The 114,386-nt window shown below is 38.1% G+C and overlaps 4 protein-coding genes across 6 annotated transcripts in view; 3 read left to right on the top strand and 1 right to left on the bottom strand.

Annotated features, from left to right (window-relative positions):
• klf13 (Kruppel-like factor 13) overlaps positions 1 to 11,239 on the top strand; it is a 20,993-nt gene extending 9,754 nt beyond the window's left edge. Inside the window, exon 2 of the mRNA XM_027172974.2 lies at positions 3,355 to 11,239. Coding sequence (XP_027028775.1) covers positions 3,355 to 3,683 — 329 coding nt within the window. The 3' untranslated portion in view covers positions 3,684 to 11,239. The remainder of the gene's footprint in view (positions 1 to 3,354) is intronic.
• Positions 11,240 to 18,842: 7,603 nt separating this feature from the next.
• On the bottom strand, positions 18,843 to 79,548 carry otud7a (OTU deubiquitinase 7A). 2 transcript variants are annotated; one of them, XM_027173433.2, is made up of 13 exons: positions 79,396 to 79,548; positions 50,151 to 50,399; positions 45,289 to 45,443; positions 37,677 to 37,859; positions 37,159 to 37,377; positions 35,521 to 35,622; positions 35,256 to 35,383; positions 34,461 to 34,573; positions 31,280 to 31,407; positions 31,015 to 31,164; positions 23,950 to 24,064; positions 23,041 to 23,125; positions 18,843 to 22,932 (listed from the first exon to the last, which is right to left on the bottom strand). In XM_027173433.2, exons 3-13 carry the CDS (start codon positions 45,371 to 45,373, stop codon positions 21,418 to 21,420), a joined length of 2,823 nt encoding a protein of 940 aa, XP_027029234.2. In that variant the 5' UTR covers positions 45,374 to 45,443; positions 50,151 to 50,399; positions 79,396 to 79,548; the 3' UTR covers positions 18,843 to 21,417. The 2 variants fall into 2 exon arrangements, with proteins under 2 accessions (XP_027029234.2, XP_047675721.1); XM_047819765.1 differs by lacking the exons at positions 45,289 to 45,443; positions 50,151 to 50,399; positions 79,396 to 79,548 and adding an exon at positions 38,083 to 38,186.
• A 4,079-nt stretch (positions 79,549 to 83,627) lies between these two features.
• On the top strand, positions 83,628 to 111,063 carry LOC113659866 (proprotein convertase subtilisin/kexin type 5). 2 transcript variants are annotated; one of them, XM_027172908.2, is made up of 16 exons: positions 83,628 to 83,966; positions 88,349 to 88,552; positions 89,455 to 89,523; positions 89,705 to 89,747; positions 91,300 to 91,445; positions 92,094 to 92,288; positions 93,470 to 93,556; positions 93,802 to 94,000; positions 95,884 to 96,107; positions 99,643 to 99,885; positions 102,756 to 103,001; positions 103,517 to 103,715; positions 105,187 to 105,392; positions 106,826 to 106,926; positions 107,729 to 107,900; positions 110,126 to 111,063. In XM_027172908.2, the coding sequence occupies exons 1-16, from the start codon at positions 83,747 to 83,749 to the stop codon at positions 110,530 to 110,532; spliced, it is 2,961 nt and encodes a 986-aa protein (XP_027028709.2). In that variant the 5' UTR covers positions 83,628 to 83,746; the 3' UTR covers positions 110,533 to 111,063. The 2 variants fall into 2 exon arrangements, with proteins under 2 accessions (XP_027028709.2, XP_027028710.2); XM_027172909.2 differs by lacking the exon at positions 83,628 to 83,966 and adding an exon at positions 85,582 to 85,610.
• Positions 111,064 to 111,591: 528 nt separating this feature from the next.
• On the top strand, positions 111,592 to 113,925 carry gcnt3 (glucosaminyl (N-acetyl) transferase 3, mucin type). The gene has a single exon (XM_027173009.2). The coding sequence runs from the start codon at positions 111,661 to 111,663 to the stop codon at positions 112,960 to 112,962; it is 1,302 nt and encodes a 433-aa protein (XP_027028810.1). The 5' UTR covers positions 111,592 to 111,660; the 3' UTR covers positions 112,963 to 113,925.
• Positions 113,926 to 114,386: the final 461 nt, after the last annotated feature.

Below are 114,386 nucleotides of genomic sequence, written 5' to 3'. Positions count from 1 at the left end.
ATGTAATAAAGCGATGCTTTGCAACACCTACGCATCCTCCTGAAATCTTGTAAAAATTATAGCAGTGAATGAAAAGGATGAGAGATGTGCTTTATGCAAATACATCAAAGAGTGGGTGGAGCAGATCACATTTTTGTGATTGTGACCTCTAATATTTTTCCACAGAAACAAAAGGGGATCTTTCAAAAGACCCCTGACGGTAATTCGCTTTATCCTAGGATTTGTGCAACAGCCTGGTATCAGTGTTGTCTTTACAAATAAGTATGTAGATCAGGTAAATAACAAGTAAACCAGCCTTTGTTTCTGCTAATGTTATCCTGGGTCTTTATGGTCACAGATGGACACACAGTCAGAAAGGTCTGAGCTCAGCAGTTCTTCTGAATGGACAGATTGCTCTTGTTTCACATGTGTGGTGACGCCGCATGACACCTTTGTCTGGATGTTTTACCTGACTGTACACACACAAGCTGCCTCATCACTCAGCAGTGTTCTGGACAATAACCATCAACAGTAGCACAAAGGATAGCAGCTAAGGTGCGCTCCAGTGTGAATTTGATCCAGAATTATCAGGAATTTAATCAGCAGTTAAATCGCTACTGCTACTGCTGGTGTGGCACGTTTTCACACACCCACACTCTCTTGTTGGTTTCATTTCCTCTTCTTTTTATGCCTTTTTTCTCTCCTTTTTTTCTAAACGCAAGTTTGTCTATTCTACACATTCAGGTTCAGCTTTCTATGTGCATTGTACTCTTAAGCAGGAGTTTCCGGTCCTGATCATCTTTCTCATGGCCAGTGAAATATTTATGTTGTTGGATCTGTTTTCTTTTCCCCTGGGACATTTGAAGATACATAGAAACTGTTTGAGATGTTTTCTTAACCACGTATCCTTATATGAATAACCGTGTGCAACCACACTGTTTTGTTAATCAATAATCCTGCAGATCATAGGTTACTCGTGTCTGTACTGAATAAAGCATGTTCCTGTTTCCTGCAAGAACAAGATTAATCTTAGATTCAAATTATTAAGCTTATGTTTATATTACATGGTAGGTACATGCAGTTTGTTTAAATGAGTTCAAACAAGAGAGACCCTTAATAATTAGCTCACCAGTATATAAGGTATGAGTTAAGGGAGATTAATATAGCCTGTGAATGGATGTTCATGTATTTGTATAGACGTATTGTAAATGAGGATTCACTGGTGCATTGACTGTACAAGAACAAGACCTTAGGGTCTTTGCTTGCATTTTTTCCGCCATGTGGGTCAGTCTATTTATGTTGGTGTGTAGGAGCTGTTATGGCCTTGGTTATTTGTGAGTTTGATAAACTACTATGGGGGAAGTATGGATAGTGGAAGCACATATTCTGGTATTTTTCACTTCTTCAGTGAAAAAAGTCAGCATACTGAGTGACTAAGAAACTTGAGTAGCTAAACAGTGTTGTTTATGTGTTTCTATGCGTGTGTATGTCTGTGTGTGAGTATACTCAAGGTCTGTGATCAGAAGGGAAAGGGGAACTCCACTCAGTCTGTCTGCATGAGAATGGCAGGACATGAACCCAGACTAAGCCAGTTTAGGCCTGTCGCTTTACAGACATTCTATGGGGGAAGGGACCCCAATGGCTCACACCATCATAGTGAATGCATGTTTGAAGTAGCACAGTCATTTTCCACTGGGACTTATAGGGAAACCACAAAACAAAGACAGTTGCACTGGCCTGTCTGACCCTCTCCATGCATTTCCTGCTTTGTCCAACTTCCTTGTTCAATGCCTGTGAGGTCTGATTTCTTTCTATTCCTCTAGGGCTCTAAAGATGAACCTCCACATATTGCAAAACATCACTGCATTTAAGCTTTCACATGGGTCACAGGCACAGCTGAGGGAATTACAACAGTAGCTCCTGTGCTTGCAGGGCAGAAAAGCAGTGACATGGAAGTAAAATGGACACTGTAAGGTTTATTTGGCAATTCAATGCAAGATGCTTTGTTTGGAGGACGTACACTCTTGCAATATGGAAATATACCACAATATAGGATGTAGAGGCCTATCTGGCATCATATACTGTGTAGATTTGTGATAAACTCTCCTTTTATTGTTTGAATTGAGGGGGAAAGGGTATAATTACCGTATGTGTGGACTCACTAATAGTTCCACATTGTCAGGGACAGGGTAGCACTTTAAACATCTTCAGTATCTGAATCCTGTTTAATTAGTGCCTGTCTGAAGATGCATTACTTTGCTAACGTGTATTTGGTATCAAGCCTAAAACCCTTTTTTTCCCACCTGACGTTTGTGCATTTAACACTCCTGATATTCAGCTCAGCATAATCTTACATAGTTTATTTATTTATTTTACTTTTTTATTTTTTTAACTAACTCTTCTTCAATTAGTATGATGCAGTGCTTTTGGCACATATGTCTCATTTCTAATGCCTGCATTCCTGACTTAATGTTTAGAGGCTTTTCACCCAATTTAATGACTGTAAAAACTTTTCACAGGCTATTCTGCAGCTGGAGGACTAATGAGAGAGTCATGCATACTCTACACTACCTCATAAAATGCTGAAAAGCATGAGAGCCTTTATGTCTGCATGCAAGGTGTTCATTTGTAATCTAAATGCTGAATGAGAAGGTTAAACCCTGGAGTGACCCACATGAGAACGGGTCCTGGCCACTGTGTTAATTCTCGGCTATGATCCATCAAGCCCTATAGTTGGAGCTAGACAGCTTCACTTTGGGCTGAGAGGAAACTGAACTTCACAAAATGGCTGCATATATCTGGCCCAAAACACTTCATCTAATAGCCAGTTCTGAACTTAAACCACTGTAACAGAAACAGTGGCCACTTCTGTTAGATGCTTGTATGGATTCAGGTAGTGAAAAATGAACTTGACACAAATAGGCAAGTTTTACTAAAACAGGATGTCTGCAGTAGTTTAATGGGGGCCATACGGGATACAAAGGGGCATAGCTGGATTTGGATGTTTCTAAAAGAACCCTTTGTCTACATAAGGGTAGGAAAAACTGCTAGGGTAACATCAGCTGGCACAGATTTCCCTGCTGTTAGTAGTGTATGTGTTGATGACTTGTAGCCTCCTTAGAACCCTTGTATTGGATTCAGAAAACTGTCAAAAGAAAATCAGGCCCAAATTGGTTCAAATCACTTTTCATCATAAACCTGTTTGTTTTTCTGTTTCTATCTAACATTTGTTTCTCTTTCTGAATAAAATTTTGTTGTGAATACTTTGGTATTTAATCTATATATTATTATTAGTGTTTTGCAAATACACTAGTTATAGTTCTCTGTTGGTGTTGAGTAAATACTGACAGCTGCGTGTGTTTGTGTGTGATGCAGGAGAACGACCCTTCCCGTGCACCTGGCCCGACTGCAGTAAGAAATTTGCTCGCTCGGATGAGTTGGCACGCCATTACCGCACACATACAGGAGAAAAGAAGTTCGGCTGCCCACTGTGTGACAAGCGCTTCATGCGGAGCGACCACCTGATGAAGCATGCTCGCCGCCACTCCGACTTTCAGCCAGCCATGCTGAAGAGGCAGCAAGGAGGCAGCGGCCCGTTGAACGTAGCGAGCAGCACACGGCCCGGATCGCTGAGCGACTACAGCCGCTCGGATGCCTCCAGCCCCACACTCAGCCCCACACTCAGCCCAGCCAACTCGCCTTAAACCCACCTGCACTTTCTGCCCTCTGCCCCCTGCAGCTCATTGCTGTTTTTTTAACTCAACTTTTTTCTGTCAAAAGTAGTGATGTTGCACACTTGTTAGCCACCACCTCTCTTTGCTAACCCTTTTGCTTGCTGTGGTGTACTCTACTGTACATAACTGCTTCCTGTAGTGCAATTGTTTTCTCACCAACTTCATAAAAGAGAAAAGTAGAAAACAGAGAAGAAAAATGCCTTTTCCAGATGGCAATATTTACATGATGTAACATATGTCTGTATTTTTTATAGCCTCTGGCCACAGCCAGTTTCCATTGTATTTTTGTTGCTCCCCTTTTGATCAAATCTGTTCAAGTGAACAAAAATTTAGACACAATTAACAGGTTTAATTTTTTTGTTCTCTCTTTTTATTTATGACGGGTTGGGGGAGTGGCGCACACACACACCTCAGGACTCTAGACAGTTGTTTTTCTTTCTCTCTCTCTCCTTTAATATTCACACTGACTGCACAATACAAGCATCACTTTACTCTGAAATTCAACAAGGGTTGAATTTTTTGCCCTGCTCAGGGATGGCCTTGTTAGCTTGAAAGAATGAACATGAAGAGAAAACATACAAAAAACAGCCTTACACACAACACAAAAAAATGCACTCTTCCTTTTGTCTTTTTTTTATTGGTTTTCACATCATTTGAAACTAGTACTAGATTTAACAGTCATAAAATCTCAATATCTGATCTGGCTGTAAGACGTGGTACCCCAGCTTTGGGTCTACAATGGAGTAGAAGTCATTGTGTATTTTGACTGGAAGTAATTCTTTTTGTTTTTAACATTGCTATCTCTAAGACTCTTTTTCCCACAAAACAGAGGGTTTTTCTGGATAGGTCCTCATCATACAGGCAATGTTATATGTTGTAGTGGCATAAATCCCATTTTCTTGGTCTAGATCTGACTTGTTCAAATCTGCATGAAGAGGAAAAATTATTTTAAATCAGATTTAAGCCACTATTGTATGTAATCCATGTGTGTGTGCATGTGTGTATGTGTGTGTGGTCAAACAACAGTGAGTCAGATTCTAATCTTTTTTATTTTATTTTATTTATTAATTTTTTTTACATCACACTTTACTGCACATGCATATATACCTTTGTGGCTCAATTATGGTGGATTGTCCTCATGATGTTATTGATTTCATAATTATGTGCATGTGCCACATTTCAGGGCAGAGCTTTGTTCACACAGTATGGACAGACGTAGCTCTCTTATAAACAAGGTGAAAAATCAAGATTTAAAGCATTAAGCTTGTAGTGTGAACAGAGCTCATGAAAATCTCTACATTGAGTCAATGTAGGTGATAAAACTGTCATTACATGCACCACCTTCCCAATGAGGAGACTAAATCCCACTGCTCTCCTTACAGGACTGAACCAAATCCCCAAAATGTGGAGGATAAAGTTTCAAAGCAGCAGCACTGCATCATAAAGACTGCACATGCATCAGCTTCAGGTTTTTCCACAATAGTACAGGTTTAACACACAAAGCAAGGGACCTGGATTCCTTTTTTTTTGTATGTTTGTTTGTTTTGTCTTTTTTTTTTGTTGATTTTTTTTAAGGAAAAGAGAGTAAAAAGAAAAGCACACAAGAATAAACCACCAAAGACTAGAAGGTGTAAAGGTGAGAATAGGAAAGCTTTTCTGCCAGTGATATCCAGAGCTGGGGGAAGGGAGATACATTGGCAGTCTCAGGTAACAACAGATGCCTCGGCTGCGTGACCTTACCCACCTCACTCACTGCCACCTGCCGCTTAGGAAACGGCTATGTTCAAAAGTAGGCTGTTCATAGCATGTGGGAGAGTCACTGCAATGGCAATATCTTCAGCATGCCTCTCTCACTCCTCCTAGAACAAGGCAGACAGTGAGAGGATGGATGAAGTGCTGAAGGGTTTCCCCAGGGTCTTTACTCTGGCAGACTAAATGTAGCCTAGAAGCCTGCAGGTCTGTAGAGAGGAGTAAGCTGGAAACTGGGCTGGGTTGCTGGGGCAGTAATGGGAGATTGAAGCTTGCCTAAAGAACAAAAGCAGCACTCTGGACAAGGCAGGAAAGAAAAGTGCTGACCCCAAGGGAGCCAGATAAAGACATGGGCTTTATCATAAGCTGAACAGTTCAGCAGAAGAGACAGCCAGTCAGCTTTCCCCTCTGCCTCCCCTCTGGAACGCAGACCTCCACTCCCATGCATGCTGCCTCTCTTCCTGCCCACCCGCTAAGCGCTAATGGAAGAAGGAGCATCCCATCATCTATCAGTGTTTTGCAAATGGCGCAGGGTTGTGGATCTCATTTGATTGGATGCCATCAAAATTTCAGGACACTGGATTTAAGAAGAAAGCAAGTAGTTAAGGCATTGTGAACAGAGAGAATGCTTATGGTAACAATTAAAATTTCAAGCATATCCTGTTCTGATCTGGAGTTCTATATCCTTGGAGAAGAAAAGAATGATAAATTTACTGTTTTTTCCAATACTAAGACCTTCCAGACTTTACTCAGACACATCTTTCTCTTTTCTTTGAAAGGCTGCCTTAAAGACAGTTGTATAGATCAGAATAAACTGATAAGACAAGACAGCACAGCTGTAAGACTCTACAGACTTTTTTAAGTTCCGGACCTCTACACAGACTTCTTTACTGTCGCAGAGACACTGATCGAAACAATCAGTGTTGCTGCTAAACACATTACCTCAATATACCATTACAGCAGCTGCTTTCAAACTTGATCCTCATTGAACAGGGGGCATTAGACTCATGAAATACTGTTGCTACCAAATCCATGCAGTAACAAATACATATCATTTAAGCAAACAGCAGTTTACCGTCCTTTGCTTGCTGAAGCTTGGGAAGATGAAGTACCTATGTGAGAAAGCGGACTTATGTTTCTAAAAGCCATTCCTCACAGTTATGCCTCATCAGCTCAGGCCAGAAGCTTACAAAACCTGCCATGCATAGAGGCACCACTGTCTAAACTATTTTGGCACTTGCCTCTCTCTCTCTCTCTCTCTCTCTCTCTCTCTCTCTCTCTCTCTCTCTCTCTCTCTCTCTCTCTCACACACACACACACACCTTCACTTACACACGGATGCATATACTCTCGCTTCACACTTTCACATACTCTGTTATCCTTGTCTTACTTATCATGCACATGCTTATTCCCATTGACTCTTATCACCTCACAGAGGGAGATGCGACTAGGGCACTATGGCTCTTCCCAGCTGGGGATGTGGTTTCCCTGGACTGCAGGAGCAGGTGAAGGCCTGTGAATACCAGGCCTTGTCCCCCTCTTCACATTCCCTCTGCTGTCTTTCTCCTCCCTTCCCTTCCCTTCCCCTCCCTTCCTTCCCTTCCCCCAGGGCCTCGCAGCCAGAGTCTTTCAAAACAGCACACATAATCAAAGCGCGCTCTCTCTCTCTCTCTCTCTCTCTCTCTCTCTCTCTCTCTCTCTCTCTCTCTCTCTCTCTCTCTCTCAAGAAAATACTCGTAACAAAATGCAACAGCATCACGCATACATTACTTCTGCAGTGAGACCACACATTATGAATTCTCACTATTAGATCATTTTAAACAGATTCAAGAGGTGTTTGAGTCAAAATGTCAACCAATTCCACTGTTATAGCTAACACTGGAGCACTAATTTAGTAAGTACTAATTAGCTTAATGCCCTCTAGGCTCACCTGTCATCAAGCAACCCCAAAGAGCAGATAACAACACCTTTCCTTTCATATTGCGTACATATGCTGACCATAAGCTTCTACTCATACCACCACAGAGCTGTTTGTTGCAGTGTATTGGAAGTGCTGAAGGTCATTTCTGTGTTCTCTTCACTGTTAGTCTGAGAACACGGTGACTTCTCCTCTGTCTCTAAACTCTCCTCTGTCTGATTCCAGTAGCATGTTCAAATATGTATGAATCCATGGCTGTGACTGGTCTTTAAATTGGTCTCACTATCTTGGGTACTGGTGAGATCTAACAAAATGAGAAAATGTTTCCAGTCTCTGGCATCCGCTTTAGCCGTCTGTAACAGGTCAATATGAGACATTGAAAAACATGCTTTTTTTTTCTCCATATATTCACTGTACTGAAATGACTTGAATCGGAAACAAGACCATTGAAAATAGATTGTGGCATGTCTAGGGTAAAACTGTACTTGCTCTGTCTTTAGCTTACAATTCAACTTTACGTGTGATTATAGCTCATAGATGTATTCACCTGGCTTTGTTTATTTGTAATCTACATTTCTGTGTTTGTATTATTATTATTATTATTATTATTATTATTATTATTATTATTATTATTATTATTATTATTATTATTATTTCCACTTTCTGAATGAAAACATATTCAGTTTTTTTTTTTGTTTTTGTTTTATGTTGTAATGTCAGTTTTTATAAGCCTTGAGCAAGACAAACCCCCAGATTTCCCTCTTTATGCAGAGACACTGAATTTTTTTCCCTATAAATGTTGTGGAAAGAAGTGGGATAAAGGGGTGAAAATAACTTTTCTAAGGCTAATCTTTCCTTCTTTAATGCCTTGCACACGATTGATATAATTAGCTTCATTTACAAATAATACATAACCATAGAGACCATAGCATTGTGAATAGGTAGTGTAGTCCCATGCTATTATTATTGTTGTTACATTTTATTATTCTCTCCTTGGTTATAGTCTTACTCAAACTTGTACTTTACAAAGCAACTCAGAAGGTTATGAAGTATGAAGTATTTTGTTATTAGAATGGTATAACTAAAATAATAATGGGCCAACTATCATGTCAACATTACCTAATTTATTAATACTCCTTCATTCAGACGATAAAGTTGAAAAAAATAAACGTTTTATTAATTTCTTTAATGTTAATCATGAATCATATTTAAATATACAAATTCCCCCAAATAAGCATAATTTATTTTCTATCTGTTGCCAGAATTATACTAATCAATTTTAGTAGATTTTGATTTTAAGAAACTAATATTTTTAAATAGCACATTAGCTTTGATAATAAGTGCCAAAGGCATTAAAGTAGCAATTCCAGGAGAAACCCTTAGAAAATTAATGTGTATTCCATAATCGGTGACATTAACTAAATAACCTTGTACAGTTTTCTATGAGTGATGTGTTTTTAAGTATGTGTACAGGACTGAATGATGTGCATTAGATACCCAAGTATTTTTAAGTTTAGATCTTTTTTCCTTTTGGTGTGACATTAATGTAGCTTTATGTTGTTTTTTGTCTGATTATATTGCTTTCTTAATTTGTCTTATGCTGTACAACTTATAACCTACATGGTTAAATATCCTAAACTCTTGGATGTGATTATTGTTATATTAATCAGAAGAGAAAACCCAACCATTCCAAAGGATTGCAATTTCATTTGCTGTAAATGTGATGCTTATATCAAACCAATGCATAGAATCTACATTACTTTTATGTATTTATTTTATGTTCTGTTTCGGACTGTGATGTATTTTACTGAATTACATTTGTGACTAGTTAATTTGGGTACTTTTCTTAACATTGCATACTTTTTTCTGCTGTTTTGACAATGCGCTTGTACTACGTATATTTGATGGTGCCTACTGGACAAAATAGACATACAACCATTCATGTTGGGACAGGATAAGCAGTAAAGCCTGAGTCTCTCATAAAAGGGATTTTGCAAGCCTGCTTGCTTGTGTAAATGCAGGTGTGCATATTATTTTGTAGCCATTCCCACGATAGGTGAAAGACAGACATGCAAATCAGGGGTTAGGCCCATGGAACTGTTGCATGGAACATGGGCCAAAGTGGTACAAAGCACCTGCCACTTGAGCCATCAAGCAAATGAACCCACACTGTACAATTAATTGAAGTTCAGCACTGGGTTCCTGTAATTAGAGCCTCACTGGGTTGTCACCAAAGACTTCTATAGTGGATGAATGTGGAGATGTTTGCATTTGCGTTAGCTGGAATTCAGGCTTCCATTTCACAAAGCACATTAGAGCTTTTTCAGCTGAAAGGAAAAAAATATTTATCCTTCGATTCATATGACTCTGGGTTATTCCCAAATGTGTCTGCCAGGAACTTCAGGAAACAAAATAGACCCTTTGAGTAATGAACAAAGCCATGGTAAAACGAATGGCTCGTGTTAATTGTCCTGGTAACATGTTTGTGAAGACTTGTGTAGACTGTTGTTTGCCCATTATTATTGCTTATGGGTTCTTCAATCAGACTAACCCTTACAATGAAGTGTGTCCATAAGTACAATAGAATTGCACTGTTCTTGTGCAGGTTAGTTTTTCTCCAAAGAACCTGTGATTGGCGGCGTAAATGCCATTGAGTAATTGTGTGGCTTGGAAGAAGAGAAACCCCTCTGACATCAATGACACAAGTGTGAGCACAGTTTATAAATTACTGGAAACATCCTCCACATAAAATGTTTACTAGGGGAAAAACATTAATGCCTCAAAATATTTTAAATATGGGGAAATTAACTGTCTATTTTCATTGTATATGAAGGCTTGTACAATACAGTCATGCTCTTATTCTTGGTCACTTGTATTGACTGATGATTTTAAAGCATGTGGTCATTTGTTTCAGTTTGATCTTCTGTTAATCTGCATGTTTAGACTCAAACACACAGCTAGTCTTTTAGTTGCTTGCAACATCCAGTGGTGTCAGCAAGGACAAGGCTGCTGTTGTAGCAGCTGTAAATGAGCACACATGACTGGATCAAATTTGAGGCTCAAACTCTGAACCGGCCGTCCCTTCTTCCACTTTTTCATGATGTGCACTCCGCAAACTTCTATGAGCCCCAATACCTGACACATTTCTTCATGGCTTCTCATCTTATTCTCTCTATGTGAGAGGATTTATTAGCAAGGGATACCCGAAATTTATAGATATTAGTGATGTTGATTAATGATATTCAATGGCCCCAACTAATTAGTTATTTTACATACCAATGATGCACATTAATTTGTACTGCCCATAAAGCTCAAATCATTAAATGAACAAAAGAAGATGTATAAAGATTTTCTGGGAAGTGATAGATGCTTCAACCTTTCCTCTAGGCTTTATGTGTATACTTGGCTTGCCTTCCTGATATATGCATTAGTCTTTATTTTCTATCACCATGCAATGCCTGTTCCTGTGACTACAGCGCAGCTATAAAGCGCTTTGTACAAAATAACTCATATTTCAACTATGGCCAGTTCCTCCCTTCATGACCTCACTCAAAACCTGCCATTCATCACCATTTGTTTCTTTTTCTTCTTTTTTGTTTCCTAATCAACCAAATCACTACAGTGAAGTATTACAGTTGTACAGTTCCACGGATTATACCAACTCTTAATGTTGCTGGTCATGGTTGCTCTGCTGTATCTTTTTATGACATTATTTTTTACATTCTAGACAATATATTGTGACTCTGTCCTATGCAAATATGAGAATTAACAAGAATTTGTCAAATGATGTATGTGTCAACTTGTATGCATGAAATAGTGAAGTTACATTTGAAAATAAATGCCGAAATAATCAGCTTTATCGTGGTGAAAAGTGTGAGTTATTTATTATCATGAATTCTTGTTTTTTTCTCAACAGATGGTGTCTAGAATGATGATATTATTAATTCTTACTGTCATTTGTGCAACACACAATTAAAAACACTATGGCCTTGTAAAAATCTTCCAAATGAACACAGTATCACCATTTTAATCACCTAAACTAACGGTGCCTTCTGGTGGGTTCACATTTACTTTCTTTGCTCTTCTTATTTTTCTTCAGTTTTACTTCAGTTAATGAATTCAGAGCATCAGTGAAAGCGGAAAATAAGTGAACACCTCTAGTGATGTCAGTTGTGGGAAAGTCTGGGCCCTGCTGACTGGGGTTGCATGCATACAGGAAGTGCACCTTGTTCCTGTGTGACTGCACCCATGCAAATATTAACTGTAAGTGATGTGAAAACGTTTTCTCAATAAATCATTTGCTGAACTGAGTATAGCAACCTGGACACAACTCACTGAGCTGACTGTGCTTTTGCATTGAGTCGCATGTGTGGGTTATAACATTATGTGTGCAAGTTGAAAAATTTCCCTTGAAGTATAAAACTTGAGATAGAATAAAGCAGCCATCTTAGTAATATCCTATATCATGGTTATATAAGAAAAACAGCACCAAAGACACACACACACACACACACACACACACACACACACACACACACACACACACACACACACACACACACACACACAGCCACCCACCAACTGTTTCATCCTTGTTCTGTTAGTCTTCATCACTTTGGAGATGAACAGGAAGGGAGAACGTGCTAAAAATATTCAGAGAGAAGGTTGGTGTGTTCTCTGCTCAGTCTGCCCACCTCCTGTCTCTCTGTCTGTCCATGCCATGGTCCTGCCAGAGAGCTGGGTGTGTGTGGTTGGGGAAGGAGAGGTGGGGGTGGTGGGCTGGATTTTTGGTAGATGGTGTCTGTGGAATCATGTGCATATGTGTGTGTGTGTGTGTGTGTGTGTGTGTGTGTGTGTGTGTGTGTGTGTGTGTGTGTGTGTGTGTTTCGGTGTTAATGCTACATCAGTTAATATCTTCCTCGCACTTAAGCCTAATTACAAAGCAGGAGCTGTGTGTGGCAGGCGAACCCAGCTCAGATTACAGCTTGTGAATTTCTTTTACTGTCTTTCCACCTCTGACACTGTTATTATGATGCGTACACTGGAAGCCTCGGGTTCCTCACCCCCTTCTCTCTGAAAAACTATATGCCGCCAGCCTGCAATCAACAATTTATTGCATAATTATGGTAAGACAAAGTCTTGTTGCTGTATAAAAGGTGTTCAAGGGAAGACATAAAAGCTTGAGGTTAATAGCTATTACTATTTATAATTGATGGCAATTTGGATGGCAATTTTTAAACAGTGGACTAAGAAAAATTATATAGAAACATTTGCAACATATTGGTTAACATTTTATTATCAATCTTATCAGCATATATTTGTACATAATTGAACTGTTTTCACTAGGATGCACACAATGCACTTTATATGGCTAGGACTAAGCCCTTAGCTCTGTGTTGTTTTATGTAGCTCTATGTTGTTCTGTGTAGCACCATGGGCTTTTTTATTTTACTATGTTCAGCGTCAGCTATATATATGGTTGAAATGGCAATAAAAGCTTCTTGACTTGGCTTTGCTGCAATACTCAAGATTATTTACAACTATTGCCTTTTTTTTGCATTTATTTAACACCCTTACTTATTAGTTTCATCCACTTGATATCTTACTGAGCTCCTAAAGCAGTAAAGCATTTTTGTCAGTTGAGTCAGAGTTGTAAGGTCTCTTGAAGCTCACTCTGTGGAGCCAATCATTAGGAAATACATTAGGTAAACTATTTATATTTTAGAATTGTTTTCCAATCCTGATTAAAGCATACTTGAATGTGCCTATTCATTGGTTTGGGCTCCTTTTTTCACTTGCTTACATATTTAACATTGGTAGTGTTAATGATTGTACAATATCATGTTGTACATGATGTTATGATCATTTCAATATTTAACAGCAACACATTGTGACCCTAGACTTTGGAGTGGTGATGGCCAGCAATAATCATAGCTTCAAACCAAATTATCCCAAAATTAGGCCATGAGACTTTTACACTAGGCTACTATGTAATCACCTAATTTGCAGTTGAGAAACAAAAACATGCAGTCTAGAGGTTGATTTGAGTTGTATTAGACATACAGTTCTGCAATTAGACTTATTAAAGATTTATTTATTCAAATTAATTCTTATTATTTACTATAAACAAGAATTCTGCAACCGTTGAGTTGTTTTTACTGTTCCCAATTTGGCTAAAAACAACAACAACAACAACAACAAAACCACCAGCATCCCTTTAATCCAGTTTGCAGCTTCCTCATCCACAAAACAATAAATCTGTTCATATAGTGAGAATGGGGCAGAGTGGTGTCTGGCCCAATGGGGCTCTGTTAGTGATTAATCCCATCTTTAACCACTTGCCTTAATTTATAGAGCTAAATGGGGCAGTGGAGCTATATGGCCTATGCGGCCTCATGATTCTTCAACATCTGGAAAGGTGAACAAATGAAAGGATCATCAGTGTATATATTTTTCAAATAACACCATTTTAAACTCACTAATTACTTTCACTAGATAATTCTACACACCCCTGAATTTGTTGGGGCCATGTCCCTAATATTCATTCATTCATTTTCTACCGCTTATCCGAACTACTCGGGTCACGGGGAGCCTGTGCCTATCTCAAGTGTCATCGGGCATCGAGGCAGGATACACCCTGGACGGAGTGCCAACCCATCGCAGGGCACACATACTCTCAAACACTCATGCAGTCACACACTACGGACAATTTTCCAGAGATGCCAATCAACCTACCATGCATGTCTTTGGACCAGGGGAAAAACCCGGAGTACCCGGAGGAAACGCCCAAGGCACGGGGAGAACATGCAAACTCCACACACACAAGGTGGAAGCGGGAATCGAACCCCGACCCTGGAGGTGTGAACCGAAAGTGCTAACCACTAAGCCACCATGCCCCCCCTTGTCCCTAATATTTCTATCCAAATTTACATGATCGATGTAGTATTTAATTGGTTAGTATGTGGTAATTATAAAGTAATTCATACTAAGTAACTACTTTGTACCTTGTTTTACTAACAATCTGTGGTTTTATGAATTCACTGTTGCTCCATATAAGTTAATAATCAGCTAATATTATATCAGTAACAGCAACTAAGTACTAGTTATGTACTCCCTAGTAAAATAAAATGCTCGCATTAGTGATAATGATATTGTTTGACCTTGTGCTTCATAGAATGCAAAATTCTGGCAAAAAAAAACAGCAGACTGTTGATTATATCAGAACACAAACCGTGAACTCTCACGCTCTGCAATATCTCTTCTACTGTGAATGAGTACACACCAGCAGGAGGGGCCATGTGAGGACAGCTTTATAAACCCAGAACATGGTGTTCCTTTACTAAGCACAACTAAGTGGGTGGAGGGATGTGTGTATATGTGTGCGTTTGTTTTTGGGTAAGGAGATAAGGACAATTTTCCTGCTTTATTCCTTCTTATTGTACCACATCCTGTAAATGGTATGAACTGATGAACTGCAGCTAATTAGCACAAAATGGATAACAAATAGACATATAAATGTTTTATTCATCTTCAGGGTTGTCTGGCATATCTGGTGTCATGGCTAAGAGAGGCCTCTGTCAGTACTGATGAATTTATAGCCTGTGAGATGAAATAAAGAGGAAAGAGTGGGCAGTCTGGGAGTGTGGAAGTGCATGTGTGTGTATCAGAGAGTGAGAGATAGAGCAATTGAGAGACATAGAGTGGGTGGTGGTAGGCTGGTGGTGCCCAGAGCACTGAGAGGCAACCAGGCAGACAGACTTTGAGTTCAGACTGTGTGTGGGTGTCCTGCAGTGGGTGTTGCTGTAGTGTGACCTCTCTGTGCTTCCTCCCTCTCTCTCTCTCGATCTGTGTGGGCGCGACACCGGCTGGCATTGGCGCACACACACACACACACACACACACACACACACACACACACACACACACACACACACACACACACACACACACACACACACACACACTTCCACATACTGGAAATGATGAGAGAGCAAGAAAGACGTCTTTATGAAATTCAAAAAGCCTCATTAAAATTTCTCATTCCATTCCATTTCTTTCTTTCTTTCTTTCTTTCTTTCTTTCTTTCTTTCTTTCTTTCTTTCTTTCTTTCTTTTCACTTCCTTGTTCTCTCTATGGGTCCACATACCAAGAATTATAACTTCCAAATATCTTACAATGCACTGCTTTTTCAAAAAAAATTAAGAAATAAATTGAAGAAATTTAAAAAGAAGTTTTCAAAACTTCTATAAGAGCAGATCACAATTTTAACGCAGACTTTGAAAAGCTTTCAAAAACCCAGTAAGAAAGCAAGAGAAAGATGATGTATGTTGAAACATGCTGCACTGAATTCCATTTGAAATAACACCAAGGACTCATGTTTCATTCTGTAAGCTTTAAAGAAGAGCTGGGCGCCAGATAAGCATCAATATTTATCAGAGGTATTTAAATTCCTCCTTTTTTGTCTTGTTACGTGAGAGCGGAGACAGATGTGCCTGCAACTGACATGAAAGCAAAGATGATAATTAGTGTTTTTGATAAGCACTCATAGAGAAATTATTCCAGTACAAGTGGCAAGAGATCTCGCACTGTGCTTCATTGTCATTCCTATCAAGTGTGTGTTATGTGTTGTGTCTACTGCTAGTGTCTCTGTCTCTCATAAATTTGAAAAAATACAAAGGGAGGGTATGCATGAAAACTCCCTCCTTCCATCCTTCCTCTCTCCCTCACACAAAAACACACATAAACCACACACACGCCAGCAGAAAGTGTTTAGCTGTTTCCACTGTGTCTCTTCTCTCTTCTTCCACGTGGCCTCTTCAGTGTCAGCAGGTTCACTCACACAGTCTGTTTTTGCAGCTCATTTGATCTCTCACAGTTTAGCCAATACTGATTTCAAAAGTTAACTTCTTTTCAAATTTGAGTCAACTTTTATACCCACCCATACAACACCCGTAAACAAATGTTAAATGAGGGCTTTATGTTAAAACGTTATGTGAAAACAGTGTGTCAGAAACACACTAGTTCCTCAATGAACAGAGACTTTTGTTTTTTGTAGTGGAAAGCGTGACCTGACTCTATCCCCCTGACCCAGCTCAGTGTGGTATGAGCTGTGTACAATGGAGCTCAATCTGTGCAGTGCACAAACCAGCACAGCTCATTAAAGCCACAACCCAGTCACGAGATCTGGCAATAACGTTCACACTACGCACACATTGGTAGCATGCCTCCCCCAGACTGTCTCCCACTCTCTGTTTCTTTCTCTAACAATGCACTAGAGACATACTCACTCCTATAACACTGGCCACTTTACCCAAGGAGACACGCACACTCTCTCACAAACACAAAGGGTCTTATGGCATGCAAATGATGACCTTATCCTTCCCTGATTTCTTTCATTCCCATTCAATTCACATTTATATGAACTTAGTCATGGCCTAATGTCAAACAAAATTTATACTGATATTGTCATGAGCCAAAGCATATAGCAGACAGATGTGAGAAAGAAAGTGCCACATGAAATTAAAGTAGATTTTTTGTCAGTTTTAAACTTCATGCTATATACAAGGCAAATTGTAATTGCATTGAAAACACTGACCCCACCCCACCTGTTAAAGTTTTACCTGATGTTAACTCAGAGTCAGAAAATTTTGAACTGAAGCCAGAAATAAAATTTTGAATTTTATATTGCAAATCACTATTTTGTTCCTGTCTCTTAAATTATATAATTATTCCATGTTTTATTGTTTGTATTGTTTAATTTAAACATTTCAAACTGCACTATTAAGGGTGACTGTATTGGGAACTCCATGTCAACTCATAGGGCACACAAGAGGTAGGCTGTATATAAGGTGCCATGAAAATAATAGTTCCATTCCCACAACTTTAAACCTTACCTAGAACCGAAATGCTAAAATAAAAATGTCGAATCAAATGTCTGATAAAGATACAAAGGGAGATTAAAATAAGTCACTATTCTAATTAGCCAATGCATTAGCACTAATAAAAAAAGTCTTTGCAGGTATATATTAAATGTATAATGCAATGTCTGTATCTGTTTGTATTTTTTTTTTGGTTGGTTGGTTATTTAGTTTTTTGTTGTTCCTGGCTATGATATGAAATTATATTTTCTCCCAGTTTTTTTGGCTTTCCCAAAATAAATCCAGTACCCTGTTTACCAAAACCCTGATCAGGTAGTTACTAAGGATGAATAAATGAGCACCATAAACTGTAACTGTAAAAACATAATTAATGTTACTGAATGTGCTTTCTTTTCCCCCACATGCTTAATTTCACTGCTAAATCAACCCTACAAGTTTTCATACACCCAGATCGCACACCTCTATTCTCAAACAGATAACATAGTGCACTGCCTATTTGTATCTGTATCTGTATCAGTTTAGAACATAATTTCAAGTAGTGGTTACATACTATCAAGTCTTTAGTGCTTAAGTCATGATCACTCTTTCAAGCACACACTCGAGGTAGCCTCCATCTCTCATCATAGGTGTCTTCACTGCTGTAGAAACCCGGGTCGTGTCTATACGGGTGGAAGTATGGGTGAAGACCGGCCACTTAAAACCCTTACAAAACTCTTAATGAGTAAGAGGTGAAGAGGTCGTTCAGTCTTAAGCCGATTATGTCAATAATGGCTGAGAATTTTTCTGTATCTCTTGAACCTTAAGGTAAAACACTGTAGTAGCATTTCCATGAAACCACAAGCAATGATTAATGTTTCTGTGTCTGTACAGTCAGATGTGGGCATTGTATTTTTTAACATTATGAAACACTATTTTATGTAAAGACACCAAAATATCTTTGCTCATAAACAAATGTTTGAGTTTGGAAACATGAGTGAAATAAGATCCTGTTATTCTGGTTCTTCTACTAAATTCTGAGTTAGAATATTAGCATATGTAACAAGCAATAAAACCCAAGTTTCCAAGGGAAGGCCCTCATGCAAACAGCAAGGGTGCATTTCAGAACAAAGATACTATACTGTAATGTACAATGCAGCTTTGGGTCTTAAATTCCAAACCATCCACGTCTTCTATATTCATGTATGAAATGTGGGTTTATGTGCACAGAGTAACATGGAGAAAAGAGTTTATTGTCAGCCGCTGAGCCACAGGGCAGTTGTTAGACAGGTGACCTGTAAGACAGCTGCTGAGAATCATTTTCTATCTGTAGCTGTCATACTTGAACTGAAAGACTGCAGAATTATGGGTCAAAATGCATAGGGTGTATACTGCTATGGTCTATTTTAGCACCATGTGATCAATTATGTGAGCAAGCAGACAGTCTAATCCGGGCTCTTATATTGACTGAAACCACAGCTCGTCATAGCTCAAATTACAGGACACAGAGGATAATGACACGCACATTCACATAGGAAAACATACACATCAACACCCACACATTCTGCCATACTTGCATACAATAAAAAGAAGGCACAGACAACAGTGTTAACAACAAACTAATCTTGTTTTGTTCTTTTCTTGTTTCTTCCTACTATTTACATCAGTACCTAATGTGCAAATTAATAATTTAGTGTAAAACTGTCAAATGAATATAAAATCATATTTTACAATTATAAGACGGTGCAAGTCCATGAATCGGTCACACAGAAAGGAAGAAGAGGAGGACGCATAGAAGGAAGGAGCAAGAAAACAGACACACCAAGCGTTAGACTGTGCAGGGTTATTCAGTATCGGAACACACACCAGACCAGAAAGCAGTGAGTAATGCTCTCACATTTGTCCCTCTCCTGAAAGCAGAGAAGCACTAGCGGAGGACTTTGCTTTGCCCATGCTCACACAGGGGTTAGCAATAACAATACTGTCAGGCCTTCTGGTGTTTTAAATGGCAGAGGAATCAAGGCCTTCCTAGTATGCAAAGCTAGTTTTAGAATTACGAGATATCTGCTATGGTGTGGCTATTTGCCATAACATATAACGTACATAACACCTTTGCTATTATGTCTTGTTAAGAGTAGCAGCTCATCCATAGGGGCAAGTGGAGCAGAGCCCAGCCAAATCTATCTGTTGCAACTGATGTTAATCTTGCATTATTAATGACCTGTTTAGAGTGACCAACGATTTTAAAGGAAAAAAAAAGGTTTTTTGACAGATAAACGCTAATATTCCATTAAATTACTTGCCTTTTTTAAATATGATGGGAATTTGAAGCAGTGTGTTCAGTGCTCCATTTTGATCCATAGAGTTATTATTGCATACAGCGGTGAGCTGGTGCAAACTGAGACCCACTGGGGCAGCAATCACTCTGCCCCATGCTTGATCTATGAATGCATTGTTTATGACTGAAAAATCAGCAGACAGGACAGATCCGTGTTTTTCTCACACTGTGAAAATGGAGACAGAGACTACACAAATTGTTTCAAACTGAATTAAATAAATAAATAAAAACATTTGAACATAGGTTATTAAAATGAACACTGCTATCTTATAGTCCTTTCTCTGATCAATGAATGGATTAGAAAATTATTCTACAGTTTGTTTGTTTTTTCAGTTTCAGGCTACCTATATAATATAGAACTAGCTAGACTTTTAATCTGTATTTGAGAACAATTAATAGCAAACAGTAAACTCCAGACTGAGTTTGTTCAAGCTTGTTCATGTCTTGTCAGCTCTTGACTATCTATGGGTTATTTTGAAACATCTCTAGTTAGCAGTTTTTAGGCAAATTTAGTTTGAAATTGTTAAGATGTAGTAATTAATGTTGTCCTGCCCCAACAATATCTATGGTCACGAGCCAACCCTACTTGTTGATTACATTTTAAATCAAACTTTATTCGGAAAGTGCTGAAAGTGATTTTTCAGTTTTGAATTTAGTGATTCGATTTGGGGATTATACTACTAAACACATTTAACACAATACCTGAGAATTTCAAATATAGGAGAAGGTTTTTGGCACAGAGTTTTAGGACAAACGCAGGTGGGTCTGTTGATAGACTGGTGTGTGTGTGTGTGTGTGTGTGTGCTTGTGGTATGCAGAACAAACGATGAGAAACAGCCATTACCTACAACACACCAAGGTGTAACCAACATTGACAGACATCACAGAGTTCCATTTGATTTCATGTTTAGTCCACTACATTATTAAGGTGTATAAAGGTTTGTATTCCATTATTTTTTTTCTCTTGCATTGTATAAATTTGCCATGAGTAGTAGTTTATTTTACAGAAGCCATTTGCTATCAAGAATGTGATATATTGCAAAACAAAGATAGGAATAAATGGCGCTGTGCTGCATCAGATGGTATCAAGGAGAGTTTCAATGGAATGCAAACCAATGTACACAAGGTCCAGTCATGTGCTGCACAATCAAAAGCATGTTACAGACCATGCAGCACACTTTGATTTGCCACAAATGAAATTTCAGTACAATCGTCTTACATCCAGGCAGATAAAATCACACTCATTTCTACACAAAGACAATACACTATGGCTGACATTAAGAATGCATAGATAAAAAGGGAGGGACTGCGCTCATTACCAAACTTATTGCTTTTTAAAAAACTTCCTTCTGCTTATCAGTGGTTCCTCCCCTCCCATTTGAATTATTTCCAAAGCAGAAAGATGTTACTTGCTATTGAGATATTTGATTGAAGTATTGCATTCAAATGAGTTACCCAGTAGCTTTTGGAGAGCTCAGAGGACACTGACATATGCTTTTACATCTCTTTTAGCTAGTGCTAGAAATTTTATATTACAGACTGAGCAAAATGCACAGACATGAGCTTTTACTCTAGAACAAGTAAAAGAATGTAAATTTGGACAAAAGACAAACTGACAAATAAAATGACAGCACAATCTCTGGCCAAAGCTGTAAACTGCAGTGTCATTTTGCTATTGAAAGAAAAGTAACAAGATTACAAGGAAATCATTCTTAAATAGATTAGAAAACTGTATGCCAGTATTTGTCTATTACTCGCATAGTGCAGAGGGTGATGATGTTGCTGCTGTCTTTATAATCGCACACACACATCAGTGTTACACTCTATGTGTGTGTATGAGCGGGGCTATCCAGGTCGGTGTCCTTTGCCCTCCCTTTCCCTGCGTTTCATCTCCTCTCTGTAGCAGTAGGAGCAGTAGTTCTCTGTCTCTGGCCTGCCGTAAAAGGAGCAATTCTCCCTCTTGCAGCGCTTCTGCTGAAAGCAGTACATGGGGCAGGTTCCACTGCGGATCTTGGATTTATCATGGTTGAACCAGGAGTGGGGAGCAAGTTCCTCGTCTGCAAACTCCAGACTGTCCCGGATATGGCTTGCATTAAAGCCATTGGTGTAGGTGTGGGATTTGTGCTCACCGGCCATGCTATATGGCATAGAATCTCCACCATGGATGGCGCGAATCCCAGACATGCGTGCTGGACTATAGCTCTGAGAGGACAGTGAGCGGTTCTGTTGTGGATACGTGGCACAGGTCTTCAGTGTCCCCACTGGAATTTTATAGGGCTCGTCCTGGTAGCTGGAGGACTGCGTGTTGCTATCTCTCAGGTGGATGACACTGTGCCTCTGAATGGGTGGCGTATGGCTATAGTGGGCGGATACAGGGATAGGTTCCTGTCGCTTAGCACCTAGAGTGGGAGAGGAGAAGGGGACGGGTGACATGGATGAGCAAGGGAGTGAAGGCGGGTTGGCATTAGGGATGGTAATTGGGGAAGCAGCAAGGGTAGGGCTATTCCTCCCCTGCCCCTTTAGTGTGTGGATATGGCTGGGATGCAGAACAGGTGAGCAACTCTCAGGGGGAGGGCTGTCCGAGCGCTCTCTCTGGAATGTGCTCTCCTGTTCAGGCTTTTTGAGCGTGCCATTGGTCTGGGGCTTTTTCTCAGCCTCACCTTTCCGCTTTTGTTCCTGCTCAGTGCTGAAGCGCTCCTGAGCACTGCTCAGGTAGTAGCTTATCATCTCTTCATGGAACTGATGCCGATGGCTGGTCAGCAACAGACCAGCAAAAATGAACTTGCGTTCACCCTGCATGGCTGCACGAAGGATGTTCAGGCTCAGCTTGACATCTGTGCTGTACTTCCAGTTGTCCAGAGTCCGCTCATCTGGGATTTTGGCAGAACTGGCCTGCCTTTCTCCAGACGAGGTACCTGATGCTCTGTCAGTAGGAGATGGACTGGTTGCTTTCTCAGAGGATGATGTACTAGTAGATTGGCCAGACTCCTCTTTGCTCCCTTTGCGCATCTTGGAGTCCTTCTTCTTGGGCTTCTGTTCACTGCTCTCCACAGCACGTCCATTTGTTATGGTGGACCTGCTGATTTTGCCGTGTACCAGACCTCCCAGGCCACCCATGTTCTTCTTCAACTTGATGCCTAGAGTCTTGCTAAAGCTGCCCAGCTTGTTGGCTACTGAGTCAGCACGAGCTTTCTCTTTCTCTTTGTGCTGCTTGTCCTTGTCTTTCTCTTTGCTAGTCTTGCCATTGTTGAGGTTGGAATTGCTGCAGACTGACTCACGGTCCGAGTCCATGGATTCGGCCAGAGATTGCACATCTTCTCCTGCTGATGCGGTGGGTGACTCAGGTTGTGCAAGGGGAGCCTACAATATCAGGCAGAGAAGTGAATCAAAACACAATTTATTAACTCAATGTATCAACCCTAGAAATAGATTAGGTCAGTGATCATTAAAGATTAATTTCTTACGCACTCTGGTCTCTGATGGTATTCGAATCCACGTTACATTCATATAACTGTGCAGGAGGTTTAGCTTAGCTTCCAATGAGAGGATAAGACTAAAACAGAAAAAAGAGAAAGAGTAGTGAAAATGTATCACACTTTCACACATATTACTGAAGAATGCTTTCGTTCTGAAAGGGGAGCTTCAAGGCAATATATACAGTTCAGAAAAACCTAAAGAATTGCTTGAGTTAAGCCATTTATTTAGATTATACAGAAGTTAGTGTTAATTCATTAGTCTCTTTAATGCGTTTAAGGTGTTGGGCTACTGATCGGAGGGTCATGGGTTCGAACCACAGGTCCACCAAGCTACCACTGCTGGGCCCCTGAGCAAGGCCCTTAACCCTCAGTTGCTCAGTTGCTCGTCACTCTGGATAAGGGTGACTGCTCAATGCCGTAAATGTAAAATGTAAATGTAATGCTAAAAGAACAATTGGTTCAAAATTATCCCAGTTCGAAGTAATGCAATTCTAACCCATACAACCAAAAGATATGCCGAATAATTAAGCTTATGAAGCTCTTAGTATGGGAAAAGTATAGGAAATGATGACGTACATAGTTAGTATACTGCTTTCATTTCAGAACAAATGTTTACTTTAAATATTTGTACAACATTAATGTAGTGAAAAAAATCACCACTGGCTTATACAAATACATAACAATCTCTCAAATGCTGCTTTTTCCAGAATCATAGGGATTTTAGCTATGTACCTGTTTCTCTACTGGAATTCCAGATTTCACCTAGCAAAATCTCGTACATGAGGGGATAGCACAAACAGAGTTTTCCCTCTTTAAGCACTGGGTGACAAAGTATGCCAGCCTGCAGAGCCCTCATGGCAAGGCACAGGTCTGATAGAAAGAAGGAATTGAAAGATCTTACTTGGCCAGTTTGGTGTTGTCGTTGTCGTCCCTCCCCCAATCCCAGTCTCTTCCTGGGTCCACTGCAAAGTGTAGGGCTAAAAGCTTGTGCTCGGAGTCTGTCAGTGGGATGACGGCTGTGACAGAGAGAAGAGAGGAACTGCGGTTAGTCAGAAGTACCTAGTAATGAAACAGACAAAGCATGCAGCTTTGGGACTGGATGTATTGTATTGAATGCACACTTTTGTATTGTGTGTCACCTCCACACTACATAGAAGCACTCTAGCACTGTATTTCTATTTCAGTCGATTTAAAAACTCTGGCTATCCTGCCACCTAACTCACTCATTTTCTTTATTTGCATCCCTGGAGCATTTCCCAACAAGCCCAGTAGATACATTCAAATGAGAAGAGAAAATCTGTGAAATTGGGTTTATGGGGTGAAAAAGATCAGAATTAGAAAATGAAGCACTGAGTTGATTTAATAGCAATCCAGAGAGACAGAAAACCGAGACTGGTGAGAAATACAGAATATTCAAGCACAGGAGATTCCAGTCCCTGTTTTCACACACACACACACACACACACACACACACACACACACACACACACACACACACACACACACACACAAACACTTTTTGGTAGAACATACAGTCTTCTCTCACAGTAGCTCTGACATTTGCCAAATGAGTGCTTGGCTGGTTTCATAGTGTACCAGTAATGAGTGAACACACTGCCTCACTCTGAGTCATCTAAACAACACTATGGGTGTAATTTTTCCTTTGGTGAAAGATACATGAAAGACATAATGTACACACATGCGAGACAGAGAGAGACAAATAGATAAGACTTTGGTGTGTCAAGGGTGAGGGTTGAACTAAAAGAAAGTCAAATACAGCTGCAAAAAACAAAAAAACAAATCGAATTCACTCTTATTGAACTCATAATCTCACTAGAGCAATAGCAAGTACTGATCCAGTATGACATGCAATTGTTAAGATTTCAAGGTATCATGCAAACTACAGATCAGTATATAAAGGTTACAGCAATGATAAGAGTTTCATTATTAACAGTATGGACCATAAATACGCAATAATTCAGTCTGTTTACAGTAACTGTGATAACACAAGCGATCACAGCATTAATGAAACAAAATCTAGTTTCACACTTCAGCCTGGCTGACAGATACAGATACATTTGATACGCACAATCTCTGACGTGTTTGGGTTGTACTGCAGGGTCAAAATAAACATTTTGTGTCCGTGGCTCTGTAGTACCACTCCAAGTGGCAGCCATCCAGGATGTTAGAGCAAGCCAAAGCAGACTGCAGAAGGGATAGCACACGCTGTATAAAACAACACACACGCATACACAAATAATGCACACATACAAACAGGAATGTCTGCAAATATGCTCACAAGCTCTCACACAAAGATGTTTTTTCAAAGCACACACCCACTTTCAACACACTTTCCACTAGAACAGGGTAAGACAGCGGACATGGGGTCATGGCCCCCCACGTAGCAGCCTCAGCCTGCACTGTTTCCATTTGATCCTGCTCCAGAAGCAAACACCAGTCCTGCCAGTTCTGCAGCAGGGGACCCCAGTGTTACATACTGTATTCACTGGACCTGCTGGTAGCTGTAGTGAACTATCCTCGACTGACCTCGCCTGACTGCATATGAACCCTTATGTTACTGAGCTGCTGTTAAACTAAAAGGACTTTTCTGTAATATACCCAACCATTAGACTGCAAAGACAAAGTGACATAAAATGGAAAAAAGGAATGAGAAATTAAAGCAGCTTTAATTCTGTGATGACTGACCAGGATCAGTGAGCTTCCGATACAGTGGAAGCGATGAGAGGTGGATGGATTATACAAACAGAAGTTGCTGACAGATGACATGCTTACGGTATTTGGCACCCCATATTATACAGTATTCCTGTGGTTCCCTGGTACAGAATGACGTATGATGCTTGTGTCTCGTTGCGCAGTGTGGTGCTGCATGTGGAAAATTTTGGGAGTGTTTATGAAGATTTGGAGTGCAGATTTGTCATGAGAAATATGTGTAATATAATCCCACTGGAAACAACCCAAAGCTCAAAGCCATTATTTTTAAATACACTCCCTCTAGTGGATTATATTAATCACTGCAAATGTGCACAGTTTCATTTCATCTGTCTTTGGTCTGTACTGTGTTTGACTGATAGAATGATAAAATTGCGATTACACAGATGTGGAATTCATAGCTGTGAATTTGTTTTATCTTGCACACAGATATTACACCATGTAAATCCACAGTGTCACACAAGATGCTTTTTTTCCCATTCACACTCACACACTGTACACAAAATACATGTTGTCAAGCATTAGCCTCGTTGCTCAGTTAAAGCAACCTAGATGTGTTAAACAGGAAGTGTCATAAAAGTGTGCGCCAAAATGCTCCCCTTTATAGGAGGATCAGTTTAAGGGCCAATCTTCCATGCCAAGGAAAGCCTGCAGGTCTTTTAAAAATGGGTCTCGAAATAGCACTGAGGTTTGGTGTGGGTGGACTCCACTCGCTCAGAGTCTACTGCACTGGCTACCGCACACGACACTGGCAGATTAAAGCAGGACTGGGGCAGGTTTACACAGGGACACCATTCAGCTCTAGGAATATGGAGGAAGGGTGTGTGTATTACAGCCGGATACACCTGAAAGTATAAACACCCATCAGGAAGATGAAGACCCAAAATGAGTGTAGGTGTAAAAACAAGAAGAGCAAGATTAACATTCCACTGAGCTGGTGCAGCCACGGCCGTGTAAATGGAATGCGTGTGAATGTGCAGGGGAAGACATGGGGGTTGGGGTGGGGGCTATCACACACGCTCCAAGATGAACGGACTCTCAGTTTTCTTGGGGAAGCTGCTGGCACCTGAACACACAGTGGAGGGACAGATGCTGCCTGGCATGGCTGAGCGGAAGAAACAGGATGGAGGGAGTGAAGAAAAGATCATCAGGCCAGGCCAAAATGAAAGACACAATGTGCTTCCACACAAGAGGAGAGAAAAAAAAGAGCAGGCTATAGTTGATGTGCTCTAATTAGCAATGGAATATAAGTTCTGAATGAGAGACAACAAGTAAAAAAGCAAGGATAAATATGGGAAAAATGAGTCAGAGGAGTCAGTGGAAGAAGCTCAGGTTCCATGTGTGTGCTTAAGTGTGTGTGGATTCTGGGTGTGTGGGGCCTCATGGCTCTGTCTGCACTGTTACAGCTACAGATGACCTCATTCAACTCAGAGAATAGAGGCCTCTTCTGCATTAAACAACAAAACTAACACCCACCAACTGTTTCGCTTTCTGCCTGAGTCTGCCGTGTCAAGCTCACACTACTCCATTGATTTCTTCCACTCTGGACAGATCAATTTCTCACATGTCTCACAACACATACATATAGAGGTGTAATAATAACAAGGTGCTGTGAGATGTCATCAGTTCAGGGGGCAGGAGGCTCCTTCATGCACGAGGAGTGCAACTGCACAGAATTACTTTAATTTCAAGCTTCAAATCCGTACTAGGTCACCGATGGCACATAAGTGGCTTCATTCAACAAAGAAAGAGTGAGACGCTGCCATCTGCTGGATATTTACCAAGCAACGAGACTGTATACAGGAAAAAATACAGACCACTCAGCATCCAAAAATACATTTATCTGAGCAAGAGGTAGCTGTACCTACTACCTACAGCACTCACCAGAATGATTGACATAATTCATTACAAATTTCCACTCGAACTATAGAAGAATCTGGTTATAATTGCTCTAAAACATCACTCACTATTTTACATATAATTAATTACATTTTAATGAAATTGGCATCCCTAAAAAATATTTTAAATAACTGCAGGGAAAGTGTCCTGTTCCCCTGGGGTATAAATACCGAAGCAGTTAGTAAGTAAGTACAAGTTCAATTGTAGCCATAACCAAAAGTTTTACTTTTGAAATTTGAACATTTTGCCAGTAATTGACACATAACCCAAGTATAAAAATGCAGCTCCTGAACATCATCAAACATTATTATAACTTTTCGGTCATGCACACCATCAGCACGTTGCCACAACAGAGGACTTCACACAAGGAAAAGCACTTGACAGCCCACTGTAAAATATGATGCTGGATCTGTTATGCTCTGAGGCTGTTTTTTGTTTGTTGGTTCAAGGGCTCTTCGATGGCATCATGTTTTCTGCTATGTGTCTGGATATTCCTAGTTGCCTCTGCCAGCATGCTCAGATCAGGGCATAGACAGAGCATTCAACATGATGATGAGCCAAACAAACCTCCAAACCAACCCAGAAATGGTTAAAAATATCTGTGGAGCTGACAGTCTTCAGTACACAAGGAGGTTAAAATGTTCTGCATGGTGTCAGAGTTAGTCAGAGACAGAGAGTAAGAGTAAGAGAAAAAAACATATTACTGTCAAATCAGACTCACTTGTTCTCAAGCATGTCTTCTGTTTTAAATATTTTTATTCCATGTTTAGAAATCCCTTGCTCCAGCCCATCTTTATAAATCTATCTAACTATTTAACAACATGGCTGTTAACAATAAATAGACGACTTCATAGTTATTTGCACCTTTCAAAAAAATGGTAAAAATAAAAAGGAATATATAAACGTAAGCATTAACAAAAATGATGTCCTGTGCTTGGCCTGGCCAAGTCAAAACGTTTCAAACAACCCACATTTTCATTTTGGTTCAACTTTAAGAAATGGGTTTAAATGATTGAATACTGAAGCCTCCGGTTATGAACCCCGGAAGAAAGCAGCCCACAAGTGCAAATGAAAAATTCTCCCTGAAACAAGGTTCAAGATTCTTTACAATCATCTCCAACCTTGTTAGACATTACAGGATGAGACTCAGCGCTGTTAAGCCCTCCATAGTATCTTCAACCAAAGATTAACTGTGGGGAACTGATACTGTTTGTAGAAAAAGACACATCAATTGTACTGCTTAATGTTGTTAAAAAATGCTGTTAATATAACACAATACCCCCATGTTTATGCTCAAAATGTCACACATTTATTTTTGCATATTTACATAAAAGGCTCCAATAATTCTGAAGCGCACTGAAAAGAATCTTTTAGGACTATTAGAAGCTGTGTTGTGTGTGTTAGCCTGGTTAGAGATCTGTTATATCTGCACAGTGTCAGCTGGAATAATAAAGTAAATTTATTTATCACTCAGATAACAAATGACTTTGGAGGGACATAATTTTCTGTAACTATGCTTCTTTATTTCTCTTTTTTGTCTGTGAAAGAGAAAAGGGGGTTACAATAAAAACCTCCAGTACTGTGTGTTTATTCTTAACCCTGTGGATATTCAAACTAATTATTACATAAACTAGGTGATTATGGCTTATTATGCGAGTACCAGAGCATTAAAACCATATGACTGTAATGCTGCTGTAATACCGTAATTATTTTAGAGGTCCGTTTACACACAAAATCGCTTTCAGCAGGAAAAGATTTGTTGTGATTTGAACAGCCAGTCAACTGTATCTTTTAACAAGAACACTGACCTCTTTAGAAAGTTGCATCTAGTCAAAAAAATCCATCCTGCTCCATTTCAGACACACACACACACACACACACACACACACACACACACACACACACACACACACACACACACACACACACTCCTTTTTCTCTCCACTTCTCCCTAGCTGAAGGCCAACCCAATGTTGTCTGAGGTCTGAAGGAATGTCTCCTGAATAATTGATTGCAGGTAATTAGATCTCCGATCTGCATTATTCGTTAGGGATGACACTGGCCTTAATCTTATTTTTCTGCCTGTGAATCATGCTTGCTAATTTGAATAGAAGCAATGTAGTAGGCACTATGCTGGAACCCATCCCCCTGCCCCAAATATACCCCCACCCCAACAGACTGGAGCACTCTTAGACATTTAATGTTGCTGTCTAGGGCTTGCTAAATTATTATCCCTAACTTCATCATTTAGTTATAGTGCACTTTATCCATCATGCACGTCTATAAGGCTGCTACATCTCAGTCTGAGTGCTCTCTGTAATCTAATGATCATTTTACTTCCAATGTCCAAAATTGATTCTGTATAATGCTGTGATTGGTTTGTCTTGAAAATCATAAAGTAAGAAAGTATGCATTTCTGAAAGAGCAGTGCTTTCTGTCCCTTATATTAAGCCAAGGGCCTTGACAAGTTCCTATATTGTGAAAATGGAATATAAAAGGAAACACCTTGACAGTAAATAATGAATCAGCATATTTCTGAAGAGATCAGACTTTTGACAGAAAAGAAAAGATAAAAAAAAGGTTGATTTTTAAATATGTCTGCTTGTATTGATAAGAAAAACTGTTCTTTTGCTAAAAATACTTTTAATGAATGTATGGCATTTAGTGAATACTGTATGTTTTTATTGATAATTACTAAATAATTATTTCATTTATTCATTAAAGCTGTAAACAAAAAGGCACTTTGCCATAATTCAATAATAACATTTAGGATTGAATCTAAAGCAAGTAAAATCTTTAAGGCAATTAATAAAGTATACTAAAATGTCACAGAGCAAGATACCTATCATTTATATGGATTTCCAGAGATATATTGGAGACCAAGCAAACATTTCTATTACTGTGTGTTCTATGCTAATGTTTAATTCCATAGGTTCCCTTTTTAAAATTTCCCCTTTCCCTTATTTACATTTACAGCATTTAGCAGATACCCTTATCCAGAGTGACTTACAACTGAGCAACTGAGGGTTAAGGGCCTTGCTCAGGGGCCCAGCAGTGGTAGCTTGGTGGACCTGGGGTTCGAACCCATGACCTTCCGATCAGTAGCCCAACACCTTAACCACTGAACTACCCCATCCTTATCACTGACTCACACTGCATTCAATCTCTGCTTGACGTTCTCCACTCAACCTTTGATCTTACTCTTAATTGTGTCTCGTCTTCTTTCAAAAACTTAAAAAAAAGTAAGAAAATGAAATAATGAAAGAATTGTCCCTGCAGCTGTAACCTGGCTAGTTATCTGTTAAAAGAAATGCACACCTGTCCCTTAGCTGCTTACCTTGCTCTCGCTGCTGGTCTCTCTGTTCCATAGAGACCAGGGCAGAGAAGTGAGCCTGGTCATACGCCAGCACCAGCGGTGAGCAGTGACATCGGTTAGGGGGCACCTCCAGGGGCAGATAGAGGCCTCCAAATGGGATGGGTGCAAAAGCTGTGAAGAAAGATGAGGGATAAAACTGATGTAAGCATCATCAGCGGAGTGAAGGGTGAAATTATAGAGCAAATGTGTGTGTGTGTGTGTGTGTGTGTGTGTGTGTGTGTGTCACCTTCTCCCCCAGAGTCTCGAAGCATGGTGTCAGCCACCACCACGATGGGCCTCCTCAGCACATGAGCCAACACAAACACATGGAACTCTTCCAGACTCTCATAGACAGGGTCTTCTGAGTTATCCACACTGCACAACACAAAATCACACAAACTACTCTTACTCTTTGTTTCACAGTATATAATTTTAATTTTAATTCATTTAGTTTTCTTTTGTATATAGTCACACCTATTTACAGAAATAGACAAAAAATAATAGATAAAATGAATGACATGCAATGAGTAATCTTTGAGCCCTTACATTCCCTCCTTCATCACCCTCCTCACTGTGTGGAGGGACTTCATGCTTATGGGTCCACGTTATGTTCATTTCAAGCATGTTTTTATATCCATCAACAAATATTTGCAGGTCAATAACCATCTGTCACTTTCGTGTTGAAAGTTTTTTTTTCTATGTTTACAAGCTCACATTTATACCCTAGGAAAGGATGAAATGGCTAGATACAGATGTTGGGGGTTTAGCTAATAATGATTCGAGTTTAAGTAAAAGTAGTTTTAGTTTAAGTAAAAGGAAGAAAAATCACGAAGATGGTGATGCATGAGCAAACCCCAAAGGAGCCTCACGTTGGTAGTTCTTGATCAATCTAGAGGTCAAAGCTGCCTTTCACTTTTCCAGCACTATTTCACACACTCTTTTTTATCTTGTGCTGACTGGACATCTTTACAAGAGGTTATCCATGCATGTCTGGCATCTAATACAAGCTGTAACATTTAAGAAACTATAAAAAGGCTCTAAGCTTAGCTAAAAAAAAAAAGCTGCCTCGGTGTATATACAGAGAGTGATGAGGGAGGAGGAAGATGGGAGGGTGGGAGAGCGAATAAGAGAGAGACAGAGGGGAGAGAGAGAGAGAATAGACATTCTAACCCTGTTTGCCCCTTATGGGAATTTAGCAAAATTAAGTCGTCCCTCATTTCCACACACATATTTGCATACACACATAAAACACACAGACACACTGCAGCACTGCCAGACTCTAACTTTTAATAAGCAAATCCTCCTATCATCCAATTTACATGCACATTGCTCTCTAGGCCACAATTTTTGTTATCGTGATTAATAATCATCACACAGCACAATTCATCAGTCCTTTAATTGCACTTACTCACTCACTTACTCACACACTCACTCACTCACTCACTCACTCACTCATTCACTCACTCACTCACTCACTCACTCACTCACTCACTCACTCACTCACTCATTTGTGTATGTCACACTTTGGGTATTTCAATTAAGACAATAAAATAATAAGTGACCTTGAGCAAAGCCCTCAACTGCTCCACTGTATAAAATGGAACATGTCTGCAAAATGCCATAAACGTAAACAACATAAATCATATGTTAGTTTCCCAGTTATTTATTAACAATTATAATATATAATATATATTTAAAGTGCTTAATAAGGACAATGGAAAAATGGTAAAATGAGTCTCTAGGAAGAAGACGCTGATTCAGGACTAATTCTAAGTGCACATCCAATAAAAGTTTTATATTGATTGCCTAGAAATGCGTCTGGAATACTTTATACTTTAGAAGCAGGCTCAAACAGAAAGCACAGAAAGGAGCTGCACATATCACTGTCTGCCATCAGACTGTGTAGATTTCACAACACAAACAAAGTGTAACCACAGTGTGCTCGCACGCACGCACTGTTTTCACTGTGACCTTATATTAACTCTGCTCAACATAACTCTGAGGCCAGAACTATTGTGTCTAGCAAAACAAAAATCATTAGGTTAAATAAAGGTCTGAAATGTACGGAAAAGTGTGTAACAACCTGGTCTATGTCAGACCGTAACAAACAGGTAAAAATACAATTTTAAAAATATATTATAAAATTTTAAAGCTACCCAGTTTCACGACCTGGCATAAGCACAACACTTTCACCTGCTCTACACAAAAGTCTCAATCAAACATGATGTTATAAAATATTACTGCAATAATTTAATTTTACTTGCTAATCAATGCCACCAGGTGGCAATGTTTCTAAACAATCTCAAACCAAACCTTTCACAATGGCTGCCGCTGTTTCTTAATATACAGCAAACAAACAACAGAATATCAGATGCATGCTGAATTTCAGTGTTGTACATCTGATACACACTGTTGTAATGAACATGTAGTGGTCTATAACTCTATAGAGGTCATATGGAAGATTTAATTCTAATAGAGGTTTGTTAATCTTTTGTGAAATTTAATAGCTCAAATGCACACACAGATGTTGCCTCTCCCTGCTATCACAGATTAGTGTTGTGGCTCCTCCTAACCCAAAAGCTAAGATTACGGATTTAGTAGAAAGCTTATCCTAGATAAGTACAAATAGGTAACATCACCCTTTTACCACATACACAGGATATCATTAACAACCGTTCATCCAAACTGTACCAGAGGCATGACACATTAATTCGAAATCAACAATAAATGCAAATGACAACACTGTATTAAAATGTATAATGAAGCCATGTATCAAGTTCATCCTCAGTAAATGTAGTGTTTGTGTCCTTGGCATTTAATGAGTTAAACATTACACAGAAACCTTACAGACTACAGAAACCTTAGACTATAACTCATGAAAATATGTGAAATCTAGGTGTAAATAATGAAAAAAAACAAGGTTTTATGCTGTCCTGTGGCAAGACACGGCCTTCTTATGTTGATCTAGGACTACTTACCATTGCATAGATCACATATCTAAATAGCAAAATTAATCTGTATCATTTTACTATGAGCAAGTCTTTAAATCTGAGTCTTTGAAACTGTCCTGAACTTTACTCCAAGAGTTTATGTGAATGTAGGAGGCTGCATGGTGGGAGCTGTGTGTGTGAAGTCTGGGTAAATATAAACTATACCTAGTCTGTGGAAAAAGATCATGCTTAGAGCGTAAAGGTGGAAGGTTAGAAGAACATTTGAATAGTGAAAGAATATAACGTATAAATATATATATTCTTTCACTATTCAAATGTTCTTCTACATGTGTATATATATATATATATATATATATATATATATATATATATATATATATATATATATATATATATATATATATATATATCAATAGAGTCATATGTATGTATATATGTATATGTGTGGGTGGATGTGTGTGGGCCGGTGAGCTTTACCCTCCACTGGTGTTGCCATTTTTGCTGATGTGTGTGCGAGGCTCACTGGAGGCCAACTTCAGTAGTTCGTTCCACTCTTTCTCCCACTCTTCCTCTGTATACACCAACCCTGACTACAGAAAGAGCAAGAGAGCTAGTTAGAGAGTAACGGTGAATGAGGTAACAAATGGAAACATAGCCACTCATACTACGTTCTCTCTTTAGCTATCGTACACACTGAGCCATCTCCACCCCCTCTCCATTATACATCAGCTAAACCACACTGCACACCCACGCCTATCAAACTATTGTATTCACTCATACTGTTTACCAGGGTGATGTGACATGTGGTGACAGAAGGCATTCAGGGACACTGAAAGTTTAGATTAAAAAAAATAAATGCATACATGCCTTAGATGTTGTGGGTTTCTACTTCAGTAAAGTCATATTATAAGAACCAAGGCATAAAGAATGCTTTAATTTAAAAAAAAATCCAAAAAGATTTATCTTGCTTTTATACTTTTATTTAGTCAGCGCCTTTTCATATTGTGAGCCTGTTTTTGCCCAAAAAGATCTGAAGCATGCTTCTGGCCAGTACTCAGAAATCAATCTAATCTTTATTGTTATTATTTATAGATAAATTATAGGTAAATGAGCTACTGTAATTAGCAGTAAAGAGTAGGTGTCACAAGAGCAACCTTTTTTTCACTACAGTACAAAAAGTGCTCTACGGAGTGCTATTTCTGTGGAAATAAACCTAGCGTGAAAGCAGCCTTAGTGCCGCATGGCAAGGAAGGTGGTTCAGGAGAGTCAGACCTCTTTGTTTTGCTGCGTCTGCTGCCATCTCCATCTCCTCTTCAGAGCCTCTCTTTCTGCCCCGCTCTTCATCATAGCATACAGACTCTTCCTCAGCACCAGATCTCTGTCGTGGAAGCCCCACATCCCTGACCAACCAACAAAAGACACATACACAATGGTTTATTGTATTACATATGTTTAAGCTAGGTGTATGGGAGTTGTGCAGCACTGTACCACTGCATGAAGAGATCTTAAATATATTGATTAGGATTATAAAGCTTACCTAAAGAAGCTGCATGCAGTAGGCAGTTGCCATCCCCTGTAGTTGCTAACGGCAGGAGCTTCTTACAGCTCGTACAAATAGTGGACCACCAATTCAGACGACCTACAGAAAAATAGTAATTAGCCTCATTAAACTTTAAGTAAATTCTCAACCGTTGTCAAAATAAGTGATCTTATATGGCCTGCATAAGTCATATCACAAGAGCATGTAACCTTAAAATGGAATTCTAAGAACAGTTCTTGAAAAACTGTATATATATATATATATATATATATATATATATATATATATATATATATATATTAGAATATTTATTAGAAGGGCTGAAGGATGGCAGATGTTTTATCCATTGACCTTATCTAGACTTTATTTAGAATTTAAGAAATTTCGAACCCTTAATGACAATGTGTTCATTTTCTTTTTAGAAACTAAGAACTGAGAATCTAATAAACCCACAAATAACCCTTAATAACCCTTTCAAGTGTTTAGTTCATAGTGATGTATTTTGTAGTAGGAAATTCAGCAATAATGCAGGACAGAAAAATACAGGAGTCATTACGTACATTAAGGTCTATCAAGAAAGTCTGTCATTTTAATATAAGTGCTGTACAACTTTATATTTTGTCAAAGTTAAAGTAATATTGTGGTGTAAAATTATAAAGTCAAGTTGAACCATATAATTCTAAGGAGTCCATTAGTAACACGTATCTGCTAACTTCAGAAAAGACCATCTCTGAAAAGACAAACTGTAAAAGACAAATTGAACAAATCAGGGATGAGAACAGCGCCATCTTCAGATTGTTCTGCCCCTTTGCTTCCAATCTAAAATCCTTCAGGTCTGCTGCTTCATGGTCATCTAAACACCATACTACATGCACTCAGCTCTGCAACAGCACAAACATCCTGTACGTACGGCAGCTGAATATCCTCACACACAACATACATCAGTGTCGGAGATTAAAAACATGTTGTTGTACACAAAAATTGAAAATAGAGTGTAGCTGGTAATTTAATATAGTCCATTCTGGGAATGGTTGACTAACTGCTTCATCTCAAATCTCCAATTATTTTCTTCATTTTTATGCAATTGTTGCCAGAAAATGCCACATTTTCTTTTCAGATACAATTACTGAAATGTGAGCTGAAGTAGAGTTCGGTGTTTCGTACGTTAAGCTCTGCTCCCCTCAGGGAGACGTGACTGAGAGGGATTTTAATCTCTCCAAGACAAAGGCAGATGGCAGATAATATCTTAATCACAAACATAATTGGATATGGCTCCATGTCAGTTCTGGCTACAGAATGATTTGCTCTGATGTGGTAGTTTAACTCCACTTTGCTACTGATCCAAAACAATGCCTTAAAATAATGTCAGTGTTCTCTGTTCAGGCTCACGTACATGCACACATGGCTCAAGTAACCTCAGTAAAGAAAGACGGCCATATAGAAAATGGGCATTGTGGATATTGTAATAAATGTTGTCAGAGACACGTTGGAGGATGGACACTGACACAATACCAGTGGCAACTGAATACAGAGTAGGCTTATCTCTCAGGGAGAAACGATAAAGCTTACAATTTGTGTTAGCAGTCAGTCAGCAGAGCCTAAAAACCATGCAGCTGGTGATGAACACGCCCTCACCTGCCTGCTCCAGTGCCACCATGGTGGATTGCTCAATGAGGTCACGCTCAATGAAGTTGCGGAAATCCTCGCTGTACACACTCAGGTCAGGTAGTTGGAAGGTGTAGATTGGCATCTCAAGAGGCAACTGCTCCCTGGTGCACTCTCCCGTAACGTGCATTCGCGCCAGAGACATGATGGCTGAGCTGGCGTGTGAGATGCCCCGGGAGAGACGCTTCTCTGTTGCAGCAGACAAGAGGGATGAGAAGACCATCATTTGCAGCACTACAACATTGTGTTTTGGTTGTTTTGGTTATTGTAGGTGCAGTCGGCATTTTTGAAAATAAATGCAGATGCAACCTTCTTAACTGTCATAAATTAGGGACTTGTGTAGAAGTGAAGACTTTGATTTGCCCATTTTAGTTCACTCAATCAATTAACCATATTTATGTATGTATATATGGGCAGCTCATACTAACTGTCATTATTAATCTTATGATCACTGACTTGTGATTCAGTAGTGCAGGTGTTCAGCATACCCTGAGTGTTCTCCTCTTGCCTCTGCAGGCATTGTTCCAGCTTGTTGAGGTGCTGCGGGGTTCCACTGTGCTCTGGCTGCTTGTAGTAACGGCCCTCATTAAATACCTGTGGCAGGTTGGCAGTGTGGACCTGCCGCAGCTGCTCATAGTCACTCAGAGCAGCGCTCAAGTCCCAGTTTTTACCTTTAAAAATAACATAAACGCATGTACTTAGAGAGAATAAATCTTAGTGTACACAAGTTAGAATGACTGAAACATTACAAAGAACAAGGACTGTGAGTACTTAAATTTAAAATAAAATGTGTTTAACAAGCTAAAAACAAATCAAATACATGAGCACCAAAAGCCAACTGAAATCAAATAAACATCTATACCAATTTGTACATAATTAAAAAAATATATATACCAATATCCACTCTCAAACACATCCACTGTCTAAAAAGAAAACAGTTAAGTCTGTGAGTAACAAAACAACTGAGTTAATTGTACTTATAGTCCAAAACAAAATGTTTTTTTAAGAAGAAGAAAACAGGAAGGAAATGCACAACTATTTTATCTGTCTACGTGACATCAGCAGCGTCAATGGAAACAGTTATGCTGTCTAGACCAATTTAGATCATCCTGTTAAAATTTGCATGCCTGAAATACCCTTAAATATATTACAGACATACTTTAAATGCTATTAAAGAAAAAAAATACATTTCTGACACCTGACCTTTCTATGACCGTAACCCTGTTTGGATCAATTCCAAAATCCCAAAATCCAAAAGTGTTAATAAGTAAAATTAAGAAATATATATTAAATATTAAAATATATAAATATTAAAAAATAAATAACATTTAGAAACTAACTACTGTTCAGAGTATACTTTAAAAATGATGCTTTAAAAGAGGCTGGAGAGAATAATTAAAATATTTATATCACACTGAGCACAAATTTTGTTTTCTTACAATTGATCTCTTTTCACTTTTAATTACTTACAAATAATATATTTTTAAATAAAAATTTCACAGACCTTTGTGTCTTTATTGGAACATGATTTGTTACCTGTTTTATCACTAAATGTTTTGTTGCTATAATTTGAAAGTACTTTTTACTTTATTATTCCTGTTAGTATACAAACATTTTGCATCAACCATATAGCAAGTACATTCAGAAATCCTGCAAAAAACACCTGCTGTTTGTGTGACCATCGTACCATCAGTGAATTACAGACTTCAGAATGGAACCAATTTAACAATAGCAGTGACAGCAAAAATGGGTGACCTAAAAAAGTCTTAAATAGCTGAATGAAAAACCCTTATATTCTATAAGCCATGTGTTCATAAGAACAAAATATAAAGCTAGCTTTGCAGTGTGTGCAGTTTTATCCACTAGCAAAAAAAAATACTTTTATCTTTTATCTTCTATTTCTATCTTCCATAATCTAAATCCAGTTTACTCTGGCTGCCAAGGCAAAAGTGTTGAAATGCTTAAAGACTTCATCAAACTCCAACAATAGAGTTCTGCTTCATAGCACGCTCAACAGGAAGAAAGACTAGTGCTAGTTTTCAGTGCTAATGTGTCTGCTTTAACATCCGGACCATTAAAGCCTACACTTTTCTGACGTAGTGGCTATTGAATAATATCATGAATACATATAGGAAGGTACGTATCAGGCAGCACACTGGCGAGGTCTCAGGGTCCAGTGAGCTTCAACACGAAGAAAGAGGCCTTGTAATTGGAAGTGACACTTACCTCAACATCCACAAACACACACATACATACATAAACACTCGCCCGCACAGAAACACACACACACACACACACACACACACACACACACACACACACACACACACACACACACACACACACACACACACAACCGGCTGCTCCCTCCTCCTCCAGCTGTGTTCTTATCTTAGTGACAGACAGTGCTTCCAGGGCAGAGAGAAGCGGGTCAGAAAGAACTCTTTTTATAGACCTCATTCCTTCACACTACTCTACTGCAGAGAGAAATATTTTCTCAACCCAGCCAACTAAGATGAGCCTCGGAGAGACAACACTGCAGTCTATATGTGTGCAAGTGTGTAAGCTAGTGTGAAAAATGACAGTCTGACGTCACCTTACCCAATTAAATGCCCTACTCTACAAGACACAATATTCTCTCTGCATCACTGACTAAAAACTCAGAACCACAGTTCAGAAGCAAAAAATAAATAGATATGTAAACCTCTCCCAGTGCAAACTATGAGACGCCACATGAATCAATGCAAATCCTATTCCTTTTATAGATTTTTGCATCCGCTGAGAAGCCAAACATTTTTAAAAGAGAATTTACAGTTTAGTCGAAAGGCCATTCAGCACTTTCAATACATGTACACATGCACTCTGCAGCTCAGAGAGCAATATAGTCTCAAGAGGTTGAAATTTTTTAACAGCTCTTCTGCCTAATTTTTCTATGAAATGGTGCAATATTACAGAAACAGAATCAGGAACACAACCAGCACACTAAAGTACATCAATATGGTAGTAAGTACCAAGAGATTAATTTCTGCTTGAGAAAATACTGACTACAAGAAAACAGCAAGTTTTTTGGGGCTCAGGTGTCTAATGAATGCAGTCAGCTAAAAGACACTGACATTCACAAAGTCTGTTCGTTATTGAGTAACACTTGCTTTTTTATCTACACAAAGACAGCGGTACAATGCAGTGGAAGAACCCACAGCAACAAAAAAACTCTAGTAGAAAAAAAATCTAGTAGAAAACAAATTAAGTATTTTTTTTTAAATGACAATATCTTATAGATTACATAAATGACATGTCAAGTAAATATTTTTTTCATTTCTTTCTCTAATTTCTTTGCATGTAGCAGTAAAAGATATGTGAAATGAAAATTAAAGAGCTGTAGTACTTCTGATGTCCACTGGAGGGTGACATTGAACACATCATATCCACTGACGACACACATCATGAAAGATACTAAATTAACCTAATCAGACCTATGTACTAAACTCCATCTTATCTAAAACTAATTAAAAAACCTTTCTTAAAATCACTTCGCAACCTAGAAGCACAAAGGTGGAGCAGGTTTTCCAGCATGCCTGTACGTCATCTATTAGAGTAAATGCAAATTAGTGTGGTGTACAAATACTGTAGGATGACAAAAGTGCTAATGTAACAGGAACATTGTGTGTCTGAGAGTCTGTAGACTCGTCCAACAGAAAATGCCTCGCAGAGAGACAGACAAACAATCAGCAAGAGACAAGTGACCTAATGGAGTGAGGCAAAATTTTCTGATATGGTTAGTGAACATAAAGAGGAGGCTTGGTGATGTGAGTCTCTGTTCCACACACTTCATGAGGCATCTGACAGCACAGTGTGGGGAGACTAGCCTGAGCTGATTGCATACTCAGAGTGTTTCCCTAAAAAGCACTGATTCTAGACTAATGATTCATGCTGACAGAAACGGCTAAAATGAGGCGACAGCCGAGACTAGATTTTTCAACCTTAAAACTACAAACCTTAAGCTCAGCATGGCACACATACTAATCAGTATTAACCTTGTCTGGTCCAGTCTTAGGGAGCTCTGGGAGTCTAATCGACATTGATTATGTATTATTTGAGTGAAACCTCCAATCAGAGTGAGAGCTCCAGTGTAGGACACAAACGGCTCCGGTGACCTTGAGATTACAAGGAGAAGTGAAGGGTGACTTCATTCAGCACTCTTGATTGTGTCTCCATGGGGGATCCAGCATGTAATCAGTGCTAAGCATGCATACATCTGCTGCTAGTCAACACCCACAGACCTGCTGAGCCTTCTTCAACCCCCAGCTTAAGCACACCGTGCACACACATCCACCCACACACACATTTGTATACAGTGAGCTCAAGAGGACCGCATAAAATAAATATGTACTCCCTAACCAGGGCTGAACAGCTCTGATCCCAGTATGAATGTTGGATATGTATATGTTATGAGTGTGACTGCATGCTGAATGCAGCTGATGGTGCAGGCCACAGAGGTAAAGCTACCTGCGTCCTTTGCATAATAGGATCACTCTATGCAGTCTGTGCATTCTATTTTTTTCATTGGTGTTATTCTCCACATCGCTTCACTATCACTCTGCTCTGACTCATGTGCATATGACACAGACAGAAAATTGTATACGGCCCTCTTTCTCTTTCCACTGAGGTCTCTAGAGTGCAAGCTTGATAATAACAACACTTCAGCGTTATGGTTTCCAGGAAGTGGCTCATCTCATTGTTTTTTTTGTTTTTTATTTTGTGGGGGACAGTTTGCATAACTGAATCATAGGAAATTATCTTTCTGTGATGAATGGAAATGACCACAAAAAAAAAAAAGTATGGAATAATAAGGATTTAACTTATCAGCATTTTATGACTCGGTCTGGGCTATTCCTATTAAATCTCATGATATCACTACACATATGTTTATGGACCTCCTTGTATGATTTTATAGCCTTTTTCATTCATGAACTTGACTTGTTCAGTTGTCATCACTGTGAAATGTCAGCGGTAAGGCTCATTAAAAGCTAATTAACAAATTGCTAATCATAAACAGAGGCATACACAACAGCAGCCCAAAGTCTTTCAGCTCTGCATGGAGGGATTTAGGAATGTGCATATGTGCTTATCTGCTGACTTCAGGTCAGTTCTGTGACCTGTCACATCATAGTTATGGTACGATCAAGGCTACACTTAGATCAGACCCCACAAGAAAGAGACTGTCACAGCAAAAGGCAAAATGCAGTCTCTAGAAAGAGTTTTTAAAAAGATTGTCACATGGAAAGAAACACAGCTGACTAAGGAAGTTCCTGCTACAGTACATGCAGCACATTCAGCCCTGTCTTATTCAGCATATTGCATAATCCTAGGGGAAATTTTCGCTCTAAGAATTATGAGGGAAAACATACCATTTTAAATGTCAGATTCATGTAACTGGACTGAAAGGTTGGACGTATGTCACTTAGTTCTATGCCAACATTCCAGGTTTGAAGCAATCTTATTACATTGCAAATAATGTAACGTATACTGTGACAGAAATATACTAAGTTCTATTTGCTTGCACTGTCAGATTCATGTCTATAGTTCAACTCAGTTCAATTCAATTTTATTTGTATAGCAATTTTAGCAATAGACACTTAACAGAACATAAAAAATATAGTAAAAAAAAAGGTTATTATACAAAAATTTATATTAGACATACTTAAATGTGATTTTATATATATATATATATATATATATATATATATATATAATTTATTTATTTTTTAATCATGAGCCAAGGTCGAAGCAGAATGTATAATTGAAGTCTAATTTCTTACTAATGTTACTGCAGCAAAGCGTCAAACTGACCCAATGCTGACTTGCTTTGGCACATAAAGATGATAGCAGCTACAAGCCAGCTGAACTTTCAGACAAGCCTGAGAGATACCACCATAGTAGGTGTTCTGAAAACCTTACACTGATTTACCTCTGATAAGTCAAGCAAGGACCACGGAGGTATCACAAAGAACACTAACAGAACATCAAAGACCTATCGTCAGAACCAGTTGAGAAAGCGTTGAATAAGACCTGGACAAGCACAGACAGTCCAAATACCCTGAATAACACCCATCTCATCTCCAGTAATTTACCAACAGAAAGTCTGGGCCTTGCTTCTCCTTTCACTTTTGTCAACAACAGTACTACTTGTCTTTTTAAAAAAGGGTGCATATTTTTATGTCCATGCTTTCTGCACCAGTGCCAGCAAATCTCCGCTTCTGAATGAGTTCTATTGAACGGGCACAACGGTCTCCCTGGGGAGCAGGCTCGTAAAGCCATCACATGCAGTGTTAAATCAGCTCGATGTCCCAGCATGGGTGAACCTCCCTCACCATCAGAGAACCAGAAGACCAGAGAACTCCTCCAAGCTTCAGTCTAACACACTGCAGGAGAAACTGGCTCACATGGACAGAGTCAAAAACACAACAACCCAACAAGCACTGTTGTGATATGTGTATAAACATAACATGTTCTAGAATTCCATTGTTCACATAAGTAATGAATCTTAAAGGCAAAGTTTATATATTTTTTTTTCTCCAACTGCTTGTGATTCATATATCTATTGCAGTGAAAACAAGACAGGCCTTTCTGTCTCAACCATTTTTGATAAAAACATTGATGGCAATTGGCATCCTATGCATAGTACTTATTCTAAGCACCACTCAAAAGCAGTATATAATGAACAGTGTGTGAACAACAAACCCAGCTGATGCTCTGTGCATACCCAATTGTTAAATTACAGATGTCAAATGAAGGCCAACAGGGCAACCTATTCATTTCATTTTAAAAATAAATGTCAAAACACTGCAACGAGAAAGCAGACTTACATATAAACAATATAATAACTATCATAACAACCCAACTAGTGGATTATTATTATGATTATTATTATGATTATGATTATGATTATTATTATTATTATTATAAATCTAGTATCTCCTTTCCAATCAGCCTTTCAAATTCATCTTCAGCGGAAGTTTTGATGCTATGAGACAACAGCTGAAACATTCACTCGTGAGACATTCAGTACTACTGGTCTGAAAGCTGCACACACAGAGGCCTGAAGTCAGTCAGAGCACTAGAGAAGTCTCTGGAGCTGAGCAAACAGAGCCATCCATCACTGCCCTGCACTGCATCACATGGCTCATTATTGTTAGCTTAGCCAAAGGAAACTATTTTCCACAGTCATAGCCCACTGCTGACACAATTTACAGAACTGAACAAAGCAGAGTGGAGAATAAAACAGTTCACTTATTGCTGCTACGATTACATCTAAAACACACAAAAGGCCACATCGGGTGCTTTTTAGTATGCAGACAACAATGAGGAAGTTTTCTACAATATAAATCATCTTAAATGTCAGTTATTACAATTTATTTTTTTTTTTCTGGTGTAGTTACTGCCCTTTCACATGTCATTCTAAAGCAGTAACACCATATAAAATTTAATTATTCATAATAATGAAAAAATTTAAATTGTTTATCTCATATAAATGTTTTATCATATGCCAAAGAAACTTTAAATGGCCTAGTGACTTCTTTACACCTTTTGCCATATAAAGAACCATGTGTTCGATTATCTATAAATTTGCATTTAAAATGCTCTCGAATTCTCCTTATAATCCAACTCCACCCTGCACCACCACCCTTCACATTGCATTATGTTGTTGTTAGTTATATGCTTGTACTAATTTGTAGTGTTTTGTGTTCTGCATTTGAATTATAATCTGCATCATTAAATTCTCAGTAAATAAATAAGCAAAAGTAAATTCTTTGTAAGCTAAAATGCCTAGCTGACTATATGAGCATTTAGGTTCAGTAGATAAAAGTTTTCTGTTGCTGTACCATCTTCTACTAATTTGCTACTAAAATGAACAATCAGATCAATGAGCTTAATTTTTTGAGGTTTAAATCTGGCTTAGTCTTACTTTAGACTTTGATTGTGACACCCCATTTTGCAAGAACATGAATTCAGCAAATTCGAAGAAATCTTCACTTTTAATGGAAACAAAACCATTTTGATATTACCTTTTTAGTACAATTTAAAATAAAAATATCTTACCCTCCAGCAGGTCACGTGCCAGACCAGGTTCTGCCCCTGTGGACCGAACAAAGTCTGACAGGACCGCATCCATGTCCAGAGTCATGTGATCATGTGGCTGCGCTGTCCAGCCTGCAGCAGTGGCCTTGGTGGTAGCCAGAGCTTCACGCACTCATCTACAGGGAAAGAGAGAGAGAGAGAGAGAGAGAGAGAGAGAGAGAGAGAGAGAGAGAGAGAGAGAGAGAGAGAGAGAGAGAAATGGGAAAGATAGATCTTAGCTTTTGTCTTCATGACAAATGTCACTCTTTTTTCATGCACTAGGGACTGGTTAATTATAGCCCTGGCATTTCTGATGTGTCTGAAAAATGTTTGGATAGTGATATCAGACATGACAGTGTTCCTCAGATGACCAAAGCCATAGCAAGATAGGTAGGAGATACAGAATGTCAAGAACTCCTCCTCTCTCTCTCTCTCTCTCTCTCTCTCTCTCTCTCTCTCTCTCACACACACACACACACACACACACACACACACACACACACACACACACACACACACACACACACACACACACACACACACACACACACACCTCTGCCAGAGTGAATGAGTCAGGCAGCAGGCAGGATGATGTGATGTTCCAGTCTGTGCTCCCAGTTTAGCTGTGGACAGTACTTTCTGATTATCATTCCCTCCACTAACAATCCTCACTGTGTGTGTGCCATCCTGCAGTAGCCCACTCTGACTGGGACACTCAGTCCGAGCCCTTGTGTTTGTTCTTGCTGAAATGCCACGCTGTTTGGCTCTGATGAGGTCAGAACGGCCCAAACCAAGCCTTCCTGGGCAGTAAGGCAACACCTACGGCTGTGCTACAATAACAGAGGCTTTTGTCTGTGTGTCTCTGTGTGTGTCAGCCAGCTGGCAAGCCTGCCATCACTTATGGAGCATGACATAAGAATGAGAGGAATGTGAGACTCACTGCCCAGCACCCACAGAGATGAAACAGCTCAACTGGCCACAAACACTGCACACACACTTATTTACCACAAGTTACCACAAATCTAGCATACAGGTAGAATCAACTAAATGCACTATAGGTACAATTACTAACTACAGCCCATCTGTTTCTTAGTTTGTTGTAAAGTTTATCAGCCCTATCACTACCATTTATCACTACCTAAATAATATGATAGTGATAAATGTACACTGTAAATGCTTACAGTTTGCTACTGGATTTGGAAATAGTCGCAAAAACTGGTCTAAACCTGACACAATTATAAAAATAGGAATAGGGTTTGACTGTACACCTACGTGATGAACCAACATGGTGTGGTTAATTGGCCAGCAAGTGTATACTTTATTTAATTCCTATAACAGTGCTGCTGCTTGTGACATGCTCACATACTCACACTATCAGGGCAAACAGCTTTTTTACTTATGATAAGACAACAGGCAGACACAGATACACCCCTATGAGGATTACATGTTCTTCTGTACATACACCCTATTGGTTGGTATGTGTAACAATTACATTTTATAATGCTTTTGGAAAACGCAGTGAAAATCAGTATCTGTGGCTATAGAGAAATTTGATTGTGATTGTTGCCCCGTTGTTTGCTTCAATAGTTTTCCTGCTCAATCGAAATAACACCAGATCTATCACTGAAAATGACATGAAATACATTCATTCATTCATTCATTCATTCATTTTCTACCGCTTTATCCGAACTACCTCGGGTCACGGGGAGCCTGTGCCTATCTCAGGCGTCATCGGGCATCAAGGCAGGATACACCCTGGACGGAGTGCCAACCCATCACAGGGCACACACACACTCTCATTCACTCACGCAATCACACACTATGGACAATTTTTCCACATGAAATACAATTAAGTTAAAATAAACATCATAAAACTACATAAAATAAAACAAAATTGCTGTTAAAACAACAGCATGTACTGTACGATCAGGCTACAAGCGCATCAAGATTAGCCTGCTAGCATTGCCCACTATTAGCCTGCTATAAAATCTTAACATTCCGTTAGTTATGAAATATTGTGCCCATGACAAATAACTGCACCAGAATAACAAATAAGCAAATATACTGGCAAAAAGACTTCAGGAATGTGTGTGTGCATGTGATCAGTGTGACAGTATGATACAGAACATCATGTGAAATGCTTTTTTCAAGGGGTTTTTATAGTAAGCCTTTCAGATTAGATCTGTTGATCTGAGACCTTATCAAGGTTTTTAATGGACCCCCAAGCCCACACCCCCACCCCCACCCCCACCCACCCACAAAACAAAAAAAAAACTGTCCCCTGGTCAGTACTATGTGGATCTCAGAATTAAAGGTTCCTATTCTAAGCATCATTATAGAAATATGTGTGTGATATGTGTGAACTGATGCTGAATTGAGGATGATACAATCAGTGGAGCATGAATGGATCTGTATTCTGCCCGAAGGCAGGGTACCCACTTGCGTAATCTTTGCTATTTACTGTACAGTCTCCTATGATACAAAAGTATTACTTTTATTCTGTAAATACAAAGATATCTTATACCTCTTTAATGCTGGAACATTAATCATGTAAGTGTGTGCTAAATTTCCAAAGAACAAGTTAACTAAAAAAAGGTAAAGTTATTTAAGTATAAAGTATTTAGAAGACATGAAATACCTCATATCTGGACAGATGTTTGGATAAACAAGAAACAGAAATACATATTTTATACTACAATATAGTGGCATGTTTAAACAGGAAAATAGATTTAAATACATTTTTAGGCAAGATAGGTAGGAAAATCTCAATTTATTTAGGACGTTTGTGCAATTCTAAGAACCCTTAATCATGTATGCAGTTAGTGAATGCATTATAAGTGATCTACAAAGACAAAATTGTGTGAATGATACTGTATGTGTTATTTGCCTGACCTTTTATCTTGTTATTATTAAAAAAAAAATTCATGCTATAATGAAAATGTTATGCTATACATAACTTCATGTATTATTAAAATGATATAAAACTGTTTTTCATTTTAATGCCTAGTTCCTAGAAATGAAATTAAAACATCTATGTACCATAATACATAGTTTCCTGATGTTGTCTAATATTTCAGTGTACTTTAGTTAAACTCTCTTGATACACAGTACTTTAAAGTCCTCTAATAATGCCCAGGCGGCTGTTAAATGGACCGTTGCTAATACTTGGTAACTATGATCACTGCCTTTACATCGCCTTTTAAAAAAGCATTATTCATGAAGAGATTACTAACCTAATTACTGATATACTGGACTAATCAGAGTAAACAGTGGTTGTGAACAGACTTTGAACAGAATAGAGTATTATGAGCAGCAATAGGGCATTAGAATAGGAGTAATTTAAAGAACGTGAAATGAGGGTGAATTTTATTCGCTAGAGTACAGAACCCACCAAAATGTACAATCCTGGACACAGGACATTAAATGTATTTAACTAAGACGTGCTATTCTGTGTTCTAGGCTATGGATTTGATTAGTACATGGAACACAGTTAGAGAAATAATGCTAGATCAGCATCTATGTAGTTCTGAACAGTTATAAAACTTATAATACTGTTTAGAAGTATCAGATCTTTTGTGCCTTCCCGTCTGACATAGCAGCCGAATTAGGCATCGCAGAAGTCCTACTCAGCATGTAAATTCTGAGATTTTTTCCTATTAAAGGCAAATATTAGGTGTCTGCAATCCATGTTTCCTCGTGATCCATTCTTCCTTTGCATAAACAGAGCTAATAAAATAACACTTCTGTTTATAGATCAAAATCCGCAGACTCAAGTTTCAAGCTTCACTCTCCACAAAAAGCAACCTCCTACAAGGAAATGTTATACACAGAAAAATGATATGTGGCTCTCTTGCACAAAGTGATAATATTTCATCTCCTTATCCTATGCATTATTAATCAGACATTGCTCGACTTTAGCAGTAGATTAGCTGGCCCAGTTGCCACAATTGCATCACCATTTGCATTGTGTTATGTGAGCAATGGCATGTAAGCAAAGGAGTTCAGAAAAGCACTCAAGCTATTAAGGAAAAGTCTCCAGCAAGCCCAGGCTTAAACTGTTGGTATAAACTTTGGGGTTAATGTTGACATTAAACATTTCTGAGATTGAACAGGACTTAGACCTTGTTGTCTATGCTTTGCAACAACTTTTGTCCAATGAGTGGCATTATGGTTAAATTCTGGGACAATATATTGGGCAAGAAATTTTCCACCAAGTAAGCCTTCAAGCCACAAATAAATCAATAACAACCTAATATTCCTAACAGGATAACTCACTTATACACTATGATAATATTAAAAATAATGTAAGGAAGATTCTGTCTTTCATTTAAGCCTAGCCCATGTTACTAACTTCCTTGTCTTGTCTGGTCTAATAAGGATGAAGTTAATCTAAACCTAATACTGCTCAATACAAAAACACAGGATGAAGCATGGTGGAGGTAGCATCATGTTGTTGGGATGCAGTTAGGTTAAAGTAGTCAGGCTGCTGTAATTGTAACAAAAGTAAGTACTACTAATCACTGCTCCAGTGGAGTGAGCAATAAATGCCTGCTTTTTATTTTCATTAACCTTTAAGTGACAATAAAAAAACAATTTGCACCTTAATATGCTATCATATTTTCATAAAAATCCCAATTAGGTCCAGTTCAGCTTCCGGATGTAGCAAAAATATAGAAAAGATCAGGGGTGGATACTTATGAAAGGCACTGTATGTAAATTTTTACAATCAACTGCAAGCAGAAATGAATAGTACCCACATATACCTCAGTACATAACTACTATTTTCACAACACCACCATTTAAAATATTATGTACTGTATCTGTGTAAGAATTTACAGTCTTACTTTCTGTTGGTTTGTTGTCTTTAGTGGGATGTCTTCAGCAACCACCTCACCACCATGGTTATCTCCAGAGGCTTTCACATACACACACAAACACACGCCACACACCACTCTCTCTCACACACACACACACACACACACACACACACACACACACACACACACACACACACACACACACACACACACACAAACTCTTCTTCTTTAGTCCATGTCTTTTACAAGAAGGTAGCCTTCAGGTTGCAGTCAGACCTAGACAGAGGGAGAAACACAGTGAAGGGGTAAGTGAACTTTAAAGGGAAAAAGAGAAACGCAAGTCAGTTGCAAAGCCTGTTGCCATATCAATCAAAGTAAAGCAGACAGTAATTCCAGAATGTCTATGTCTATTATGCAAGCATGACCTAATATCCCACTGACCTGCTGCAACCAGAATGAGGGCACTTAGCTGAAATGTGCCCATACAAAGACAGTAGCTACATAAACCCCAGACCATCTGCAGCCAGATTCCTCTTCCGCGGATCGTTCCAAAAAAAAGCTCTTGGGATATTGTTTACAGTACAATTAATGCTAAAGCTAAATATTAACTTTTCAGGTTCACTAATATTTCTAAACAGAGTGGGTGTTTTTGATACTGGACCCTGATGTAAGACTGCATTTAGCTCTGGGTGATGACCGACATGAGCATGCAGGTAGAGTAACGGCTCAGTGGTCAATGGCTAATATCGATTTTCTGGTTTCATATGCTAACTTTAAGCTTATGTTCCATTTAATTCTCCCTGATACATAGAACAGTAAGTGCTGGACTTTATGTCTCATTTAAGACCAGCCTTATCCTTTCTTAGTAAACAAAATTCCTGTCAGAAATAGGAAGAGGAACACAGATTTTAAATGTACTGACCTACAAACAGTGCAACATTTTTATAGTTTCGGTTCAGTACATCAAGCCATTCACAACAAAAAAACAATAGGTTAGACTGATGCAGTATCTCCTTAGTTTTTGGCAGCTAAGTGCTGCTGCAGCATTGTTCATACACAATAGTGCTAGCAATCTTCTCAACTTAACTCTATAATATTAAACAGTATTTCCTTTTGGTGTCTTTTAATCCCTTTAACTCCAAGAATAATTATATACCTTTTCTACCTTTTATTGTCAATTAGACATTGACATTTTACTGTAGTGACTGAAAAAAAATCAGTAATTACTGAATAATGGGCTTTATAAAGAATGATGGAATAAAATGGTTCAGGACCAATGTGAGAAAAGCAGATCATCATGAGTTGATCAAATAAAAAATAAAAAAAGCACACACATCCAAAAAAAAAAAAAAAAAAACCACACATCCAAAACAAATTTTGAACAGCAAAAAATATTATTTGCTTAATTTTGTATGTTGTTTCAAAATATATAGAAATATACATTAAATAAAAACGGACAACGTCAGAAAAACATCTTAACTCTAGCAGTCACAGTACCAAAAACATGGCATAGAGCATACTGTAGTCACTGTCACTGTAGTCTGTGCCAAATTGGCTTTATAAAAATATAATCTCTGGAGCACTCCCCAGGTTAATAGCTGGATGCCTTGCTACAATTTCCCTGCTATGTGAGTAAATACCTTAGGCTTTTAATTTAAAAAGCAAAATTAAGGTTGTGAAAATAAACATGATTTGCTGTGTAAAAAAGCACAAATCAACAACAAATAACACATAGATACTGAGAGACACCACTAATTAATGATTGAAGAAAACATGAAATCTGCTTATAGCTCAACTACTGATACACAAAAAGTTAATTGCAATGAGCAACAAAATGTCCACAATTCAGACTACAACATCTACACACAGAGGTGCAAAAATATCTTCTGTCTGCCTCAGAGTCAGTATCATAGCTATGCAAAGTGCTGAACAAAATATCCCTCCAGGGCTAATATACAGTATATATGTAATACACAGCTAAATAGCAAGATACTGTAGTTCCACAAGTGCCATGTGTTTTAGTCTATTACCTGCGATTCTAGTGTAGATCTCATAATCCTGACATTATTTAAGGAACCTGAAGTTGTTTAAGGAAAGCTCTAGCTACTTCAGACAGCTGTGTTCTGGACAGCTGATAACAGCTGGTACTTCGACCCAAGTGTTTAATCACAGGAAAAACCATCTTGCTATCTCTTTAGCTGTAAAATAAACTGTCCAAACCAAATTATTTTCCAGCTACTTATTTAAGTCAGGAATCTTTGTATTACCTAAAGAATATTACTGTAGGTCTGATTTGATGTTATTTACCTGTTGTTTAACGTTGTTGACCTTGTATTTGTATTTGTTTCTACTACTGTAACAAAAAAAACACTTCTCTGTGATTATACTTCATGGATCCCAATTAAAGCACAGCTATACTAACTGTCCAGAAACTTTCCCAAAATTTAACTCCACAATTGTTTCCCCCTTCTGCATACATGAGCTCACAGACACCCAAAATTAATGTCAATCTGACTGACAGAATGTCAAAAATAATGTAATCATTCAGGGAACTAAGCCAGTGCCGTAGATGGCTTTGGTATTGTCTGGATTCAAAATGGCAATTGCTCTTTTTATGCAAAACAGTCATTGTTATTATGAGGCTCAGGATTTTTACAAAGTTCGCTTTTCATCCTAGCAATTCATCCCAGCTGTGCTAATAGATGATCCATCAAGGCTTATGACAAAAGAAATCTCTGATCTAACAAAAACTGATATCGGCTAAATTTCCTTTAATGCATTACCTTATGGAATAATGTGCTTGAAAGTACTGTCTTGTGATAAAAATAATTTCGAAGAAAGTGAGTACAAAAAAATTTCTATGACTATTGACTTTTTGCTCATTGTAATTTGAAGCACAAGTGATTCTGCAGCATTTGAACTCGTTCAAATGGTTTCAAATAAAATCAATTAAAATTAATAACCAATATTTATACCATGTTCAACTGAAACATATGTAAAAGTCATTATCGACATTATTGTTGTTTCTTTTAATAAATGCAATAAAAATACCTAAAGCCCCCTCAGTTGGACAAGTTGGTAACACCCAACTATTACTGCTGTGCAACTGTGAGAACACAGATAGTTTTTAGGATGAAGACTATTTTGCATTGCTAATCAAACAAGAACAGTTAATATGGTGTATTCTAACTAACAACACTATTTGGGAATTGCTTAGCCCAAATAAAATAATGATAAAAACTGCTGCTGAGCAAAAAGAACATAAAGGCTCGTCTCAGATTTTGTCTCAGCCAGGAAACATCTTGATGATCCCCAAGACTTTTGGGAAAATACTCTGTGGACTGACAAGAGAAAAGTTTAACTTTTTGGAAGGTGTGTGTCCCATTACATCTGGCATAAAAGTAACACTGCATTTCAGAAAAAGAAATCATACCAACAGTAAAATATGGTGGTCATAGTGTGAGGGTCTGGGGCTGTTTTGCATTCTTCAGGACCTGGAAGACTTGCTTGTCTAAAAAAAACCATGAAGGACAATGTGCGTGCCATCTGTTCAAGCTGAAGGAAACTTGGGTTCTGTAGCAGGACAATGATCCAAAACACATCAGCAAGTCCACCTCTGAATGGCTGAAGAAAAACAAAATGAAGACTTTGGAGTGGAATAGTCAAAGTCCTGACCTGAATCCTATTGAGATGCTGTGGCATGACCTTAAAAGGTAGTTCATGTTTGAAACACCTCCAATGTAGCAGAATTACAACAATTCTGCAAAGATGAGTGGACCAAAATTTCTCCACAGTGCTGAAACTGACTCAGTGCAAGTTATCGCAAATGCCTGATTGCAGTTCATGCTGCTAAGGGTGGCCCTAACAGTTTTTCGCACATGGCCATGTAGGTTTGTATTTTGTTTTCCTTTATTAATAAAAACCTTCATTTAAAAACGGCATGTTGTGTTTTCTTGTGTTATATTTGACTAATTTTTAAATTTGGTTGATGATCTGAAACATTAAAGTGTGACAAACGTGCAAAAAAATGGGGGCCAACACTTTTTCACACCACTGTATATAATCAGTTGCTCTGTATGTGTAAACATTTGGAAGTAGAAAATACTTCAAACCTAGGTTCAAACACACACACACACACACACACACACACACACACACACAAAACCGCAAACTCTACACCTGCGGTATATACTGACTTTACAAAATCTACAGAAATGCCTGTACACAGATATTTACTGCAATACAGAATTAATTATGTCATGGTTGTGTGAGGAGAACTTCAGGCAGGATTAGCTTCTGTATGTTGCTGATGTTAACACAATTATCAGTAACGTGTTCAAGCCAACAGTACGAGAGATAAAGTCACAAAAACCTCCAGCACCTAACTGTGATTGAGCTCACTGCCCACTGTTACTTTCCACAGGATATGAAACAGTTTCAAAGGCACACAAAAGTACATGAAATTTAACGTCATCAGCTCAGTCTCAGTCAGTTATTCACCATATTTGCATATTTTCTCACTGATGGCTAACATTTCCACAGTTAAAATTAAATCAGCGGCATCCATTATTTTGTTCCGAAGTGTAAAAGTTTATTTTCAGGCAGTCAGACATCTGGCAGTGATGGAAAATATGCTATCACACCTAAGCAAAATGAAAAACATGAGAGCTTTGAGAAGCAGTTTGCTATTTGGAATATGGTCTTTAAATCTTCTTAACAAAAAATAGTAAAACCTAAAATTCCTAGGCTGATATCAGCAAAACTTTTACGGTAGATTTAACACGTTGGGCTACAACAAACACACAAACACACAGAAGAACGAGTAAAATTCTCACCTTCAATCAGCAACCTGTTTAAAGATACTATAATAAGCACAGGTTAAGTAGTTTTACTGACACTAGTGAAAGTGGCATGCATAACGTTAATGCAAAATTTAGTGTGTGTGTGTGTGTGTGTGTGTGTGTGTGTGTGTGTGTGTGTGTGTGTGTGTGTGTGTGTGTGTGTGTGTGTGTGTGTGTGCCATCTTGTTAGGAGACTGAAATCATAAAGAAAATAAACAAGAGAACAGTAGGATGCCAGATTAAAGTGCAAAAAGTGTGGCACATTAAGAATCATGCAGCGTTCAGTCGAGGGTGAGCAGAACACAATCATTTTAAACATGGAGTGCGATGTATAAAAGCATAAAAGCAATGTTCTTTGTTAATTTATGAAGTTTGATAGTTCTCATCCATCTTAACATTCAGTCTTTCTATATTGGCTTGGCTCCAGCTGGGCTAAAGGAAATTTCCTGTGTTTTCCACCCAGGTCTCTGTCCTGTGCATCTCTACCGTATATGTGATTTCCACAGATATTTAGAAATAGTTGCTAGTTATTTGGAGCGTTAATTATACCTTCCAGTCATAATTTAATTGGATTTACAAGACTGGCTTTACAATTGGATTAAATATGATTCTTAGTATATATTGAACAATGATATGACTGAAAAGACTATTTGTATTTCTGAGTCATGAATAAAGCACCACAATGTGAATTTTGTCTGCATAAAACTAGACTCAAGCTAGTTATCAAAATGTACTACAGTTTCACCATAATCTAAAAATAAATAAATAAATGTATAGATGTACAAATAAAATAAAAAAATAGATCTACAAAGCTGGTTAAAATGGCCATGTTCTGCAGCCTCTTTTTAGGAAACTGTACATCGCCGCAGTGTGGGGCTGATTTCATTTGAAAGCTTATAAACAGCTCTTAGATGTGGCTGTGTTACCATATAATGTATAATTGTATCAATTCAGATTTATCGGGTTGTTTGCTATATGGTTACATCTACATAGACTGGGACCGCTGGACAGTACAGTTGCATTAGATGCATAATTAATAGAAAAAAATGTTACACCTCTATTATTTACAGTTTACATGTTCCTGCCCAAATAGTGACCTGGTCATACTCCAGTTCACAGGGCAGATTATGATCTGCACAATTCTGCCAGAGCAGACTGTGCTAACAGCATGATGTCATGCATAAACTAGGTTAGCAGAGAGATGCTACATTATATATGCTGGCCTTAAAATTGTCTATCAGCTTTCTTACAAGTGATCAACTTTTATAGTTTAGACTTTTCCAATTCTGTCAGTAAAACCTACTGCACATGCATTGCCAGTGTGTACAACACATGGTTCAATATCATCATGTCCAATCTAGTAACATAGTGCTTTGTGATGTAATACAGGCATCAGGGGCAATCATGATGTCAAGCCTGACCTGCTCATGAACCATCATTTTATCTAAAGCACACTCTATGGGGTTTGGGTGCAGATGAGCTATCTGTCCAAATCCCCTTCTACAGCTATCAATAACATACTTGTACTGTGGCATAATGAATTTGTCTGAGAACAGAATAGTACAAAAGAGCACAATTGGTGTGTTGGGTTGCCTAGCAACAGTCCCTCCAAATTGGCCTGCCACCATTTTAAGAATGGCTACGACAGCTAGTTTATAATGCATCAGGAGAGCTCATATCAACAGTGCATGGTATGACAAGAGGAAACCACTGAAACACACTTTCTTAGGAATGGCTTAAGGGCGGGTGTGTTAACTTGACAATTTACTTCTTAACAAGAATATATTCCAATTCAAACAGTATTTCTGAATACATCTTTGAAAGATATTAAGCTGTAAATCTGTAAAATGTGTCCTTCCAAAGAAAAAATATTGCTTACTGGTACAGTGTTAACTACTACAGTACATTACGTACATTACTACATCACCCAGGATAGCTGTGATTATAAGGACTTATTGTTTTGAATTGCAATTCAAACTTCAAACTGCATTTGCAAGTTGTGTCCAAAGCTACAGGTTCATCATGCAACCAACACCTATGTGACTTAACAGTGTGGTTTTGCTGACATAGCCATAAACACTGTGAAAGTGTAAAAGCGTAGGAGGACTGAGTGGGGTAGCAATGTGTACACGTAGCAATGTCGACTTCAGACACACTCCTAAAACAACGACAGATTTCAGCATTGTAGAAAACAGCCCAGACCCCACCACCTTATTCATGGGCTGTGAGGCTGTGGTGGCATAAATAGGTTTTGATGGTTATGGAGGATGAGGGTGTTAGCAAAAAGACTACACAAGTCATAGTAACGTGGAAGTAATAGCGTGTTTGATAAGACTCTCTCTGGAGGAGAAAGTGAGTCTGTGTCATAGTTGAAACACACACACAACACACTGTGTTGTGTGTAGTTTGTCTTACATTAATGGTATTCTCAAGGCTGTAAACTGTTAAAGTCAAAGAAAAAAATCAAACAACCATTTAAAAATGATTATGGGCATTACAACTGTTGTAATCATTTTTGCTAGTTGCATCAGATTACTTTTATTGCATGGCTTTTGTGTTATATACACTGAATGGTACGAAGAGGTGAGTCTGGGGCTGATTTATCTGTAGCACATCAGTGACAGTGTAAAAATACCCATAGTTTGGATTTATATCTAAGCTTATGCCAGAACATCTGTAACATATGATGTAGAAGGTTCACATGAAACTGCTTTTGTAATGAACAAGAACAAGATAAAAACATCAAACTATTAAACTATTATACTTAACCCACCCAAAAATGCCTAAGGAGGATAATTTAAATATACATAGTCTAAACACCATGGTTCACAATATTTTCATTGTGTCCTTGATGAGACCACTGATGAATTACATAATACACAACTGTTCATCCTTCTAGATATATAGTCAAGCTTTTTCACTGCTATTGAATTTTAGCCCTAATGAAACCAGATCCAGCTCTCAGTCAACTGTACGTACGTTCCACTTCCATGGATCCCCCTCTGTAACACATGATTGTGAAATTCTTAGATAATGAGAAAAAACTGGCAAAGCTGCTTTACAAGCAGTTGATTTGTACATACAGTCGCCAGTGCATGACATGCCCCAGTCACAAGGTACGAGAAGAAAGCTGTAAGAGCCCCTGCTATTTCTTTGCCAGTTGACAGAGGCTTGAACAAAATAGTGACTGGCAAGCCACAAGGGCAAGCGTGTGTGTGTGTGTGTGTGTGTGTGTGTGTGTGTGTGTGTGTGTGTGTGTGTGTGTGTGTGTGTGTGTGTGTGTGTGTGTGTGTAAGTGTGTAGCCTGGACAGACATTAATTCCAACTACAAATATAATCACATTGATTAGAACTGTTAGCATAAACTGTTATTTAGTTGATTCTGGTTTCCAGAAAAGTGCAAAAAAAGTTTCATATACTGAAATGGTGAAAAAAAAACGCCTGTTGTCGTCGCTCCTGATGAGCGGCGACTTCAATCCCCATTTAGACTGACATCATGGTAAACAGTCTAGCAGCTCTGTGCTGCGAAGATAAATGGCTGCTTTTTAGGGGTTGTGATTTTGCATCATGTGAGGAATTTGGAGAAGGTGCTGCTGATGAGCCATCTGCTCCCGGAAAATCAGAATATTCAACTAGCGAAGTATGGGACAGATTTACTAACACTTTTGCGCCATCCCAAATGCTCTTTTGGCATTAAAAACTGATGGCTGAGATTTATTTAACAGACGCAATGGACTTTAAGTGCCTTAAAGAGGCCGTCACTACTGTTTTTACACTTTCATCTCATTTGCTTTTAAGAAATTTCCCCTATTCATCATGCGCAGATTCACCCATTAGCACCAATTTTATCACAGCTAATAGTCGGTACTAACTTTATGTGCACTACATAACACCCTTTAAAAACTTGTGCTATTTCAGATTTATTTCAATATTATAATATTTGAAGAATATTTCAAATTTCTATTTATTTTCATTGCAGAAAAAAATATTATAATATGAATTTTTAAAATGTAAAAAGTCCTGAATCAAACTGAGAAATCCTGACATTGTAAACTCTTTACTGCCTACTTTCTGGCTTCAGGTTCTTTTTACTGTACCTCAACTGCTTAAATGTCAGCGTCAGCCTTCTTTACCGCATAGTAGTTCTGAAGTGACGGATTAATGATATTTTTCAGCCTTTTCCACAGTGCGGTGGAAGACATAACTCACCACAGTTATATATAGTTTATATATAGGAAATTAAACACAACAATTTCTTTATAGTCATCTTATGGCCATTAAAGAGCAAAGTTCAAAGAGGGAAATGTTCTCAGATATCATTTAGTAATGCAGACATATAATGTAATAACGATATAGTGTTTGTGGCACATGGGTGAAACCCATCACATCATGAAAATTTGCCATTTTCTACATACTGTAAACTACTTAAAACTACAGGTTTTCTTGAACTGTGCTTTTTTTTGCAGAAAATAATAACGACCATGACCAAGAGGTATTTAAACTAGCACTTAAAATCAGTCTGCATGCTTTTTTTGCTATATTACCTCCTAACAAGAGTTTTTAAACTGACGGTATTTGTAGTCTTTGACCTTGTGAACCAGTAGCTATATATTCATAGACAAAGATTTCTTCTGTCTACAATCTGATTACAGGTGTGTGAAAATGCTGTCAATGTAAATATAAAGGAGGTCTGCATGATAACTATGACTGATTTTCATTTCAACATTTGTTAACTGCCTAAATCTATGATGTTTAATGCAAACATAGGCAAACTTTGAATGTTATAAATCCATTTCTACAGAGTTTAGGAGAAATAAAAGGTATTTGTGTTTTTTCAAATAGAGCTTTCAAAGAAGATTCACTTCCAGGTCTCGTTCTTGAAAAAATTGCAGCTTGTTGTAAAAACTGCAATGTGCAAAAGCCTGTTACTGTGTATTTTACTGCGATTCCTCTGACTGTTACAATGAAAGACTCCTTCCAAAAAAATGTCCTCATAGAAAACTTCACTATATCAACAATTAAATGTCCATTTATGCTTTCATCAAACAAGCCATACAAAATATTCAAACAAGAATATTTTTAGAAACTGGTGATTTGCTTTCTACTGGCACTGACGATGTCAGAGACATGCTGTTATACAAAATGAATCAACACCAATCAGAAGTGAGAATTCAACAGTGCTGTAAAATAAAAGAAATAATTGTGTAATGGCTAGATTAATTCTGAATGCTCTGACGGCAAATCTTATAATGAGCAATATGTCAGTTTTGTAACGAACTGCAAAGGATTCCATCTCGCAGGATCAGGCCCATGGGGTCGGCTCACACTCGTGCAACCGCTATGGTGTTGTCACTGCTGCTGCACCTGCCTGGCTTTTGGAGAGTAATAATACTCAATGACGCAGCTACGTGTTGCAGCCGCACGATTTGTCGACTCACACCAATCAGATATACTTTTCCCCAATACAGATGGTCTTTTGTTGAAGAAATGTGATACTCTAAGCTTATTATACATTTCTAAGACACATTTATCAGAAACAATGCATGAAATATATGTTTGAATATATTTAACGTGTATGGCTGAAAAGCACATACATTAATGTGTTGGCAATATACACACATCTATAATGGCTGAACCTATCATCTTATTACCTTCTTATTTTTATGTTGTGTCTTAAATGTGTTACACAAGGCACACAGACTGTGTGATAGCTGATAAGAGAGTCGGACCAGGCACAGAACCGGATACCAAATGGATGCCAAGCTTACCAGATGGAACAGTCACTATGCTGCATCATCCCCCTTCACCAAGCTGAGATCAGTGCCAGCGTTTCAGACAGACTCGAAAACACAGTGTAATAATGCTGATGGCATAATGACTCCATTTGTTAATGTTTGACTGAATATTGCAAACCTCATTACAAGGAGTGGAAATGTCAAATAAATCCAATTATTTCACAGCACAAACTCTTACAGTGTGAACACAATTTCATTTTCATTTTATTAGACACGTACAGACGGAAATCTCAGTTTGCAATCATTTTTCCAGCCAATCCATAAGTAAACTTAAAAGCGGTATGCAAGTGTTGTGATTTTTTTTACAAAATGAATCTATAAACTGTTACCAAATGCATTTGTTAATAATAATAATAAAAATTATTATTATTATTATTGTTATTATTATTATTATTTTATTTACTATTATATAATAATAAAATAATAATAATAATAATAATAATAATAATAATAATAATAATAATAATAATAATAATAATAATACCAAGACAAATGTACATGATACTATTAATATATGCAGTACGTTATGCATATTGCTAGTTTCAAATGATGGTTTCTCATGGTTAGGTTTTTACTCTGACAGTCAGGGGCAGAACAGCCTGAGCTTTTACTGTAATGCCTAATCTCATCACCAGACTTACGGTATTGACATATTATCCACTTGCACGCTTCCTGACCAGTGGCATGTGCATTTGCATGTGGTGTGGACAGAGAGAGAGAGAGAGAGAGAGAGAGAGAGAGAGAGAGAGAGAGAGAGAGAGAGAGAGAGAGAGAGAGAGAGAGAGGATAAATTACATGAACAAAGGACTGCCAATGAGATGAGAGAGATTTTTACAGATAATCAGTAACACTTCCTATAAATTCTGTATTCATAATGCATGACAAAATGTCAACTTGTTTGATGTTAGAGTTGCATGCATTACAATTTTAGAGCACAAAGCATATCATTGTGTTAAAGCGTTATAATAACTGTTCACGAGTGACAGTTTAGTAATACGGCTGCTATAATGTGCTATAATAAAGTTCTGGAATTGTAACAGTATCAAAGGTAGATGTATTATAGCCCAAAGCTTTATTTTCTAAAATCGTGCTTACATTTAGTAACGAATCACTGGTGAAATATACAGGACAGGCTGTTCTTGGAACAAAACTGATTTTTCCCATATAACAGGATGTCCATATGTGGTTTATTCCTCTTATGACACAGCAATTCACCAACATTTACATTGTTTTATTTTACAAAATGACATGCCAGACCTTTTATGAGTTTTAAGCCACATGTAATGCTGAGAGACAAGTGAGACATTTGATGTAGTTCATGTATTCATTTGTCTAAACATTCATTACCCTCACTTTATCTTGAAGATATTATGACAGATAAAATGCAGCTTCCACCCTCTATTATTACATTAAAAACAACAGGCCTACCTGTTAGAAAGGACTGATATTGTTGACTCCTTTTATAAACATTTCTTCTACTGGTACACCATGTCAACAATTATGTGTTTTTTTTGTTCCTGTGAAGAACAAGCCACCGGACTCCTTAATAACTGAACTGAACTGAGCAAAACACACACACGCACAGACCTACACCAAATAGACACTCTTCCGATATACATCCATCAAACTGTTTACATGCTGTTTTGCACACTGTTTTTGGTCTTTGCACATGCTGTCCCACAATTCAGTCAATATACTTTACAATACCTCATGTAACTGCTGCTACTGTATAATACTGTGTTCATTCCAGTATTTCTGCACACGCAATATTGTATGAACATCCAGTATTTACACTGTTCGGCACTGTCTTTTGTGTAAAGTCTTGTATTTTTTGTTTGCACTGTCTTTTTGTCAGGGTTCAGCCCGGACTTTTGGCCATGTGCTTCTGTTTATGTTCCGTGTCACATGCCTGCCCCGCCCTTGTTTACTGCCTATGCCTATGGCAGCGCGTAATCCACGTCAGTGTATGGCAGTGTTTCCTCGTCTGTTTTGTGTATTTAAGTTATTAAACCCTGTTAATTTGAGCTAACCTGTATCTGGGTCTGTCTTCCTCTAGTTGTGACACTTTTGTCCTGCACTGTCTTGCTGTCTTTTTGTCTTTTGTCCTGCACTGTTTGCACCAGGTTGCACAGATGCACTTTATGTATCTAGGACTAACTTTCTAAGTCCTTATAGCTCTGTCTTTGTTTAATGTAGCACCATGTTCCTGGAGAAACATTGTCTCATTTCACTGTGTACTGCAACAGCGACATAAGGTTGAAATGACAATAAAAAGCTTCTTGACTCTTGACTTGAAGTTGCTACTATAATTTGTATTGTTATTGATTACTGTAAAGTCATCTTTATAGCTATTCAGACATCCATATATTTCTGCACTGCTTATCCTACACAGGTTTGCCTGGAGTCTATTCTAGGAAACTCGAGGCACAAGGTGAGGTTCACCCAGGATGGGATGCCAACCCATCATTCCCACCCCACCACCCAACCCCACCCCACAAACACACAGACGCACACATATTGCATCAATAGCATAAAATACATGCAGAAACCAAATCCTCTGGAAGCATGGTTCATCCTCGAACACAGTGTTCTACTGAATACATCCTGAATGAATAAGGAAAGAGGAAAGTCCCTCCACACAAGACCTATGTACAGCACACCTCAGTTGATGCACTTTCTTTGCATGCTGATGTATCCCCTACCTAGTTTGATCATACACAGAAAATGTCCTTCACTCAAGCGGTTAACATCAAAGCTCACCCTAACTCTGTTCACAGCGCTGGGAAAAAATCTGCTCCTAAAAACAATGTTTTCCTCTAATATTTCTCTTCATGCCTTTGACAGTGTGCAGGTCAGGCCTCCTCCCCTGTGCACACGCAGGAATGTGTTTGATCACAGAGGGAAAAAATATGTTTGTGTCTGCATTTAGGAATATACCAATGGCTAATACGCTTAAAGAGTGGGAGCAAGCTTTTTCAAGCCCACTAATCTCCTTTATACTTGTATATAAAGTGATCTTGTGAAAACACAGTGCTCATGTGAAATGCTTGTGGCCTAAACTTTCAACACTTTCACAAATATAGAATACATAATACTTACAATGCACCAGGAAGTAAAAAGAATGTACCATTTTTGTGCTAATGTAAATACTGAATAATTTGGTGACGAAAACTTTTTTTTTTGGCAGGATCGCTTTAAGCTTTCAAGAATTTTATCAGCGAAATATAAAATACCATTTTTACTGCTTTTAGTCAAATGTTTGTTCTTTAATTTGCAAGTTATTTTAAAACAGCTGGAACACATTCCAAGAGATGCAGCACACCGGGACACATAAACACACATGCATTAGCTGAAGCCAGTTTACAATTATAAGTACTTTAACTTTCTTTATTCTCTAATGCCACCATAAGCCACTTGCCATCTCAGTATAATAGTAATGTTGTCATTGTACATAATGAGAATTAAAGATGACACAACGGGTAATGTAATCGAACAATGTTAAACAAAGCAAGAGAGGCGAGAGAAATACGTTTTTTTAAGGCCCCTGCTTGAGAAAAGCAGATTCAGTGACTGAATTTCAATGTAGTGTGTAAAAAAGCTCAGCCTATTTAGCCCAGGAATCAATCACTCACTCCCCATCTCTCCTCCAACAGCCACAATGGCAGGCCTGTGCTACTGCTGAAGAGAGAGAGAGAGAGAGAGAGAGAGAGAGAGAGAGAGAGAGAGAGAGAGAGAGAGAGAGAGAGAGAGAGAGTGTGTGTGTGTGTGTGTGTGTGTGTGTGTGTGTGTGTGTGTGTGTGTGTGTGTGTGTGTGTGTGTGTGTGTGTGTGTGTGTGTCTGAAGTGATGCAAATAGCCGGAAGGCAGCAGTAGGAAGAGGATATGTTATGTGTTTCTTTCTCTGTCTTCTGTGTAACAGATCTACATGATCCATAGCACCCTAAAGTGATGGCATCATGTGAGAGACCTCCATACTAATAAACAGGCATTAACACATAGAAAATACAATGTTCTCTAATGTACAATCTCTGTTCACTAGACCCTACTGGGTAAGTGTCATATAAGACAAGAAACAGCTTATTAACACAGACATCCTGTATTCAAATTCAGATTCAGATTTATCTGTATAGCGCTTTTAACTATGGACATTGTCTCGAAGCAGCTTTACAGAACATAAGAAACATGATACAAAAACATTTATATTATACAAAGATTAATATAATACAACAATTCAATATTATTATTAGACTTATATGTAAATGTGTTTGCAACGAGCAAGCCTGAGGTGATTGAGGAGACTATGCCAAGGAAAAACTCCTTGAGAGGAACCAGATTTGGGTGACACTGGAGGGTGTGATTATAAATATACAGTCCAACAATTGCGTATTGATTAGGAGGTTGTTGTCCTGAAAGACTACATTGTGTTGCATCCCCTATTAAAATGTCCGAATGTGTAATTTATCTATGTGAGCTTTATATTGATGGCTCTGCTCTACAGTATATAGTTAGTTACTTAGTCATTATTTGTTATGTCTGAATACATTCAAGAAGTTTACACCATATTAATAAATGTTTCATATCTCATTATGTCTTAAGCCTGCTCAAACATCTGTACTTTTCTTTGAGATTTTCTTTCACATAAAACGTTTGACTTTTCCTGGATTTGTAAAAAATGTTTTTTGGATTTATTCTAATCTGTTATCTAATCCAAGTCCAAACATTAAATCACAACATTGCTGGATAATAATTCATTTGTTAAGTTATAATCCTGGTGAAAAAAAGTCTAGTTTAGTCTGACCACCAACCAACTGCCAAAACAATAGATCATATTATCCAGGTGGTCATTTTTTTTCCTGCTTCCTTATTACTTGATATAACTGTTCAATAAATGATCTTGATTTTTACTTTACTATTATCTTATTTTAGGAAGAAATCACCTGTCTATGATGTGCCATTAGTAACTACAAATCAAGCTCTTCCCTTTTACCAGCACTTACCAGATAACAAACACGGTCTTGTGACTCCTAGCTTTTATCATTCAAATAGTTTGTATCCTCATTGTAATTAGCATGATAGCTAACTTTTAATAGATTAAAAAAAAGTTAGAAATTTTCCATGTTCCATAGTTCCTTGTTGAAAGAGGTGCTAATTTACGACTGAGTAAAATCAGTCTGCTTTAAGGCACGGGTTTTATTCTTTTGTGAAATGTCATGGTCTTAAAGAGACATTTTCGAGCATTAGGTGGAACAAAGAAAGATTATTTATTTCAATGAGAAATTAGACTATTACTTGAGTAAAGAATCTGGGTGTTTTACAACCTCTGGTGAATTTCAGACATTTGCCAGAAATGACTGTTAAAGTGAAGAGCTCTTCTAGATTCATTTATCATACATAATCATGTAATGATGCTAGCTTCCTTTAAACCTGAAACTGGTCTAATGTGTTAGATTTAACTCCAACTGATGTGTGCCTGTATAGGATCAGCATCCCAGCCATTACGTCTGATGTTGTGTCAGATACGTTAATCCAGTGATTGCTGAGCTGGTGTGCTTATGTGTCGGTGCTGGCAGAAGCCAGTCACACACAGCTGGGTGTGTTTGCCAGGCCAGCTGAACCCTGGGCTTCCTGACAGCTCTTCACACTGATTCTGCAGCATCAGACACGTGCATGAGCCTGGCTGACACCTATTCAGACACACCAGCTTTTTGGATGCTGCTTGGAACCAAAAAGTTTAAATAGTCTCTATAAGGTGTACGTTCACTTGTTTCACTCGTTACCTGTTCACTGTGTGATCTGATGATCTGAGAGGACACGAGGCACATGCAGGATCATATCATTGTGCAAGAAATAGCTGGAAATAATTTGCAGAGCTGTGTGGGTATGATGGGATCATGATTAATGACACCTGAAAGAGTCACATGGCACTGGGAGGTATGTTGAATAAAATTAATGGTTAGCAATACAGAAAAGCACTGAAATCCTTCTCTAATCCAGACCTAGGTCTCAGCACTGTTTGGTAGAGGAACAGTCAGAGCGGATACACATTATAACACAGCGGTGGGGCAAAACAGCACTGCCAGACCTTAGTCTCTTTCTCTTTCTCTCTATCTCTCTTACTCGTCCTACTTCCCAGCATTCGGCCTCCTCAAAAGGAAACAAGAGTGCACCAGCTGCTCCCTTCGGGCCACAGACACCATGAGACAGAATGACAATTATCAACCAGGAAAAAATATTCAGTGTGATGCATTCAGTGATATGTCTAAGGGCTGGAAAGGAGGTGACCAAGAGGCCATCAGATACATATTCATGTTTAGGTTTCACATCAGAAATCCAGATAATAAGGCCAAATAAAGCTTCTACTTTTCCCACTGCATCTAAATCAATTCCTTTCATAGACTGTAAGCATGTGACCTAATTGTAAGATAAAATAAAATATAAAATTATTAAACAGTACAACTTCCAGAAATAGTTAATGGGTTTAATATTCAGTAGGTTCACAGTTCATTTCCTTGTACTCGTAAATGCCTACCTTTCCTATTAATTTCTCTGTAAGTTACTGAATCATTCATACCAGTAACTGAACAATGATTCAAGATGAGTAACTGAATAAAAACTTTCCATTTTGCTCAAATTTTATGCATAACCTCAAACAGAAACTCATACACGTTTGCTACAAACAGTAATCTCAAAAAGGAGGAAACATTAAAAAAATCCCTTATTAATCTGGTAAACTTGTGTAAGTATACTAAATGGTTGCACATTACGATTTATACTGTATTGACTTTCCCACTTTAGATTATCATAGTCATCACAAAAGCAATCAAAAGAAATAAATTAACAATCAATTAACAAGAAAACAATCAAAAAGAAATAAACAAATTTAATGCAGTTGCCCAATAACCTAATTAATCAATAAGAGTGTAATGGTGCATCTTTAACAGAGCTGGTTCAGGTATAAATTCAGTCGCATGTAATGGGTCCAGAATAACACAAATAAAACAACAATAATTATAGGAAACACAATCCTGAGACTGTAAATCTTTATGTGTTGCATAATGCATAACAATAACACTGCAAAACCAAAAAGCCCCAAACAGAAACTGCCAAAACAACATCATGTCCACATGAGCAGTGCCGCTAGTATGGGTGAAAGATTTCATTCCAACCAAGCAGAAGACACAGCCAAGTCTAGAGTAATCCAAACAGGTGGAACTAAGTGTGGCTCCTGCTTGATTACAGTCCGTTTACAGATAGGAACAGACACCTCTGCTTTCGAGGGTGCGGCTTCAATTTAAAATTATTTTGAAAAATTACTGACCTACTACCTGCACCAAAAACTTGTACATTTCAGCTGTCACCAAAAAGAAGGAATCAAACATGTTATCTGGCATTGCATGTCCATATTATAGGCTCCACAAATGAATAAAAACATGTTTGAACACAGTTTTGAAAAAACTTTTCATGGTTCATGTATTTGACTTTGTTTTCTTAAGTTGTTTTATTTTTTTTTATTTAAAAATTTTTTTGCTATTAGTCGATTCTTGTCTATAGCTATATAAACACATGAAACTATAACATAATATAAAGCATGAAATTCACTCTATGCTTCCGGCCACATTCCTATACTAGAATTTCATAAGCTTGTTAGTGGAAACATCCGTTCACTTTATCTGTTTTACACATCCTATCAGACTATATATCTAATGGGAAAAAGAGCATGCACTTATCTTTCTCAATACAAGCCAACAGGCAGCAGTGATGTATGAAGACTGGTGAAAACTGGTGCATATTACATTGCATTTCTGAAAGAAGTGAGAGGGAAAAAATGTCTTTCCTTCCTCTTTTCGAATTCAAATTCTACATCTTTCTTGAAAACAGATGTTTTAATTAACTTGCTTACAAGACATAATTGTTCTTGTCGCTTTGCTGCTATACCCGTAAATGTCATTTCTAGAAGAAGCTTATCAGTGATGCAAATCAAAACATGTTTGACGACGGTGACTGGCTGCTTGTGAACAAGGCTGGATATCGTCTGTGGAACCTACTGTACTTGAGCCTCTATAGCAACCCATGCCTGAAGACGTTGGCCTTAAATCTACTGAACATAATGTTGTAGATATACATTAATCAGCTAATCACTACTGGTGCATACAAAAAAATGACAGCTCACATGCTGTGTTGGCTAAACCATGAGAAACTGCAAAGCTGATACTTCTGGAACTAAGAGTCCTGCTATCAGCAATAAGTTCTGCAAATGCAGCAGTGAGACTACATGGAGAGATCCCAGATATTTCAGTGTTTGTAGAAAAGCTGGTGGTGAGCCTGTTGTACCTAACGCTATTCTCACCTATTAGGTCACATATCAAACACAGTGTCCAACTTGCAAATTAAACACCGGATCGTCCAACACTACTGCCCGATAATTATACACTGCATCTGGGTTAATCAAATCCAACTAGATGTGTCCGTCCAACCCATATTGCATATTTATCATCTGAAGAACTGCACAAAAGCACACTTAACTTTTATAATGATGGCCATCACCCATATTTGTCAGTGAAACAAGAGGGAAGGGGATCTATTTTATTGACAATAAGGTTTGACATTGGGACAGTGAATAGAATGTACATCTGTGTTTATTCGGTTTAACTATTTGTATCTCTTTTGTACAATCGCAAGAGTGTTTTAATAAATCTACCCATCCATCCATCCATCCATCGATTCATCCATCCATCCATTCATTCATTCATTCATTCATTCATTCATTCATTCATTCATTCATACATTCATGTTCAGTAAAGAATTCACCCTGTTCAGGATCACAATGCATAGGGGGTCATTCCATTGCACTGCACAGAAACCTGAGCTTGGGATTTGACTAGGAACCCGGGAGCTGTGAGGAACATTTCTGTGTGCACCGTTCATAAGGTTCTTATAAATTGTTAATGCTGCATCCGATGTGTTAGTAAAATTTTGTATGTTTTTAAAAATGTCTGATTTCCAAATTATTTCCAAAATGTTTTCTTAAGTGTGGATATATGAATCAACATTATTTTTGTCATTATTATAAAATAAAAATAAATCAATTAAACTGACTCAAGACAATAATGAAGATGAAGGAGAGATGCAGTAACTAGAATGTACATTTCCTGAAGAAAATGTGAATGGTGCTTGCATGTGGTTAATAATAATAATAATAATAATAATAATAATAATAATAATAATAATAATAATAATAATAATATTTTACACTTCATGGTTTAAAATGTTGTCTTCCAGCTCTGTGTTAGGTAGAGACTAACTACCATCTTACAAGCACCATGCTGTGATGAGGAGATGAGGTCCTGCCCTTTTGTTTTGAAAACTTCTGACCTTCACTGTGACAGGAGAACTCTTCCAATATCAATTACAATACAACTCTTCCTACATAACCTTATCATTGCTCTGAATTACACAAGGTTCTGAATTACAAGATTCGCCTTGGTATTTAGTTACTTTGGCCTTTCTAGTAAAAGCAACCAATTTGTAGAAAATCAGAGCTCCAAAGTTTACATCTTGAACATCAGTTTCAATCACACTGACAGTAGGTGTCCCTCTCTGTGCTGTGAAACAGTCCGACAGAGCCAGACCCGTGAAGTGGGTTAGAAAGATAAAGAATTTAACAGGACCATGTAAAGACAAGGCGTGAATGAGTTTCATGAATGACTTTAAATGAACTCTTTATGAGCGCTGCACCGAGGACAACATTGAATAAAACAGGGATCTGGGAATCTGTGAGAACTAACTGTCCTAAAAAGGAATCATTATGTAGCAACACTATTTGTTAACACAGAAACTATTCCCTTATTATCTGCTGTCATTATCACTGACAGTGCTAAGCTAATTTACACTCAATGAACTTTCTGAGTAGTTAGGTTTGGGAAAAATTTTAGTTAAGGTAACTTTTACTGATTTTGAGAGGGTCATCCATGCTTTTATATCATCCCGCCTGGACTATTGTAATAGTCTCTATGTTGGCATTGGTGAGGCATCTCTAACACGCTTGCAAAGGGTAAAAAACGCAGCTGCACGTTTATTAACGGGGACACGCAAACGAGAACACATTACACCTATATTGGCTTCCCTTCATTGGTTGCCCGTTCATTTTAGAATTGATTTCAAAATTTTACTTTTTAGTTTTTAAATCATTGAATAATATTGGTCCTAAGTATCTTTCAGAGCTGTTAAAGCCAAATGCTCCATCCAGAGCTCTTAGGTCTGCTGGGCAACTGCTTTTAGACCCCAATGCAAGATTAAAGAGCAGAGGTGACCGTGCCTTTGCAGTAGCGGCCCCCAAACTCTGGAATAATTTGCCTTTGTACATTAGGCAGGCTCCTTCACTTGCTGTTTTTAAATCACATTTAAAAACATATTTGTATGGTGCAGCATACAACACAGTATGAGAGTTACCTGTTAGGAGTTCTTTTTAGTGTGTGTTCCTAATTATTATTGTATTTATTGCACTTTTATTACTTTTACTTAGTTTTTATTTTATTATTATTATTATTATTATTATTATTATTATTATTATTATTATTATTATTATTTTATGCTTTTTAGTTCTATTGTTTATTTTATATTGTTTGTACAGCACTTTGTTGAACACCTGCTGTTTTAAAAAGGTGCTCTATAAATAAACTTTGATTGATTGATTATATGAGGTCATACAGACTAAAGAAAATATATATAGTTTACATACTACGTTTCTTTACAAAACAAGATTTCATAGCTTGCACTATACCACACTTAATTATTTTTTTATTATTATGTTTTTTGGAACAAAGTACTTTCACATTCACTAATATATTCAATGGCATTCCTTTTGCACATTTTCTCACGTTACCTAACATGTTACTGAACAGATTTGAACTTGAATCTCCAGACGACAGGGGAACACTTTTCTGCTGTGGCACTTGGGAGCCCCAGCATGTCGCATTCTGTTTCCTAGCAAACACTATGCTTCTGTTTGGAGTAACAAGTGCAAGCGTGCGTCTTAAATAGTGTCTCCATCACAGTGGAGCAACAGATAGCTTATCAACTTTCACTAGCATCTGTTACAGAAATATTTGCTTCACTGCAAGCCTTCAATCAGCTGTGCTTACTATTACTATGCTTACTATTTCTGTTATCCTGTATATCCACTAAAAGGAAGGATGATGTGTGTTATTATGAAAGCAATAATCTGACACAATGAGTCTAGCATTATGTCACCATTTTGGCCTGACCAGTCTGCGCTGGATCTGGAGCTTAACCAAGGAAGACCGGGTGTGAGTCCATAGCAGGCAAACACATTCACACACATTCACACACTCATTCACACTTAGGCATAAATTAGTGAACCATTCCACCCACTGGCATGTTTTTGCGAGGTGGGAAGAAACAAACAAGGCACAGGGAGAACATTCTATGGTTCACAAAAACAGGGTCCCAGGAACAGTGAAAAGTAAGTGATTTAGCACCACTTTTGGCCCTTTGCACCACTGAGCCACCTACAGTGTAGTGAAAAGGCTAAAAAAAAAAAAAAATAAACCAATATTAAATACATCTTAATCTTTGAGCATATCAAATGAAACAAACTAAAGCATTCAACTAAATCTGAATGAGAATATAAAACTTTTATATCATATTAAATTGACAAACACCACTTTTGCCTGCCGGCAAGTGGCGTACGCAAAGTTTAGGAGAAGGGTGCAGGAGACGAGAGTGTAGGCCAGAAGGAAAAGCAGAGTAATGTCACATGTCTCATTCAGACACCAGAGCAAACAGAGCAGAGTGCAAAGTCCCATCTTGAGAAGGTAGGGTGTGGTAACATGATCATACCCATACTGATGGACAGAAAAGAAAATGCAAGCCCACAAATACAGGTCGAACAGGACGTTCAGCAGACACATATTTTCCTAAGTAGATGTGTTTGTTCCTCATCAACGTGCTGTCTGAAGTGTGCGGCTGCTGCAAGAAATTGTGGGGACAAATCTGGAAAGAGAGCATGATAATCTGTCATCTCTCATCAATCCCTGACAGGGTGAACTCAGTGCCATGTAGTGCAGTGAAGACCTGCATGTACTGACATCAAAGGAACATTAAAAAGAAGAAACATATACAAACACCGTTCTGTCTGAGATATCAAAATGACAACTAGATAAAAATAAAATTGCTATTGCTCAAAGATGTTAGAAATTCCTTAAACGTGCTTCATTTACCAGTGAAATACCAGTTACTCTAAGGTTTTACATCAGACGTCACAATCCATCCATCCCTTTATCAGTCTGTCTATTTCTCTATTCATCATCTATCCATCCCTCTATCCAAACACGATTTTGCCATTTATTTATCTTTTCATTCCTCAATCTATCACTTTATCCATTTACCCATGTAGATTTGGCAGCAAGTATTACAGATTTTCTTAGTATTATAGATTAACAGTATCGAAAGTATCAATCTATTTCACATGGCAGTGTTAGATTATTTACATTTTAAACAGCGGTATTTTGCGAAAGCAAGTCTAAACCTGGGATGAGCTTTATACTGTAAACATTACGGTATTTATATCATTAAATATCATTATTAATATGATTTTTTTAGAGCTGTCTATTAGATTCTACAGTATGAACCACCACTAACAAAACATGGGTAGAAATTCCTTTTTCACAATATTAATAAAGAAATTAATTTGGTATGTCCAGAAATTTCTTGCTTACAATTTGCATCAACGATTCTAAAAGTCTCTCGCTTTTACAGTAGAATCTTTCTCATTTACAGTAGACTATTATTATTATTATTGTTATTATTATTATTATTATTATTAATTAAGCATATTCTGAGAAATCAAGCCATCTGAATAATTGCTCTTTACCACGTAGCTAAATCTAATATCTCCTTAACCACAATAAAAAGCTGATATTTATTAGACCAGTGTTTGAATAGATCTTTCTAAATTTCTCAAATTACAGATTTGGTGACCAATAAAGCACAAATATCCATTATTCCATGTATCATTTATCAATTTATCTACCCATCTCTATATGCAACTATTTATCTATTGGTATTCATCTGTTCATATTCTCAGTCATACAGTATATTCATCCTGTTATCCATCTATCTATATATTTAATATGGGGGCATACAGGGTCATCAAGTCAAGTCAAGAAGCTTTTATTGTCATTTCAACAGTATATTGCTGTTGCAGTACACAGTGAAATGAGACATTTCTCCAGGAACATGGTGCTACATAAAAGCAAAGACAGAGATAAGGACTTAGTAAGTCCTAGATATACAAAGTGCATCTGTGCAACCTGGTGCAAACAGTGCAGGACAAGACAAGTAGTCAGGCTAAAAACCATAGGGAAATCCGTAAAAAACGTAAACAGCACCATATTGAATCCGGAGTGGGTGCTGGGTGCTACTGCCACGCCGCCATCTTGGTTAATTAAAGTCATCTTACAGTGTGGGGGCATACAGGGTCATCTCACCGTATGGGGGCATACAGGGTCATCACACAGTATGGGGGCATACAGGGTCATCTCACAGTATGGGGGCATACAGGGTCATCTCACCAAATTCCAATACACATTCAGCTAACAATGACACAGTAATCATTCTTTTATCAACTGCAATTATGAAAAATGGGAGCCTGTTATGTGTCAACCAAACATTGAACGTACATATAAATAAAGCATACATACAAAGATGTACAATCATTTTGGATTTTTTTAAATAAAACATACAGACATACTCCAGGGTTGGGGTTTCCTCTGGGTTACTCTGGCATAGACTTCAAGCTTCACATGACACTGTAGGATAAGCGCTACAGAATATGAATAAATGGATGTACAGGCATAAAATATCACATGACAAAAAAATCTCTGATGAAGGCATGTGATGAGTTGTTAGCCCGCCGAGCAGGAATAGAAAATACTTGATGCTAAAATGCTGCTCCTCGCTGCTCCTTCAAAACTCAACTTGCCGTGTACAAATATTGGCATGGCAAAGAGAACAAGAAATGCTTGCATTTATGAATAATGTTATACCTTTATCTCAGACTAGTAGCACAAAAGAGGACATGTCCTCCTGGAAAAAGGATTTCCGCTGCATCGTGATGGTGCTGTTTTAGTAAAACTAGAGCAATGCCAGGTCAGAAAAGAAAAAAATCACCCATCTGACATACAAATGCAAATTCACACTTTTTTTTGTGTGGAAGGCAGAACTGAATATAAAAAAACTAAATGTTTCACATTGAAGAGTCATTACATAAAGGTGCATTGTTTTTAATCAGCAACTTTCCTTCATGCAAGCCACGAGGGTACTTCAACTGGAGAAAATGTCTAATTTTCATGCATGAATTATTCATATATTCGTCTTCAGAAACCACTTTATGCTGGTCAGGGTCTTGTCTGAATCCGAAGTCTGCGCATGAGGTGGGAATACACCCTGTACGCAAGGTCAGGCCATCTCAGGACATCATGCACAGACACAGCATATTCATACACTTGTTCACAAATGGGGGCAATTTAACATCAGGTAGGCTGATACTATATAATTACTAATTATTTCATAATATGTATTTCTGAGATATTGTGTTGTCACCCTTTTATTTTTTTTTAAATATATTCTGAATTTTCTGAATTAATACTTACAAAGTAACTGGAAGTAGGTCATATTAAAATGTCATCCTTAACCTTAAAAACTGGAAATATTGAACCTTTTTTCTCTTTTTAAGAGTTAATAACACTTTTTTTATTCAAAATAAAAATAAATTGATTATAAACAAATGTGTTATTAATAGCATTTTTAAAATACTGTACACTGTAAAAAAAAATAAACAAATAAATGCTGGCAGTTTCTAAGCAAACCAACAGTATATATCGTTATATGTAACACATATATTGTATTGCAGCCAGTGGTATGACATGTATATAGGAGGTGGGAAGAAGTCCATGCCGACATGAGGAGAACGTAGGATCAAACTCAAAACACTAGAGCTGTAAGGAGGCTTCACCGCATTACCAACTTTAATATGATTAGCCATTTTCAAAAATCCATTTATGTCCACACCAAAGGTTTTTCTGTATTTAAAACCCTCCTGTTCTTGCGCTCAGTTTTCTTTCTCTTCCTTTCACCCTTTTCACAATTCCTATCTCCTTCCTCATTATTCTGGCCTCAATGTGACCTCTCCCAATAGCACTTAACATTGCTTCCCCACCTGTGAGGATGTGGAGCAGTTCAAAGCACCATGCAGTGATTGAGCACTGATTGCTGTGGGCCACTTGACTCATTTCATCTCATCTTGAAGACTAAACTTTCCGGGAATGAGGTGGGATTGAGATGGAATTCTCTGAAGAAAGAGGCGACAGTGCCTTTTCAGTGCTGCTCCTTTTAAACATATTTGATCATCACTGCGATAGATTTCACTTATTATGTAAGGGTAAAAATACAGACAAGAGCATTTCATGTCTGCACACATATGCACTCCTGAGAATCATACTCTTCTGTGTGGCTAACCTTGATTTGACCAAACTTAAAAGACTTTTTTTTTTTTTTTAAACCAAAGCTAAAAATGATTGGGACTAAAATTCTTGAAGGCTCTTCACAAATGAAACGACTAAAATACAAAGACAGCGACGTGGCACAGCATGAGACAATGTGCATGTGAAAACATGGGTATTTGTGTGCAGTTGTATTGTTCATAAATGCCATGGCATACTGTGAAATAAAAGACAGCAATCTTTTAGATTTTGCAATCATGCATAAATAAATTGATGACATGCATCTTTGATATTTTCATTCCAGCACTGTACACTGTATTCTCATGTCAACCTTTTGTTACCGATGCCACATGTACAGTTCTGTTTTTTTTATAGGTTCTCGTGGTAATGACTGTATTGAACAGTTTCCCTAAAAACTACATAAACTTCAAATACAGCAATCCGTTTAGGGAGATGACTAATTTCCATGAGTTATTAAACTTCTGTTTTACAATATAAATACACAGCATGGCTGCAGATTATGTGAAATCCTGATAAAGTTACTAATTTACACAATTATTAAATGAAAGATAATAAAGACACAATTCATTTTATAACCTGTTGCAGTGCATACATTTTTAAAGCAATGACCATATTTGCTCGTATTTTAATTAACGATTAAAAACGATCTATTAAGCTATCCATTTTCTGTAGCTCTTATCATACACATGGTCACAAGGAGCCTGGAGTCTTTCCCAAGTGATTCTGGGTACAAGGCAGGGGACGCCCTGGATAGAGTGCCAACTCATCGCAACTCACACATGCAATCACACTCTACAGACAATTCAGGGACCCCAATCAGACAATACATATCTTTAGACTGAGGGAGGAAACCTCTGAAAAATAGAGAGAACATGCGTACTCAATCAAATCCTGGAGGTCTGAGGCAAATATGATAAGCCACTGCATCCAATAGCTGTAAATATCACCATAGTTTATGTATCTGTTTTATAAATCAGTGTCATTTTATAATATTATACATTAAAATTAAGCTATAATGACCACACTGGTCAGTGTTTCCACTTTCCTGCTTTGCCCTGATTGTTCCATCTGTCTCTAAATGTTTTTGAACTTTGACTGTAAAAAATAACAAATGCAGAGTGGAACTTCTGCAGCATGAGACAAAATGTGTCACTGGGCTGTTTGATAAGATCAGAGACTGTTAGGTCAAGGTCATTTCTTCATTCATTCATCTTCAGCAAGCACTTTATCCTGGTCAGGGTCATGGTGGGGATCATCATGGGAACACTAGGCATGAGGCAGGAATACATCCTAGATGGGACAACAATCCATCAAAGGGCAATATGCGCACACACGCACACACACATCTAAGTGCAATTTAGTGTAATCAATCCATCTACTGTATGTTGGGGGGGGGGGATGGAAACATGACAGAGAATCAAAACACGGACCCTGGCCCACCATGAGACCAAGGTCAAACACCCCTTTTTAATGTGCTTTAGTGAAATGTCAGGGGAATTTAATTAAATAACATAAAAGAGATGGAGATAGAAATGAGAGATTAAAAATGCAACTTGAAACATGTAAAGTATACACATAAATACTGTTTACAGATTTGTCAAATAATATGCATTTGTAAATGTAACCTTTAGGTTTATTTAATTAGAGATAATGTGCAACAGGCACACAGGTTGTGAACATTATACCATCTATTTAGTTCATGCAGGCCGTCAAGATATCTTTCTAAATGTACAAAAATTTGTTCAAATTTTTAAAAGGCTTAAAAGGTCGACTCTCACATATGCTAAGTATTACTCACATAGCTTTAACATACGATGCACATTTCACATAGATCCTGTATGTGATATGTAATGTGTAGAATGTACCAAACCAAAATGGTTCACAAAATATCCTAGAAACAAATGCTGGTCCATGGCACATCTAGGCTTTGAATAACACTACAATGGTTATCTGGAGTTAAATAAACACTGGTGATTAAATACTGATGATTTTTCTGTGTATTCTTGCAAACTCTAGTCTGTGTTTGCATTACAATGCTTAAGGCAAGGGATTGCCTGGAAGACAACTGGCCTAACATTATGTTTCACATAAAAAAGACAAGTCCGTAATTCTGACATGTTACTACTAGATAGTTGTAGTCTATAATGAAGAGCTTTAAAGCACCAAGTGGCTACACTAAACTAAACAGACCGAGGAGACCAATGATTTCACACTTGTTTCTTAAATCCACAAATCTATCTATCTATCTATCTATCTATCTATCTATCTATCTATCTATACATATAGTGTGTGTATGTGTGTGTGTGTGTGTGTGTGTGTGTGTGTGTGTGTGTGTGTGTGTGTGTGTGTGTGTGTGTAGACAGATAGATAAACAGATAGATAGATAGACAGACAGACAGATAAACAGATAGATAAACAGACAGAAAGACAGACAGAGAGAGAGATAGATAGATAGATAGATAGATAGATAGATAGATAGATAGATAGATAGATAGATAGATAGACAGACAGACAGACAGACAGACAGACAGACAGAGAGATATCAACGCTGACAAATCAAAACTGATCTATTATTGTGCTTTCATAGTGTTGGTAAGGAGGAAACAGTAAGCTAACTTATGGTAGATTTACAGGTATGATGCCTATAGTCCATCTTAGAGCATCAATAATAAAGACTAAGTTAGACGGTATAATGAAAGCAAAGCTGAATATCGAAACTAGAGCAGAACCTGATGTTGTGCAATAAGTGCAGGCTTAATCCTAAACCCAACTGGCCCCATTCAATGGTGACAACAATAAAAACGATTGAAACGTTCAGTCCTGATGTTGAAGCACAGCGTATTGTAGTGATGTTGATGTCGATAATCCGTGATGCCACACGTCTATAGACAAAGAGACCCCTTTCAGACTGATCCCAACCGGCGCAACAAGAAGGAACTGCGTCCTAAGACATTTCTCAAAATACACCGCTAATGTCAGAGCAACTGTTTCAGAAACGCTTCGATATCCGCAGGATGCAAGTGAACGCTGCACGGGCAAGTAGGGAAGAATAGACAGGTGCACCTGCCCAGAATACGCAGTTATTCATGTCTTACCTTGTCATTCTCAGTCGGCAAATCAGCCCTCCAGTAAAATACGGCTTTAAAAGATACAGGCCAAGACTGTCTCCTCGTTCAACAGCCGCTACATCTCCCTCATCCTCATGCTGTTCAGCGATGCAGCAGCACGGTGTCAAAGCCACGCCCACTCAGCAGCTCCGTGCCATGACGTCAGCGGGAGATATTAGTCCACGCCCATTATGTAAAAGCGCTGCTGCACCTCACCTGTCTGTGCTGTTTCTATTGTCTCACCTGAGATACTGTTCACTCTAACAACCCTCTTCTGTTTCTGTTCACTCTTAATGGCCTGTATCATTTCTATACATTCTTACCCAGTGGACCATTTCTGTAACGTTTCTATTCACTATTCAATTCAATTCATTTTATCTGTATAGAGATTTTTGTCTCAAAGCAGCTTTACAGAAGTATGGAAACAGAAGAGAAATAAATATAGAAGAAGAACAAGAACAAGAAGAAAAAGAACAAGAACAAGAAGAAATAAGGATAAAAAAATGAATTTATACAATTAAAATGTTACGGTAAGTATTAAGGTACTATTAAAGTATTGCCACCTGGTACCCTTTCCTTTTAGTCTTTAAAACCGTGTACCATTTCTGTTCATTGTTACCCGCTTGTACTGTCACCATTTACCTTTCCTCTTCACTCTTACCTGTCTGAACCACCTCTGTACTCTGCTGCCACCCTCTACTGCCCTTATCCTTGCATGGGGATATACTTTTTTTTATTTATTTTTGTACTTAGTACACTTTAGTTAAGTCTCAGGTCCTAGAGCACCACGTCCCATATATTAGGGCTGGTAATTAGCCGAGAAGCTGCGTTGTGTGTTTCTAGCAGTGAAAACACCTCAATGTGTAGGACAGGAGGTAATCCATGGCCATTGAGAACACAAGGCATAATGTTTATAGTTTTACAGCCACTATACCTCTCAGAGCATATTTATTTATGATATACAAGAATTTTTTCAGGCCTTTAAACAGAAACTCATTTTCAGAGCAATTTACAAGAACTTGCCACATAATTTGGGGAAGATGCTCTTCCATAATAAACACACATATTTTCTATTAAACAAATGACTAACTAGTGGTGCTCAGAAGAAATAAAACACATAGCAACATGAATTAGTGAACAGATTATTACTTGTTGTGTTCTTACAATATACAGTGCATCCCTTTCAGAAGTTGTAGTAGAAATACAAATCCAATAAACTATACAGTATTATTAGCTTGCTTACTTATATACTTACTATGGGCAGCCTAATAAACACTGCTAACAACTGATTGTATTTAGTATATCTGTAGATTTATATGTAAAATGTAAAAAAAAAAAACAACAACACTGCAATACAAATGAAAAACATTTATTGATATAGGCTGATAGTCTATATGAGTTTACAGTATATGCCTTTATGTCTATCATATGCTATAAAGGAAAAGTTCTGTTGACACAAACTTGCACAGGAAAAGCTTCCTCCCTCATTTAGACATGGACTCCACAGTGAGGTTAACACTCTCACACCCTCTACTGTTCACATCTGTTCACAGCTTTCAGCATATCAGACCCATCATCATTAGCATATTTGTAAAGCAACAAAAAGAAATAATGAAAATGTATCAGCAAAAATTGTATTATAGTTATCAATTTAATAACATAACTGGACATACAACTTCAGATTCTGCATATGAAATCCACTTTTGAGTCACAGAGGTTAAAGAACAAAAGCTAGAATCATGAGAGAAAAAGATGGACAATACAAAGACATACATTTAACTCAACCCTGATATTTAGGCCATTTCAGGACAAATCACTCATCTGCTCATTTCAACAATAAAGCACAACATCATTGTTTTTTTTGAAAATCAGATCTTGATCTAGTCTTGTGGTTTCCATTTGTCTGGTTCGACAAACCCAGTTTTGCTTTGCATCATGATACTGGAAGGTTTCGAATTTGGCCCAAACTACATAAATCCATTGTGCCACATTTTTGAACAATACAAGGTGGTGGTGGCAGTGAGATCTAGTGTAAAACATCTTAATAACACCACAAGTTACATATTAGAAATTTTTCCAAAAAAAAGCAAGTTTTCTTTGCTTCAGCAGTCTTCTTTCTAATATTCTACTGTTATACCTAAAACCTCTGAGTGTTTCATTGCCTTAAAGATTGCTGTTTTGTATTTTTTTAAGAAAGATATAAGAAAGACCTTCAAAATACAACAAAATAAACACTATCTACATATGTTTTATGATAGATAGGTAGGAAATGTGTGAATCATACCAAGATCTTCATATACAGTAACATAAGATGCAGCATTTGCAATGAATCTCTCTATTTCTCTCCATTTGCAATAAAAGCACTCAAAAAGTGCTTAGAGATGACTCTCCAAACTCACACCACTGGGAGAAACAATGTTATCCTTGTAGAATATGGACCTGGACACAATAACACTAAGGTAGAAACAGCACACCCCTCCCTCCCTGCCTATGAGTAGCAGACAATTCTAATAAAGTGACATTTAACAGTAGGGAACAGCCATGTAGCCTATTTGAAGATCAGATAATGGCATCGGTGGGCCAGTCTCTGCTTAGACAAGCTGCATGTGTCTTTCTTCCATTTCAGAAAGAAGAGAGATGTCAAGAGATAAGAAGAGAGATTTTTAGAAAAGATGTCAACCATCCAATTCTTTTTGGATTGTTGACATCTCTTCTAAATAATAACACTCCTGTATGCTCACATTCATTAAAAGCTGCTCTGACACACAAAGCTGAGTGATATGACCTTGGGCAGGAGGATTGGATTCAGCTTCATGCTCAGCCAAAGTCGCCTGAACACAACTTTATGCGGGGGAATCTTGTTGGCAGACTTTGCAATTCCCCAACATTTGGCCAAAGTTATTGGCAGCAAAAAAGCTAGTTTTCAGAGAGTTTCAGAGATAATTCCTATTTCAGTTCAGCATCCTAGAGAGGCTGGGAGTGGGGATGAATAAGCAGATCGTGGATATACAGTATACTAATGGCATTGATCATGTGGTTGTAGAAAGAGGCTGAGGACTTTGAATTGAAATTGAATTGACTGTCCTCCCTTAAATAACATTCATGTTCTAGGGACATGAACATATGTGCTGAACCAATCGACACATTGGTTCTGACATGAACCAATCATTTAAAGTATATGACACTTTGAAAAAAAGTTTTGCTTTTTTCACTGGCCCAACCGTCTCAAGAAGGCTTTCAGAATCTAGAATTGAAAAAAAACAAACACCTTATTTCTTCAAGGGGTGCTCCTCAATACTCTTTAGTCTTGGGGAAGGGGCACTGTCTCAGGTCATACTCATGATATTGCAAAACACTCTCAGATGCCAACTGGGAGTCTGAGGGCATGATTTCCCCTGCTGTCTGAGGCAGATGAAACCCAGGTCAGAACAAAACTAGAGCTCTCATGTGGATGATCTGTTTAAACCATGCCGACTTTTTGATTCTAAAACCTGCATTGACCTTTACAGGACCAACCTAGCTAAATTTGCAAATTAACAAAAATCCATCTAAGTACAGAAAAACAGGTTAAAGATACAGCAAACTGTAGAAACACTGACTTATTACTTATCAAACAAGCATTGAGGATATAGCTAACACAGGCTAGTAAGGTATGTGAGGAGTCCATCCAAGGCTTTTAAGGAGAGGACATCTGCAGTTTTGACCATGGACTCAAGCTGCATCTTATACAAAGAAGAAATGAAAGGATGTATAAATGTGGTATTAATGCATCATAACGTAGTATAAGGTTTTGTTTTTTCCCCCAAACTTAGATTTTATTTAAGCTAAGAATGACTTACAGTTCAAACAGTAACTTTAAGAGGACAATTGAATTAACTGCAATTTTACTCATCAACTGTTGAAGCTGTGGTTTATAATTAACCAAACCAGGAAAGGCAGATGATTCTTCAAAATCACAATCCCTGTATTGTAACTAAATCAAAAAGAAAAAGAATAAAAAAATATTTAAATTAGGCTACACATCAAAGATTACACTATTTTCCAAACTTCTAAGCCCGAAACATTTTCCAGTGAGTGTTGGTGAAGGAAGCGCGACTCTAGGTGGACACACACACACACACACACACACACACACACACACACACACACACACACACACACACACACACACACACACACACACACACACACACACACACACACACACACACACACACACACACAGTCACTCTGACCAATCCGCTGTAACTCGTTTACAGAAGCAGGGTTTGTTATGAAGCCGGAGCGCTGGCATTAACACACACGGCACCTCTTTTTGGAAAACCGAGATTTCTGCGCAATGAAAATGCGTTTTAGGGCTCTGCAAAACATGAGTGCGGTTTTAACGCAGCTTTTATTATTACAGCTGGGTTGCATTTTCATTTCTGTACAAGCAAAGGCATCGTCCGTGTCGTGTCCCAGCGGACAGTTCGCATTTAAGAACCGCTGCGTCTTCTGCCATCCCACCTGCGCCGAGTGTGAGGGCCATGAACTGTTCCAGTGTACCGCCTGTGGATCGGGTAAGAGATTAGCCATGCGTTGCTTATACAAATAAAAATGTCTTTCAGCAAAGCAGGTGTTATCCTTGCAAAGAAACTTTTAGAAGTTGCCCACAAGGCATTGTCAACTGGGAATTGCTGCTGAACTCTTCTGCGCATGCGCCCGAGTCTTCTGATTTCTTTCTGTTTTCTTTAACAAAGGGTAAAGATATTCATTCCAAACTGCCGACAGTTTTGATATACATTTTTCTCGTTATAGTCTCGTTATAGGGATGCTGTGCATCTTTAAAATGGACTCGGTAGCAGGAGGATAATTTATGTTTTATACACACACACACACACAGACACACACATATATAAATTTGTTATACTGAACCTCACACACTTAGCCTTTCCAGAAGGACTATTTTTATTTCTCATGCCACAGATCAACATTAAGATCATGAGTCACTTCCTCAATTCCTGCACATGTATTTTTAGCTGTTGTTGGGTATAGATGGGGGTTGTTCCCTCTAAGTTGGAGGGAAGCACTATTGTATGTATTCACATGGCAAACAATGAGTAGTAGCTCTTCCCTTTTTTTGTTACTCGTCAGTAGGGCCATGGGCGTAAATTTCATTTAACAGTGTGGGGGGGGGAATAAATATAAAATTTCTCATGAGCAATTTTTTGAAGGGGGCACAAATAATAGTCTAATTGTACTTATAAAGACATTTCCCCACAGTGAAAAAATTTGCTTTTATTATTATTATTATTGTAGCATGGAGACTGCGTCATTATGGTTGTTTTCAAAGTTTTTCTTCAAAGAAAGTAAAACTATCATAAAAATAATCACAATAAAAACAAGGAATTAAAAAAGGTTTAAAATTGTATTTAAAATTAATTATACAAAAAATCCAGTGAGGTCAGTTCGGACGTAGCACGGTGCTCATTTAGTAAATGCACACCTAAACAATATGCTAATTGTGGCCATTGATGTTAAGTTAACATTATGCCAAGTCGTCCCAAATAAAACAATGCATGGGAAACGGCTTTGGCGTGTTAGTTACAGGGCACTATGCAACAAGCTATTGTAAACAAGCCAACGTTAACTAGATAAGTAATATTTTAATCGCTAATATGGCAGATTCATGGAAAATTACATCGGTAACCAGCATTTTTGCCGCAACTAATTTATGACTGAATCTGCATCAACCAATTGCGTCGATTTGGGTAGGGACGGTAGGGACATGTCCCTACCAATATCCAGGGAACACTCAATTGTCCCTAGCAATAATTCGACCAAGCCTATATATATATATATTAAGTTACTATATATATATATATATAAACACTGATATCCGTCTGTGTCTTGTGCTTTTTTACTTATTTCATTTAACATTTATCCAGGAATCATTAAATAAGATTAAAATATTTTACAACGGCGTTCTGGAAAAAATAGCGCAACTAGTGGAACACAAACGGTTAACAGATTTACCCCTGCAATGAACCCCGTCTCTGTAAATCACCTCTCTAAAAGGATTGGCCTTTGCCTTTTTTGAGTCCTGCCTCTCTAACCCACGTCGCTGTTTGATTGGCTTTGTCTTTCTCGCTAATGTGTTGAGGTCGGCTGCAGCTAGATTCCGTTGTATGAAGCAATATGCAACGTGGTTATGCAGGTTACCGGTATGTGAGTAATAAAGTATTCTTATAACTACAGTTTTTTGCACAAAATATGGGGAATGTTGTCCCCACCAATGTCAAATAAATTATGTCCCCACCAATGTCAAAATCAAACATTTTTTTTTCAAACTACATTAAAGAGAACCGCTTTATATAAAATGAATAAAATACCCTACATAATGGAGTTCAACATTAATTGAGCTGCAGCCACACACCTGACTCGTGTGTGCAGAGTAGGTGAGATGAACTGGGAAAGCAGGCAGTGGGTCAAACCACTGTGAGCAAGGGGAGGGGGAACTACTGTTTCTAAATGAATTTTTGTGTTTGTTTGTTTCTACTCACAGAATTATTTGGGTATACATACATATATTTTTGACAATAGAGAGTGCGATATTTTTTTTTTTTTAAATGGGGGGGGGCATGACCCATGAGTAGGGCTACTGTTATCTAAGAATTTATCATCACGCCAGTGATTGACCAAATACAGAGATATGTTGTGGAAAATATATGTTTTAAAGGAGTAGAAAAGTCAATGTACTTACCTTCAGGCATAAAAGAAATACTCCAATAGATTACCATATTACATATTACCATAATTACCATAAACAAGAGTTTTTAACACCTTTCCTTTAACTGATGATTCCCTTGTTCACTCATAATGGAAGTCTAAGGGCAGCTCTTGAGGCAGACAGTAAAATATGCAACTAGCGCAAATTGAAAACTATATTGAACATGTGTACAACTGTATGTTCCTGCAGTTATCTAATCAGCCAATAATGCTGCAGCAGCACCATGGGAAAAATCATTCAGATACAGGTCATGAAATTCAGTTTATGTTCAGTTACTAAAAAGAAATGGGAAAATTGTGATTTGTGTAACTTTCCCTGTGGCATGGTTGGTGATGCCAAACAAGCTGTTTTTGAGACAAGTATTTTAGAAACTGCTTTCTGTTTTCTGGAAATTTCACATAACAGTCTTTCCCAGGAATGGTGCAAAAAAAAAAAAACCAACGTTGTGAGTTTATACGACTTCTTAAAGAGAGAGGTAAGAGGAAAATAGCCAGACTGATGTAAGCTGCCAGAAAGGATACAGTAACAACACACATCTTTGAATACACAACAGAAGCAGTAGTTAGAGTTTAGCTTGAGCAACTTTGAAGTATTCCATTAACGGTCCAGTTAATAGTCAACAGAGAACCATTGTAAGAGTCAGAGACTTCAGGATATCTGATACTTCAGCATTTGCTGATGCTTTCCTACCACCTATTCATTCCTGTAGAGTCATGTAGTTATGAATCGCAAACTTTAGATTAGCTATTTAACAATTATTCATTACTTCAGTGTACTTGACTCTTAAGTCATATTTACTTAAGATTACCAATGCGTAACAACCACCACACCCAGCACCCTGTTACAGGCTAAAAGCATTAAAAAACATATTTACAACTTTCAGTATGGATATGGGATATGATCTCTTTTTTATTTTTTAGTCTCCTTTAAATGCTTATTAAATAAGCTTTTACTCAAAAGAGCAATATTATGAGAATGTTTTGGACTTTTTGAATGGTTTACAGACCATTAGACACTGGGCATTTGAGAATAATTAATAAAAACTTTAAGTAATATAACACTTAATTGATCTGGTTTGAAATTTTAATTCTATTTCCTTGTTTTTATGAACTCTATATATAACTCTGTCAAGCGTTAATTAAAGAAGCATATGTAATAGGCTTCATAATAGTTTTATTTGTAAACTTTACATTCTCATGTTGAATTATAAAATGGAAAGAACCATACAGAGTTTCACAGAGTTTGCAGAGATCTACAGACCACATAATGGTCATCTTTTTTAAATCAATAAAGCCTTGTAAAAGTAAAATATAAGCTTAAAGTAATTTTATGTTCCATCGAATCTAGAAAAGCCGTTTGTTAGCATGGCCACAGATAACCACAAGCACAGTCTGGACTGTGCGTCTTCTGTCTTTTATTCTCTAGAAGTCTTCATGAACTGCCAGCATTTTAGTCTTTCCAAAATGCCTGCATAGCTTTCAGGCTCTCTCAGATACCCCAGGATGCATTCACTGCAGGTGGCCATACAATAAGGCTGCATACAAAAAGACCATGCTGCCAATGACATTCACTCTTGATTGCCCTTGTTTACTTATTTTCCAGTCCTGACAAAGTGTGCCAGTCGGATCACTGTTGCTATTTAGAGAAAACTTATGACGGACACAGACAGATGACAACATCATGGTTTAAAAAAAATCAAGCTCCTTATTTATTATTGTATTTTTATTATTCCATTTAATTGCATATTTGGTTTTCATTGGTAACTAATGAATGCTTCCAAATTTTATAATATATTTGTTATTTTGGTTCTTATAACATTCTTTGAATTTGCTTTGTTACGCTCTTTCTTTGTTAATCTTTGTTACTTGGCTGTGAATGTTTTTGGATGTTAGCACTTAAGCCATGTGATTGCAGGCTGCAATTTATTAAGCTCATACTCCAAATACACTGCAGGGGCCTGTAATACATTACAAAATAGAGCTTGTGGCTTGAGAAGATGCTGCCATTTGACAAGAAAAACCTATGACTGGGATTTTATGTCTGTCTCATTTTTACTCCTATAAGAAAATCTGCCACTTTTCTCACATTGGTGTCAGCCATTTAATGGCAATGGACTTGCATCACTGAGAAGGCCAACATTGAACATTAACTGAGTGTTAATGACATTTCCAGATGAAGACGGGAGAGAGCGCTTTCTGTACCAGGGTCACTGCAGAGCCCATTGCCCGCGGGAGTTCTACCCTGACCGAGAACAGTACACCTGCCTACCCTGCATTGCCAACTGTGAGATCTGTGTGAATGGCAACATCTGCACCAAGTGCAGGGAAGGATATAAAGTCCAGAGTGGAATCTGTTTGCCAGTGCCCTGTGGTGTGGGTAAGAAACTCATTTGTATGTATACTGCATAAGAAATATGTTTTTATCATAAACATCGAACAAGAACTGACAAGTAGGGAGAAGTCAGGAATATTGGCTCATAATGTACAATGGGTCTGATAAGGTTGGAGCTCATTATATTGTTCATGTTTTTTATATTTTGGTGTTGTTGAAATCTAGTATTTGTCTGGTCAGAACATGTCAAATCATTTTCTTTAACAGAAGTTATACAGTCTTCACACCACCCTGTTGATTATTTACTTGTAACTGCATGCTTGTTATTCTATTATCACACAGAAAGTTAATTAAACTTTTTTAGAATCATTAAGAATGCTAATCAGTTTTAATATTAATGTTAATATCAGTCAATAGTGTTTGGTCTCTATAGTAAATATGAATGAAATATACATAATTCACTGGAAATTTTAATTACTTTTACATTAGGTAAACAGACAGCTCGTTTTACATGATTAGATTTTTGAATGGTTCTTTTAACAATTTAACAATTTAATAGCTGTAAATTTTAAGCCTGCACTGTTTCAAACTAAAAATGACTGTATTTTTTTGTGTTTTCTGGTTTTCTCCCACAAGTCATGTATTGTAGGCTGATTGTCATCTTTAAATTGGCATTCATGTGTGAATGTGAGCTTGTTTGAGCGATTGTGGGTTTAAATCCCATCCAGGGAGTCTCCCTATATGTGCCCTGAGTTCCCTAAGATAGGCTCCATGCTGCATTTGACCCCTTGTATTATAAGTGTCATGGAAAATGGATGGATGGGTGGACATTTGTATGTTCTATTATCTCTTAAATATCATTTTAAACAGATTATGTGGGTTTGTAGTGATGCTTCATACACAGGCTTTGCATTACTTATTTTATCAACTCTACTCTTGTACTGCAGGTGAGGTCCATGATCCAGAGTCAGGAGAATGCATTGAATGCGAGACTGGCTGTAGCACCTGCTCCACTGGTAAACATGAGAGTCCTCAGTCTCACTGACAATATCTATCTTTCCTTTGTGAAAGTGATACTGTTTAAATTAAGTGCTGATAATAATTTAGTTCTTCCTCTGTTAGTAGCTTTGAAGTAACAAAAGTTATGGTCAGTTTGAAATGTTTGCTTGCCAGTGATTACTCTGTTTCTTATACCAGATGACCCAGAGTACTGTAACAGCTGTACAGATGACTACTTTCTGTGAGTTGATCATGTCATACTTTTGCATGACAGTTTTACTGACAAATTGTGTGTATATGAAGTGTGCTGTTGTCTAGGTGTGTATATACTTTTCTGTTATCTGCTGTAATGGAATGCCCAGGCTGTGCCTCGTAGGCAAGCGAACAATTCAAAGATTGTGAGCTTCTGCCTCCTGTTATGGCCTTTTCCTTCTGTGTGCATCAGGTTTCCATTGGCACATAGTCAAGCCCGGTTACCGGAGATCAACATACTTCTTTGTTAAGCTTTTACCTACCTCTTAGGGGTTTTTCCATTCCCTCTGAATTTCTCATTACAGCTTTCTACTTCTTTCGTTCTTGCCTGCCTGCTTATCTTTTTAGCTGTTCTGTCTTTCTGTGTGGTTTACAGTCATCAGAGTCATCAATAATCAAGACCCAACATTTCACATGCTTTCCTTGTGCTTGCTCTGTTGCTGTGGAGACTTTGTTCACCCACATGGTTTACTTAAATGTGAAGAAACCAGATGAAAGGACAAAGAATTTTTCTTTTGGCAGAAACACAGCATAATGTGCAATGATTTATTTATTGTCCTTTCTGATAGTAGTGTATAGTCATTGCTTTTTTTAAGAAATGTTGTCCACAAACACATACTACCATGAACAAAAATTGTTGATGCACCGGATTCTAAAGTAAAGAAGCAGATGAGTATTTGCACTGAGAGATTTATCCCCCCGGTGTTCTCTCTATGTTTCTATGTGTGTCTGCTTAAGAGCTGTGTACTAGTACAACTAATTCCAGCACCACAGCAACACAGCAGGACATGTGAAACAGTACTGAAGTCTTTGCCCATGGTGAAGTGAAAAGAACAAACATTACATCATGCTCAAGGCTCTTCCTTCTCTTATAAAACCAATATGAAACCACCTTTAACATTGTTTTGTATGTGACATCACTGTATTGTGATCCGCACACATTATTATCTTTCATGTGACCTCTGACCTGTTTTGTAATGCAATAGCCAGAAGAATGATTAAACCGTTTCAGTGAGTGGAGGGATTCGTTATTTCTGCAGGCAACATATTTCTTAGCTTACCATATGATGAGGTGTAAGAGATGAACAGTGAGTTCATGCTTTTATTTATGCTTTAAAGCTTGACTGAAGGTAGTGCAGCTACACTGAGTGAGTTGCTTTGTAGGTGCTAGTCTACTCTCTAGTTTGTGGGCGGACTGGGTTCTCTAGTTACTGTTCACCGAGTTCAGCAGGCTGCCTAAGGCGTTTCTTTGTGCCGCTCAGCCTGGGAGAGAAAGGCTAGAGTGGAGTGAACTGCTAGTAATTTTACCTTTAAAATATCATTATTCTCTCATAACCTGCACATCATATTCATGTACATGTTTGAATTACTCCTTATGGTCACAGCTTATTATTCTTTTTTTTTATCTTCAAGCATTTAATTCAGAAATTACTATGAATTACTGAATAATGACAGTGAAACTAAAAGGAAATGTGTTTAATATGGTACCGCTTAGTAAAGATGATTGAGCCACAAAGGTTTGTTGACAATTCTGTGTGTAGGTACAGGCACCAGTGTCGACAGCACTGCCCCCAGAGGACCTACGAGGAGTCAAGCAGGGGCGTGTGTCTCAGCTGCCCAGAGTCCTGCTTAGACTGCAGGAGTGAGACGCTCTGTCTGATCTGTCAGCCAGGCCAGTTTCTACACAGTGCGTATAACATTCACCTTTTTCCGTAATTTTCTCTGTATGCTTTGTAACCTTTCAAAAAATGGTTTGATTCCTGCTTTCTTACATACTACAATAAGTTATATGATTTCATTATATACAAATAAGTGTGCACGTGTGTGAGATCATGATGGTAAAGTGAGCACAAGTGCATTGGGGTCATGATACTCATTTGACTTGGAAATACACACCTACAACTGAATGCAAACAAGCAAAATGCAAAGTGTGGAATCTTTTGTCAGCATTGTGAAAGCATAGCAATGCAGTGGCAATGTTGAATGTACTCTTACACACAGATGAAAGAAATTAGGTGTATTAGACAAGATTAAAGATAAATACATAAGAATATTCTTTTTTGCTTTTGCTACTGTACGGATAATTGGATTTCTCTTTTTACTGTAACTGTTTTTCTTCTATTTTGATTTCACTACATGTAGTGTGTGTGGTTGTGTATGTGACAAATACAAATTGAATTTAAATATAAAGATATATGTTTATTACATTAATAAGACAAGTTAAAGGAAGAAAAACTAAATGAAAAACCATATGTTCTGAATGTTTGATCTCTTTGTAGATCTCTGTGTCCTCTGAGAATTTTTTAAGAAGATAAAAGATTTTTTATGCTTTCAGATGGTGCCTGTGTGAATGAGTGTCCCCAGGACATGTTTGGAGATGCCAGAGGATGGCGCTGCCAGCCCTGTCATTCCTCATGTCTAACCTGCCATGGCCCAGGAGCAAGAGACTGTGATAGGTGCAAGGGCTTGAATAGTCCCATTTACGGGAGGTGTCCCGTCATCAGCTGCCCTGAGGGCCAATACTTTGATAGTATGTATGACAAGAGCCCCAAAATTATGACAGCACTAGTCTTTACACTTAGTGTCTTTTACACAGGAATTATTACACATGAAATATAATACATCAATTCAGTGATATTAATGAAACTCTTCATAAACAACTCCACCATCCTGACAGAGTAAACAGATTGAAATGATTGCTGTTGTATCTTGCATCTTGTATCTCTCATAACAGATAAAAGTACTGTCAGTTGAAGTAAATAACATTGATTTTTTTGGTTATAATGGCAATTTCCAAATTGTCAGATACATTAGACCACAAGTGAAAAGTTAGCCCTTGAAGTTGATCTGTTAAAAGCAGGAAAAATGGGCAAATCTGACTGACTTTGACAAGAATCAACTTGTGATGGCTAAACAACTGGGTCAGAGCATCTCCAAAACAGCAGGTCTTGTAGGGGTGTCTCTGGTATGCAGTGGTTAGTAGAGAACAAAAGTGGTCCAAGGAAAGACAATGATCTGCTGGGAAATATTTGAGTTCTGGCATTAATGTGGATGTTACTTTGACACATAATACCAAACTAAACTTTGTTGCAAATCAAGTAAAACCATTCATAGCAGCAATATTCCCTTTCAGCAGGATCATGCATGTTGCCACGTTGCAAAAATTGTCCAAGAATGGTTTGAGGAACATGACAAAGTGTTCAATGTGTTGACTTCCAAGGAAGCATTTGCTGCATGTGCTGGGCAAACAAGTCCATTTCATGGAGACCACACCTCTCCACTTACAGGATCTGCTAGCTGATTGATGGGTTTATATGGTATAACAACTTGGCACTTTTTGAGTAGGTTTGTTGAGGAGTTCCTTAGAATTTTCTTTGCAAATAATGCAAGCCCCACCTCTGCTGGACACTTTTTAGTGTTGCATGTTGTATAATTTATTAAGTAAATAAAGTTTGCATTACAGTTTGTCAGTAACAATTCTGTAACAATTATGTTAAAAGAATGTGATATTTGGGGTTTTTTTTTATCGTTTTATTTGTATATGAGGGTTTTTTCCCCATCATTAGTTAATTGTCACTGACAGAACAACATTGTACGTAGATCAAATAGAATTTTGGTATTTTGCCACGCTAAAAGTTAAAAACATTCCATATTGAATGGAATTTTTCAACATGGTGAAGAGTCGGTCATGTCTTATTTTCCTGTCCGAAGGTGGGACTCGTGACTGCCGTTATTGCGATGTGTCCTGCAGGACATGCTATGGTCCAACAGCACAAAACTGCAACACCTGTTCAACTGGTAATGTAGAGAAGACAAGTTAACTTTTTGCTTAGTTATGGTTTAATAAAGAGGCTTTACCAGTGTATTCCACTGACAAGATTTCCTTTAAATATCTCTGAATGTGTGATTTGCAAAATTATGGATTCTAAAATGATCTGCCTTATCTCTATGGATCTGTAATTACTCTCTATGTTTTTCTCCCTCTCCCTTTCTCTCTGTTCTCTGTGTTCACTTCTGTCACTTCTTGCCATTGTTCTGTGTAGGGTATATGTTGGAGCAGCAGGAGGCAGTGTGTGTACATCATTGTCCAGTAGGGTTCTACGGGAACAGCTCCAGTCAGCAGTGTGAGAGGTGCTCGAGTAACTGTGAGACGTGTGACAGTGGAGACCAGTGTTTGAGCTGCCAGAGTGGTTCCTATCAGCTCTTTCTGTTCCAGGGCAGCTGCTGGTCAGAGTGTCCAGAGTAAGTCAACCCAGCATTATATAGTGATTTATGATGAACTAAAGCTAAAGTCTTGTTTTTGTGGAATAGTTTGTATTTCACAAAATCTAATATTAGCAGTGGTAACATTTTTGAGTGAGGTTGAAATAATATTAACATTGTCAAAATAATTATAATTTATTTTTTTAACTTAATATTTACATTTGGGAGCCATCCTTATCCCGATCAACTTACAGGTCCTGTGATTTGAACTCACAACCTTCTATTCAGCAGCCAAACAGCTTAACCACTTAGCTACCACTTTTATTACTTCTAACAGAAGAAGCGAGTTTTTTGTATTACCTATCAAGTGTCATCATTGCAAACAGAATAAGGATACATTTGGACACCAATGACAAACAATTTGGATTCCTTCTAACACAGGGCAGCAGAGGTGAACCAATATAACAATAGTGAGCTATAACAAACATTTACATTCATTACGCAGTTGGAAGCTGGTGTGCTGCTCAGTTCCATGTTATGTCTTTGTGAACACTATTTAACTTAGCTAAAATTGGTAGTTAAAGTAATACATTGCCTGGCCAAATGACACCATATGCATTTAATGATGCAAAATATGGAACAGCATTCCAATGAATAATTAATGCAATGATTTATGTGTTTTAGCTGGCAAGAATTTATATATGCCTAACTTAGATAAGCCTAACCTAACTAAGTTTCATTTCATGAACAACCACCAACAAAAAGATGTTACTCTGTTTTTTTTTTGAAGCAAAGAAAACAATTAAGGAGACTGCTGAAAGTACTGGGTTAACCAAAACTGTCCAAATCATTAATAAAACCTGAAATGGTAGTGCTAAACCGTCATCTTCGTGGAAGAAATATGGGCGGAACAAATTCTCGAACAATCGTGATCAGAGATGACTTAAGCATTTGCCGAAGTCAAATCATATAACTCATGAATAGAACTCATGGCTATGTTTAGTAGTGAGAGTAAGAGCATTTTCACATGCACAATGAGAAGAGAACTCAAGGGATTGGGAATAAACAGCTGTGTTGCCTTTAAAAAAACACTTGTCAGTAAAGGCTGATCGAAATAAAGGCTTCGATTTGCTAGCTAACATAAAGATTGAACTCTGGAGCAATGGAAATAGGTCATGTGGTCTGATTAGTCCAGAGTGATGGGTGCATGGGGTTAAGAAGAGAGGCAGATGAAGTGATGCAGCCTCCGGGGACAGTGTTATGATCTAGGGTTGCTTAAGTCATCAGGTTCAGCAGCATTATGTACCAAAATATGAAATAAAATGACTATGTGAATATACTGAATGACCAGGTTTTTCCATCAAAGGATTTATTTTTTTCTTCCCTCATGGTATGGGCATATTCCAAGATGAATGCCAGGATTCATCAGGCTCAGATTGGTTCAGGGGGCATGAAACATCATTTTCACACATAGATGAGTCACCACATAGTCATCTGTGGTCAACCTGAACCCCATTAAGAGTCTTTGGGATGTGCTGGAGAAGACATTACGCCGTGGTCTGCCTCTCCTCTATCGTCTATTCAAGATCTTGGCGAGAAGTGAATGCAATACTGGATGGAAATAAATGTTGTGATGTTACCTAAATAATGACTGAAGGAAATTAATAAATAGGAGCTGTCCATTTTCTGGTAAACCTACTTGTCCACTGGTTATCTATGCATAAAAAAGTAGTAGCACGGACACAAACACTGATTTTACTAAGTACCTATGCTACTGACTTACATTTATGCATACTGTATTTGGCAGACATTTGTCGCTTTTCATCCTGGTCAGCTTTTACAAATTACTTTTGCATTTAAGCTATTCAAATGCTTTGTTTGTGTCTGTGTGTGTTTGTGTGTGTCTGTGTGTGTTCTGCCAGTGGTTATTTTGAGACAGCAGAAGGGACTTGTGATCCTTGTGATGACCTTTGTTTGACCTGTGATGGGAGCAGAACTCAATGCCTTGCATGCAGAGATGGACGTTTCCTGGAAAACAGCATGTGCAGAGATAACTGCTCAGTGAGGACCTTTGCTGCTGAGGATGGCACATGCAGACGTTGTGGCCCTCACTGTGACACCTGCATTGACACCAGTGCATGCACCAGTAAGTGTATGTGTGAGTTAGTGTTAATTTCGTCACCTACTTTTTAATTTAGTCTTAGTCTTAGTCTTGTGCCAAATGTCCTTGTTAGTTTTAGTCATATTTAGTCATTCACATATCTTTTTTTGTTAGTCAAGTTTTAGTCGACTAAAAGTCTTTCAATTTTAGTCTAGTTTTAGTCAAAAAATTGTAGTCTGTTTTAAAATAACACATTAATGCTGATTAATGAAAAGGCCAAGATCAAAACTGTAGGTATATATATTACCAACTTAATGCAAGTTATACATGGTATTGCACACACCATTGCTGATGATATTTGGAGCAATATTACATGTAATTGCTAAACTTGATTCCCTTACATATACATTTGCTTTTAAGCCTAATTATTAATTTTGATTATGATGTGATTGTGACAGGGGTGTGGGAATAGGTTTCAGGTTGGGGGTGCTGAGTTTTTTCAGTCACCTCTTTTGAATAAGAAACAATATCAATGCTATAAAACTTGTCAAAACTCTGCAAATCACAAAAGTATCAGTGAGAAGTTGAGAACACTCGTTTAAACAGTAAATATCATTTAACACAAAAAGCCTGCCTAGACGGTGGACCTGTGCTCAGGATTTTTTATTTATTTATTTATTTTGAGCGGCGTGTGGACAAATTCTTTCTACGCACACACTATTTTATTTCTTGATAACAGACCGCTGCTAACTATAACAACCGTTGCCATGAAAAACAGAGTGTTGCCATGGAAATACAGGATTCTAACCGTAGAGACGGAGCGTACTATTTTCTTTAGCGGAAGCAATACAATTGTTCGTCTCTAGGTTACGACCGTAACCCTAGTTCCCTGAGGAACGAGACGCCGCGTCGAAACGCTATGGGAACGCCCCTGTGTCACCTCGCTCTGAACCACGTGTGTAATCTGACCAATAGGCGTTGGGATGTGACGTCATCGGTGGGTGATGTCGCGTAAACAGGAAGCTACAAATGGCTGCGAGATGGACAAGACACTAGCTCCTGCGAGAGAAGGTAAGCACCGCAGGGATGCAGGTAGTGTGGCACAGAGATGCAGCATCTCATTCCTCAGGGAACTGGGGTTACGGTCATAACCTAGAGACGTACCCTTTCGGAACTCGAGCTGCGTCGAAACGCTATGGGAACTAATGTCCAATCACGCCACACTAACCAGACCCTGCTTAGAGAATGAGGGCCTTGGCACCTGCAAGTAGGACAGAGGAGCCCGGGGTGGCTCTGAGGTCAAGGTCATAGAACCTGACGAAGGTCAGCGGGGTGGACCAACCCGCAACGTCACAGATGTCTTGGAGTGCCACTCCAGCAGACCAGGCCGCGGAGGCCGCCACACTCCGGACCCCGAGCGTGCGGGGAAGCCAGAGGACTCATGAGCCAACACAATCGCATCCACTACCCATCTGCTCAACGTCTGCTTAGCGGCCGGGAAACCCTTCCTGCTGCTTCGACTTTCTCCTCGGACTCGTCCTGCGGAGGTAAGTGACCAGTGCCATGAGCCCCAGCAGGGGGCCATGAGCCCCAGCAGCCTCTGGAACTGCTTCACAGTGAGTGGCTGGCCTTCCCGCACTCTCCTGACCGAGGTGAGGATGACTTCGACCCGAGCAGGTGACAACCGTGCCTGCATCCTGGCCGAGTCCCATATCATGCCCAAAAAGGTGGTTCTCTGTGCTGGAGAGAGCATGCTTTTGCTGGCGTTTAGCCGAAACCCAAGCACCTTCATGCAGGCGAGGACGACATCTCGATGACGAAATGCCTGGCGCACCAACTGAATCAACCAGTCGTCGAGGTACTTTAAAATGCGCATGCCCTGGAGCCGCAGCGGGGTCAGTGATGCGTCGACGCATTTCGTGAAGGTGCGGGGCGAGAGTGCCAGGCCGAACGGGAGGACCCGGTATTGGTAAGCTTTGCCCCCGAAAGCAAACCTCAGGAACCTCCTGAGAGAAAGTACACGTCTTCCAGATCTATTGTGGCGAACCAGGCCCCGGACCTGATCTGAGTCACGACCTCCCTGAGGGTGAGCATCCTGAACCTGAGCCTCCTGAGAGAGCGGTTCAAGGAGCGTAGAATGGGACTAGAATGGGACGCAACCTGCCATCCTTTTTCGGAATGATGAAGTACGGGCTGTAAAAGCCTGACTCTCGAATCGAAGGGGGGACCACCTCGATGGCTCCTTTCCTCAGGAGTGTGCACACTTCTCGTTCCAGGACCAGAGCCTATTCGGGTTCCACCAGGGTGGGACACATCCCGTTTTAACGGGGAGGAGAGGACGTGAACTGAACCATGTAGCCGTCCTCTATGGTCCGCAGGACCCACCGGGAGACTCCTGGCAGCTCCTCCCAAGCTGTCAGAAAGTTTCTCAGGGGAACCAGCCCCTCGGGCTGGCCTCTGACCCACTCAGAGCAGCTGGGGCCAAGCCCTGCAGCTGATGGCGCCTTGCACAGCACAGCTCGATCCTTGTCCGGGAGGTCGGACAAGGTGAGCCACAGATGCCTTTCAGTGGCCACCAGGGCCGCCATAGACCGACCAATGGCCCGCGCCGTGTGTTTCGTGGCTCGAAGAGTCAAGTCGGCAGTCCGACGCAACTCCACAATATCAGCGGTCCCGGAGCTAAGTTCCTCACCCAAATCTTGTAGCAGGTCAGCCTGGTATGCGTGCAACACACCCATGGTGTGGAGGCAGCCCGCGGCCTGACCTGCTGCTGCGTAAGACTTCCCCGTAAGGAACACCTGAGCCTTTAGCGATGATGCTACGCTAGGGGAGAGATCAGAAAAACAGTGCTTACGTCACGTCCCAACACCTATTGATCAGATTACACACGTGGTTCAGAGCACGGTCACGCAGGGGCGTTCCCATAGCGTTTCGACGCAGCTCGAGTTCTGAAAGGGAACAGCAGTTTCGTGTTACAGCCACAGGCGTATGAGACCTGTAACTTGAGCAACAGCGCGAAGCAGTGAACTCGTTCTGAATATTTGAAAGATGAAACAGCTGATGAAAAAGCATAGACAATTGTAGACGAAAATGAAGAGAGATTTTATCTTAGTTTTTATTTTATACAGAACATTTTCGTCTCGTCTTTTTTCGTCAACAATAATGCATGTTAATTTAGTCTTAGTCAGCGTTTTGGACAGTGGTGCAGTCTTGTCATCGTCTCGTCTTAGTCATGAAAAAAAAAGTATTAAAAAAATATTTCGTCTCATCTCGTCTGACGAAATTAACACTAGTGTGAGTTGGTGCGTGTGTGTGTGAGTGTGTGTGTGTGTGTGTGTGTGTGTGTGTGTGTGTGTGTTTGCAGTTAAAGGATGATGTTAAACACAAAGATAAACACAAAGATAAATACAAAGGCAATAAAAAGGCCTAAAGCTACCTTTTAAAAACAAAACAAATGATAGAGTCTCCATCACAGAGCATCCAAAATATTGAGCTTAATATTAAGTTCAGATCATCAATTCTCTTTAATCCTATCAAGGTCATGCCCCTCATGTATATTCTTTTTGTATGTGTTTTACAGGATGTACTTTTCTTTACCTTCTTTTGAATGGTATGTGTAAAGCCAGCTGTCCAGAGGGCTATTTTGAGGACTTGGACCAGGGTGTGTGTGTGCAGTGCCATGAGTCATGTGCTACGTGTTCTGGGCCTCTCTCCGATGACTGTGAGAGCTGTTCCTCTCTGGCTCCGAAACTATATGAAGGCACATGTTCAGAGGACTGCCCCGCTGGCACCTACTACCAGACCACCAGCATGGAATGCCAGGGTAAATTTACTTTGCACATTAGCCAGTCGTGGTTAACAGTAGTTATAGCACCTAATTAGGCAAACAGAATAACACATAATAGCATAATATAACATCGTGTACATTTAACAGATCCTCATTCTTGTTTAGCAGCTCTTCAACTCCTCAACAACTCCACCCAATATGTAAAGTAATTTGTTTAATGAACATAGGTAATCAAAATCAAATGAAATTTTATTTGTCACATACACATACATACAGGGTACGACATGCAGTGAAATGTTTTTTGCATCTATCCGGTATATAAGCGTAAAAAAGGAATGCAATTTAGAATAAAAAATAAACATAAACCAAAAGAAGATAAAAAAGTAGAAACTATATAAGAACTATATAAAATATGAAAATATATGTGGAAAAATAATGTACATATATACATAAATATACATATACATAAAAGTGTATGGTTTCTAAAAATTGTCCTTAAAGTGTCCATGTGCCATATGCTGTGTAAATAGTGTATATAGTGTATAAAGTGGCACTGTGCTGTGCAAGTCCAGAGTTAATGTGACAGTCCAGAGTTAAAGTGTCAGTGCAAAAAAGGTGTGCATAAAAACAGTGAAGATGGAGGCCATTCGGAGTCTAAACCAGGAAACACCCAGTACTAGATCCACCCAGTAAACACCCAGTACTAGATCCTGGGTGTTTCTTGGTTTAGACTCCGAATGGCCTGCGGGAAGAAGCTCATCTCTAGGGAAAACCTAGAATATTGACCATTACAATATTTTAGTTTTCAAGGTTGCCATTTCTGGAATTGAGTGTACAGGGGTTACATTACTACTTATTTCACGTAATCAGAATATGGACTCCAAAGCAGCATTTATTGGCTAATGACTGCCCAAGAGGACATCTGACTGACATGTAAAGCAACTAATCACAGTTTTGTTCAGCGTTATTTTTAGAGCTTGAAAATGTAAAGTTGATGTCACAAAACAGACTGGTGTTCAACCATTGTTCAACCATCATTCATGCTAATTAGTTATAATGTGAACTTCACATAATCCAGCATACAGCTCATACTCATAAGCTTCTTTCTGCCATCAAGGAAGTACAGCATCACAACAGATTTGTTTCAAGGCAGATCGTTAAATCCTGGAAATGCTGTAGAACAAGTGTTTCACATTTTGCGTGCCATATGAATCACGCCTTCAAACAGTGTTCTGAGGCTGAGACTACATTACTATAAATGTTTATTAGTTGACCAGTAATTCATAGCAGGAGTCATCTTTTCCAAGTAAAACACTGTTCTTTTTTGTCTGGCAGCATTGTGCTGAACTACATTTCAGTTAACAACTGTTTACAGACTACAAACCACATTTTGAGCTTCACTGCTTTGCTACCCTTCACTGATTCATTGGTCAAGCAGTATTTTCAAACAGATTATCAGATGAAACTTGGCAGGTTTGGTAAGGTCAAACAACAATGTGAACCATCAACTTTGTACAATGAATGTAAGACATTTTTAAACAGGGAGAGTGAGTGTGAAACTGAACACAGGTCTCAATAGCTGGGTGACTGGGCAACGGAATGTGTGTGTGCGTGTTTCTGCCAGCTGGGAGTTGGAGATCGTGACTGGAGTTACTGTAACATGAGTTTCATTCTTCTCAGGCTAAACTTGACATGGGGTTTGATAACAAATAATAAATGCAATGTTAGAGAGTTCTTACAACAAATGTAGACTTTGTGGGCATTAAGAGACTTAAAAATAATTGCTCCTTTTATATTACACTATGATCCTCATTATGATGCTTTAATCATGAGAAGCATTTCACTTAAGTCAGTATTAAGCAATGATCTGTACACACCAGATGTTCTTTTGTATTAACTCTACTGAGCAAATATAATTTTTCTTCTGGGTCCTTTCGTGTCACTGACACCATGTCACCGTGACACGTAAATAGGCACGTAAAATAAATACCTATCAGGATCAAACTCATTTGACAGAAGATAATGATCTTTATATTTGCTAAGCAAATTGTGTCATTGAGCAGAATGAGTGCATTGTTGAATTTTAACATCCCTGTTACATTGTGACGCCTTTAGGTTGCTCAATGTGGGAGAGTTTCTCACAAGCATTCAGATGGAAGAGAAATGCTGTATACAGTGCTTATATTAGAAAATAATGAGTTTCCTGCAGTCTAAATTCTAAATATTTATATAACTATACTCAAACTTTATGAGTTGTTGATCACATATTTCTCAAGCCAAATTTTAAGCCATATTTTCATTAATAACCAAAGACACAGCAATGCAAAACAGTATATTCTCTCATTGTCCACTATATTAGGAAGACCTTGTACACCTGCTCGTTTAGGCAGTTAACCAATCAACCAAAGAAGTGGAAGCAGCACAACTCATAAAGTCATGCAGATGCAGATCAAGAGCTCTGGTTAATGTTCTGATCTCCTGGGATTTTAAACACAACAGTCTCTAGATTTTACACAGAATGGTGCAAAAAAAATCCCTTGAGTGAGAGATTAGTTCTGTATGAGGAAAAATTTTCTCTTTGTTGATAAGAGAAGTAAGAGGAAAATGGCAGGAAGTCTATAATTGTCACATCTGGGAGGAGGAAGACAGATCCATACACAGAATAGCATCAAATAAACAGGGTTTAATAAATAAACACAAAACAGGAACAAAGACGAAAACTATACAGGACAAAGGACGAGGGTACACTGACTATGATTCTGCGCTGCCATCGGCAAGGGGACACGTGACACGGAACATAAACAGAATCACATGGCCAAAAGTCCGGGCTGAACCGTAACAATAATGAACCATATAATCATTTTTTGTATAACCGTGTATTAATCAAAGTTTTCTCATGTCTCTAGAATGCCACCAGACATGTGCACTGTGTACAGGCCCAGAGGCCACCCAGTGCACTCAGTGTGTGAAAGGTCTAGCCCTGGACCCCAATACCATGATGTGTGGCGTGACCGGAGACTCAGACTGCCCACCCAGAACCTTTCTCCATGCCAACCAGTTCACATGCCAGGCTTGTCATCATCACTGCCAGTCTTGTGAAGGCCCCGCATCTACAGATTGCCAGACCTGTGCCCTTCCCCGATATCTCCATAGTGAGAGTCATTCATTTCATTTAGCAATTGAATTGTCTTTGTAATTTTTCATAAGTAAAGGAGTTTTTGTTGTGCCTTAAAAAAAAAAAAAAAACAATCAATACTGAAAACACATTCCATAACAATCATTTTATTAGAATTAGTTATTTGTTATGTACACATTTGGGAGATGAGTGATTTGCATTTGATTTTCATACAATCAAAAAGCAACAATTAATTGATCTTTTAGCCATTTTTGCAAAAGCTTTTCTAGTTCATGGACAGAAATAGTATTTACATAATACCTGAATGATGATCATGGCAGAAAAGTGTATAGTTTTTTACCTTCCATCCTTGGTGGTATTACATGATGATAGTTTCGGGAAAATATATATATTTTACTCCACTTTATTCAGTATATTTAGAATGCGTTGTATTAGCTTGCTGTAAACAAAATGTAAAAGAAGGAAGAAGGAAAACATTTTCTGTGTTTTCATTTAATCTAGATAACAAAGGCATGTTTTGTGTATTCACAGATAACTCTTGTGTGACTGAGTGTACACTAGGCACATACAGTGCTCATGAGGAAGCTGATGGCATTGAGCTCGGGTTCTGTATGCCGTGTGATCATGTGTGTGCCACATGCTCGGGCGCATCTTCTAAAGACTGTCTGAGCTGCTCTCCTGGTTACTTACACCTGCTCTCACATCTGTGTGTGCGCCATTGTCCTACAGGGTAAAACACTTCACGCACACTTCTTCAGTTCATGTGGCACTGGCCAAACATTTAGACCTTAGTTATGTTTTCAATAGAACATTAAAGAGCGAGTGATGATTCATTATTGATTCAGTCGTCTCATAATTTTCTCTCATTATGAATCATTATGTCTTTTCAGAAGATGGCGTAGTGTTTTCATAGCTTATAACCAGTGGTGTAGTCTACGTGATACGCAGGTATACGCCGTATATCCACTAGGAAATGCCAAGGATTTCCGTATACCCACTTAAAAAGCGTGAGGATACGTAACAATATCGTTTTGTGACAGAACTTTCATTCATAAATTCACCCCGTCTGTGGTTGCGATTGCGAATCACTTACGTTTTTTTACCATTGGGGCTTCCGTGGCCTGTGACCTGATCTGACGTCACCTAACGAGGAGGAAAATTAGTTGCTTGGCGGTGTTTTTTGGCGCGAATTAGAAATTAACTAACTAATGTAAAAGAAGATATGAAACGAAAGCAGACTCAAACTACACTCTGAGTGGTTTCGGAAGCCTGCACCTTAGTTTTTTACACTCTAGTTTTTTTGTAGTGAGTATACTGTGATTTTTTTTTTCCCCCCTCCCAGCCTCATACGCACCCATCCTAGAGCGACACCCCATAGGCTCCACCACACTCACTAATGCATAAAATATGCATCTACATGTAATTGAGAGCATTATTAAAGACTACTTATGTGTCACAAAAGACAGCTGATAAAACCTGTCCTCCAGGTCCATAACATTTAAGGCTAAATGTAATCAGACAGTTGGCAGCACCTACTTTCACAGTAGGAAAAAATATAGACTATGAAAGTCAGTGGGTGCTGCCAACTGTCTGATTACAGCTGCCAACTGTCTGATTACATTTAGCCTTAAATGTTATGGACCTGGAGGACAGGTTTTATCAGCTGACTGTCTTTTGTTGCTTATAATAAATTGGAATGTTGATGACACATAAGCAGTCTTTAATAATGCTCTCAGTTACATGTAGATGCATATTTTATGCATTAGTGAGTGTGGTGGTGCCTATGGGGTGTCGCTCTAGGATGGGTGCATATGAGGCTGGGAGGGGGGGGGAAAATCACAGTATACTCACTACAAAAAACTAGACTACACCACTGCTTATAACACATGCAAAGATAGCACGTGTTACAACAAATATTTGATTCTGGTTCACTTGTTTTAATTAGCTTGATGTTCCATGTCAGAAATTATTGCTCCGGATTACAGTGTAATGTGTTTAGATTGCTGCATGTTCTTGAGTTTTATTTTAAGTGTCCTAGAGTAATAAGATAAGAGTATTTCAGTTACTGAACAACCAAACACATTTTTTTTTAAAACTAGCTTTTGTAGGTAAATTATCTTTAATAACCCTAGAGTAATACTGAGGCAGTTATCCAAATGCTGATCTTGACAGGGCCTCAATTTGGATTTTTTTTTTACAAGGTACTACAGTACAGGCAAGCACTGTGAGAAGTGTCATGAATCCTGTGAGATGTGCTCGGGCCCGGAGCCGGATGCCTGCATGGTGTGTGTCCCACCTCTCCTTGAGCTTCAGGGCACCAGAGTGTGTGTGGAACACTGCCCTCCACGTTTCTACCAAAGCGCACACACCTGTCGACAATGTCACACTAGCTGCAAGAGCTGCACAGGTACAAGCTTCATGCACATTAATAAGATTTCCAATTGTACTTATACCTGGTATGTGTACAGACCAGAATGGTATATTATTACTTCTGGTTTTTAAATATCCTCTGTCTGAAAAACTGCCTAATGTTTAAAATATTGTATGAAGCCATTTTATACTGACGCGTGACTTTACAAATTATGTATTTAATTACTTTGTAGTTTGCTGTAATCAAATAATGTATTTACTCCTCTCTAACAAGCTTTGTTTAAATAATTATTTTAGACTATGTCCTGTTTGTATTAGCAGGAGGAAGATATTTTAACAGATCTTTATCCGAGACTATAAACCACTTCTGCAATTTACTAAATGTTGTTAAATAAAATAGAAGTGAAGCCAGTAAGATATTTTACAATTGCTCTGCTAGGAATGGTCCACTACCAATAATAACAGATTAGTGCTGGTCATATTGTGGTCCATTTCCGGTGATGGGCAGGCTTAAGTAATTGCTCATAGCAACCAAGGAGCTACAGTAAGTAATTTCACTGAAGCTAATTCATGCAAATATTTAATCATATACAGTAATCATGTGGCAGCAGCAATGCATAACATCATGTGGATAAAGGTCAAGAGCTTCAGTTAATATTTATTTTAAGCATATGAATGTGGAAGTACTAATAAAATGCTAATACTAAAAACTAATACCATGTTATGGAAATTTATCAAGGTGCTGCTGCTACAGTGTTAGCTGATTGGATTAGATACTTATGAAAGAGCAAGTGTTCAGGTGTTCCTAATAAAGTGGCTGGTGTGTGTATATGCCTATACGGTATATCTATGTGGTAGTTACATTTGGGGGAAAAATGTTTAAAGATTGTTAGTATTAGTAATTAGTTTTCCTTTTAAAATGTCTTTAATAATATGTACTTAATGTGTAATACAACCTAAAATTTATAAAGAGTAATTGTCTAAATTCACATAAGGGAAAGCAGCTTTAGTTTTAAAATGAGCGATACTTTTTTTGTGTGTGAAATCTGAGTACATTCTAACTATATATTCTAATTAAAGGCATTCATTTCTGGTGGAATATGATGCAAAAAATAATAAAGTAAGAAGTGTGAAATTTAGTTCTATCAACTATCAACATCATTATTTTTTATCTTCTTTTATACAAATAGCTGATAATGATGTAATCACCATAATATAAATGCCTTTATCACAGAATGTATGACGTTAGTTACAGTTACTGGAAATTGACCCAATCTAATATCTGTTACCATGTCCTGTACATTGAATTTTAATTTATCTTTATGTTTTCATTGTTGCCTTACAAATTCCTTATCAATATTGAATCCAGTGTTCAGCAGGATTCGATAAAAAATTTGTAAGACTATAATGAAAATGTCCTTCTTCTTCTGTTCACATAATGACTCTTTGTAAATATGTGTGTGTTTGCAGATAACACACCTCAGAGCTGTCTGACGTGCGACTGGGGCAGTATCTTACAGGAAGGGGTGTGTTATCCTCGTTGTGAAGAAGGCCAATACTACTCTCAAAATGTGTGTACAGTGGCAGTTTGTTTGTTTGAGTGTTTTAATGCTTGTTGCTTCATAGTGATATTTATAGCAGTGTATACTGTAGTATGAATTTCAACATTTATTCAAAGCCAAGTCGTCAGTCACAGCAATAAAATGGGTGCAATGGCAATAAAATGGTATAAGGAGTAGTAAAAGCTAACACCCAGGACTTCAGGATTACACCTGCTTATAGTGACATGGTGTAGCTTAGTGTTTGTTCTGTTTACACACTGAGAGCAATATTTGCCCCCTTTGCCTCCCTAAAGATGGCTCTGTTTTTTGATTCAGTAAAATGAGCAGTAGTGTTAGGCAATGTCAGTAATACCCTGTAGTGATCTACAGTACTGAACTATAGCAAGACGCTAGTAGGAATACCTGCTCAGTGTGTTAAAATACAGCTCATTACTTTAAACAAAAAATTATCTGTATTTACTCATTGTACTGTAAGTCAGTGTATTAAGGAAGACTATTTTAGTGGAAAATTGAATCTTTGTGCTTAGTTTTATAATTATGCTGTTAATAGTGGGTTGAGTTGACTGTATACATAGGCTGGGTTTACAGAACACATTAGTGGCAAAACAAGATGGCCCTCATATTAAGAAATAATTATAGAACTGAGTCAGGAAGACTGCATACTTGTCACAGTGCAGGGCTGCACATTGTTGTATGGTATTTTGCTCACCACACCTGTGAATGAATTAATAAATAAATATCATTAAAGTGATACTGATAATGATACTGTTCTTCAATGACGTAGTGTTTGTCCATGAATTATGTTGAGCAGGAGGTGTGTGAGGCCTGTGATGAATCCTGTAAGCACTGCTCTGGACCTGGGCCTGAGAGCTGTTTGACGTGTCATCCAGAGTTTGGACTGCATGCTGTAACACGACGCTGCTTGGTTTGCTGCCAGCCTGACGAACCAGCTAAGAATTGCTGCCTCTGCCACTCAGCTTCAGGTGTACTCTCAGTTTACCTCTTTAAAAGGAAATGTAAAAGGGTAGAAACTGTGCAAGGTCCTTAATTAAATGGATAAGTGTACTTCACTTTATTTCAGTCTTTAACATAACTGAGATTTTTGTTGGTTTGGATCAGCTTTATTAGACAAGCTGGAGCAATTCGAACAGTGCACATTTAACATACTGGGCACTGTGCATCAGTGTTGCTCTGAAAATGGAATGGACTTATACAAAAATGATTACGTGTGTTACGTCCTTTTTTATTTTTGTTTTCTGTTTTGGGAGGTGTCTGTGTTTCTGTGCAGGATGAACACTGATTGGTCTCTAAGGCCCAAGGTTTACCTGGTGCCATGCCCTGCCTGGTCAGCTAACTCCCTGTGGCCTATAAAAGCCTCCACCACCTCTTCCTGTTATAGCTTTTTGTCTAATTTGCTGTGTTTGGTTACTTGTTTGCTGCTAACTAGTATTGTGCGAGACTTGCGAGAGGTTTGTTGTATTCATTTGTTCAGCCGTTCCTGTTAATGCTGGCTATTGCCTGTCTTTTTGACGTTGATTCTGGATTGCCCCTGTTTGGACTTATTAGCTAACCTGTAAATATATTTGTATATAGTATTATTGGGGAGGTAGGGAGACCGATGCCATTTTTGTTTGAACCTTTTATTGATTGTGTTTTGTTCAGGGAGGTAAGGAAGTAATTTTCTTTTCTTTTCTTTTTGTTTGCCAAGTAGGGAAGTTAAAGGGTACAATAATTAGCTGATTTTGTTTGTTATTTTGGCCTTGTCGGCTCCCGAAGACATACCCCCAGCTGTGAAATTGTTCTTCTCATTAAAATCTTGTTCTTTCAGTTACCTCTATTTCCTCATACCCTTTCATGTCGCACATTCACCCCTAGACAGGGCATAACAACATGTAAAACAAATAGTTAACCACATAAAATAGTCACACTAGACTGTGACAAAGTGACATGATAGTGCAGTGATTGTCCATTTAGTTAAAGAAGATAATTTACATGGATACACAAAGTTAAGAAAGTAGAAAAATAAAGGAACTGCAGTATAGATTCAGGTTATAGGATGGGGTTTAATTTATAGTCGGGCAGTACTTGATTTGATCCATCTGTATCCCTTACCAGAGGAAAGAATTGAACAGATGGCATGTGGGGTGTGAGGGATTCCTTATAATTCAACAAGCCTGTTTCCAGACACATGTTGTGTACTGGTCATGGAGGGAGGGCAGGTCAGCTCAGATGACGCGCTCTGCCGACCAAACTACTCTTTAAAGTCTGCACTTGTCCAACGAGGAAGCCGATCCAAACCAGACAGGGACTAATGAACGTATTATACATTCAGTGGTAGCCCTAGAGAATAGGCACAGCAGCTAATTCTCGTGTTACTTGGGAAACTTGTGATCCAACTGCAGGTGGACGCTGGCACAGAGAGTTTGTTGAAGTGTAGTGAAGGATATCTAGAGTGATTATATTAAAGATTGAATAACAGTCAAACTGAATAACAGTTATTTTACGTGAAAAAATTACATGATAATTATAGGTTTGTTAATCAAGCAAACCTATAATTATCATGTAATTTTTCTGGTTTATCAGGTACTGTGAGTAGTTTACTGTAAGGCTTTCTGGTATCTAGCCATCCCTTATTATGTGACCATCATCATCAGAAACTAGAGTTTCAATAAAGTGACTTAGTAAAATAAAATAAATGAATTACAGAGAAAGATTGTCTGGACCTTCCTCTTTCTCCTGTTACTTCCCCTTTTTTGAGCTTATTTCAAAACACCTACGTTCGTGTGTCACTTATTAGGGCTGCTAATTTTTGCATGCCACTGCTCTCAATGTGATTAACCACATAGTTTTCTGTTGTCTAGTTTTTATTTACATTTATATAACACTTGTCTTTTATAACAGTTTATCTGCGATTACTTCTGTCTCTTTAAAGTTGCCCATTTGAATTATTCTATTTATTTAAAACAGTTTTTTTTCTTCTCTGTTTGTTCCTGTACTTGATTCCGACAGGCCATTTGATCAGTGGTGTAGAGCTTTGTTTCCTGTTTTTTTTTTTTTTTTTTTTTGTCACTGGACCTGTTTTCTAACTGTAAGAGAATGAGTCAGCAAACTGTTGAATGTCTGTGTGCAGTTATTTTTAAACTATAGTAATATATATATGTACTATAGTATATAGATAGTAATAATAAACTTATTCTTTTTTTCACAGCTTTGTGTTTGGAGACTCCGGCTTCAGCACATAATAAGGCTGAGGATGACGAGTTGAATCTGAGGTCCCGGGTATATCAGCACACGTCTGCTGCCCTGCCTGCTGCTCTGATTTTGGCTGTTGTCCTTGCACTGGGCATCTTTGCATTGGCACAAGCCCGTGCCAGGAAGAGGCTGTGCTGGAGGCAGAGTTACGAGAGACTGAGCGGGACAGCGGGCGCCAGGCCTGATCCACGGACCATGCCCCATGGCGTACCCGAGCCAGAGGACAGTGGAGATGATGCAGATGTTGTTTACACAAGTCGAGACGGATCCATCTATCGCCGTTATGGATTTATACACAAACCTGAGTCTGAGGAAGAGGAGGGGGATGAAGCCAGTGAGAATACACTCCTCAACCGAACATAAAGAGAGCACAAGGCACACTGAGGCAATCCCTGAGATTGTAATCCAGAGTTCTGAATTTTATATTGTAATTGTTTACTTTAATTTGTTTTATCAATAAAATGAGGTTTGGCATGCAGCATACATGTTCTCTCACTGTAAAATATTTTATATGTAAGTAACATGTATAATGCACCTGTTTTGTATTTGAGAATGAATGGTTAGTTAATCTTTATAGAGTGCAGTAAAATCGGATCATCTAAATGAGGAATTGTCAATAAGCCTTTAAATGTTGTAGCAGAAAAAATCATCTATAATTTCCAACACATACATAAACAAAAATATTCTTTGTAACTCTGAACTCATTGTGACTGTAGTTTCATGCTGTAACTATTCTGTCTTCCTTATGTACCAAAATATGCAAGTTTATCATGTGGCATTTTCCGTTTTGTAAATATAGCTGTAATTGATGAATTGCTTACTCAATTGGCAGTTCATATTGTAACAAATCATTTGTAATGTTCTATTTGTAAAATAAAATGTAGATAAAATGCATTTGAGTCTTTACTTGTCTTGCGTTTAAATTATTGATTTCCCCATGTTTTTCAGGATTGGCGATTAATGTCAGTCATTAAATACTGTAGGACTTAGGAGATTTATAAGTTACAATGCTGACAGCTTTGATTTATTGTTAGTTATTTTATCGTTTTGGCTGCTGGCTAGTAGAATTAAATTGTACAAAGAAATTTGAAGAAAAAGATTTTCTTCAAATGCAAATGTTTCTGAATGGAAGAATGTGGTTATTATATAAAATAACAGTTTACTTAAAAAAAACTGATCACAAAATTTGGATTATTTTAAATGCATTTCTACTGGGTTTTTTTTTTACATTTACATTTAGCTCTGTGTTTACTTATTAACCAGCCATATTCCTTTTGAAGGGCAAATATACTTCCATTTCTAGAAAAACCACACCTATACTGTTTGCACAATATTGCAGTTCGAAGTCCTCCCCTAGAGCTCTGTGACTGGCTTACAGTAAATTATTAAACACATCCCATTGTTTAAATCCTGCCTTTTTCCTCAATGCCACATTCACTTTTTTTTTGGCTGACTTTAACTTCAGATACGTTCATTGATTGCACCTAAGAAATGGCTTTAAAGAAAAGAAGTTTTTTGAGATATATCTCTTTACTTTTTTTAAGCTGTTCATTTATTTATCTTGTAACAAACCCTAAAGGAAAAGGCTGCTTAAAAAGTGGGCAGTTGGACATGAAACACCTACAGTGGTACAATAGTGGAGACCTGCAAGCTTGTTCAGCCATCATCCAAGGAGACATGGATGGAGTTGACAACAAAGACTTTGGCAAGTTCCTTACTGGATGGAGAAAAACATCTCTTTTTCCTGAATCCTACTACTTAAATGCCACAACGGACTGTCAAGCTTTTGTCAGAGACAGAGGGTTTCTAACAAGTCCTCTGAGCAAGGAGGAAAAAGACTTTCCAATTGCGTACTCCATGGTTATCCATGAGAAGATTGAGATGTTTGAGAGGCTCCTGCGTGCTATTTACTCTCCTCAGAATGTCTACTGTGTTCATGTGGACAAGAAGTCGTCTAAAATATTTTCTGAGACGGTAAGCGCTATTGTGTCTTGTTTGCCCAATGTGTTTGTGGCCACTAAATTAGAGAGTGTCGTCTATGCTTCCTGGTCTCGAGTTCAAGCAGACCTTAACTGTATGGAGGACCTTCTCAAGTCTCCGGTCAGGTGGAGGTATCTGCTCAACACATGTGGAGCAGATTTTCCCTTAAAAACCAACGCAGAGCTTGTTCAATCTTTGAAAAATCTCAATGGCAAGAATAGTATGGAGTCAGAAGCCACAAGCGAGCATAAAAAAAATCGCTGGAGGTATCATCATAACATCACAGACACTGTGACTCGGACGGACATTAAGAAGACTCCCCCCCCCATCGATACCCCTATGTTCTCTGGGAATGCGTACTTTGTTGTTAGTAGAGAGTTTGTAGAACATATCTTTAAGAATCCTGAGATCCAGAACTTCATAGAATGGGAGAAGGACACATACAGCCCAGATGAGCACATGTGGGCAACACTACAGAGGATGCCTTCAGTACCTGGTTCCAACCCACCAAATGAAAAATATGATGAGTCAGATATGTTGGCCATCGCGAGGTTGGTCAAGTGGAGTTATCATGAAGGAAACCTGAAGAATGGAGCACCGTATCCACCATGCACTGGGGCACATAGGCATGCAGTGTGTGTTTATGGAGCAGGAGATCTGAACTGGATTTTAAAGCAGAAACATCTCATAGCTAACAAATTTGACCCTGAAGTGGATGATATTGCTATAAAATGCTTGGAAGCTTTCTTAAGGTACAAAGCAATTTCTGGTCAGTCTTTACTTAAAATAAATAAAAAGGATAAAAATCTTTAAATAATCCTACTACATATTGGCAGAATAAAAGCAACTGTGTATTTTATGACACATCAGTAATATGTTTACAAAATAATAATGTGTCTATTATTATGACATTTTTTTATATCAGAGTTTATTTAGGAAAAGATTCTATTTGCCAACATTAATAAAACTTAATACAGCAATATCAGTAATAATTCAAACAAACCTTATCGCAAGAAACGCAGAAAAATCTGTCAGATTAAACAGTCAATAGGGTTTAAATTGTTTGATATTTTTCTTTACACTGTTTTTTAAGTACATACTCTTAAATTATTGATGTATTTGATAATGTATTCGATGCGTGGCACCTTAGTCAACAATTCAATTTATTTTCAATGTATTTTGTAAATATAATGCACTTACTTTTGCTATCTGAAATAAGTTTCTTTTTAGCCAAAGGCATTATCCAAGTTATGTTAATTCTCTAAGATTGACAGCTAACACTAATAAAACAATGTTCTACTTATTATAGCAAGTAAAATGAATGAATTTCTTGGCAACTGTTCTTACAATTTGACTTGTTATCAATTGATACTAGGCCTAAACGATATATTATTATTTGATAAGTTTACACAAGAATATAACAGAGCCCTAGACTACGGCTCTGTATTAAACAGCTCCACACTACCTCATAGCCCCAATAATTATTTTAATTTTATTTGGCTATTTAGATACATATATTATGTGCAAAACTATAGAGGTTTACAAATCTATTAATAATAATTACAATGGACTGTAATCAGAAGTACACAGATTTACAATATAATATTCATCAGAAGTATAGAGTTATATTGATTTATTTAATCCGGGATTTTTACTCAAAAGAAAATAGTTTTTTGATGGATGATTCACTGAAATCGTATTCTGGTGTTCATTCTGGTGTCGTATTCTCATCGTATTCTGGTGTTTTATTAAAGGTTACACCTTTCGTGGTTTCAACGCTTTTTGTGGGTGTTGTTTTTTTTAAAACTTGTACTTTAAACCAGAGTTATGAACATTGCATTCTTTCAGTCTGATCAGACCAACCTACCCATTATCCTTTTACCCTCATGAACAAAGAGTTTCCATTCGTCACTCTCTTCACAATTTTTCTTTTGTTGTACCTTTCCGAGTATTCTCTAGAAAATATTTAACTATATAAACAGATTGTCTTGATCAACTTTACCTTTGCCCTACCTCTTACTGAGCCTAAATAGCTATTAATCAAAATCAAATACATTTCCACAAACATCTACCGTGTCTAGAGAGAAGAGAGTTATATTGCAAAGATATATTGTAAAGACTGGAAGAGGAAAATAGGGCTAATGGAGAGGACAGTGATCTCATATCAGAAAAGATTGTGCACTACGATGCCATTGAATTCTACTCTCAGATTTTTGTCTGTTTTACTGGTTGCCATG

The sequence above is a fragment of the Tachysurus fulvidraco genome, chromosome 10, assembly GCF_022655615.1.
Source record: "Tachysurus fulvidraco isolate hzauxx_2018 chromosome 10, HZAU_PFXX_2.0, whole genome shotgun sequence".
Lineage (NCBI taxonomy): Eukaryota > Metazoa > Chordata > Actinopteri > Siluriformes > Bagridae > Tachysurus > Tachysurus fulvidraco.
This window is presented reverse-complemented; position numbering and strand designations above follow the sequence as displayed.

What these genes read in the sequence shown, in the direction of transcription:
- otud7a (XM_027173433.2), bottom strand. Translation starts at nt 45,373, where the DNA reads ATGACTCTGGACATGGATGCGGTCCTGTCAGACTTTGTTCGGTCCACA. An exon ending in GACAACACCAAACTGGCCAA is followed by an intron (nt 23,126 to 23,949) that starts GTAAGATCTTTC and finishes TTTCTGTTTTAG; the next exon opens with TCTTATCCTCTCATTGGAAG. An exon ending in GAATACCATCAGAGACCAGA is followed by an intron (nt 22,933 to 23,040) that starts GTGCGTAAGAAA and finishes CTGATATTGTAG; the next exon opens with GCTCCCCTTGCACAACCTGA.
- LOC113659866 (XM_027172908.2), top strand. Translation starts at nt 83,747, where the DNA reads ATGAAAATGCGTTTTAGGGCTCTGCAAAACATGAGTGCGGTTTTAACG. An exon ending in CTGTAGCACCTGCTCCACTG is followed by an intron (nt 89,524 to 89,704) that starts GTAAACATGAGA and finishes TTCTTATACCAG; the next exon opens with ATGACCCAGAGTACTGTAAC. An exon ending in CTGCAACACCTGTTCAACTG is followed by an intron (nt 93,557 to 93,801) that starts GTAATGTAGAGA and finishes TGTTCTGTGTAG; the next exon opens with GGTATATGTTGGAGCAGCAG.
- gcnt3 (XM_027173009.2), top strand. Translation starts at nt 111,661, where the DNA reads ATGGCTTTAAAGAAAAGAAGTTTTTTGAGATATATCTCTTTACTTTTT.